The sequence below is a fragment of the Anolis sagrei genome, chromosome 3 (genome assembly GCF_037176765.1).
Source record: "Anolis sagrei isolate rAnoSag1 chromosome 3, rAnoSag1.mat, whole genome shotgun sequence".
In the NCBI taxonomy this organism is placed as follows: Eukaryota; Metazoa; Chordata; class Lepidosauria; order Squamata; family Dactyloidae; genus Anolis; species Anolis sagrei.
This window is the reverse complement of record NC_090023.1, coordinates 226,720,276-226,842,171: the sequence shown is the minus strand read 5'-3', so window position 1 is coordinate 226,842,171 and position 121,896 is coordinate 226,720,276. Positions and strand designations below refer to the sequence as shown.

General features: G+C 39.1%; 2 protein-coding genes across 5 annotated transcripts; one reads left to right on the top strand and one right to left on the bottom strand.

The window, feature by feature from the left end:
* The first annotated feature begins 1,675 nt into the window (after positions 1 to 1,675).
* FARP2 (FERM, ARH/RhoGEF and pleckstrin domain protein 2) lies at positions 1,676 to 86,626 on the top strand. Of its 4 annotated transcripts, none has more exons than XM_060767966.2 (28): positions 1,677 to 1,792; positions 8,446 to 8,677; positions 22,299 to 22,403; positions 25,046 to 25,088; positions 26,194 to 26,272; positions 27,688 to 27,785; positions 30,109 to 30,223; positions 35,332 to 35,479; positions 36,698 to 36,793; positions 39,948 to 40,111; positions 40,308 to 40,376; positions 42,037 to 42,094; positions 44,740 to 44,992; positions 57,868 to 58,031; positions 63,003 to 63,092; positions 65,290 to 65,423; positions 67,779 to 67,860; positions 68,720 to 68,957; positions 72,605 to 72,735; positions 74,466 to 74,534; positions 75,502 to 75,591; positions 75,926 to 75,946; positions 76,180 to 76,262; positions 77,894 to 78,012; positions 79,886 to 80,025; positions 81,768 to 81,875; positions 83,123 to 83,274; positions 84,830 to 86,626. In XM_060767966.2, exons 2-28 carry the CDS (start codon positions 8,474 to 8,476, stop codon positions 84,918 to 84,920), a joined length of 3,144 nt encoding a protein of 1,047 aa, XP_060623949.1. In that variant the 5' UTR covers positions 1,677 to 1,792; positions 8,446 to 8,473; the 3' UTR covers positions 84,921 to 86,626. The 4 variants fall into 4 exon arrangements, with proteins under 4 accessions (XP_060623950.1, XP_060623949.1, XP_060623947.1 ...); XM_060767964.2 differs by lacking the exon at positions 79,886 to 80,025 and adding an exon at positions 78,918 to 79,081; XM_060767967.2 differs by lacking the exons at positions 83,123 to 83,274; positions 84,830 to 86,626 and adding an exon at positions 78,918 to 79,081 and having other exon boundaries at positions 1,676 to 1,792; positions 81,768 to 81,855.
* A 1,389-nt stretch (positions 86,627 to 88,015) lies between these two features.
* Positions 88,016 to 117,855, bottom strand: STK25 (serine/threonine kinase 25). Its single transcript, XM_060767001.2, has 12 exons — positions 117,718 to 117,855; positions 114,868 to 114,978; positions 104,210 to 104,440; positions 102,604 to 102,660; positions 99,767 to 99,875; positions 96,949 to 97,106; positions 95,197 to 95,382; positions 94,806 to 94,951; positions 93,744 to 93,858; positions 93,033 to 93,104; positions 90,306 to 90,442; positions 88,016 to 89,631 (listed from the first exon to the last, which is right to left on the bottom strand). Exons 2-12 carry the CDS (start codon positions 114,895 to 114,897, stop codon positions 89,592 to 89,594), a joined length of 1,281 nt encoding a protein of 426 aa, XP_060622984.2. The 5' UTR covers positions 114,898 to 114,978; positions 117,718 to 117,855; the 3' UTR covers positions 88,016 to 89,591.
* Between the last annotated feature and the right edge of the window lie 4,041 nt (positions 117,856 to 121,896).

Here is a 121,896-nt window from a genome sequence, read left to right as displayed (position 1 = left end):
TACAAGCATAAAGACATTACATATATTAGAAACCAACACTTTCTCATTACTTTATTTTCCAGACCACCAGACTGGGCCACAGCAACGTGTGGCAGGGGACCGCTAGTATGTATATATGTGTTTTGTGTGTGTATATATTTGTGTATCTGTATATCTATGTGTGTGCTTGCATATATGTGTATGTGTGTGGTTTTGCACATATGTTGTAATGTAATTTTTGTTTTTAAGTCTCTTCTGGTGTATTGTCGAAGACTTTCATGGTTGGAATCACTAGGTTCTTGTGGGGTTTTTTTCGGGCTATAGGGCCATGTTCTAGAGGCATTTCTCCTGACGTTTCGCCTGCATCTATGGCAAGCATCCTCAGAGGTAGTGAGGTCTGTTGGAATTAGGACAATGGGTTTATATATCTGTGGATTGGCTGGGGTGGGGCAAAGAGCTCTCTGTTGAAGCTAGGTGTGAATGTTTCAGCTGACCACCTTCATTAGCATTTGAAGGCCTGGCTGAGCCTGGGAAAATCTTTTGTTGAGAGGTGTTAAGATGTGCCTGGTTGTTTCCTCTCTGCTGTTTTGTTGTTGTAATTTTAGATTTTTTTAAATATTGGTAGCCAGATTTTGTTCATTTTCATGGTCTCTTCCTTTCTGTTGAAAGGAAGAGACCATGAAAATGAACAAAACCACCATGTCAGACTACACAGAGAAGGCATTGAAATCCACAAGCATGTGGACAATTTCAACAGAAAGGAAGAGACCATGAAAATGAACAAAATCTGGCTACCAGTATTAAAAAAAAATCTAAAATTACAACAGCAAAACAGCAGAGAGGAAACAACCAGGTACATCTTAACACCTCTCAACAGGGGATTTTCCCAGGCTCAGCCAGGCCTTCAAATACTAATGAAGGTGGTCAATTGAAACATTCACACCTAGCCCTAGCAGAGAAGAGCTCTTTGACCCACCCCAGCCATTCCACAGATATATAAACCCATTGTCCTATTTCCAACAGACCTTGCTACCTCTGAGGATGCTTGCCATGGATGCAGGCGAAACGTCAGGAGAAATGCCTCTAGAACATGGCCCTATAGCCCGAAAAAATCCACAAGAACCTCTTCTGGTGTGTTTTTCAGTGTTTTTGAGTTGTGGTCACTCCTTGGCCTGAGAGGTGTATTGTGTCCAAATTTGGTGTCAATTTGCTCAGTGGTTTTTGAGTTCTGTGAATCCCACAAACGAACATTACATTTTTATTTATATAGATAATAATTATTATATATATAGTTTACCTGTGAGGAAATTTTGCACAATGATGGTAATATCAGGGCCTTGTTGAGACCTCCCGCCAGATTAGGAGACACTAGCCTGAAAAGTAATCTCGGGGGGAAAAGTTTCAGCCTCTCCCGAATTATTATTTTTCTCCTGGCTACGGGCCTGTCTGTAATAGACCTCAGAAATGTCGCCTCGCCTGGGAAGTGGCTCCTGTTCTCAGTGAGGAGAGTAGACACACCCTTCTCTCTCTCTCTGTCTCTCTCTCTCTGACTGGAACCGCCTCGCTCTCACTGCACCTCCCCCCCTCCCCCCGTGTTAGACTTTGGAGATATGGCCCATCCCTCCAATGAGGAGCTCTGAATTGGATAGAAGCCCCGCCTCGGGGGAGCGCGGGTCAGCCAATGGCAAGGCGCGCTTGGCGGGGACGGTGCTGGCCCTCCTGAGGCGGTGGAGGGGGCGCGCGCCAAAGCGTTGGAGGCGCGAGCGCGGAGTTGGGCGCGAGGCGTCGTCACCGTCGTCGTCGGTTTGAGCAGGTGAGGTAGGGGAAAAAGGAAAGGGGAGGCCGTCAGTCCGTCCCTGTCGCCGTGGGCCCTTCCTCAGAGCCGCGCCGAGGGCCAGCCTGCCTGCCTGCCTGTGAGGAGAGAGGGGGCAGTTCAAAGCAGAGCCTCCTCGGTGCCTGGGGTTCAAACGCGGCCCGCTTCAGGAGAGGCGCTGCGTGGAGTTTGGGCAACTTCGTCTTCTGTGCTTGAGACTTCTTGGCTATGCGATGATCCGTAGGAACGCTTTTAAAAGCGAGATTAATGCCTTCCTCATAACTCTCTGGTCTACACTGCCATATAATGTCGTTGGCGCTGTATTTATCTGTCAACACCAGGCAGGATGCATCTAAGCCAGGCCTGGGCCAACTTGGGCCTTCCAGGCGTTTTGGACTATCGGCTGTTAGGAATTGTGGGAGTTGTAGTCCAAAACGCCTGGAAGGCCCAAGTTGGCCCAGGCCTGGCTTAGATGCATCCTGCCTGGTGTTACAATATAGAATGATTATAATATTATTTTATTATGTCCCTAACAAAAGAACAAGGAAATGCTTCATACAGGTGATTGGGACAAGCTAGAACTACTCACCCAGGGCCGCCTTTGCCTCAGTCTTCCCCCAAAAGGTTAACAGGTGCCTCCGAGTGTGGTGGAAGCTCCTGCCTTGGGAGCTTTTATAACAGTGGTTCTCAACCTGTGGGACCCCAGGTATTTTGGCCTACAACTCCCAGAAATCCTAACCAGTTTACCAGCTCTTAGGATTTCTGGGAGTTGAAGGCCAAAACATGTGGGGACCCCCAGGTTGGGAACCCCTGTTTTAAACCGAGGCTGGATGGCCATCTGTCAAGGGTCCTTTGATTGTGCTTTTCCTGCATGGCAGGGGGTTGGACTAGATGGTCCATGTGGTTTCTTCCAGCTCTATGATTCTGAGGTGCTCCACTTGGGGAAGATGGAGCAAAGGATGCAACAGGGCAGGCATGAACCAACTTGGGCCCTGATAGACCTAGTCTTTTGTACTTCAGCCGCTTCAACATTTATTTAAAGAGACTCCAAAGGATGTTCTCTCAAGATGCATCTACACCAGACATGGGCCCTACAGGTGTTTTGGACTTCAACTCCTACGATTCCTAACAGCCAGTAGAAGTCCAAAACATCTGGAGGGTCCTACATTGGCCCAAGTCTGGTGTAGATGCATCTTGAGAGAACATCCTTTGGAGTCTCTTTCAATAAATGCTTAAGCAGCTGAGGAGGAAAAGGAAAGGGCCTGAGACTGTTGGAAATTGTGGGAGTTGACGTCCAAAACACCTGGAGGGTCCAAGTTGGCCCATGCCTGGTGTAGCTGCATCTTGAGAGAACATCCTTTGGGGTCTCTTTCAATAAATGCTTGTAGTGGCTGAGGGAGAAAAGGAAAGGGCCAGAGACTTACAGGAATTGTGGGAGTTAAAGTCCAAAACACCTGGAAGGCCCACGTTTGCCTATGTGTGGTGTAGATGCATCTTGAGATGCGTTTCTTTCACTAAAAAAACAAACAAACATTAGATGCCTTTGAGACTTTCAGTCTACCCCAGCCTACTCTTTCCGGGTTGCTATTGACAAATCTGGCACGCGTGGCTCTCATTATGGTGGACTTGGTTCCAGCATGTCAGTTTTTCCAAGACGTTTATTTTAAATGAAATGCTTGGATTTCTCTCACAGAGGAATAAGCCAGAAGGTTTGTACACCAATAACACACGATGGTAGATTTAAAGATTGTATTTGGCCACTGGAACAAAACATTTTGTTTTCTGATTTCTACCATTTTGCCATACATTGTTTAATACCATTTAGCTGTATTGAAGATCCCATAGGTGTCTTTTAATACATGGTTGACTAAAATGTAATGGTCACATTGTGGATCAGAGATTTGCCCTTGGAAAATGTTTTGTTGTTTATAAGATATAAGTTGATATTCCTTGTCATGAATTCCTTGTCATTACAGTGAAGCTGTAGGTGGCTTGTGCAATATATGATGAACAGCTTATGTGATGGGCGTGTAGTTTATGGTGATCCTCAATTATGCACTTTTTTATTTAGAAAATCTTCAGTTTGGAGTGATTGCCCAAGCTGCAGCATTTTTCATATGAGACTTCAAAGTATTAAATTGTTAAACCATTACATTCAAGTTGGAGAAAATTTATACAGTAATACAAAATGCCCATGTTATGGGCATCTGAAGAGATTTAAAGTGGAGGAACTGCACGTTGTTATGTGGTTGAAATAAGCATGCATAATGTGCTGCTATAGCATATTTTTCTGATATATATCTGCCTTCTTTAGCATCATGGTCCATAACAATTAAAGGCCTACACTTTATAGTAGAAAATGCTGAAAATTTTCTCTTTGAAATAGAAGGCATTATATTCTAGTTCCACATGGGTTATAATATACTCATAACAAATCATTATTTCATGGGATGAGCATTGAAAAAATGAAGACACAAAATCCTCAAATGAACAACAATAAAGCAGTCTTATGGATATATTGTGTGTGTATGGGCATCATTGACCTTAACATGTTGATAACATCTTTTGACATGAAAGAAAGGTCCCAAGTTCTTGAATATTTTCCTTCATCTTGCATACCTTGATGACTGCTTTGCAGAGAGTAGCAGTTGAGATTGACACTAGATTGGAACTTGAAGTTCTAGTGGATCTTGTTTTACTTCTCACGTTGCTGTCAAGCCCTTTTTAAGTCACTAACTTAAGAAAACCTGTGCATTATTACATGTAATTCTAAACTGCACAAATGTTTACAGCTTGTGTTGGGGAAAAGCTCTAATATTGTCAGAAAACCGTTCTACTACATCTGGGAGATATAGAAACCTTACCTTTAAAATCCAAATCCAATTGCTAGTCCCAACAAGAGTTGATCCGGTGAATGTGTGGTGAATATTAATCCTACACTGGTGTACATTTCAGTTGGCCACTTTAGTTGGAACTGGCAATTGGATTAGACACATAGGCAGATCTGGCCTACTGAGAAATCTGGACAGGTTTTACTCTGTTTTTCAGTGCATAACTTTGGTGTCCTGAAAAGTATTTCCACTAAGGGCTCATATTCTTCCCTCGTTTCCTTCACTCAACATAGTCAACCTTGGGCAGTAATAAAGTAGGTGAGCTTTTGACTCAGTTTACAATTCGTTTCTGAGTATCTGGGCAACAAACAAAAGACTAAAGTATATTTCTAACAGAAAATCATGTAAAGTAGTATATTTAAGAAAATATCCAAAATCTACACAACAAAACAATTCTTACATCAATTTGGGATGGGATAAGTAAAATGTGCCAACTTTTGACATCTATAAATTTCAGACATAGGAGAAAATGCTACAGAAACTACAAGATAATATATCTCTCACAACATTTCACTTGTTTTCCTTTTGAAATGTGAAAGAGGAGGAACTGTAGTTTCTGTTCAAGCTATATGTGTAACAATTACTTGGTGTGCTAATTTGTATCGGATGTCCATTATTTTAGGAGTTAAAGTCTAGTTCTGTATTAGACTTCCCCAAATCTCATATTTATTGATTTGTGAAATGCGTGTGTCAGTCATGCTCCCACCAAAACAAACCAATGAATCCATGAGCATTTGGTATGCAGTAAAATAGCCATAGGTACTCAACTCTGGTTGTCCACCTAATCAGGTCGTATGTGATATGGTGTTACTCTTTTGTTCATCAGCAGATCATGTAGAGAAGTCCAAATTATGCCTCATGCACATTTTTTAGTAATCTATAAAGGAAGAATGGGCACATATCATGCTTGCAATGCACACATCTGAGGCTATTTTGCTCCATACCAAATCTCTGGGATTGATGTGTTGTGAGTGCAGCTGGCATCTGCTCTTTTAAAAAATGAGTGCTTGTCATATCAGGGCCATAGCCAAAGGGGGGAGGGGTTAAGGGTTCTAACCCTCCGAAACCTGGTTTACTCAATAATGTTACCTGGTTAACCAAGTTATGAGCAAACCAGGTTTCTTTTTTTTAACCTGGCACATTTCAGGGTGGGGTTGAACTTTTAACACCCCCCCCCCCTTTTCTGGCTACGGCCCTGATACTCATAATAGACTAACCCTGACATATTTGGTATACAGTAAATAGCTTCAGAAGTGGTGAATCTGTCTGTTGTGAAGCTATCTGGTGTCTGCTTTTCCTATTCAGCAGGCATTTGAGAGAGGATGACATGATGCAGGCTTGTATAAACCCAACACAAGTTTTAACAACATCTCATGAAAACATTTAACTCTCTTGAGTCATTTGTACTGGCCACAGTCTTTATCTGACTGGGCAACATAGAAATTTATCCAATCTTGAGCTAGAAAACTTGACAACCCTAACATGTCTGTGACTCAACTTTCTCTTATCTTTTAACAAATTCTACTGCTGCTACAATCAGTGTTGTGTCTTCCACCCTTCCTTGAAAAACACATGCACCATGAAGTCAAATTACACTAACTAGGCTACATAAATAGATTATGATGAATCCATGTAAATAGTTATTTACACAACACTTGGCCAGAGTAGTGACTTCCCACTTTGCCTCACTTTAAATGTAAGGTGTGAATTGGAATATTATGGTTTATGTAGCTGTCCATATGATAAATAGACAAGACTTGTACAGCATTGTGATTTAGTAGCCTATTTTCTGACACTAACAAATAATTGCAGCAAACTCTATCTCTTGAATTCATTCCACTATGTTGCAACAGACCTAATGCATTTATATTGCAATTTATATTGATACCTTGAATAAAAACTGTAGAAGGTCTTGATAATTTGGGGTTACAAAATGATATCTGAAGTTACAGTAATGTGTCTTCTTGCTTGAGAATAAGCCATATCGAGTCTATTGGGACTTATCTAGCCATAGGCTGAACACATTATTTTCTGCGTATTATTTTTATTTATGTGTTTTCATGGATAAAAATAAAATGAGTATATGCAGTTGTTCATGTTCATATATGTCCTCATGTAGTATGCAAACACATGATGGGATTCCTAATATTGACCTTTTTCACATAGAGTATTTCATATAACATTCTTATATTTGCTTATAGATAGTTGGCTTATAGATAGTTGGCTATTGGGCACACTTGAACTACTGACAGTTCTTAGGAAACAATAGATAAAGATTGTAGGATGATTGTAAGAGACGGTTGCCAGTTGATTTATTTCTAGTTATTAAGATGACCTTTCTAGTTATCAAGATGATTACATCTTGATAACTAGAAAGTGTAAGAAAGTGTAAACTTGAGAAAAACACTACATTAAATGGATTATTACCAGAGTTTTGTTGTGTCTTTGTATAATTATCAAGCTGAGTGATATGAAATATTTAATGTTTCTGTTAAGTACTATATGTTTGTGTATTTTAGTCTGCTTCTTTTGCTATAAAGTGTTGAGTAATTGTAGATTATTACCTGCTTTTAGTATTTGGAACATTTGCTCTTATGGTTTGCTATGCATATTTAGTAAGTTAATATCATCATTTTGTATAAACTTTTATATTGGCTGTGTTTTCTAGATGGTTGTATTAGGCTTATTATATTAGTTAATGCAGTTGAAGTTCATATACATCTTTTGAATAAGTTTAGGTCTTTGTACAACCATTAGTGTGTTTAGCATTTAGATGTATATATTGTATTATTGTTATCCTTTGTTCTTTCTGAAATCATAAAAAGACAAATGTCAGTGTCTGAAGAAAGTTATATTACTTGTTACTTTAGCACTTTACCTATTGCTTACAGTGTGCTATATTTCCTGTTGTCTTAGCTCCCTATAAGGACTATATCCTCTATTTACATTAAATGAAATTGCTCAGTCAGTGTACATTAGTGTTCTTTTTGCTATGAAGTGACAAATTGGCACAGTGGCAAAAGACATACTCCAAAATGCCCAATCTTACATAAAAGATACATAAGCCCTTCTGCAAGTGCCCCTTCAACTGTCAGTGTTATAGAGGGCCTTCTCTGTCTATTCTCCCACATTATGGAAACTGTCCTATAACTTTCATGAAATGAATGCTTACTTATTTTTATCACCTGGAAAAGACTTATTTATTATCCTGTGATTTTAAGTATGCTAGTGTTTTATTGTTTGTAGTATTTCAAGTCAGGTGATAATACTGGAGTATTTCTAAATTGTGGACTATTCATTTTTGGGGTATTGCGTGGTTTCCAGGCTACACTATTAATATTAGTGTTTTCATTTTGTGGTATTAATATTATTGTGTGCACGTCCGTTCAAGTTGCCTGTTGATTTATGGCGACCTCATGAATTCTGTTACCCTGCTGTTCTCATCTTTAGGGGAAATCCTGACTTGTGTTGTATGGGTTCTATAATTTCTCTCCTTCTTTAAAATAGATATGGAGACTGAACAGGTCTTCTGAAGATGTATACTAAGCCCTATTTTGATATCTCAGTAATCAGATCAAACTTGTAACTACTGGCAGCTGTATGTTAACAGGAATTAACATTTTACCACTGAGTGAACAATTTCATTAATTCCAAGAAAAAACATTTCCACAAGCTGTACACCAGCATCACATTTTTTCTGCAAAATGCATGCATTAAAACAAAAACAAAACACTTAAGTTGATGTATATTTTTCCCTGTTAGGTTATTGGATTATTGTTTGAAGGTGAAAATGGGGGAAATAGAAGGCACTTACAGAGTACTGCAGACTCCAGGTTCTCGTTTGGGAGTCCAGAAAAATTCTGGAGTGAGTACTTTGGAACCAGGACAAAACCTCTCCTCTGCCATAGCATCAGCACCAGCTAAAGCACACGAGAGGTCTCTGCAAATCAAAATAAAGCTTTTGGATAATACTGTGGAGGTTCTTGATATTGAGGTAAGTTTGAGATATATTTTTACTTGGTTTTAATTATTGCTTAATATTTGTTCTGAAGTATTTTTCTGTTAACTTAGGTTGGAATATTCAGATGTTTCTGTTTTTGTGAGGATTTTGTATAACTTTAGTAGGTTAAAAAGCACTACTTATAGATATGCTTGTTTTAGATCAATGTTTAGCCATCTGATTTACTTGAAATCTAAACTTTGTATGGTTGGCCATGACTCACCACATTCTGAGACCTGAAAACCAGGAACTGTTTGTGATTTTTAAAAGATTTTCAAATGTAGCTATACAGGAAGTAATCTGGAAGCCTTAACTCTACCCTATTATTTCCTGTGGTTTTACAAAAAGAAAAATCAGCTGCTTACCAGAGGAAAGGTACATATGAACATATGTTAGCAGCAGCAAGCTTTGCTGTATGAAGGACTAATGGGAAGAAAAGAAGATGTAAATCTTGAACCTTTTAGAATCAGTTGTGTTAGAATATTACTATTTGACAATACCTGCCTTCTACATATCATACTTTTTGGACTGGCTATGGCAAATGTCTAGTGTTTCTAATACCTCTAAAAAAGCAATCAAAGGGGTTTTTTTGTAACAAAAACACTCATTTGAAAAAGTTTTGATGCTTTTTTAACCATTCTTTTGCAACACATTGCTCATATTTCAGAATCTGTTTTCTACATTGTGAAAAGTATTAACAGCTTTTAAAATGCAGAATGTGGGAGGATGGGCTCTTTCAAATCCTATTAGATATCCTACTACTGGAACCTAAATGCTGTTGAGCATAGTTAGCCAGTGTCTTGTTGTCTAAGAAAAAATTTCAAAAAAGAATCACTGCCAGATGTTTGTCATGACTCTCTGACTGAATATTCTAAATATGGCCAGTACACTGTCTTAAGCCTATTTTTATCTGCCCTCAGACAAGAGTTAGTAATTCATGGCTGTGGATATTGCAGGTTCTTCTAAAAAGCAATTTAAACTTTCCATTCTCCCTGTTATTTGGTCTACAATATTGTTAAACCTGTTATTTTTCTTAATGGCTTAACATTCCTTTGAAACTGTTTTTAAGGACAAGCATTTTACCGCCCATGAACCACCACAATTAGAATTTGGGCTTCAGATAGTTCTTGCTTTAAGAAATAAATTCTGTTTCTTTGACAAAAAAAATTATCTTGTTCCTGGTAATATAATTGCCTTACAAATCACTTTTTAGTGTAACAATACTAGAATGGCTTCTGAGTAATTCAAACTGTTCTTTGTAACTAAGACTCTTAAAATTACAATCAATGACTAAATTTCCAAGTAGGTTGGCAAAATGATTTTGTGTGGAGAACATAGTTCAATTTTATCTTCCTGCCTATGGTACTTTAAGTGAAAAAGTTGTAGCATCATAACCTTCCCATTAGTTTAATCTCTTTATGCACAGGAAAGTGTTTTCTGTTCAGCGTGCATTACTCTTCAAATGTCTATTGTCCTTCTCCTTGTGCTGTTTTTCACCTTCAGCTTACTTATGTAGAATTTAGAAAGCTATCTTATGCTAAGTCAAACTATTGATCTGCGTAGTTCGATATTATTGGCAGCTTTGCAGGGTGCAGATTAGGAGTATTTCCTTGATTTATGCGGATATTGAACAAAAACATGTATTCCACCATTTACTACAGCCCTTCACTCTGTTTCTGTTACTTCTTACCCTTCCTCTGTTGTGTGTAATCGCTGTCCTGCAATACTAGTCTGTAGAAGTCAGAGCCATTCTATTCTGCTTCATTTTAGTAATGCTTGTGGAAACGCTTTAGAGAAATATCAGGGGGTTTTTTGTATGAAGAGGTCTAGTACTGAAGCTTATAAAATAGATACATGAATTCTTTAGTAACTTTATACTGTTTTATTCAGAACTGTATGTACGCATTTGTAGATTACTAACATAAAGTCACAGGCTGTATTCCAGTCTAATGTTCTGGTAACATTGATAAGTTATAATACACATGTTAAAAGTACTTATGTTACCTTATATTCTTAGCTTTAATTTTGCTACCCTTTCATGTCTTCTTGGACGTAATGGGCATGCCTTCTGTTTATTGGGCTACTATGGTGTGTATGTTGGAGTGCTGCAAATGTAGGGTTGTTTTTTCTTCTCAAAATGCAGTCACCTCCTTCACTTCCTGTCATTGGGAGGCAGAGCATGGGTGGCAGTGACTCCTCCCCCCATCACCTCCTAAGGATGGGACTGCTGCGGTATTCACTGAGTGTTTCTGTCTTCAGGAGCTGGGTCCTACACCGTGAATGTTCCCTCACTCTCTCAGCTCCTGAGGCTGGGGCTGCCACTCACACTTTGGGAGGCAGGCAGGGCAAAGCAAGTTCACAGTTGAAAGTGTGAATGTAAAACCTGCAGACCTGAAAGACCAACTGTACTGTCTACAAGGGTATAAGCTTGAATTGACTGTTTCTCGATGAAAATGGGAAACTAAGGGAGGAGAATGGACTTGCTTACTCCAGCCCTCAAAATGTCGTAGGACTAGGGTCAGGGGAGGGGCATGGATGACTGGAATTCTAACCAGGAACACTCTGGTTCAGTAATGGCTAGGGAATCTCTGGCATTCCAGATGTTTGGGTTTCAACTCCTGCAAGCTCCAGGCAATGTGACCAATGGCAAGGGATTGTGGGAGTTCTTACTGAAAACATCCAGATGGTCATAAGTTTCCAGCCCTGTAGCATTTGGTAGAGATACAGCACAGAATTACTATAGTTCATACACAAGGATACATACATTTATGTGCACAAATCATGTAGACATGTGTATGACAGAGACTGAGTCTTGAAGTTATAGATGCTTTACTAAATATAACATTGTAATCTTATACAAGGCCATGTAATGCATGGTGCCTCAGTTCACTCAGTGGGTTTCCTTGGAGAGGGACAGGGATTCACACTGTGGACTTTCAGAGTCCCAGTCCAACACTAAAACCACTTCACTGTAGATCAGGCATGGCATGGGAAAACTGATGCCCTCCAGGTTTTTTGGACTTCCAACTCCCAGAAATCCCAGCCAGCTTACCGGCTGTTAGGAATTGTTGCAGTTGAAGAAGGTCTGTGGTTTGCTCATGCCTGCCTTGTACCTTGTACCCTTGTACCCTTTCCAAATATAAATTCATTCTAAGAAGTAACTTACCTACATGAAGTTGCATATTTATTTAAATATTTTTATTAGTTACTGGGGTACAAGTTGATCCACATTTTCCCAGAGCTTTGACCTTCTTTCTGTATTTCCATCCTGACTGAGAACACTGGGAATTAAATTGTATTTCCAACTCTGAAACTTTTCAGTACAAATTCCCTTTTCATTTTAAGCTTGAACGTCCTTTTTATAGCAAGCAACGTATGTCTTGATTCCATTTCATAAATCAAATAAATAAATTGCTTATGGAAACATTGATGGTTCCCATTTTTCATGCTTTTGCAATTTTTGAATGACGGTTTGAAAGATGGTTTGAGAACCTATGAAAAGTGAAACATTTTGAGCATCCGTTTGCTTTCAAAGATCCTATAGTTGCTGTGACCCTCGGTGTCATCTTTCTTAGAGATTGGAATATAACGAGCATTTCTAGTTTGAAGCAGTTCTGTTGATACACTTGTGATTTATTTTACCCAAGGGCTGTGAACATGGCTTCCACTTTTCTTTCTATAACTGTGGGATCATTTTCAGCTGTTACAAATTAATACAGTAGGGAAAGGGATGGAAGAATAGCTACACATTTAACTAAAAAGACAAGCAGCTAAATAATGCTGTCAAGATGTTTTAAGTTTGGAGTGAATGAGGCAGTGCATGTTAGTAAGTTGTTCAGTTTGAGTTTTTATTTCTGAACATCAGTCTACATTCCTCCAGTATTAAAGCAATAACAATTTACAGCTGTGGAGATATTTGGGTCACTGATAAAGAATGCAAAGTGTCCTTGGAATGCATGAAGGTGTATTTAGAAAAAAGCTTTCTATATTGATTGAACTAGAAATACTTGAAAGTGTGCTCATGTATTTAGAAAAGCAAAATTGTATATATGTCCTTTTTACCTGTTTGTAACATACCTTAAGATAGCATTTTATGGTTGTACAACTTTATTTTTTAATATCCCACTTTTGTGGGATCCAGTGTTGCTCCCAAGACAAGTTTTTTTAAAAGGATTTTAAAAGCAGTAAATTAAAATAATTAAAACATTTAAAAACATAACAAAGAAAATAGAAAATGTAATCACTTTCCAGTAAAAGTCCCATTTGCATAAATCAACAGCCAAATGCCTGTATAAACAAAATGGGTTTTTTTTGGGGGGGGGGCAGCTGTAGGGGAACAGAGAGGGCCAGTCTGGCCTTCCATGGGAAAAATACCACAATCTGGGAGTAGTCATTGAGAAGGCTGCTCTCCTTTATCTTTACCAGATATACCTGAGGCAGCAATGGTACTGAGGAAGAGCTCTCCTCTGAGTATCTTTAAACTTGAGCAGGGTCATATAGGAAAATATGGTCATTCTGATAGCTTGAATATCTATATATATAAATTTGTTAGGGGCATCCAACGAGGAAACAAAACTCAAAAACCCCCCAACGAAACTTAACCAAAATCCCTGTGCCCATAACACAACCCACAAGGTACAAACATATCTACTCAAAATGAAAAACAACACAACAACACACTCACAAAATGGCAAAACAACAAAACTCAAAAATCCCCCAACGAAACTTAACTAAAATCCCCGTGCCCATAACACAACCCACAAGGTACAAACATATCTACTCAAAATGAAAAACAACACAATAACACACTCACAAAACGGCAAAAGAACAAAACTCAAAAATCCCCCAACGAAACTTAACCAAAATTCCTGTGCCCATAACACAACCCACAAGGTACAAACCTATCTACTCAAAATGAAAAACAACACAACACACTCACAAAACGGCAAAACAACTGAGCATGCGCATTGGCGCCCAGCCGCAAGTTCCATCGCGCGCGCACATGGCCTTCCGGCCAACGTTCCCTCTGCGGAAACCATGCCCACTCCAAGCCCCGCCGCGCCGCTTCCCGCACACACACACCCCCTGCCGCACACACACACGCTACCCCATGCTCCATCACTCCCCCCGCCGCCGCACACACACACGCAACCCCATGCTCCATCACTCCCCCCACCACCGCACACACACGCAACCCCACTCCCCCCGCCGCCGCACGCACACACGCAACCCCAGGCTCCATCACTCCCCCCGCCGCCGCACACACACACGCAACCCCATGCTCCATCACTCCCCCCACCACCGCACACACACGCAACCCCACTCCCCCCGCCGCCGCACACACACACGCAACCCCAGGCTCCATCACTCCCCTGCCCCAATTTTACCTCCTTTTACTTCAGGCCACCTCCAAACCCCACCCCGCCCCTTCCCGCCCTGTCAAAATCTAGGAAAGACAGGAAGGAAGGAAAGAAGGAAGAAAGAGAAAGGGAGGTAAAGAAATAGGGGCAAGGAAGGAAAGTTGGAGGAAGAAGAAAAGGAAAGAAAAGGAAAGATGGAAGGAAAGAAAAGAGAGACAGCAGAAGAGAAAGAAAAAGGGGAAAGGAAGGAAAGAGATAGAGAAAGAAGAGGAGAAGGAAAGATGGGAAGGAAGGAAGGAAGGAAGGAAGGAGGGAGGGAGGGAGGGAAAGAAGGAGAGAAAGAGGGAAGATTGGCCACAGCAACACGTGGCGGGTAAAGGTTGTTATTTCTATTATTATTATTATGATGCTATTGTTCCTCTTGAGAGCCTTTTAGGGGGAATGGGAGAGGTATCAGGTCCAGGAGGCAATGCATTGCATTATTGTTATTGTTATGATGGTGGTGAAATAAAAGGAAATAAAAAGTGAAAGAAGGAAGCAAACAGGGAGGGAAGAAAGGCAAAGGAAGAAAGGGGGAGGGAATGAAGGAAAGAGAGAAGGATGAAACCAAGTAGTGAAAGAAGGAAAGAAAGAAAGAGGGAGAGAAGGAAGAAAGAGAGAAAGGGGGAGGAAAAGGGGGAAGGAAGGAAAATAAAAAAATAAAAAAGGTAGGGACCTCTCTTTCATAATACTCCAGATATCTACCTCAACTTTGATAAGTTTTACTATAGGCCACAGCAACGCGTGGCAGGGCACAGCTAGTAATATATAAATGTAGAAGATGTTATTTGAACCCACTGATTCCTTCCTCTTAGTCTAACAGTTGAACTTCCATTTCCAAAAATAGATATAAACTCTTTTATAGATATTTGTGGAGTATGAGAAGGTAAAAAGGTATTTTGTATAAGATGCCCAGATTAAGGTGGAAATTGTGCTTCAAGGTTAAGAGATTGAGACATGAGTTATTGATAAGTTGAGAATGCAGAGAAAAAGAAAGAAAAAGTATTAAAGGAAGTTTAAGCTGATATGAGTTTTTATGAGATACACAAATAGGAAGAACTCTGTCTTACAACAAAGGAAAAGTGGACTGGTTAGAGCTTTAGAATATATGCATTTGTGGCTCATGAACCCAGGGAGCTAATGTACATTTTAATTTACTAGTCTACTACACTGACTAGTAGTCAGCTATGAAGGACTATAAATTGATTTTTACTGGCTGGAAGATGGAAACTGCTTTTGGGTTTGTCATTAGAGTTTAACCTTAACGATATTAATCACTTTATCTTTTGGTTCATGAGATGAATGCTTTTGTGAATATATTTCAAATCTTGCTTTTTATGAGGATATATTCAAGTCAAAATGAAATATACAAGTAGCTAAAAAGAAAATTTCTTCTAGGAAACCTGCATTCCAGTGATTATCGGCAGCTTGAAATTTGAAAGCATATTTTGGTCATCAGCTTACTCCTTACATTATTAAATTTGGAGTAGAATCTATGGAATGTTAGGGGCAGCACTGTAATACTGCTGTAACTAACTGTACAATGATGGCACAGAAATGAGCCAAAATTGGACATTCTTGTTGAAATGTGACCTTTAAAGAAACTCTGGCCTTTTTACATTTTTATTATGACTATAATAATGTACTAGAATATGACTTCTTGCTTTGTGTAGCTGGTATGCAAATAAATGCAACATTAAACTGAAAATATGAAATTCCTTTTTCTGATTTGTAAAAAGACACTGGACCTTTACATGAGGTTATTATATCTTAGCAAGAGAATTAGAAACTTTAGGAATTGAAGAAACAGCTTAAGCTTAATACAGTTGCTAATGTGAATAATTTTCTTAGTACTCTGGGGAGTGCTAAAATATCTTTTGAGTTTCTATGTGCCTTTAGGTTGCCTGTCAAATTATGGCAACCTCATTAATTTCATAGGGCTTTCTTCAAAGAATACTCAAAGGTGGTTTTGGTAGTTCCTTCCTCTGAAATATAGTCTGAATATCCACAATACTGGTGGATATTCAGTTTCATTCTTCATAAATATATCATTCTTAGGATGAAATTTTATCTTTAAAACTATCCCTGCTACATTGAAAAAATATTAAATTGAATGTGTATATATAGGTTAGTGTTGGCTTATATATCATAGTACATAGTTCCACAAGCATTTCAGTTGTTTCTCATAACTTAGATTTGTGAAATCTATTTTAAAACAGACATTCTATAATTAGAACTGGCTTCTACATGATGTTTCTGACAAGTGCATAGCACTATGAAAAAATACTTTTAGTCATATTTATATTTATATTTCAAGGTAATATTTTTCACTCCATATTTGAAGATAATTTAAATAGTGCACATGTGAAAATCCAGTGTTGACAACTGCCCAAGTGATAGCAACTTATCTTATTTGGAAAGGGGCAAAGTTTTACCTTTTAGTATTGATAAGATATTTCTTGCTGACAATGAAACTACTGATCAGTCTGCAAACATGAGAATTAAGAACTTCAAACTTGTTTGAGATGATGCAACAGTACTCATTTGGGCTGGCTAAATCAGATATTACAGGTTCTACATATATTCTTCTTTCTTTTTTTTCTGGGAATTAAAAATGTGACATCCATGTGAGGTCTATAATTGTAATATGACCTCTGCTTATTTAGCCTTGTCAACATATCACATGTATTCATTTACTTCACTGAATTCATAATTTCAGTGATTGACAAGCGATATGTCAAGTGTCTGTCATAGAAAGACAGAAAGTAACAGAAAGTAACCACATACTCTGAAATAACTAGAAACTGAGATAAGTGTTCATATTTTTTTTAGTTAAGCTCAAAATGTTTCAGAATGTTTAAAACGATTCTCTGCATGTTGTCCTGTTTCTTTTTTTAATTTTTTCTATAGTGGGTAGTTTGATGAGAAAATGGAGCGAGTTCAAAATTAGGCAGTCTCTGCAACACATGAGTATCATAGCATTTTATAATTGACTCTAATATCTCTAAAGCTTTGGGACCAGTGTAAGCCTTGTCAACCAGTAGAGAGAGAGAAATTTCTTTTTAGTACTCAATAATAATAATAATAATAATAATAATAATAATAATAATACATTTTGAAGAGCAAATTAAATGGCTTTGAAGAGCAAATTAAATGGCGGAAAAATGATCAAGGTATCAACACCTGAACCCTCCCCGTCATCACATGCACTGCTGGGATTGTGAACAGGACACAAGCAGAGCTGGATGAGAAAACTGATGACAATCCACTACTCTTTACATCCTCGTAGTGATGTCGACAGACTACCTGCCCAGAAAATCAGGAAACAGAAGGCTTCTGCAAGTGAAACAAATGGTAGAAGAGAAACATGCACTGGCAGATTATGTGAAAGACAGTTGAGAAACAACATTGATGGAAGTCAATAGTAGAAAACTGCTTAAAGTGCAAAAGACAGAGAGTGAATACCCTAAAAATAAAATACAGAGCAGAAGAGAAAACTGGCAAAAGAAGGCTCTCCATGGACAGTTCCTTGAAAAAATTGAGAGCACAATTGACAAAGAAAAAGCATGGATATGGCTCACAAATGGAACTTTGAAAAAGGAGACTGAGGACCTAATTCTTACAGCCCAAAAACAGGCAATTAGAACAAATGCCATCAAAGCCAGAATTGAAAAGTTGGCGATAGATCCCAAGTGTAGACTCTTCAAGGAAGTAGACAAAATGATGGGTTGCATCCTCAGATGCTGAAAGAAGATAGCACAGAGAGACTACAAGCAGAGACATAATACTGTTGCTCAGATGATTCATTGGAACTTGTGCCACAAATACCATCTGTCTGTGACAAAGAACTGGTGGTATCACAAGCCTGAAAATGTTACAGAAAATGAACACATCAAACTGCTCTTAGACTTCCAAATTCAGACTGACAGAGTTTTGGAAAACAATACTCTTGAACTCATGATCGTGTTAAAAAACCAAGTATGGATAATCGATGTTGCAATCCCAGGCAACAGCAGGATTGAAGAGAAACAACCGGAAAAGCTGACATGATATGCGGATTTAAAGATCGAACTGTAAAGACTCTGATACAAGCCAGTAAAAGTGGTCCCAGTGGTGATGGGCTAGGGTAGACCCTCTTTCACTCAGACTCAGCCCCCCCCCCCCCCCGAAATGAAATCCTGGCTACAGGCCTGCCTGCACTTAAACACAGTTGGCGTTGACAAAATTACCATCTGTCAACTTCAAAAGGCCACCCTGCTCGGATCTGCACACATTATTTGCCAATATATCACACAGTCCTAGACACTTGGGAAGTGTCCAACGTGTGATCCAATAAAACAGCCAGCATAGTGATTTTGTTTGCTGTGTACTAATCTTGTTGTGTTTCAAATAATAATAATACATTTTATTTCTTGCTCACCTCTCCTCACTTCTTGAGGTGGTTGCAACATTATAAAACACACATTAAACTAAAAACATTCTTTAAAATAAATATATTAAAACATATTTCCAGAAGATACATATTAAAATACACAAGACAGGGATTAAACATAAGATGCAAGTTTTAACATTGTAATTAAAACAAGCTATAACTTTATGAGAGCCAATGCTGCTTCAGAGTACATGCAACCTTTATCTTTTAGTAAAAAGATAAAGGTTTTCCCCTGGCATGAAGTCCAGTTGTGTCCGACTCTGGGGTGTGGTGCTCATCTCTATTTCTGAGCCGAAGAACTGGCATTGTTCATAGACATCTCCAAGGTCATGTGGCCAGCATGACTGCCGTTACCTTCCCGCTGGAGTAGTACCTATAGTTCTCTCACATTTGCATCTTTTCGTACTGCTAGGTTGGCAGAAGCTGGGGCTGACAGCAGAAGCTCATGCTGCTCCTCGGATTCGAACCTGTGACCTTTTGGTCAACAAGCTCAGCAGCTCAGCCCTTTAACTCACTGTGCCACCAGGGGCTCCTGTTAGTATTGGTCCCAAAATTCGAGTTTCTGCCTTAGAGATATATCAAAGGCTAGTTCCTTCACTTCTGCTATCCTCAAAATTGAGTTCCTTCCTGACCCAGATGCTGGTTGAATCACCCAAGCCAGTTAGTATTTTGGATTCCACTTTCTTGACACCATCTCTGATTAGAAGATTTGATATATGAGAGAATATTTTGCATCCATTGCCTCTTTCATTTTTTCAGCATACTGACATGTTGCTGGCTGACAATTGAGGATACTAGTTCTCTTACAAGACACAAACAATTAGCATGCAAAGCCTTCATTGTATCATCACTATCAAAGAAAAAACGATTAAGTACAACAAGAAGACTGGGTTTCTTCCTAAATATTCTATGCCAAACACTGCTCATAGTGGAAAATGATATAGAATTCCCCCTTTATTAGAGATTATAGCTGATAAAGATTTGAAGTTCCATTATTATTTTTATTACACTTCTAATAACTCAAAACCCAAGTTGCAATATACTCCAGTCTTGCCTTCATAAAATTAATAAACTTGTCCCAGACCTTAATGGAATCATGGAAGAGACAAGTTTTTTTGTTTTCTTGTTATGAAGGCCCCAAGCCAACCTCTACCTGGAGACTTTCTTGTTGGCTTTCCTTTTCTGTTTGTCTCTTCTACTAGCTGTTAAAAGTTCAAGTCCCAGAGAGTGCCCATTAGATTTGTTGCGACATGTAATGTCTTCTTTCAATGGGTTATAGCATCAAATCTTTCTTCTGTAGTTATATATGGTCTATTACCTTATATATTAATATCAGTGTCAGTTGGATTTCTGAGCCCAAGTGTCTTTTTTGAAAGAGCCATGCTTGATTTTCTGGCTTCGTGGCAGCAACCTTTCATCTGATAAGTAAGCTTCCAATTCAGTCAGTGACTTATTGTTTCTAACATGTTGTAGGTTCTGTTACGCCTGTTTTCTACTTTTGTTTCTGTTTTTATAAGTAGAGGGTTATAGTGATTTTAAAATTAGTTGAAAAGTAGGAGCCATGCTCCCTTAGTTGCACATTAGTTGAGGAGCTTAATGTCCCATTAAGCCCTAGTTGTACAACAATAATGGGGAGTCTAGAGCATGTGGACACAATCCAATCCAGGGAAGTTCTCACCCAGACCCTCACTTTTCTTCCAACACTAGGGAAGAGCAGCCTATTGTATCAATTAGACACGTGTGACCCTTGGTTCTAAATGGTTTTAAAGTGGTTTACAAAATTAGGGGGTGCTGGTGCTTTGTTTCTAAAATGTTTCTAAAGTTTTGGTGGTGAAAATTTTAGAACTCTAATAAAACTTTCAAAATTTCACCACTGTTAACTCACCAAATTTAAGAATGTTTGACTTATCCACTGATTTTTGGCGAATTTTCAGTTTTTATAAAACATTTTTTTAATTTTAATAATAAAGAAAATCTGTTCCTGGTTTGAAAGTGTTGTTTCCTGTTTCATTGTGTGGTCTTTAGTACAGAAACTTTATTTCTGAGGCAGAAACTTTGTTAAATTGGTGGAGACTCAAGAAACCAAAATGTGCTATAGGACGATGTCCCTTGCATAAAAAACAAAGTTTTTGCAGTGTAATAAACTTGCCATGTTTTTATGACAGAACCAATTAGGAACTGCCATTTATAATGAAATTTTGAAAGTTTTGTTACAATTCTGAAATTTTCCTCACCAAAACTTTAGAAACACTTTAGAAACAAAGCACCAGCGCCCTCTCGTTTTGTAAGTACTTTAGAACCATGGATTGCACATGCCGAGCAATAGTAGAAAAAGCCCATTTTTATCTTCTTCCACTAATTAGAGATGACTGGGGGTTCCTCTCCTATAATTATAGATAGCCTCCTTCCAGTGCTCAGCAAAGGAAGATTACTTTCTCTAGTGCTGAAGGAGATTGCTACACTATACCTTTCTCAGCATAGCAATAATCCTGTTCTTTTCTTTGCAGACAGAAACGGACAGTCCCATTTTCTTGTATAAACAGATAGGCTTTATCTCCCATTTCATGAAGAAATTATTGTTATTATTATTATTATTATACTCTGCTTTCACTTTTTCTACAAAATAGTCAAAGTTGCTTATAGAAAGAATCTCATTATATGGCAGTGGGAAAAGATATAACTTGGGAAAGGTTTCTACCTCCAGGCACCATCCAGTTCCCTGTATTCACCTAATGGGTTTCTGGATTAAAGCCTCCTTGGTGGCAAATAATAACAAGAATCTCAGGGCACTTCTGCACTGTAGAATTAATGCAGTTTGACATCACTTTAAGTGCCATGGCTCAATGCGATGGGTTCTTGGGATTTGGAGTTTGGTGAGGCAACCACCTTCTTTGGCAGAGAAAGATAAAGATCATCTAAAATGATAACTCCCATGATAGCATTGTGGAAGCATTGAGCCATGGCAATTCAAATGGAGTCAGACTACATTAATTTTACAGGCTTGATCAGTGATTCCCAAACACTAGTCCTCCAGCTGTTTTGAACTTCAAATCCCAGGAGCCTCTGCTGCCTTGACCAATGATCAGGAATCTTGGGATTTGAATCCAAAAGCATTTAGAAGACTGTGTTTCTCACTGTCTTTTAGTTGCTCTGTTCTTCCTCCTTCCTGGATAGCCAATCGCAAAGCAATTGATGGTAGACAACTGGCTTTGGGTATCCTCTATCAGTGTGCTCTGGGCTTGGTAAGCACTGTCTGTCAGCTGCCAAACGACCCCAAGGTGGCGGCAGATTTAACTGCAAAAAAATTGTAACATTTATTCAATCCTTTGTGGATCTCCTGTGATGATATTGCCCCCCCCCCCCCCCCAGGGATTCCTGGACTCCAGATTGAAAATCACTGCATTAGGAGGTTACTATGAACATGGTCAAGATTTGGTCTCGAGTAGTTAGTAATCTATACCATAGAAACTTCCTGAAATAGGCCTTAAACATGTGCACACCAATTTATGTAACTGCACACTTGGTGAAATACAGGTAGAAGAAGCAATTGATCTTTGGAAAGCCAAGGAACACAACAAATCTAAATGATGTAAATGATACATTGTATTGTTAGTTATATTTCACTGACATAGTTTTAACTGGTATGAACTGTTTGGAATTTTTCTATATTTCATGATGAAACTTTAATACTAGCATCAGTCATTGCTTTTCAGGAGTTAATATGTTTTGTTCCAGAGTCCTGACAAACTGTACCCCACATTTTTATTTATTTTCGTTTTCCCAGTCAAAAAGTTATGGCCAAAAACTGCTGACAGAAGTATTTAATCGTTTGAATTTGGTTGAGTCTGACTACTTTGGAATTGAGTTCCAGAATATGCAGTCATATTGGGTATGTAACTTATATTTAACTTACTGTTAAAGTTTTTAAATGCATTTCCTTTCAATTTGTGTTTTAGAAGAACTTTGACTCGTACAACAACTATGATACAAATACTACTTTGATTCAAATACAACAAATATCAGTGCATCTTTTGGGGAAGGGAATTTCTCCTTCTGTTTAAAAGAAGTAGTAGTTAGACCACTGCTGAAAAAGACCTCCCTTGATCCTTGGACCCTCATAACTATAGACCAGTCTTTAACCTTCTTTTTGGGGGCAGGATGGTTGAGAAAGCAATTGCCGTCCAAGTCCAGGTAGTCTTGGATGATACACACTTCCTTGACTCATTTCAAATCTGCTTCAAAGCAGGGTATGGGGTTGAGACTGCTATGGTCCCCTTAGTGAATGAGCTCCATCTTAACACTGACAAGGGATGTGTGTCCCTGTTGGTGCTTCTAGACCTCTCTACAGCTTTCAATACGATCAACCATGGTATCCTTCTGGAACATTGGGGGGGGGGGATCGGAGGCACTCTGATGCAGTGGTTCCAGTCATATCTCAGGCAAGTTTCAGATGCTTGGGGATAGGTGCTCCTCAAAAAAGGAGCTGTTATATGGCATCCCACAAGGGACCATTCTATTTACAATGCTTTTAAACATTTATATGAAACTTCTAGGAGAAATAATCTGGAGTCATGGGGCTGGATGTTATCAGTACATGATGACACCCAAATATATTTCTCCATGTCTTCCACAACAACCTCAGCTAAGGATAGCATGTCCCCTGAATCAATGCTTGAAACATCCCTGAAACAACTCCTAGGGATGGAGTTGTTTCAACAAGTTCTGGTTGAGGTTACACTTTTTCTGAAGGACTATGTTTGCAGCTTCCGAGCTCTTCTGGATCTGTCTTCTGAAATTTCAGTCCAAGTGGATGTAATGGTCAAGAGTGCTTACTACCAGCTTTGGCTGATATGCCAGCTGCACCCCTCCTAGAATTGGAGGACCTAAAAAAGATGTGTGCGTGCTGGTAACCTCAAGGTTGGACTTCTGCAATGCACTTTACATTGGGCTACCTTCGTACCAAGTTCGAAAACTCCCACTAGGTCAAAACTTGGCATCCAGACTAGTTAGAGAATCATCTAAGAGTGAGCTTATTACTTCAGTACTAAAGTCACTCCATTGGCTGCCAGTTTGTTTCCAGGCAAAATACAATGTTTTGGTTTTCACCTTTAAAGCACTACATGGTTTTGGTCCAGGTCACCTAAAGGATCACTCTCCCGTACAATCCTCCCCGGACACTTAGGTTCTCTGGAAAGTAGCTACTCCAACCAGTCAGAACTCAACAGGCAACTGTCACTCAGATATCCTTTTCATCAGCCACCCAAGACTATGGAATGACCTACCAGAAGATGAGCTGTCAGAACCTACCCAGTTAGCTTTAACTATGACTTTTAAATGGCATTCTATGTTTATGGTGTTTTAACTTTAGTCTCATGTATTTTAATACTTGTATGTTTAAAGATATGCTTTTTATGATTGTGATTTATCTACAGTGTGTTTTTAACATGTGATTTTATAGATGTGTTTGACTATGTTGGTCCCTACTTTGAGCTGAAAGAATGAATAAATTATTATTATTAGTCATCTATATATCATTTACTCTGCCAAAAAAACCTTACATTCTGAGCTAAAGAAGTTATACAATGGCAACTTTACTGTAGTTCTGTAATGCATAACCTCTCAAAACTGCTGTGAATGTTTCTTTTTGTTCCTTCTGTTTTTGGTGAAGGAGATTTAAAACCTGTATATTTCTTAATATACAAATCTGTTAGATTTGCTTCCAGTCCAAGATCTTCCAAACCAAAAGTTTAAAGATTGTAGGGTTTTAAGAAATCTTGTAAAGAGATTGTTATATAAATGTGCACGATGTACTTGATTTAATGGCAGAATGTTCACATTTAGGTATAGCTATTTACAATGTACATATGATAGCTTTCAATTCATAGTACTTATTTTTCAAGGTTTATAGCAGAGATTTATATGACTGGTGATACGTCAGTTGGTTTCTCAATGGGTGAAAAAGCCTATGAAGTTATTTGTGATGTGTGTATGTAAATATGCAACTAATATATGCATTGGAAAGGGTCCCAATATTTATTTATTTATTTATTTATTTATTTATGCTATTTGAATTCCCTGTATCCTAACTGTCATGGTAGATTTCATACAGTCTCTTGTTTGACATTCCCAGAGATAGTTCATAGTTTCCTTGCTCCATGGATTCTATGGCACCCAAGTTTATATAGATAGTTTCTTTTCCCAGGGTGCATCTACACTGTAGAATTAATGTGGTTTGAGCCCACTTTAACTGCCTTGGCTCATTGCTATGGAATCGTGGGAGCTGTGGTTCTACAGAGTCTTTAACCTTCCCTTCCAAAGAGACCTAGGGCCTCATAAAATGACAACTCCCAGGATTCCCTAGCAATGAGCCAAGGCAATTCAAATGATATCACATTGCATTAAATGACTTACTGTTTAGCTAAGATACTGGTTAAAACCACTAATTAGAGGAAATACTGCTTTCAAAACAAGTAAAGTCTGATTTTCTTTTGCTGTCAGTTTAACTAATTATTTTTCTTTCCTTTCCTTCAGATTTGGCTTGAGCCCATGAAACCTACCATTAAACAAATACGAAGTAAGTACATATAATATCTTTCTCAAATGAATTTCTTTTAAAAATTAAAGTAAAAATGGACAATACAGCTATTTAGTGCTCTTAATAACGGAGGGTATTTTTTAAAAACTTGAAGGTAGGTGGCTCAATAAGCATGACAGCAGTCTTGTGAGTAGTTTAATCAGTAGCTGAGGGTGTTATTTCCACACCTGGAAAAGCAAAGCAAAGCTTGCAGTTATTTAAGGTAGCTTGCAGATGAAATTTCCACTGGTTAATTCAACATTCATACCCATGTTTGGGGTTAGCGTGTTACATCACAACAAAATTGAAGATAACATTTAAATATAAGCTGTAAAAATAAAATAAATACAGCATCAACATATTTCATAGATCAGCATATCTTTTCAGACTTAAAATGTATCATGAGTTTTATAAAGTCACATTCATGCTCTTAGGTGCCTTCTAAAAATGTTACTTGTTTTTGTTCTTGTCTTCCTTGTGAGTACCTTTTAAAATTTGATGTGCTAAAAACAGTCCCAAGGACCATTCTACAACACTCCCCCGGCTCCTAGCTAAAACATCCTTTAGAGGTTGCAGGGGCAATCTCACCAGGATTTGGGGCTCCAATTCAACCCTTTTAAGCTCAGAAGAAGCATTTTTAAAACAGGAAAACAGCCCAGGAGACATTGAAGGCCATTTAGGTCAAACCTTTAAAATGTAGCGGTGTGTGAAGCAAGCAACAGCTCTCCAAGATCTTCTGGAGGGTCATTGTGGCCTCTTAACTGTTGACAATTGCTCATACTAACAGAAATAAGAACACTTGCTGTGGAGAGATTCTAGAGCCCATTTGCTAAAGCTGATTGATAGCTTTCATCTGTGGTAAACCAGATGCTTCATCAGTTTACCACCTGTAAAGTTTATCCTATAGCAGCAATATGTACAAAGTTTTGGGAAGACTTGAAATTGCAGCCAGTTCCATATCGAAACATTTGCTCAAAAGCAACTTATTGACAACATAAATAGCTAATTCTCGTGACCTCCTTTTTGAATTTTAACAGTAATAATTCAATTTGAGTATTCCAAATGTGAAGGTAAAAGATAATAAAATATACTGACTTTTCCATAGGACCAAAGAATGCAATGCTTCGTCTCGCTGTAAAGTTCTTTCCTCCTGATCCTGGTCAATTGCAAGAGGAATATACCAGGTAAAGAATACTTGTTAATATCTAAATGATTTTCTGTGGAACTGTTGAGTAGGGGGTGTGGGTTTTTGAATTAACACCTGAGAAATTAGGACCTCATGGTGATGTTTGAGTGTAGTTTTGTTTTGGTTTCAGTAACATTGGGTTTTTTTCCTAACCTAATTTGGTAATGGAAAAGATTTTTCATGTGTGTACAAATTGAATTTACATTTCACAAAATTGGTCAAAAGTGTCTATTTCAGAAGGGTGGGTTGATTAGGTAATGTAGCTTCCTTGAGAAGAAAATGCATGTTGTCACTTTCTGTGTTCATGGCTTGGACATGATAATACTTACTTCTAAGTCAGCATACATAAGATTTAGCTGATAATGCCCCCCCCCCTCCCCCAGAAGTAGCACTATGTGATAGAAAAGTACAAGTTTATGTGTTACTCTGTTACGTCAGTTCATGGAATAGTGCCCCACAAGTTCTAGGATGGTTTATCTAAGTTTTGTCCTTCAAACCCAGTCTATCTTGTTAGACCAATGTTTTCCTATGCATGTTATAAGCAGGAAATATTTCTTCAGTGTTCTTCCTGAGATTCACTGAAACATTCTTGAGCAGATCTTTGTACCATCAAACTGCTAGTACTAGATTTTCTGCCAAGCCATGCTTTGTATTTCTAGTATTCTTTGCTTCACTGCACCTGCACATACTATGTTGTTAATTAATTTCAATCCATGTCAATTTTTGTACCCAGCTTTACTTACTGGCTTTCTCTTGTTTTCTAAGGGTTTTTTCTTTGTACTTCTAAATGACTTCTGTGAATGCATTCAAGATCTATGGGAGCTTCTTTTCTTTTTTGGAAGAAAAGAGCCTCTTCCATAGTTTCCGCCAAGGCAAGGAAGATAAAGGAGTGTGTGTGTTCTGTTATGTTTGGTAAAGAATTTGGACTATGTGTTCCATGGCGCGTTCTGTATAGGATGGAGTCTAAACTTGTAAGAATGGGGAACCTTTGGTCCTCTAACTGTTCAATTCTAGCTACTAGCCACTTTTGGTTTAAAGGTCACCATCCCTATACATAACACTGTTGTATGACTTGATGAGGTTGAATTATCTCCAGGAGTGTTACTGTTCCTGCCAGATATGTTGGCCAGCAAAAGCCAGTGGGAGGATGTAATGACAGTAGGTGTGTGTCACTGAACAGCAACTTCTAGGTTGATAATAGTGATATACTTTTTCTCTTGGTTATTAATTGTGAGTCAACCGGAAACAATGCCATCACTGCATAGATACATAGCCATAGTGTATTGCATGAACCACTTCTAATCATGCACTGTTGCTGACCTTGGCTGCAGCTAATGTTTACACTCTTTTTTTTTTTGCTGGAATGGTTTGTTTGCCACACAAGACATTATGCTATTGATTCTTCTTTTTTAGGTATCTATTTGCATTGCAAATCAAGAGGGATCTAGCAGAGGAACACCTTACCTGCAATGATAACACAGCAGCACTTCTCATATCTCACCTTCTGCAATGTTAGTATCAAGCGTGGCCTATGGGAATGTAACATTACTTCTCATTAGTACAGGCAGTCCCTGAGTTACAAACACCTGATTTGCAAACTATTCATAGTTAAGAATGGGGGTGAGACAACAGAAAGTGAGAGAACTCTACCACTTGAAAGGGAAATTTCCTCCTGGAAGAATTATCATGAGGAAAAGGGGTCTCCATTGAAGCTTTATCGCCAATCCTTGTTTCCACAGCAAAATTCAAAATCCTATTATCACTGACTCAGGAAATGAGGTGACATCATCTGAACAGTGGTACAGACAGAAAAACAAACAGAACAGGGATGTTAACCTTTCCTTGTGCTATCCAAATTTTTAAATTATAAATTTTTGGCTGGAATTACACTTTAAAAATGCACTTTCCTTGGTACTACCTCTGAGGACTGTTTGGAAGTTGCATCTGATATGAAATATAGATGTCTAGATGTTAATACTGACAAGGAAATCTGAAAAAGTAACTAATTCTGTGTCAGCTGCACAGTTACCAGTAAGCTTCTGAGCCCAATTCAGAGTATTGGTTTTAACCTTTAAAGCGCTAAGTAGCTCAGGATCATGATGCTATAGGGAACATCTGGAGTTGTGCCTATGCTTGTGTCAGAATTCCTTCATGTTATGAAAATTGAAGACTCTTGCCATCTCTCCAGGCAACTTGCTACATTGCCAAACCATTCTCACTGTCTAGATGTTTGTTTTTTTTCTGATGTTCAATCAAGATCCATCCTCCTGTATTTAAGATCATTAGATCTGGTTCTTTCCTTTGAGACAACAGAGAACAGCCTTGCCCCACATTTCTGTGATGGCGCTTGAAGTATTTAAAGAATACTGTAATTTCACTGTTCACTCCTATGTTTGTTCTCTTTGCCTCTTTATCATCCTTATTGCCATTCAGGATCTTTTGGGCAAATTCATAGAATCTTAAAAGAGTTGAAAAGGACTGTAACAGCAATCTAATCCAACCCCCTGCCTTGCAGGAATACGCAACTAAAGTGTTCTTGAAAAATGCCCATTGAACCCATTTAAAGGCCTCTGAATAACAAGAGCACCCCACTTTCCAATGCCAATCTATTCTGCTGTTAAACAGATCTTGCAGCCAAGAACTTCTTCCTAATGTTTAGGTGGAATATCTTTTTTTAGAAATTGAATCCATTGATTTATATTTCAATTTCTGGAGCAGCAATTTCTACATGACATCCCTCCAAATATTTAAATATAGAATAGAATAATAAAAGTTGAATAAACATGCAGGGAATTCACAAAAGAAGCCTTTGTTTAAAAACCTCCAAAGAGGAAGATTCCACCATACGAAAGCATATTCCACTGTCAGATAGCTCTCAGGCAGTTGTTCCTAATGTTTAAGTGGAATTTCTATAGTTTAAATTCATTGCTCCGTGTTCTAGTCTCTAGAGCAGCATAAGCCAAGTCTTTCCCACCTTCAATATGAGGTGCTTCAGATATTTAAATATAGCTATTATGTCACCTTTTAACATCCTTTTCTTCAGGGTTAACATACCCTGCTCCCTAAGCCAGTTCTCATAGTGCATGATTTCTACCACATTGAATTGACAGCTATGGGTGCATTTCCTGCATGATTAATCAGCATTTTATTATCAGCCAGATTGTGGGCAGCACTAGGAACTCTGTCCCCATTTCTCTTGTTTATTTCATGGCAAACAACCATGTGTTATAAAATTCAATCATAGCTACCCATAAAAATGTGTATGTAGTGAAACTCATAACAGCAACTTACTTTTTAATGAATCAGATAATTGTTGACAGAACACCGACAACATTTTCCCAGTTTTTCAGGAAGGATTCTTTCCTTTTTTCTATTTGAAGAGGCCAGATATTGAAGCTCAGACCTTTGGAATGCAATGCATGTACTCAGCTACTGAGTTGTAGCTCTCCTCTCTTCTTTTAAGAGCACTGTCAGTGAGAGTGATTAGAAAAGTCGGTAGACTAGTGCTTGCATGGAGTTGTGAACAAATAGGAATCACATTGAAATCCAAATTATTTGCATAATATTAAAAACCTTTCTGACATTCGTCTCAAAAGGTTACTGTATGAAGCACAAGGCATCTCATAACATAGGTTTAAACAGAATATACCTAATTGTCTGACAAACATTCAAAATGACTGTAATAGTCATATTTGTTAAGAAAAGCCAAAGAATGAATGTTGGTTGATCTGAGTAACTAATCTCATAAATGAAAGTGCCTTCAAAAATTTGCTGGACCTATGCAATTGCAGTTTTAAGGAACAGTTTCTTTTATATATTTCTCTTCTACCACAGCGGAGATTGGAGACTTTGATGAATCAGGGGACCGAGAACACCTTAAAAATAATCAATATTTCCCAAACCAAGATAGATTGCAAGGAAAAATACTTGAATTTCACAGGAAACACATGTAAGTGAAAAATAATACTCTGTTTCTGTTATTCAGTACATTCTTTTACATTTTGGAAAAATGACACCAATGCTGCAAGGAAGATGTTATCAATACATGTTGAATCCTTGATTTTTAACAGACTGAAGTGAAAGGAAATTTCTGCATCATATATCATTTTAATCTTATAAATGATAAGATAGTCTTTCTGGTTTCTGCGGTTCACACTTATATCTTACTTAGACTCCCCATCCATCAAATGTGTGCAACCCACTTTTGTAACCACAAGTGAATTTGAGGTGGAATAGCTTTTTGACTTTGACTGTGATTCTGGATTGCATGGTTTTAATAATGTGTTTTAATGTTTATATGACTTTTAAATTTATGTTTTAATGTATATGCTTACTTGCATTTGTTTGTTATGGCATTGAATTGTTGCCTTTTGTAAGGCCACTCTGAATCCCCTTTGGGGCGAGAAAGGCCAGATATAAATACAGCAAATAAATAAATATCTGCTTCTATACTAAACAAATGTGGGATAATAAACACAGCAGTTAATGTACCGTGTTTTCCGCCCTATTAGACAACTTTTTAATCCGGAAAAATCCTCTCAGAAGTCAGGGGTTGTCTTATATGTTAGGTGTAAAGGTTGGGATATACTCAGGCTTCTCTTCCTCATTGCCTAGTGGCTCCCAGCCTTGTGTCGCCGCCGCACTGTCAACCGAAACAGGCATGGAATGGAGGAGTCCCTTGGGGAGGCTGAAAGCGGGAGCCTAGGGAGCCGAGGGGCGCAGCAGCTTCATTATATGAGTCTACACTGATCATATAATACGGTTTCTCACTGCATTGCCTGTCAGTATTGATGGCATTAGGGTTTCCTCTCTGAAACTTTCCCAAAGGAAGCGACATCCCCTCTTTGGCAAGCTACTTTTCTAAGTGCCGGTCGCACAAGCCCCGGAAGAATACTCAAACAAAACCACCTCATCTCTTCACCCACAAACAATATTTAAAGGGGCCATGCTTACGCTGCTTTCCGACCAATCATCTCTGCCTTTCCTCGCCCTGCCCCTTTAAGGAAAACTTTGCCAGATTTGGAGGCTGACCGCATGCATCTTGCCAGCCTCATCTTGCCAGCCCCTTGCCAGTCCACCCATCTTTTCCCGCCAGCCTTTGGAAAATGAGATTTTTTGGTGAGACAGGGAGACTGTATGTAGGAGAGGAGCGAAGGCTGTTTCCCCCTGGCTTCCCTTGGCACGTGTGTTGACCAAGGACATGCTGCTGAGATAACTCCGCCTCACTTGTGAATAAAGAAAGGAAAGGGGAACCTGCATCCTCCCTCTCTCACTCTCTCTCTCACTCTCTTTTTTTGGGCCCAGAGCAACAGGCTGTAAGGGGCCTCTTCCACCTGAGAATAACTACAGCTCCCCAGAGGCCTCAGCCAGCAAGACCTCTGGTGGGAAGAGTGGTGCAAAACGCAGAGAAGGAAAATTCTGTAGAATTCATGCCGTTTGACACCACTTTCTATGCTGTGGTTCAGTGCTATCCAGTCTTGGGAGATGTAAATATAAAGAAAGTACAGGGGCTGGCAAGATGAGTAGTCTTATAGGCGGAGTATATCCTAAACGCTATAGTTTAAATTGAAACATTGTGGGTCGTCTTATACGCCCAGTTGTCTTTTACACCGGAAAATATGGTACTTTCTAAATACATTCTGATAAGAAACCAGATATTTCAAGAATTAAAAGCTTCATGCCTTCAGTTATTAAAAGTATGACTCTTCTGATTCGTCCTCACCTTATTTTGAAATTTTTCAGCAGCTGCTCACTTGTTCACAGGTGTACTCATTGCAGGAGTAGATAACCTTTTTCTTTACTGAAGGTTACACTTTCTCAGGAATACTTTGCCAGGGGCTACATGCTGAATGCATACAAATCCAGTATGAAAGTGGATAGGCCGACACCCACCCTGAAATGCTATTCTTTCAGAAGTCTGAACTTAAGACTTATGGAAAGGTTTCAAATTAGTCTAAAACCTGGAGATGATCCACAGTATCTCATGAATAGTATGTGGATTTCATAAAGAATGGTTAGTTGACTATTAGTAGTTGCTTGTCTAAGTACGAATTTTAAGTTCAGTCAATATTCTTCCTGCGTTACTCTATTTTTGAGGGTTTTTTTATTTTTCTCTATTTCTTATAACTTATTTGGACAATAAAAAATATATGACAAAATAGTCTATGTATCAAATGTGTATTACCGTATCATCATCATCATCATCTTTCTTGCCCACCTTTCCCCATGGATCAAGGTGAGGAACAGCATCATTTAAAATACAAAACAAACTATTAGTTAAAAACACATAACACATAAACTAGTTAAATCATCATTTTAAACAACATATAAGAGCAATACATTTAAAACTATTAGTACACAGTTTAACATTTATAATTTAAACATCATCTGATTTATCTGACATAGACATTCAATTGAGTACTATTGTTAACATTTTCAACATGCTTCTTTTTTTAACAGTGATATTCGACAGACTTTGGGATTTTGTCAAATTTTCCATTGTGTACAAATCTTTTTTAAAAATATCTAAACATGATATGCAGGTCATAATGGCATAATATATTTAAGAGACTCGGACAAGATAAAGAAGATGCTTTTCACACCATATTGGTTGGGTTTAACAGTTAGTATTTAATATCAGTGCACTTTGCTGCCATTCTGAGCCTTGGGAAAAAGAAATACATACAAATATAATGTTAAGTGATGTAGTAAAAAAGACCCTAACCCTAACTTGTTTGTTAAATTGGAAATAAATCATATGCAAAACAATAATAAATAAATAAATAAATAAAATTATTTATACCCCACCCCATCTCCCAAAAATGGACTTGGAGCAGCTTACAGTCAATATCAGTGATGTTGAGAATGTTGTGTATTCTTTGGACATAATAAAAACCTCTTTCGAAAAAGAAGCTTTTCTCAACAAGGGAAAAACAAACCTGGGAGAGGGCATTAAAAATAAAAAGCTCACCAGCAATTAAACTACTCACCCATTTTCTCTAATGGTACATCATTCATGGCCCTGCTGACTTCATTATTACCAAACATGGAAGTTGCATTGTTATTCTGTAGTAGTATACATGAACCTCTAGGAATGCCTATGGAGAAATTCTGTTCTGCTCACTTGTGTGTTTTACAATGTGTTTTTCTACTTTTTCAAATTACGAATAGGAAAATGACTGCAGTAGTTGACTCTTCTGTTCTCAAGATATCTGCCACCTGTTTGATAGATTATTGCAGTAATGTTCAAATATTTTTTTCTACAAGAACAAAATTATTTTTAAAAACACGTTTTTGATCTGTTGAAATCTTTTGCTGAAATATATTTCTTCTCATGAAAATTCTCTAAATGTCAATGGACTGGAAGTAGGATGGCTAAGCAGATTTATCTACTTAACGGATAACGAAATTAGACCAGATTGTTTTCAGGCCAGTCTGTGAGGATTAGGCAACTGAAAACATCTGAAGATAATTACTCCGAAACTGCTTTATGCTTGTAAACATTTGTTTGCATAGTGTGAATCTACTGGAATAATTCCTGCTTTGCTCCCCACTTCAAAAAGACTGTATCTTTTGAAGATTCAAGGCAATTTAATTAAAACCACATAGTTGTTTGGCAGGCATTGTGTACTGAATTCTTTTTGTCACAAAAATAGGTTGGAAATGTCAATAAATAATAATGCAGCATAGGAAAATATATTTATGGCTACATATTTTGGCAGCTCATATGTGGTTAGCCATTTATATCCAGTTTGTTCCCCTCTTCCATTTTGCAAGCCAGAGAGAAGAAATTGAATATTTTTGTTTTCACTTTTAAAATAACTGGTGAATATGATAGAAGATGAAATCAAATTCTTCATCCCATTTCAAATTAGTAAACAATCTGTAAAAGTATTTACAATGGGTTCCAAGGCAGGCAGAAAACTGTCAGAGAGACTGCATGCAACGGATCTTTTGAAAACTGCATTACTGAGCTGTTACTGAATGTTACCTAACATATTACAGGGCAACCTAATGCATACAAACCACAAAGTTGGGTTGCAGTTTTTGTCATCCAGACAGAGGTCAGTTTACCTCCCAGACCTCACAATCACCACCACAGCTGTAACTGCTCAGCGTGCCAAGGAAACCTCTTGTTTCTCTTCATGAACAGAACCTTTCCTGCCTCTGTAATAAATGAATCTCTCTGGAGCTACCAACAACAATTTTATCTATATATGTGAATGTAATCATTTTTTTGCTACTGCGTTCTATTTGTTTTTAAGTAGTCAATAAGACCTTTTTGGGTCTTCCCTCATCTTACACTTTAGCCTCATTTTTTTCAGAGAATAGCTGCTAATGTAACAACTTTTACAGAATTGTAGAGTATAGTATTTGTTTTTAAAATTGTAAAAGGAAATGTAAAATGTTTCCAGACCAGATTGAGCAAATTAAGAATGCATCACTTGTAAATAGCAATTACTACTGGATTTGAATCTCATTATGACTTCACTATAAATTATTCTTGAGAGTGGATTGAGGGCTTCTTTCAAGAACCAGGAGACCCAAGTATCATGGGACCTTTAACTTCCTTCATTGTGACCATAGTGATGGCCAACCTGGCTCTATCAATGAACAGAAGTAGAAGCTGGTTCAGCAACTTTTGTCCCCTCTCTGCCTTTCAAAATGAGCATTTGATCACAACTCCAGTTGTGGTATGACTGGAGAATCCAAAGAAAGCACACTTTCACAATTTATCAACCATGAGTTTCTGAATTGTGTGGGTGAATGTCTGAGTTTGAGGTTTGTTATAATTGCTATTTCTTGCTTGAAACCCATTTTGAGCGAAGGGTGGAGTATCAGTAAATGAATAGATAGCCTTGTGCTTTACCATTTGCACATATTTATTTATAATATTGTGAAGGCTTTCTCCTTTTCTCTGATGCAGTGTTTAATTTGCTGTGCTATTCAGTGGTGGCTTATTGAATCATTATGTCAGAAATTTCCTTAAATTTCCTATTTTGCAAAAATATCACTAATTAACTAATAATTCCTTTGTTTTTATTTTGATTACTATAGTGGCCAAACTCCTGCTGAATCAGATTTCCAAGTACTTGAAATAGCTCGGAAGTTAGAGATGTATGGCATTAGGTTTCACCTGGCATCTGACCGTGAGGGGACAAAGATTAATTTGGCTGTTTCACACACGGGTGTCCTGGTATTCCAGGTAAGAAATAATTCTTTAACATGATAAACTTTTGGTAGTTATGGCAACAGGACTTTATATTTATCTCAGAAGTCTGAGTAACCATATAACTGATCTAGGTCTAATATCTGTATGAATGGTTTGAACTCTCAGTGCTGCAGCAATCTCTATAACTTGTGGAGTGGCATCAGTCATAGATGGAAGTCTTAATGGCTCTGGGGTGCCATTTCAAATGTGGATCCTTTAATATTCTCTCCCCACTTCCTGATAAGGCCAAAAAGCAATGTTAGAGTATCTGGTATGGTGGGGAAATATAGTGGTAATAAAAATTTGATAGACGTCGAGTTCATTACTCTGCAGAATAAAGACCAGGAAAGAGTCAGTCACTCATAACATTGGTAGTGTTCCTTCATTTGCTGTCATTTTGTAGTCATCACTACATAATTGTTATACTCCAGAAACTTCATTTTTGTGGCTGCCACAAACTGTGTTGAATTGGTTGAGACTATATGAAATATTCATTGAAAAACTAGCAAAATGTGCTGCAGGCTGTCCCGCAAAAACAAAGTTTTTGCAGTTTAATAAACTTTTCCCACGTTTTTATGATGGAACCAATTAGGAAATGACATTTAGAACACAGGAACAAAAATCATGTTACATAGTGATATTGGCTGAACATCTAAGTGTGCTCTATCATGAAATTAAATCTGCAGCAGAGTAGTGGATTGTTAGCTACCAGCACATACTACATGTAGAAGTAGAGTTTGGATGAGAGATCTAAGCCTGTAAGTGAGATAGTACAGGTTGTTCTAAATCACCTTGTATGGCTTTTCCACAGAATAATTGCTGAACTACAGAAATTATCTTCTGTTCAGAACTCTTATCATCATGATTTCTTGGCATTTGAGAAGCTGACTTTACCTCTGTTTGTGTTGTCTGCCCTTGTTAACTGTATAATCAGTATTGAATATTTGCCGTATGTCTGTTTGTAAGCTGCTCTGAGTCCCCTTCGGGGTGATAAGGGTGGGGTATAAATACGGCAAATAAATAAAATAAATAAATGTAAAACCAGAAACTTCTAGGCATTTTTGATAATTCAGCTTTTAACTTATCTATTTTGTTAATCCTTTTGAATACATCATAAGGGTGTTGAACATCAGTTATCAATACTTTTATTCTGTTTACATATGCACATTAGTACATTCCTTCTTCAGTTGTTTCATATTGCCTTTAATATAGGGTAATACAAAAATCAATACTTTTAACTGGTCCAAAATAAGAAAGATAAGCTTCAAGAGAAAACGATTCCTCATCAAGCTTCACCCAGAAGTTCATGTAAGTAAAATATCATTACATCTCTTCCACAGTTTTTAACTATTAGCAGAAACACATCTAGCTTTGTTTGCATAACCTAGGTATTCACAGGTCTTGTAGTTTTTAATATTAATAAAGGATGCATACTTAATGTTATAATTTAACCACTTTACAAATATAGTGCTGTACTATACATTCTGTACAGCAAGAAGATTATTGTAGATACAGTCAATATTTGAATGGAATATCTAGAATGAAAAATAAACAAATGCAGAAATCAAATCATCACAAAAACTAGATCAATTAAAAAAGAAAGGACATTAGCATTTTAGAAACCATATATTTTTGTAGGTCTTGATAGAGGGGTTGCTCTCTATGTCTTGCTGCGTGCACTTTTTAAAAATTAAATACAATGGATGTATTGTTTGAATTTTTTTGATAAACCAGGTAGTTTTCTGTGTTCCCTATGATAATGTAGTATACTTTGCTTTACAATGCAAAATCATGGTAGTTCTCTACAGATGAATGTTGCATCTTGGTGGAAAAATTATCAATTTCATCCATGGACTAGAGACTAGTAATCCTCAATTTAACCAATTTACCCCCTATCTTAACGGATGGAAGAATTTAGCAAGACTTCTTTATATCCTTGCTTCTTGTAGATTTCCTTGAAATTGTCATTTTTAGTTTATATGACAGTAGACATTATTTAGGGTAGCTATTGTATACATGCAAGTCATTAGTTAGAACAAACTTGATTGAAATTGTGTATGGTGTCCACTTGCCTTTCTCCAGTGGCTCTTGTATGTCTTCAAATAACTTGTGGCTTATGGGGACCATAAGGTGAATTTCTTGTGGGGTTTTTCGGTCAAGATTTGTTGGGGGAGGGGTCTTTGTCATCCTCTCAGGGTGAAAAAATGGGATTTGTTCAAAGTCACCCAGTGGGTTTCTATAGCTAAGTAGGATTCAGACCCTGGCCTCCCAGAATCCTAATCTAACACTGAAACCACTACACCATTCTGGTTCTCAGAAGCTAGTACTTTTAACTTAAACCTCTTCATCTCAGGACTTGCAATTGACTTCATGCTCACCACTTTGAGCAGACACAAATGCCTACATTCTTTTTTCTGTTTGGTTCATACCTTATCTTTACACAAATCTAATTAGCAATATTACTAGTGCTCAAGGTCTATTGTAGTTCTTTTTACTGTTGAGCTTTACTTGTGTATCTCCTGTAGTAGTGACCATACTGTAGATGTGATGTTTCACAAGTAACTAAGTTTATATTATTCTGCCTCCAGAGGTTACATACTTAAGACATGATTACTCATTATCACCCAGCACAAAAATATTTGATTGGCCAGTTATATTTTAAGTAAACAACTACATATGTATATATGTATATATTCAGCAAAACAAACACAAGGATGTTAACCCTTCCCTATGCTACCCAAAGTTTTTGCATGCGCGCGCGCGTGTTTAGCTGGAGTTACACTTAAAAATTGGTCTGTTCCAGCTTACATACAAATTCAACTTAAGAACAAACCTATAGAACCTATCTTGTTTGTAACTTAGGAACTGCCTGTAATCAGTATTAATCGTATCACTTTTTATAGAATTGTTGTCCACAGATTTTGTTTTTCTAACTGTCCTTTCCAATCCTCGGTCCCTATCTGCCTCTGTCATCCTCACTCATGCCATTCCAAACTGTGCTTGCCCCCTTCATATGTGAATTTACACTATGTCAAACATTTCATGCTTTTCATTCATTCAACAAACTTATTCCTGAAATGATTGAACAAATATTGTACTAAGAGACCAACCCATATAACAGTTTTCTTAAATTACCAAGACTATCTGGTGTAAGAATTTTTTTACTGAGGTTTGTAAAACAATGCATTTCAAAGTGGTTTAGTGCAAATTAAGCATAAAAACACAAGTGCAATCAGACTAAGTTGAAAGTCTTATCTAGTGCAACTTTCTGTTCACACGGTGGCCAATCAGTTGGTTACACACCACCACTGGAAGAGAAGGAGTGCAACTTCACCCCCTGCCACATTTCCCAACAGTGAGGTATACTGCCATTGATGCAGGAAGTGATATGTAGCTGTATTGATTAGAAGCCATTGATAGCCCTTCCTCCATTGACTTAACTAATCCCCTTCAAACTTCTCCAAACTGGAACACATCACTATCTCTTGGACAATGAATTCTTCAATTTAATTGTGTTATATATGAAGAAGTGCTTACTTTTAGCACTCTTCAGACACCCATCATTTATCTTTGCACATGATACTGGGTTTTAGTACTCTCAGAGAAGAAAGAATCTTATCAGCTTTAACTACAGCATGCATAATTCTACACAGCTTTGTTGTATCTTTCCTTGCTTGGCTTTTTTTTTTTTTAGATAAATAGAACCAATCATTGTACATTGTTCATCATAGTGGAGTAACTCTAGTTGCTCAATCATTTTTCCCACTTTTTCTGTACTTTGTTTTATCCAAACATTTGGTCAGAATGATCTCAAACCAACAAAATAGGTTCTTAACAGCACTTTTGCTGCTGTTAAGCTTACATGCTGGTCAATAATTTTGTCCTTTTTAATTATGGGTTAATTTTTTTCAGTAACACTTTGTATATGGTATTCCAGACTACCTACAAGTTGAGCATCACTTTTCCAAATGCTTGGGACCAGAAGTGTTTTTGGATTTTGCAATATCTGTATATGCATATGCGTACATAATGAGAAGTCTTGGAGATGAACCCAAGTCTTAAACATGAAATTCATTTATGTTCCATATATACTTTATACACATTGACTGAAGGTAATTTTATTTGCAAAATTTGAAATAATGTTTGCACGAGCCAAAGTTTGTACCATCTTACAGCAAAGGTGTCACTAAGTCAGCCACCCATGTCAGCAACCCATGTGAGTGTTTTTGGATTTTTGAGTGTTTTGGATTTTGGAATTCTGGATAAGGAATGTTCAACCTGTATGCCAATCTTTCTAACTTGTAATAAAAAGAAATGAGAGGAAGAATTGCTCAAGTATTTCTGAAATACTGTATTTTTTGGTTGTGATCTATGGGGTGTTTTAGAGGACATTTTCATGAAGTGTGTTGTTTTTACATGAGTGGCTGTAGCATATTTGAGCTTCATTGTATTTCAATTCTAGGGTCCATATCAGGACACTTTGGAATTTCTTTTAGGGAGTAGAGATGAGTGCAAGAACTTCTGGAAAATATGTGTTGAGTATCACACTTTCTTCAGACTATTTGATCAGCCAAAACCAAAGTCAAAAGCAGTCTTCTTCAGCAGAGGGTCATCTTTCAGATACAGGTATGGAATAACAATGTTCATATTACTGCAGGAAAATTGAATAAAAAACCTTCTCAGTAATTCCTTTTAAATTAAAGATCCGGGATCTTATTCCTTGAAAGCAACATATCTTTGTTAAGAGCCCAGAATTGTATTTCTCATTAAGATAACTTTGGTAACAGTTCCACTTTTTCTGTTTCTTCTCTTGGCTTTTCAGTGGGCGTACACAGAAACAATTGGTGGATTATGTTAAAGAGAGTGGGTTGAAAAAAATTCCATATGAAAGGTAACAAGCTATTTTATGAATGAAGAACTTTTATTGTTCCTTTATAGGTCATCCTGTGCTTTTAAATCTATTCCTAAGCTTAAACTGTTAAATTGTTTCTGGTTTATTTGAACTTCAAATTGATTATTAATGCTGGAAATTGTATTGGATTGGACTGGAAGGAGCTATAATTTGCTGCCAAACGATTTTGTGCATCTTAAAGCCCCAAGTTATTTAGATCAACAGAAAAAATAAAAAAGGGGTTGTTTTGAACACCACTTTTATTGCAATGAATGTCAGTTGAAAGCATCTAATACTGGTCTTCTTCTGTATTTCCTCTTCACAAAGGGAGAGTAATGAATAGCCATGGAATCATCTCATAAGTTTGAGGCTACAGTACTGGAAAGAATATCCCTGCTGAATAACCTACCCACAGGGGATAATTTTAGAGCAGGGCTAGGTAATTGTGGTGGCTCCGGGGTCAAATTTTCTGCTCCTTGGATCTTTCAGTGGTCACATGGATTCCTAAAACTAGCCCCAGAATGGAAGTGGTTTTGAAAATGGACATTATCTTTTATTTAAACAGTCCAGAGAGCGCCTGCAACCCATTTGAAGGGTGAATTATGTCTTCACGAAAGAAAATCCATCCCATTTAGATTCAGAAAAACACAGTTCTAGGAGCTGGAAGGCTCAAGGACTGCAAAACCTCCTTCAGGGGCTATTTCCGGTTCTATGACCACACTTTGCCTGCATATACTTAAGGTAAAAAGTAGTAGGAAATAGAGGACAATCACATTATAGGTGGATAGACTCAATCAAAGAAGCATGGCCTGAATCTACAAGATGATAGGGTGAGTTGTAGGTCTCACGTTTATAGGGTCACCATAAATTGAAGCTGACTTGGTGATAATTAATAGCAATAACCTAAGAGACTATTTTGGGTGGATAGGGACATGGGAGAGACATTTTTGCAGCTATATTCTGTTATGAAACTCCCTAAAGAAGTCAGACTGTCCCCATCTGTGTAGCTTTAGACATGTATATACATTTGTTTAGGCTTTCAAACAGTTGTAACCCACTTTTTGAATGTTTTAGTTGTTGTTTGCTCTGATTTTACTCATTACATATTTCATAGTTTTGGTTTGTTTATTGCCTCTACCTATTGTGGATGGGGGGGGGGGGAGTAACTGACAAATATATTTTATAAGTGTAGCCAGCATGGTATACTGGTTGAGAATTTAACTATTTCTTTGGAGACAGGGTTCAAATCCCTGCTTGGCCATGGAAACCCACTGGGTGACCTTGGGTGAGTCACACTTTCTCATGTGCCATGAAAAACCTCTGAATAAATTTTGTAAAAAAACAAACAAAACCATGATAGGTTTGCATTATGAAAATGACTTAAAAGCACATAACAAGAATAGTGTGCCAGTGTCTGTATGAAAATATATGTTGAGAAACATTACTCTTTTATCTACAATTTAGACATAAAATCAAAAATTGCTTCTAATATGTGACATCATTTTTGATACAGTTCTGAGATACATTTACTATTACCAATTTTATACCACTTATTAATTTGAACTTACAACAGCCTGTGAAAATAGTTGAAGAAAGCTTAGCCCGTTATATATTTAGATTATTTCTCAGTAGTTAGTTACACCATATTCTTTGTTCACAGGAGGCACAGCAAAACCAGAATGTCTGCTCATACCTTGAATCCTGATGCACCCAAACAAGTTAGTCTTGAAATGATGCTGTTTTAAGTATGATGATAAGAAAATGAATGGAAGGTCAACTTATCTGGAGACAGTTTTTGCATTTTTAATAATATATCATTTTTAAATCAGTATTTCCCATTTTGGATAGCAGTATTACTGAACTCACAGTTTTATTCTTTGTGCCCAAAGGTTGCTTTGGGAACATGAGAAATAAAATGTTATATCTCTTTTTCCTACCTTTTCAGTGACAGATGTCTGTGCCATGTGACAAACTGAATATAAAACACTTATATGAAATTAATTGCAATGCTAAGGCTTCCCCCCAAAATAGAACTGTAGAGGAGAGTCTAGTGAACAAGCCAGTACCTGCCACATACTAGTACTGCCATCTGTTGAGGAGTTACAAAGATGGAGGCATTATTTTTCATTCAACCGTTGTTTCAAACAGATCTCACAACCTCTGAGGATGCCTGCCATAGATGCAAGCGAAACATCAGGAGAGAATGCTTCTAGAGCATGGCCATACAGCCCAAAAAACCTACAACAACCCTGTCATTTACCTCTTATCATCTGATAAACATATTTGTTTCCCAATAATATTATTTAATTCTTCATATAGCTCAATCAGAGATATGTCAAAATAAATGATTGTATGAATAAAAATGGATCAGGCATTAAAAGTCCCCTACAGCCAATAACTAAGTTGTCCAAACTGCCTGGGTATCTCCAGTTTAATATTTTGTTGCTTAAATGAGGAATGTAGGTGTGTGACAACAGAATGATTCTCTCTCACTTTGTGTTAGAATTGTTTGTTTTTCTGTTTTAGCAGATACAAGTCACTATGGCATTCAAATTGTGTGGAGGCAACTGTTAGACTGATCATTTATTATCTTTCATCTTAATAGTAATTTATCATTGTATATCATTTGCTGTGCCCAGATTTACCTAGTATAAATCTAAATATTTTCTGCCTCACAAACTTGAAAAGTAAAAGAGTGAAAATACTGTAGTCCAAATTTTCTTGAAATGCTTCACTATTAGCTATGGAAACTATTGGAGAAAGTTAGTTTAGTCCAGGATAGGGAAATAAGATAGTATTTTATAGGCCAGATTACTTTCTGAAACTGCTCCAGATGGCTGGATATCAGGGGTGTTCTATATTCTGGCCCCTTCCTATTTGCATTTTTCCCTGCAGAAAGTAGACACTGTGTCTCTGCCTACATCAGCTAAGTGTCTGGAGGGGCTGTTCCTCCAGGATCTTACTATATTATGCACTGGCTTTTTTCTGCAGTGCATTATTCTGATCTGGATTGTCCTAGTTAGGCTTGGGACTATTCCTCCATGAGCCACTTCCTTGGGTCCTGTCAGAGTCTACAACAACTTCCCTACATCTTCCATTATCAAGAGAGGCAGGAGAGAAGCAAAGCAAAACATCAGGGAGCAGTGCATTGGAAAAGGGATTTTTCCATGGCACCATCCAGCCCTCTTACATTGGTTCCAGAAGCCAACCCAATGCACATTTTTCACTTTAGACAAAGTCTTTTTTGCACTGTAACTCCTGACAGTTAAAACATATGATGATTGGGAATGACAGGTGCTGTAGTCCATTATATTTGGAAGACTCCAATTTAGAGAAGGTTGGTTTTAGAGGAATATCTAAAGTAGGGTGAGAGGTATCTATGTCAACTCTGTAGTCAGGAATCATATAATTAATTCAAACTTGAGACTCTTATCTGTCTTCAGAAATGCAGTACCAAGTACTGCATATACACATGCATAAGTCTAAAAATTGTAGTCAAAATTCTAGGTCAGTTTATCTACTGATCAGTATAAATACTGTACATTAACATTTACCAGAATCATTCCATGCTGCCCCAGAGGAACTAAAAGAAGCACCAACCCCTTCTATTCTCTCTACTGTCGCACCACTTCTTTCTCTTTTAAATGCCTGCATGGGAAAATGGTGGTGGTAGCAAGATGGATGCCCCCCTCAGGCAAGATGGTGCTTTCTTCTCTCTGCAGAATGACCCTTGAATTATCCATAGGCGATAGCAAAATCCATAACTTTGCTTTCAAAAACCTGCCTTGGGTTTTTACAGGCGGTCACCTTATGAACAAGTATATGCAGTAAATGTGTCCATGTGCATGGAAACACAACTTGCTGAATGAAATTTTGTACTTGTTGTAATAATGATTTAGGTGCTGCTTCACCATACATATGTAAGCTACTCATGTAGCCATGGCATTTTGTGTCTTTCACATTGAAACTACTTTATAGTCTTTAAGGTGTTGCCATTTTAAAATATAGATTTTAGAACTGGAATGGGAAAACCAGATCTTACTTTTTTGTAGATAATCCAAGGTAATACGATGTTTGTATTGCACCATCGCCACAAGGGCAGCTGACCAACAGCATTTATAGGTATTTAATTCCTGGAAAAAGGACAAGAATGAATCTTCAGGTTCTCACTTTTGGGTCCCACGAGGCATCTATGTCAAATTTCTGGTTCAGTTATCACCAAGTATGTTTTAAAGACACTGTATTTATAGTTTGTAGACCAATATCCAAACTTACTTGCATAGAACATGCTTACATATCACTTCCTGTTAACACAATTGCTAAAATAGTTATCTAATATAAACCTTTCTTCTTTTCTCCCCAGAGCCTCTCGTTTACAGATGGGTTAAGAACCCCTGGGTCTAACATATGCACATATTCTTCTTTACACTCGGATAATGTATTATCTGCAAACATTGCCAGCTTACCCACTTTCACAGAAAGCAATGCTTACTTTCTGGAGCCCAGAATGTTACATACAAGGAGCTTGCCAGCAGAAGGAAATAGTGGATCATCAGAAGAAACTGGGAAGAAAGTGATACAGGAGCCTGGATCACCAGTACTCCAGTCATTCCAAGGTGTTGGGTTTTGTAATGTTGCAGAAGACCGCAGTCCCTTTTGTGCTGGTATTGAGAGTAGCTGTAGTTTAGATGTAGCTTTAGAAAACTGTGGCAAAGAAAATAAGATTACTTGTAAAAATGGCAATGATGAGGATGATTATACCACAGGTATGACTATTAGTGTCAAACAACATGAGCCTCAAGGAAGGGGTGCCCCACCTTTAAAACTGGTTAATTCCCAGCTTCAGGTTTCTGAAGAGTTCATTGATGATGATCCAACTGAAATTTCCTTTTTTGGTGGAGGAACCGAGGCATTTTCTTATTTGTATAGTGATTTAGATTTTCAGGAGTCAAATTTATCTAAGTGTCTCTCAAACTCAAGTGCTTTAACCAAAGAAATTTTGCAGCAGAATGCTGTGTCGTGCCAGTCAAGTCCTGATAGATATTCCATAGAAGCGGTAGATATGAACATGGATGATGAGTTTGAATTTGAACAAGATAGTGATTTCAATGGAAATGAGCAGCCATCAGATACCTCAGAACTATTTGAAGTTAAAGCTCAGGCCAGCAGAATGCAAAGTCTACTGAGCCCCTCTGAAACTAGTTCACTAATTAACAATCGATCTGAAAGTAGTTCTCTGAACAATTTAACCTTAAATGGTACACAGTTTTTGCATACTTACGGCTCTGCTAATCATTCTGAAGCTAGCTCTATGGTGAATTTTCCAGCATATTCTGTTCGCTCAGAGTCAAGCTCAGCTTTTCAATTCACTGACATTATTGACCAGTTGGAACAACTGAGCTATCCTCCTACCACTACAGAAGACTCTAGTAGCAGTGATGATTCTTGGGATTCTGAAACTGTAGCCCCCTTAGATGTAAACCTCTTTTTTAGTAATCCTTTTGTTCAGGCTACTGGAGAGAATTTCACTCTAGACTTTCAGAACAATCTGAAAAATCTCACCCTAGAAGACAAAACAGAAAATACGCACACCAATCATTAATATATATGCTGATATGGCACACTCATTTATTCCATTTGAAATCGGTTTTTTAAAAAAATAATGTGTATATTTACTGTTTCTGACCTCATTCATTCCTGTGATTGGATTTTAAATTTGCACACCATAGCTGACCTTCTCTTTAGTACCACATTTTCCCCCATTTTTCTTAATTTTTTTTAATGTTAAAGTTAATGGTACATAGAAAATAGCTACTGTAACACTGATAATGTACTACAGTCAGCATTCCACATCTGCTGGGGTTAGAGGCACAGGAACCCCATGAAAGTGAAAAACTGCAAATAAAGAAATTGCTATTTATTTTACTTCTTCCAGTATGGATCTGTGGTCAATGTCTACTAGAGGCTAACCATAGAGTTGTGCTTGAAGACCTAAAAGTTCCTAGAGAGAACATATTAATTAAATCTATAACTAATCAAATCCACAAAAATCAAAACTGCAAATGTGAAAAGCTGACTATATTATTTTCTCAGAAAATAGGCCTTCTGTAGTGATGGAGAATACATCACAGTTGATGTTTACTACAGCTCGCTTTGAACGCAGCCTGTCAGAGCCAGCACTTGTATCTTGTGGGTTGATTTGAACTACTATGAAATATAGATGGTTGTCCTGTAGAGTGGGTGCATCTGAAATTAAGACAGATAGAAATTCAGCAGAAGGGACTCTGAAATATACCAGTGTTGTTCAAGAAAACTCTACAGGCTTCCAGGCATCAGAAGTAGAGATTATGTTTTAGAGAGCTTGTATACAGGTATCCATTGTGTGTAGGACATTATTGTGAGTTCTGAACGTAGAACCATTATTGTATTTCTTCAATAATTGAACAGTCAGTATCTAGAAAAGGCACTTAGTTTATTTTGTAGTTTTTTGTAGCTGTTTTACTATAATACTGTGAAAAGAAGCCAATAACTTTACAGAATTTATACATGGTGGGTCAAAAGTCACAAAGGGTTGCAATATTGATTAACACCTTTATTTTTTGTTTTTAATTTGCAGTTACCATTGTAGGGGTGTGCGAAACCATTCTGTGTTCGTTTTGAATTTCGGGTGCCCCCCTGTTCCGTTTTCAGGAAGATTCCGGGAGATTAGGAGGAGGGCCATTCGGATTTGTAATTTAGAACCCTGAGCTCCATTTCCATTTCAGGAAGAGTCTTCTTGAAAACAGAATGGACTCTGTGACGTTTCGTACACCCCTACACCATTGTGACTTTTGGCTCACCCTGTACAATAGGTTTGTGTGAGTTAGGGGAAATCAATTATGGGAAGAACTGATTACTGTGGCTTTGATTTGAAAAATATGTTTCTTCAAGAAATGAATATTATGACTGCAGGAAGAATTTAAATAAACAAATTGTAGTCTGAAGGAAGCACATAAAATGATTAAGAATAAAATGATACTAGAAGACTGTATGTGATGATAATATAGTCTCCTGATAAATATATGAGAATGGATTCTGTGTTGCAAAGCATGAATTGAAAGTTTTTTATATAGAAAAAAGAAAAATTGAATGATGTTGCAGATAAATCTGAAAGGATTGTGCGTTAATGTTAATTAGGTGTGTTCAACTTTGTGATTTTAATTCTTGTCAATATAAAAGGAAAACGGTACAATATAAGAATTTATCAGATTTCCTTTAAGATAAATAGAATATTGCTTATTTTATATCATATGATAAATGGAATAATCTTCACTCTGGACTTATTACACTTTAAAACCACTACTATAGTCTTCATAACCAATTTTGTTAGATAAATGTTATGTGTGTACTGCTTAGATTAATGGAATGATTATCTCTAGGCTTTTTGTTTCTGAGTTTTCTGAATACAGTGCTTCATTTTTCCCACTAGAATTTAATAGTAGCTGTGTTGAAAGTCTCCTTATTCTTGAAATATTATATCAGCAAGAATTACACTAGTTTGAGGTAGTAGCACCTTAAATAATACGTATCATAGAGTGCAATCTTAGATATTTCTTTAAATATATTTGGCGTTCCAGTAATTTCTCAGAGGGGAATGCCATGGCTCTGTATAACCAGCCTTAGCTATGTTTAGGGGAGCAGGAATGTCCTCTACACATGGCTTCTCATAGACCATACTGAATAAATATTTTAATTCTTGGATTCCTTATTAGTATTAGTAGTACCATAAAATTGCCGTATGTTATAAGAAAAATATTTTAAAGTTGTATTACTAGACTGGATCTAGTCATTTATTCTTATTTATTTTGGCCAATTATTATTTGGAAAGGGCTTGCTTATTGACAGAAATATGTGCAGCTTTGTGGATGCAAACTAGAAATGCTTAAAACGAGGTCTTATAAATAGGCCTGTTAAAGGACAACACAAGGCAGTTGTATTTCTTCTCATCAGCTGGGTGTATAGAAGAATTCACTTCTAAATTCTTGACATGAGAGAACTATTTGCCTGTTACTTTTAAAAGGCTTCCTATCAACGTAATTGATTCTATTGGTAGGATCAAATGAGCTGGCCACCCCCCCTCCCCCCCAGTTTGAAGATTGGTATTTCCTGTATGTGTTGTTCAATACCACTATAAAAACTTCGCAAAAATTAGCACCACTCAAATGCATGTCCTTGGATACGTTTTTCATATTAGCCCAATAATATTGCCCTTTGCAAACTTTTTTTGCAAAGGTTTCTTTATGGCAATTTAAGTTTAAAATGTATTGCTTTTTAATAGAAATAAATTTTCTAGAAGAATTTTAAAGCTGAACCCTTCACAGAGAATCAATTTGTAGGAATTAGGAGGATTCTTAAGAAACATTTTTAAGTGGAGAGAAATAAAAAATGTACTGATCTCAACAGAATAGAAGTAGCAATCAAGTTTGGAACTGCTTCATCCTCCATGGTGACCCGCCCCCCTTTAAAATCAAACTTAAGTTTTTTTCTACTGCAGAATTAGACATGTTCTGGTCCATTTTTATCTTTATTTTGTCAACGCGGTCTGATGCAAAGAGGCTCTAGTGAATCAATTTCCCCAACAATTTTTTGATCCTTTGTTAGGTTGAAAATCCTATCTTCAGAAGGAAGTTCAGTGACCTTCATGATGGTTGAGCAGGGCTTGAAGGGATCCAAAATGAGAGCTAACCCTCTAAGATTGAAACTTTGTCATCTACCTCATCTGGATGGGGGATTTGTGGAATGCGCTCTCAGGACCATTTTAATTGTGTGCCTTTTTATAACAGTGTAAAAGTTTTTACTTTCAACATGTCAGATTATCTGTACTCCTGTCATAATGTAGAAACTAGCTTCTGAGCTCCAGGCTTTATGGAAGTATGATTTTTTTTGGTGTGTGTGTGTAGTACAATAGAGTCTCGCTTATCCAACCTTCGTTCATCCAACATTTGTATTATCCAACGCAGCCTGCCTCCTGACCAGATCCACAGCTGTTTCAATACATTGCGATGTTTTGGTGCTAAATTCGTAAATACAGTAATTACTACATACCATTACTGTTTATTGAACTGCTTTTTCTGTTGATTTGTTGTAAAACATGATGTTTTGGTGCTTAATTTGTAAAATCATAATGTAATTTGACGTATAATAGGCTTTTCCTTAGTCCCTTCTTATTATTCAACGTTTTCGCTTATCCAACATTCTGCTGGCCTATTTATGTTGGATAAGCGAGACTCTACTGTACTTTGTAAAATATTTTTAAAACCTATTTTCACAAGATGTTACCAAGCTTCTGCCTGACCTCAAAAGCAATGGAACTATGTTAGCAAGATCATTTTGGTCCAAACAGAGATTGAAATGCAGAACTTAAAAGCAACATGTTAGATCAACTTGTTTGTTTCCATTTGTTAATGTTTATTTTAAAGAATAAAGAATGTAAGTAGGGTGATGGTGGAAAAAAACCAGAGATTCAATATCTTTCTCAGGCAGATCTCATGAATGCCTTCAATGTGCACAGTTATATAAAAGGGTGCTGCCTTATTCTATTCCAAATGGATAACTGGGGAAGCTTGCTTCTCAGAGTAATTTCTATGAAATTTATACTCCAGTAGCTGTTTAAGTCTACTGAAGTGAGGTCTGTTCATCCCAATAGCATCTGGTAATATCCTTGTTAATTCTGCTAAGTTTTTTTTTAAATCCTAGAACTTAATTTGCTTATTTTCAATTTTATAAAAATGCAGTCTTGGTTTTTGTAAGAATTTCTGTTTGCCTCAGGGTCAGTAAACAGACAGATGGAAAATTAATAGTGAGTATTCCTCAGACATGAAGAGACATGTGGTAGCCAAGGGAGATAAATAATCTGTATGTTAAATCAAGCTATTTTATAGTTACAGCAATAGGTATAGAAATTTGTTTTTCTCCATTGTACAATGTTAAAGCATTCAACTGCACTTTATGGTACCTAGGAAGGTAATATTAAATACTCCAGAATTTAATCAGATATATTCTGAACAATATTTTATGGCTGTACTCATCTTGTATTTAAACATATTTATTCTGGCCCATTTAAAAGCATGCAAAGAGCTGGTTGGAGAACTTAGGGTGTTCTGGAGTAAACAGTTAAGAATCATCAGAACTGATAACATAGCAATGAACTGTTTGTAGAATTAATTGTTATTGCAATAATCTCAGTATTTGTATTAACCACTAAAATTAATTATTTTGGACAGGGTACTTACTTTGCCATCAAGTTGATTTTTAGACTGTTTTTAGATTTTAAAACAATAATTAGCCTTCCCATCAAGTCCAGTCATCCCTCCTCATTCATTGGGGTTAGGGGCAAAAAACATTTGTGAAAATGAAAAACCATGAATAAAGCAATTGCTGACTTTTTTACCTGTGATAATTCCTCTTTAGGAATGTCTAGAGCAGTGGTTCCAAGCCTTTGATCCTCCAGGTGTTTTGGACTCCAACTTCCACAATTCCTAATAGATGGTAAGGTGGCTGGGATTTCTAGGAGTTGAAGCCCAAAACACTTGGAGGACCACAGGTTCCAGCATGATTCCATGGTCAACTTCCATTGGAAAATAACCACAGAATCTCAGTGTGGACCTAAAGATTACTAGAGAAGTGCTCTCATTAGAATTGTCTAACTCAGGCCTGCACAATCTGTTGCTCTCCAGGCGTTTGGGACACAAACTCCCAGAAGCCCAAGCCAGCTTGTCCAATGGTCAGGACTTCTGGGAGCTGAAATCCAAAAACACCTGAAGGGCGTTTGCATGGGTTACATGGGTTGGATCTAGGCCTTTCAGCATAACTGAGAGACATTGACCATTGAGTTACACTGGAAACACCAGAGATTCCTAGGTAGATTATAATCAAATCTGTGAACAATCCGATCCAATCCACAAAAAAGTCAAAACCACAAATGTGGAGTGATGACTGTTTAAGAGAGATGGTACATATGTTTACCATATGGCTTTACTTTCTAGGAGGACATTAACTAAAACCTGTTGGTAATTCATTCCCATTGTCATTTTGCAAAAATTCTTAATAGTGATTCCCAGTTTGGTTATTTGTTTTTTTAATACTAAATCTCTTTCCCAGTAAATTTAGGATATAGAATTTTGGTGTACAAATTCATATTGTGATCTTTTTTAGAGTTCTTCATGTTTTTGGTTTTTATTTTATTTTTTTTTGAAAAATGTTGAAGAGCTCATCTGTTTTATCACAAAGTCAATCTTAGGTGTCAGATCTACAATAATCCATCAATTATTAAAATGAATATGGATAAAGTAAACACAACTTCCAAAAGTGCCATATTCAGAGTTAGGTCATATGTTCTGACTGTGCAGCACATAGGAAAATTAAAATTGTTTTTATTGGTAGTAAATTGTGAAGGATTACCTTCAGAACATATTACACATTTATATTAAAATTTTATGTGCCAATATTTTGTGCGTTGATATTATCAGCTACTTAATTAGTAATTTAGTGCATATGTATTCATGTGAGAAGTACATTTCTTGGACTGGATTTACTAAATACACCATTCTATCATTTTCATGCTTCATCTGTTCATTTTTATACCCTTTCTGTTCAAATTACCTTAATGATATATCTGTGAATTTGTACTAATAATTTTGAAATTGTTTATACAATAAAATGAGGAAGTATTCATTATGAATAACTATATGCTTTTAGCTTTTTTCTTGTTTGCAATTCTGTTTTTTTTTAAGGTGGCCCTTTTCCAGTTTGGGGGTGATGTTTAGAAAAATAGAAGCAATTTCAATCAGCCTGCCATTGAATATGATGCAGATTTTTTTTTCTTAAGCCATTTTATTTTGTGATAATGTGTGCATGTATACTTACAGAAATATGGTTGCCTTGACTGGCATTTCGTTAATCAGTCTTGTGATGCCTTAGGTGAGACCTAGGACATCATATCTGTTTCATATCTCATTTGTGTTTCTGACAATCCTGCCACAACTGCAAATGGCCTTCAAACCCACCTTAAAAGTGGTTCAGCTTCTGAAGCAATGGAGAACTGAATGGGGCACTTAAGGATGACATGGGGCCCTTCTAGACAGGCTCTGTATCCCAGGATCTGATCCCAGGTTTTCTGTTCATCCCAGATTATCTGGCAATGCGGACTCATATAATCCAGTTTAAAACACAAAACCTGGGAGCAGATCCTGGGATATAGGGCCTGTCTGTAAGGGCCCATACTCTACCTTCTTCCACTAGTCAGCACAACGTTGCAACAGGTATCTCCACAGGGTTCTCTGCTGGTGTTCCTCCCAGCATTGCTCACTGATGGATGGGGCTGGTAAAATCATCCTGAAGTACCCCACTCAGCAGCAAAACAGATCTCCATCACTCAGGATGGCTGACTGGTTTTATGATGGGTTTGAAGGGTTGGGTGAGGAGTTTAAAGCTGTCTCTACAGTGTGATAGCTACATGTTTGATGCATGATGTCAGTCCGTCATTAGTGCAGATAGATCTCTGAAAGTAATCAGTATTTCATTTAGCTGGTAGATTCCCGCAATTCTAAATAGCCTACCCAGATTGCACCAGTAAAGGTTTCTGAAGATCCAGTCTTATTTATGAAGGAAAACATCTTCATAAATAAGATTCATAATTTTTGTGATTTCTCTTATTTAAAGTTGCTTGTTTTGTCTTTCATACTTTTAAAATGCTGATTCAATTTGCATAGCAAACTATATGCTTGGCACCCACTTTCTTAGTGGTAAACTTCTGAGATCAAAGCAGGGCTCATACAGTACCAAGCCTCTTGGTTTGCTTTTGCATCTGAGGCAGATCTCTAAGGGGATCTCTCCATGGGAACAAAAAGGCAAATAAACTAATTCTATTTATTTAATTCAGTTCCTTAGCCTAAATTAGCTTTATTTCACTGGCATCATCACCTAACCAAATCTGGCTACTGTTTTGTGATTCAAAAGTATAATTACCCTACTTATATAATACTATATTCTTAAAATGTCTTCTGTCTAATAAAGAACATATTGACACCACGGTACAAGCTCTTTGCTATAAATAGCACTTAATAGTACTGTCTGAAGGTGTGATACTCCAGGCGTTGAATTCTTTAAGGAGAAACAGAAGTCGCTGTAGCACAGCTGATTTCACGTTCAGTCATATTATCAAGAACTTTTCAAATTTCTAGGCAACTTTATTTATAACCTCACAAACTGAAATAAGAAGTCTTGGTCTGGGAAATGAAATGAAATATCATAGGTTCTCTTTCTAACACTAAGTTCCATGTTAAAAATGGCATTTCACCTAAACACAATCTTAAGCCTGTTCTTTGAGAGCTGTTGTGCAAGCTTTTATTACCAAGATGCGGAATGATACTGCATGGCTGTGTTCTGTGAATGTTTGTTGCACAGAACCAGTTCTTAAGAAACGACTATTTCAGGTAAGTAAAGTATTTCCCATAGCATTTTTGCATACATCATATGTTTTCCTTAAGTTTTTTACTATGATATGAACATATATCACACAGATGCAAATGAAATATGAGAAAAGGGCTTTCCTAGCAAAAGGTTTTGTGGACTTAACTTCATCAGATGCATTTAGTTGAGAAAACCAAACAATTGTGGTTATAATTCCACATTTTTTGTAAGAGTAGTAAGATATTTAAAACTAAAATTAGTTCTGAATTAGTTCTTTATTGTAAAGAACTGAATAGAACTTACAACTATTACTTGTACAGCCAGAGAATGAGGCCTTCGATTATTTTTCAGGAAGCTAAAATTTCCACATCTACTCTTCCATTATACAGAGTTTTAAGCAGCAGTGTTCTCATATTCCTGTGCTTTGAAATTTCACTTTGTTTGAAAGTCAATGTGACGTTAAAGCTTTGGCTGAAATGTAAAATGTACAAAATACTTCAGTAATACTGGCGTGCGTCAATTAACGAAGTCTCTGACAAAGAAGCTCCATTTTACAAAGTCTTTTTACAGTAGCCCACTAACTAACTGGAAGAATTTTTTTAGCAGCATCAATATTGGATGATGGTGAAGGAGGGCTGGAGACTTTCAGTGCCACTTAGCAGTGCAGTATGTCTGCAGTAAACAGTGCAATAAAGCTTCAGCTAGGAAATAATGAGATTCTGCTCTTGCCGAAGCTTACTACGGCTGTGTGCGCCTGTCAGCAAAGGCCAAGGTAAGCAGCAGCTGCTGCTTCCAGAATCCCTTACCAAACATGCATGAACAGCAAAGCAGAGAAATGGGAAAAGCAGATAAGTGCTCCTCAACAGCTACCACCAGCATTAGAAGGAATGGTAGAACTATATATTTGGCTACCAACATGAAAACAAAGAGCAATGAAAGAAAAAATGACTCCTGGATTCATTTTGGAAAATTATTTGAAGTAGTCTCAGAAGATTTTGATTTTTTTTTTGTTTTCTTGTGCAAGGTTTATCTGATCCAGTAGTTTCATTTTGTCTGTGTGTTCTGTCATTTTTGAATAAAAGTTGGTTGAAACACATTGAACTTCTCTTTTGTAGTGTGTGAACCTATCCCTATACTTTCCATGTTTTCCTGCTTCTAGTACCAAATTTTCTGTTAACAAAGTAACATCCACAGACACTTTTAATCGAGGTATTTCCCTACTACCTAAATGTTAATTCTGTAAAATTAAAATTGTATATCTAAAAATGTTACTAACAGTGTTGACTACAAGCTATTTCAATCCTGTTTTTAAGCATATTAACATAACAATATAATAGTTAATATTGAAAGTTTTTTTACCCGTGTGGTCTCAAAGATGTTGACATTTTCCTTTGTCATCCTTCAAAATATACAGTAAGTAGACTTAGTATTATCCCTAATTTACAGTTACAGGCTATGAGAAAGTGAGTTTCATAAAGAAATGTAGTCAAGTTAATGATTGAGCTAGGTTTCATGGAGAGGCTTAGAGATTTCTAGCTAATACATCACATTATCTATTCTGGGGAAAATTTTGAAGCCATGCATGGTTGTATCCAGAAATGCACAATCCGTGAATACAGAAGAATAACTTAATTCTGCTTTCGTCAGAATAGGCTGCAAAATACTTCAATCAGCTTGCACCCTTGAACAGAAGATATTTGACAACACTTGATTAGTTCTGAGAATGTACACCAATGCCTTCAAACTTTTAATATTTATTTACATCAAGTTTCAAAACCCCTTTGTTACAAACTGCAGTGCAGCTAGCATGGAATGTGTGCTACAGCTTTTAGTGGCAGAATTAGTGCACTTTCTGGATGGAGAGAGTTTACCATTGCGAACCTCCCACTAATGGAGCAACAATATACAACATGATGTATTTATTGTGGGTCACATCTTCATATATACTCATTGTGACCAGCTTTGAGAGTTTAGATACCACTTGAGAAAATACAAATTACTGACATAGTGTGACACTATTGGCCACTCATTTATTTGCTCCTTTTCTTTATATTTAAATTGTATGTTAAAACTGATTTAACACTTTTCCCTGCAAGGGACAAATGCCAGCAAATTCTTGTCCGGTGGATCATGCAGTCCAAGGCGGGGCAGGGGCCGCATTAACTGATACGGGATCCAGTTGCTTGGCCTGTTAATAGTTAACTTCGTCCCTAGTAGTTCGAATCTCTTCCAGGTGACTAAGCGTAACAATGTTTAGCTTCCTGAGTAAGTCACTCTGCACTAAAACTCCCTTTTCATACTACCTCCCCCTTCCTTTACTGCAATTGTGACTTTCACAAAGGCATTGCTCCCTGAGTTAAAAGACCAACACTGAATGCCTGTCAATAGTGCAGCAGAAAACTTGCAGTTGGCTCTCTTCCAGCTTTGTAATCTCTTCTTGTAAAATAAGCATAAAATATTCAATGTCTGTTGATTACCGTGTCTATACTGTTACTTTGGGTGGACATTTCTGGATTGTTCAGTGTAAACTTAAAAAATAATAAATTGTAGAATGAAGATTAAATGTTTGAAAGACCACAAAGGTTTCTGTTTTTTCTCAAGACTGCAGAGAATGGAATTTGGAGTGGGAGTGGCAATGTAGCTTTAGGAGTGTTTGCTTGTGTCGGCGTAGGAGCCATCTGTGGTACAATCCTTTGCAAAACAGCTTCATAAATAAGATTCAAAATTCATCTGTGATGGAGCTGTTTTGTTTCGAGAGTGAATAACAATGAAAGGAAGAGCCTAAGACAGAAGTTTGTACTCCAATATGCAAAATAGAATTTTTAGAGAATCAAATATTTCAAAACTTTTGTTCTATGTCACGGGTTTGCTGTTTTGTAGAAACCATTTCTAACACCAGTATGTCAAACTGCACATTATATTTGCGTGCAAAAAGAAAGCATTACAAGTTAGTGCTCCAAACATTAACTCTGAGATCATCTGCATAAAGAAAAACACTTTGTGTTCCGCTCAACAGATCTTTTGTTCCAGAGGAAAGCTACAAAAGAAGTCTTGACACTTTAGCTTAGAAACATTAATTGAGTTAAAATACTGTCTTGACAATCTCCTTGGCTCTCCTCCTGTGATCCTTGCTAATGACAATTACCTTGTTGCCATGACTGTCTAAACAGATTCGCAAAAGCTTCTTGACAAACGGAAAACGTTTCTCCACCCAAATGAATAATGCAGTGTTGTTTTCAGCCAGTAGAGAAAACTGGGTGTATCAGGGATAATTTAACTCGTACATAGCTAGGGGAACTCTTGGCTTCTGCACAGTGACAGACAGGAAATTTAGCCTGTAGTCTGCATTTCTGGAGAGATGTTTCCTGTCCACATATACATGGCTTTTGAAATCAGCTGTACCCTGAAAACATGACTTCTTTGTGACTCAGATACATATGTTTTGTGAATGCACATGGGCATTAGCAGCATCATGAGGAAATTAAGAGATTTCTTATATATTTGTTTAGTTATTTTTAATATCAAATACTCTAAAACCTTTTCCTCCTACTTTGAGATGATAAAGAGAACTATACTTATTCAGTGAGATCGTATTAAAACAATGTATGGCTCTCTTAATAGATTTAAACAGAAAATTGGTTTATGGCTATTATTTGTAGTGCATTTTGTTCAAAAATCAGAATTCTTAGTAAATACAATGCTTGCCCACAATGCCCCCTGCCTCATGCACAGAGGAAGAATTTTTTAAAGTCACAGACCATACAGTTGCTGTTCCCTTTTTTGGGTCAAAAATTATCTAGCTGCTTGTGCTCCCTCTATTTTATCAGTTTTATACTTATTTATGCAATGCTGTGGACATGAAACAAATAAATAAACCAGGTTGAACTTCAGGAAATACTGGTTGTCTTTAAAAACTGGTTAACTTTCTTGAAGCGAATGTGATTTAGAGAAACTGCTTAAAACTTCAAGTAATATGTGTCAAATATTCTGCCGAATACAAAACTAATTTTTAATCTCATTTTGTTTCATATGTGATACTTAGGTTCTCAGGTGGCTTCCTTTAAAATGAAGACTCCAGTGACCTTGAACCCCCCATTTCAAGTGAATATGAATTCATCTGGACAAGGGTCATCTCCTCTTTTGAGTCCTGTCTTGAGTGATGTTGGCGGTGCAAGAATAGAAGAAGAGGATGAAACAAGGCGGAAGGTAAAGCAGGGGTAAAATGAGTCTAATTTTTAAAAGGATGCAAATTATATTTCTGTTCATTGCATGATTCTCAGCTTCTGCCATTTTCTACATTTCTATTAGCACAATATTAGCATGTTTAGACCATATTCTAGTCCGCCCATTTTCCCCCTCCCCCAAAAGTCACTAGCCCACTTAATGCATAATCCTTTCCGTGCATAGGCTTCTAACCAATTCATTTTTTCTGTCATAAAATAATTACATTTCATTGGGGTGTATTCTTAGCTGTTTAACTGCTAAGAAACTACTCTCCTCTTGTATCCACGTCATGGCTAAATGAAAGCTAAATGTTATTCCAGAAAAATAAACCACAACTTAGTAGCTTGAGGTGGCATGGAATAATAATGTAAAGGCTAGACACAGTTTAGCAAAATGGATTAAATTCGGCTGTTTTAGTCATCTTTGATATACCATGCTAGAGTCCAGTATTTGACCATTCCTTCTGAGAAACATGTCATTTTTTAAGCACGTGTTTCTAAAGGTTGAAGTGATAAAGACAAACCAGAGTTTGTTTTTTAATTGTCCTTGGTTAACAATGCTAATATTTGTTAAGGGCAGTATTGATTATTGCTAGAGATTAAATCATGGGAATATCAAACTGCCCAAAACAAAAAGCAAAATCCTGAGATCATTTATGTGAGAAAAACCATCCCTCCCCCCACTATAAACACTAGAATTCCAGGGAGTTTTATTTTAACATAATATAAAGAAGGTTTTCAGGTTGACTTCCACAAGAATGAGCTGACCATTTAAAATAATTTTGACTTCTGTACTAAGGTCTTTTCTATTAAAAATCAGTTATTACATATCAAGACTGTTGATCTGTTATCTTATTGAACTATAGATATATATTGAAAATCACACTTTTTGATTTCCAGTGTTTAGATTATTCTTGTTTCTGGATGTTCTCTTGTTGAAGAAACAGAAGCCGTTGTAAGCAATATGACTTTGCACAGATGTTTACTGAGATGAGCAGCACTGTCTGGAGATCTCAGGCAGTACCTTCTCCCACTTTACGCCAGCTGTTTTTATTGTCCTCAGCCTCATAAATTGGCTCTCTTAGAAATTTCCGGGAGTGGAGATGTACTTTTAAAATAGATCGAAAGACCCTACTGCATTGTTTAACATATAAAAAGAGTCATGTTGCAACATTTGAAAGGCAACATCTGATCACCTCTACTTTTCTTTCTTTTTCCAGCCCTTTGGGCAATGTTTGCAGCCCCTGGATGGGATGCAGGATATAAACATTGGTCTCTGGACCAGCTGCAGCTGCCCACACAGATCTGCAAACTTGTTAGAATCAATTCTCCCACAGTGCTGCTGCCATCCACATTCATATACAAAAGGAGTGATAAATCTGTGGCCCTCCAAATGTTTCGCTTTCAATTCCCATCAGTCCTAGCCAATCTGGTCAAGTGTGGTGAGAACTGTAATTCCAGCACCTATTAAAGGCTATAGGTCTTCCCAAGTCTGGCCTATACTTATGGCCTATAGACTTACTGCGCCTTCCTACCTCCGCAGGGGTGGTGGACCCATTAAAATGGTCCACCCCAGGAGACTTATGGATCCAAATGGTTTCCTGATGGCTCTTGGGGATTTTCCCGCCTCCTCAGTAAGTGACCCTGTCGTGGCCCTGGTCTCTCTCTGGGATAGGGAGATGACCAGGGCTATAGACAGGATCGCTCCAGAACACCCCCTCTCGAGTAACCAAGCTAAACCAGCTACTTGTTTCACTGAGGAGCTGGCAGCAATGAAGCGAAAGAAGAGGTGGCTAGAGTGCATGTGGCGACGGAAGCGTAGCGGGTCTGTCCAAGCACATCTAGTTTCCTTTTTAAGGATCTATGATGCGACAATAAAGGCTGCAAAAAAAAAAACAACAAAAAACAAGACATCTCTTGCGGCCAATATTGCGCCCACCAAGAACCGTCCAGCTGAGCTGTTCTGAGTTGTCAGAGGACTGTTAAATCTTCCTCAGAGCGAGATTCTTGACAGCTCGGCAGATCGCTGTGAAGCATTTACTCGGTTCTTTGCGGGAAAAGTTGCACTGATCCGTTCCGACTTCGACGTCACGTTAACAGCAGTCTCTGAAGATGTAACACGAACATCTGCTTGTCCTGTTTTAATGGATTCATTTCAATTGGTTCAGCTCGAGGATGTGGACAAGATCCTTGGAGAGGCAAGGCCTACCACATGTATCCTAGACCCCTGCCCAACCTGGCTGATAAAAGAAGCCAGAGGGGGTTTGGCAGAGTGGATTAAGGTGGTGGTTAATGCCTCCTTACAGGAGGGCAAGATTCCAGTCAGCCTAAAACAGGCTGTTGAAAAAACCATCACTGGACCCCACTCAATTAGTCAATTTTTGGCCAGTTTCCAATCTTCCCTACTTGGGCAAAGTCATGGAACATGTGGTGGCCTCGCAACTCCAGGAGTTCTTGGTAGACACTGATTATCTAGATCTGGCACAGTCTGGCCTTATGCCGAGACATGGCATTGAAAGAGCTTTGGTCGCTTTAGTAGATAATCTACGCCGGGAGCTAGACAGGGGGAGTGTGTCCCTGTTGGTTCTGCTGGACCTCTCAGCGGCCTTCGATACTGTTGACCATGGTATCCTTCTGGGACGCCTCACAGAAATGGAACTTGGAGAAACTGCTCTGCAGTGGCTCCAGTCCTTCCTGGAGGGTCGGTCTCAGAAGGTGTTACTGGGTGACATCTGTTCGACTCCACAACCATTGTCTTGTGGAGTCCCTCAGGGTTCAGTACTGTCCCCAATGTTATTTAATATCTACATGAAGCCGCTGGGGGAGATCATCCGGAGTTTTGGAGTAAGGTGTTACCTTATGCAGATGATGTCCAAAATCTGTCACTCCATCCCACCTGTTACTAAGGAAGCTGTTCAAACCTTGAACCTGTGTCAGACTGGATGAGGGCTAACAAATTGAAATTGAATCCAGACAAGACAGAGGTCCTCCTGGTCAGTCGAAAGGCTGAACAGGGCATAGAGTTACAGCCTGTATTGGATGGGGTTACACGCTCCCTGAAGACGCAGGTTCGCAGCATGGGAGTGATCCAGGTTTCGGCGGTGGCTAGGGTAGCTTTCGCACAGTTAAAACTCGTGCACCAGCTGCGCCCGTACCTTGGGAAGTCTGATCTGGCCATGGTGGTCCATGCTCTGGTTACATCCCGAATAGATTACTGCAATGCGCTCTACGTGGGGCTGCCTTTGAAGATGGTTTTCAAACTTCAGCTAGTCCAACAGGCGGCAGCCAGATTACTAACAGGGGCGACATACAGGAAGCATACCACCCCCCTGCTATGCCAGCTCCATCTCCAAGCCCAATTCAAAGTGCTGGTTTTGACCTATAAAGCTCTATACAGTCTGGCCCAGCTTATTTGTCTGAACGCATCAACCCCTACGTCCCAGCTCGTAATCTAAGATCATCTGGAGAGGCTCTGCTCTCGCTCCCGTCAGCAGCACAAATGTGTCTGGCTGGGACGAGAGACAGGGCCTTCTCGGCTGTGGAACACACTCCCAAATAAGGTAAGATCCGCTCCCTCCCTCCTGGCTTTTAGAAAAAAAATAGAATCATGGTTCTGGGACCAGGCCTTCGGACAGTAGATGTATGTAGCATTTTAGAGGTACATTGACTGAAATGGCCATTTGACTGACGAGACTGTTTTAATGCTTGTTGTGTATTGTTTTAATTATGATTTATGTTTGATTGTGGTTTTACTATTGTAATTGTTTGTATTGACATCATATCAGTGCCCAATATAAGGCATTGAATTTTGCCATGATTTATGTGTAAACCGCTTTGAGTCCCCCCAGGGGTGAGAAAGGCAGTATATAAATACTGTAAATAAGTAAAAGAAATATACAAATAACATTACTCCTCAAATTACTCCCTCTTCTCTTGCCCATGAATCAGGGATCAGAGGGAAGAGGAAAGGTTCTACTTTCCTGGGCCACTTAACCAAGAATCATATAGATCAGTGGTTCTCAACCTGTGGGTCCCCAGATGTTTTGGCTTTCAACTCCTAGAAATCCTAACAACTGGTAAACTGGCTGGGGTTTCTGGGAGTTGTATTATTTTTATTATTATTAAACTTTATTTGTACCCCGCTAGCATGTCCCGAAGGATTCGATGCGGCTTACACAGGCCGAGGCCTCAACACACAACATAGCAATACAAACTAGGCAAATCAAACAATTAAAAACAGAATAAAGCAAATAAACAACAGGCAAAAGCAATACACTAAAACACAATAGGAACTGGGCCAGGCCAGAGTAATGGGTACAAGAATTAAAAGTGCTGATGTGACAGGAGGTGTATATGAGGCTTCAAGGGCAAGTGCAATGTGCAGCAGTCATTGGTTTTGATAAGGTGCTTATGGAACTTGGTAGTGGAGATTTCCTCATCTGTAGGCCAAAACACCTGGGGACCCACAGGTTTAGAACTACTGATATGGGTGGAGCTTTGATCCACATTCAGATGCAACCAGCCTGGTTTGATTCCCATCCATATGGTCAGTTTGAAAATTCCTATTCAGGTCAGTGTCAGAAATATGCTCTTCCATTTTATTTCACTTATGAATGAATTATGTCCCATCATGGGCTGCTGTTATGCTACTGATTACTTGGTCACAGGAAACAGTTAATTATAAATAACTGGATCTCACCCTAAGTGTGATTTAGTAACTCCTGTACACACCTCTGATTCAGATTTCATTTTGGAACATGGCTGCTTCAAAATTTTGTTTTATTAAAACAAAATACAATTTAAAACTATTCACAGCAGGAGGTCATGATTTCAGCTGTCTGCAATATTGCTACATCTGGACATTTCAAGCAGTCTTATTATAGCTTAGCCAAATTCATTGTTAATAGGAAACATTTTCTGTTTCATTTATTTGGGATTTACTTGTGTCTTGTAGAGATATCCAGCAGACAAAGCGTATTTCATTGCAAAAGAAATTCTTGCTACTGAACGGACTTATTTGAAGGACCTAGAAGTACTAACTGTAGTAAGTAATTTAAAGCTACTGCGGCCCATTTTTCTCCCCAAACAGTTGTCTTAATCATTTCACAAGTCTTTGTCTTAATGTTTTCATATAACCTACTCTGTTTCACTAGCTAGAAAGAGATCCAAATTCCTTGCATCTTCTTCTTGAGTTTCTCACATCACCTTCCCAGCAGCTTTTGTTTTGTTTTGGTGGTTATCTTTTGGTGAACACTTTCACTCAAAAACTCACAGTATTTGCTACAGCAGATATGGCTATTGCATCACCTCATATCAAAGTTATTTTCTGACTAATTGTAATTTGGCACCTGCAGTTTAATTTGAGAGAAAAACCTATGAATATTGCATACCTACCAAATATATCAATAATATGAGGCTCTCTCAAGATCACCTTGCAGAAACGCTGCATGAGCCATCTTCTTAATCCTAAACTGTTCCTTTTCTAAGTAAACATGTCTTTTGGAACTCAGCTTTGTCAATAATCCAAACATTAGCTGTTTTAGATGTGGATGTTTTTACATTAGGAGTCTCATATCAGGAACATTGTATGTCTTAGAGTGGAATGACCTACACTTCTGTGTGTTTGCCTCTAATGAAGGATTTTAACTGGGAAAACAATGTTCATGGAGCTGAATGAATTCTTTATCTTTCTAGCACCACAGTCCTATTCCAAATTATAGTCCCTAGTTCTTGCTTTAAAAATTGTAGCATACTCTTGAAACCCTGTAGAGTTGTGTGCAGAATTTATTTCTACTGTTTCTTTCATTTCTTCAGGAGAATGAAACAGGAAGCCCCCTCCCCACACAAAAATCAGCTCAACACGAAAGCAAGCTGGAGCCAATCCTGGCTCCAAGACTGCTTTTGTCCGCAGCTGAGCTGCTTCCAGAACTTGCCTCCTGGCCTTGGAAAGAGTGTGTGTGTGTGGCATGCAGGCCCAGAAAGCATGCGCGCTTGCCAGTACCTGCAGCTGAGTGCGTCTTACTCTAGAGTAAGAGGTGCTCAGCTGCAAGTACTGGCAGGCATGCGTGTTTTCTGTGCCTGCATTTCATACCACACACTCTCTCTTTCCAAGGAGAGTTTGTGTGTGGCATGGCATGCAGGCCCAGAAAGCACGCACACCTGCAGTTGAGCACCTCTTACTGTAGAGTAAGAGGCTCCCGACTGCAGGCACTGGCAGGCGCATGCCTTTTCTGGGCCTGCATGCCACGTCACACATGTACTCTCTTTCCAAGGAGAGTGCATGTGTGGCATGGCATGCAGGCAGGCCCAGAAAGTGTGCATGCCTGACAGTGCCTGCAGCTGAGCACCTCCTCTAGAGCAGAAACAACAGGTAAGAAGCCTCCTTAGAGCACATGGCAGGAAAGAAAACAGATCTTTTGGGGGCCCAAACCAAAAACAGATATTTGCCATCCCAATTTTAGAAGGCACCCAATAAACAACAAAAGACAGGACACGAAACGGGTAAAGGTTTACCCTGAATGCACAACCCTAAAACCCTGTACCTAGATCTCTTATATAGCATCAAGGCTGGATGGACAGGACAACTTATTTCTTAGTTAGATCCTCATGATCTTGATTTAATAAGACAAGATAGGCACATGTTTCACCAACCAAATGCAGCAGCGTCACTCCTCCATTTATTCAAAGAAGCCAGGATTTACAGCAAAACATAGCTCCCTTACAATGCCAAACAAAAACCATAATTAATGGTTTCCAAACAAGCTAATGTTCCGAAACCAGTTTGAACAGTGACTTCATCAGGTTTGTCAGCCATTGACCAGAATTTTCAAGTGTTTAAGAATTTGCATGAAGAACAAATTGACTGAGTGTATTATTTCAGTATTCATAGTGATAGAACTTGGTTGAATGTCTCGCTCTTTTTCCTGTCTGTAACTTGGAAATAGTAATCATTTTCTCATAGAAACATTTTAAGGGTCAGAGATGCATGTTATTGCATTTTCTTAGCCTTTGGGAAAATATTATTATAAATGGAAATTTTCAAGTTGGCATAATTGTGAACAATCTTTTATGCATTTTGTCTAGTGAATGCATCTGGTGACAAAGGATTTGCTTGCATTTTCAGTTTTTCCAAAATTGACTTCTATGACTTTTCTGTGTTTTTTGATCATTTTAATGTTGCTTGTTGCAGAAAAACAAAGCCTTCTTTCTCATTTATATTATTACTTGTTTTTCATCTGCAGTGGTTCCGCAGTGCAGTTGTTAAGGAGAAAGCCATGCCAGATGGGCTTATGTCCTTGTTCTTCTCTAATATAGACCCTATCTATGAGTTTCACAGCGGTTTTCTGAAAGAACTTGAGCAGCGTCTAGTACTTTGGTGAGCTTTAACAGCATCAAGAAAATTTGATTGATGGAATTCTATTGACATCTGATGAAACTTCTTATCTTTTAAACAGCGTAATTTAAATTTGCATTTTATTTGCTAAATACTTGGACAGAAAACTTGTCTGTCAAAAGAAAGCAAGGAATGTGCTAGTCTTAATTTATCTGGGAAGAGAGCTTCAGAGTCTGGGGACACCTGAGAAGGCCCTTTCCCGTGTTGCCACCAGATGTTCCTGTAAGAGAGGTGGGACAGATTAAAGGGCCTCCCCTGCAGATCTCGAAGAATGGGCTGCCTCATAAGAGAAAATATGGTCCTCCAAATGCCTTGTACCTGAGCCATATTGGGTTTTGTAGGTCAAAAACAGCTCTTTGAATTGTGCCTCAAAATGGGCCACCCACTACAGCGGTTGCAACTAGGGAATTGTGTGTTTCCTGTAGCCAGTCTCAGCTAGTGATCTGGATGAAACTCTTTGGACCAGTTAGAGTTTTTGAACACTGTTACAGCCTTTCATTATAATAATCCAACTGGGATATTACAAAGGCATGTGTCTCTGTGGCCAGGTCTGATATCTGAAGAAATGGGCACAGCTGGAGCACAAAGTTTAACTGTTCAAAGGCACTCCCAGATGATGCTGAAACTTGAGTCTACAGGTTCTGAACTAATTCTAGGAGTACAACCAAAGCCCTTCTACACTGACGTATAAATCCAGATTATCTGCTTTGAACTGGATTATATGGCAGTGTATACTCGTATAATCCAGTTCAAAGCAGGTAGTGTGGATTATCTGCTTTGATAATCTGGATTATATGGCAGTGTAAAGGGGGCCCAAGATGCAAACCTGAATTTTCAGGATTATTATTATTAATTATTATTATTATTATTATTATTATTATTATTATTATTATTATTAAACTTTATTTGTACCCCGCTAGCATTTCCCGAAGGACTTGATGTGGCTTACAAAGGCCAAGGCCTCAATACACAACATAACAATACACCTAAAGCAAATTAAAAACAATTAAAGCAATATTAAAACAACAAAACAACAAGCAATAAACAATAATCAAAAACACAATAAAACTGGGCCGGGCCAGAGTAAAGGGTACAGGATTAAAAGTGCTGATGTGACAGGTGATATGTAAGGATTATAGGGTAAGTGCAGTGTGCAGTGTACGGCAATCTTAATTCTAATAAAGTGCTTATGGGACTTGGTATTGGAGATTTCCTATTCGGGGAAGGCACATTGGAACAGCCAGGTCTTCAAGTTCTTTCTGAAGACTGCCAATATAGGGGCCTGTCTAAGATCTTTGGGGAGGATGTTCCAGAGTCGGGGGGCCACCACGGAAAAGGCCCTGTCTCGTGTCCCCACCAAACACGCTTGCGACGCAGGCGGGATCACGAGCAGGGCCTCTCCAGATGAACAAAGTGAACGCGTGGGTTCGTAGACGGAGATGCGGTCACGCAGGTAGGCTGGTCCCAAACCGTTTAGGGCTTTGTAGATAAGCACCTGCACCTTAAATTGGGCTCGGTAGATAAACAGCAGCCAGTGGAGCTCTTTGAACAGGAGGGTTGACCTCTCTCTGTAAGGAGTGCCAGTTAACATCCTGGCCACTGCTCGTTGGACCAGTTGGAATTTCTGAGCCATTTTCAAGGGCAGCCCCACGTAGAACGCATTACAGTAATCCAACCTAGAGGTGACCAAGGCATGGACCACCCCGGCCAGATCAGCCTTCGCGAGGTACGGTCGCAGTTGGCGCATGAGTCTTAATTGTGCGAAAGCCCTCCCAGACACCACCGACACCTGAGCCTCAAGTGTGAGCGATGAGTCCAGGAGGACTCCCAAACTGCGGACCTGTGGTTTTAGGGGGAGTGTAACCCCGTCCAACACAGGTTGCCATCCTATACCTCGGTCAGGTTTACGATCGACCAGGAGGACCTCTGTCTTGTCGGGATTGATCTTCAGCTTGTTCCTCCTCATCCAGATAGACACAGTGGCCAGGCACTCGTCCAGCACCTGAGAGGCCTCCTTGGAATTGGGTGGAAATGAGTAGTAGAGTTGGGGGGGGGGGGATAACCTCATCTATCACGAAGTGAATCCCTACTTCCTGCCATTTGATTGAAAAGACTAAATCCCTATTTTGTGATCTGTTTTTCTAGACACATGCATTAATATGCTTGATTATAGTAAGATAAGATTTTACTTTTTAAAATTACAGTTCTGATTTATGTTTAGGTAACCTTTGCTTCCTAAAAAAAAAACCACCAGATTTTGGAGGAGGACTATTGCTGCAGAATAATTTTAGGAGCCAGTTTACTGTAGAGCGTAATTTCTCAGTCTCTCAATTTTAGGGAGGGACGTTCCAGTGCTTCCACAAAAGGAGATTATCAAAGGATTGGTGATGTCATGCTGAAAAACATGCATACACTAAAGGTATGGAAATATAAAACTCTCATGTTCTGGTCTATATTTCTCTTTAGGAATGATACCAGATGACAAAATTGTCAAAAGACTGTTCCATCTTCTAGTGTGTCCAGAGCAATATCATTAATCTTCACAATCTAATTTAGGTGCCAGTCAATATTCATCAATGTATCTCTTGAATTCTCAAGCTAAAAAAATCTGCGATCTTTGCCATACACGAGTAATACATATCTGCATAGCTACAGGTTCACTTTAAAAAATAAAAAAAGCAAAGAAGAACTAGAATCGTAGAGTTGGAAGAGACCTCATGGGCCATCCTGTCCAACCCCCTGCCAAGAAGCAGGAAAATCGCATTCAAAACACCCCCAACAGATGGCCATCCACCTTCTGTTTAAAAGCCTCCAAAGAAGAAACCTCCACCACACTCCGGGGCAGAGAGTTCCACTGCTGAACAGCTCTCACAGTCAGGAAGTTCTTCCTCATGTTCAGATGGAATCTCCTTTCTTGTAGTTTGAAGCCACCGAGAGGTGTTCAGTGCAGCAGAAAACAAACTTCCCCTCACATATTTATACATGGCTATCATGTCTCCTTTCGGCCTTCTCTTCTTCGGGCTAAACATACCTATCTCTTTAAACTGCTCCTCATAGGGCATGTTCTCATTTTAGTCACCCTCCTCTGGACACATTCCAGCTTGTCAGCATCTCCCTTCAATTGTGGTGCCCAGAATTAGACACAGTGTTCCAGATGTGGTCTGACCAAGGGAGAATAGGACATTATAATATCTAATTGGAGAATTGTCTATAAAAATATTCAACAATGTGTGTAAACATTTTTATATCTCCACTTATGAATTTATCTTATCCCATAGGAGCTTACCAGCTACCTGCAGAAGCATGATGAAGTCTTGACAGAATTAGAGAAAGCAACTAAGCGTATTAAGAAACTGGAAATGGTTTATAAAGAGTTCGAACTCCAGAAAGTTTGTTATTTGCCACTCAACACTTTCCTTCTCAAACCTATCCAGAGGTTAATGCACTATAAACTAATCCTGGGGAGACTTTGCAAACACTACACGCCAGATCACCGGGACTATGCAGACTGCCGGAGTAAGTGGTGAAAAAAGTAATTAGTCGCAAAACTTTTAGCTGATTTTTAAAAATCTTTTATCTTCTGTTGCTAGTTTGACAACACATGAGCTGTCTTGGTGGGAATTATATTCTTTATTAAACTAATTTATAAGGTTTCGTTTTCTTTGACCTCTGAGTTTTCAGAAGAAACCAAAACAAATGAAAAGTTTCGTTTTACGAAGTTGTCAGGGTTTGTCTCATGATTTCAGAATTAAGTCTTTATATCTACATTTTCAGCTTTAAAACTGCTTTTGCTAACATCCTTTTATTTGGTGTTTGCATAGTGGGACATTTTATTTCATGGCTGATTCACACATTCATGAACTTCTCTCAACAGGTCAATACTTTAAATGAGCAGCTTCTTTGGAAAGTATTGACTTTGGAATTTTATCTTTGATGGCAGTTGTCATGATTAAGTTAGGAACAAATGTGAATTAGTCTTGTGTGTCTTTTTATCATATACTGTATATGCATTTAACAGACAAACCAACAAGAGTGATATTAATACTAAATAATAATAATAATAATAATAATAATAATAATAATAATAAATCTTTATTTATACCCCACCACCTTCACCCCATAGGGACTCAGGGCAGCTCATAGAAGTACTCCAGATGCTGAATAAGCAGCAATACATAAGTATATACACAGTGACATAAATAGAAAAATGACAGCACACATAAAATCTCAACTGATAAGATTGTAAGAATTGTAAAAATTATTATAAAATTCCCTGAAATGCAGTAGAACCTGCAAATAATGCTGGCTATCTGCAGTAACAAATCAAAAGTGCAGAGTTACACAATCATCGAGCTGACCAAAGAATACACAGAGTCAAAGGCTTGTCTGAAAAGACATGTTGTCTGAAGAGTGGGAGTTAATCTAATATCTTTAGGGAGGGTATTCCAGAACCGGTGCGCCACTACTGAGAAGCCCCTCTCTCTCTTGTTCCCACCAACTGTACCTGAGACAGTGGTGTGACCAAGAGAAGGGCCTCCCCAGCAGATATCAATGCCCACATCGGTTCACAGAAGATGCAGTCTCGAAGATAGGTTGGACGTGAAGCATATAGGGCTTTATATTGCCGTTTAGTTGTAGTCAATGTATGGAGTTCACAGGCAGTTGCAAACATTGAAAAAATTTAAATACTTTATTCCTATGTGGTTAGAGTGTTGTAACGCATCGTAGCAATAGAGATCTGGGATCATGCTTATATTGTGCTTTTATTACATTTGTGTGTATATTTTGCAAATGTAATAAAAAAATCAAAACAGAATGCCAGAGCTACAAATGTTGCATTTCTTCCTCCTGCATTCAGCATACACTCCTGTTTACAGGAAAGCATATCTTATCTCTGTCTCTCCCTTTTCGTACCTGCAAAATAGACATGGAATCGTCTACCTTCTAGGATTGTTTTGTGAACACAATAAGTTTATGGAAACAAGTATGGCAATTAAAAATAACAGGATTGCCAGTAATCCCAGTTATAATTTTTAAGGGTTTTTCTAGCTCTGGAAGTTACAATTTATGCTGGTACTAAAACAATAAACACAAAAGAGTAGGAGGGGTAAAGGTAGGAAATCAATGCAGAACATAAGCTTTTCTATGTGGAAAAAATGGCCAGCCTCAGGATCTCTATAACAGCTGTTCTGTTCTGCAGTTACCTTCCATCATCCTCTAAAAATGCAGCACAACAATGCTTTAAACACAAGGTGCAAAAATGTTAATGCAAACGTGATTTTTCAGAATTCATTTGTGCATTGCTGTGGCACAAAATAGAAACAACTCATGAGGGTATGGACAAGTTTGTTACATTAGACCAGGCATGGGCAAACCTCAGCCCTCCAGGTGTTTTGGACTTCAACTCCCACAATTCCTAACAGCTTACCAGATGTTAGGAATTGTGGGAGTTGAAGTCCAAAACAGCTGGAGGGCTGGCATTTGCCCATGTCTGTGTTAGACTAAAGGAAATGATATATTTGTTCAGCCAGGCCAGACATCAACACAATTAGCATTCACATTTCCCTTTATAGGAAAAAAAATTGATGCATTGCTTTATGTTAGAGAGCAAGCCAAATAAGGCTACCGAATATTGTGCTCACTGAAATTTACTATAAAGTGTTTGCTGAATGCAGAAGTGTGCATTTTCATTCAATTTGGTTCTTAAGTGAGAATTAGTGAAATACGACCCATCCAGTAATTGCTGTCTGCATGTGATGTGAATTAACAGCAGTAGGTCTTAAAAAATATTCCACCATAAATATCCCACTAAGAGCTTGTGAGCACAAATGAATTGGAGATTGAAACATTCAGCCCAGTATACCTAGAGTTGTTTCAGGTGTTCCTTAGAGCTTAATAACCCCTTGGGATTTTTTTTTCATTTTCAAAATAAAATCCCCCCTGAAATGTGTTGCCGTTCCAAAACTGGATCATTTTGGGATTGGGAATTGTTATATGAGAAGTAAAAGCCAAAGTGCACTAAACTAGTTGTGTGTAGTTTGTTTGTTTTGGCTCTACAGTTCCTGCTACATTTTTTGTCTTTTGTTAGTTCTTATTTTCTTCAAGTGCCTCTTTCTTTTCTCTCATAGTTTCATCAATAATAATACGCCTCTCATTCAGAGAAATGTGTAGCGACAACCTTTTCAGTGCTTCTCTTGTTGCAAATCCATGGAAACTGCATATGCAGTTTTTTATTCTCTAATCTAGTTCTATAGGTGTTTTTAAAGCCAACAGGGATAGTATGCTATGCTCAGAGGTTTCATGATCATGCCTTGTTTGACAGAGGAGAGTGGCATAGAAGCCACACTATCACAGCCTCCGACGTCTTTATGACAAATGTGAAGACTATTGTCAGTAACCATCCAACTGCTAAATTGAAAAGTCTGACTTACTTTTACTGACATTTGTTTATATCACCTGAGCACAATTCCATATAATATATTATATTTAAACAAGGCTTATGTGGGTGTAAAGTAATCTATCCTCAAATGCACATTTTAAGTGAAATGTTAGTTAACCTAGAAATACATTTTGGATATGCAAGTGATAACTACTGAGTAAATATATCATGTCATGTATAAGTCTAAAAGTTTTCTTCAAAAAAATGCCTCAAAACCTGTGTCACCTTATTGCAGAGATCACTGTAAATACCGTAGTTTAACTTTCATTTTAAAAAGGGAAGAATTCCTTTCTCTGAGCATAATAGGAAAAGGTAAGAACTTCATTTCTACTGAGAGAACTCAAAAGAAACACCATCACCCCTCTATTTTCTCCACAGTAGTTCCCTCTTCTGGACTTTTTGAATGCCATAATAGCAGGAAAATAGCAGTGGGGGCCTTAAGCATCTAACCCCCTGAGAGAATGCTATCCCTTTCCATGGGTCCCATTAAAATCCATAATTTGGCCCCAAAACCTACCCTTGACTAATACATGAGGTCAACTTATACACAAGTGTATATGATAATTTTCTCAGCGAATATTTCATATCTTTAATAAGTAGATGTGACCTTAATTCAGGATAATATCTTACTTCTTTTTACATTTGTACAATATTTTAGGTTCGGTCAGTGCTGCTGTGATCTGTTGAGTTTGTGTGTTTTATGTTTTATCATCCTCTTCTGCAGGTGCGCTGAAGGAAATCACAGAAATAACATCACGGCTTCAAAACAGCCTGATCCGCTTAGAAAATTTCCAGAAGCTGACAGAGTTACAGCATGACCTCCTTGGCATTGACAATCTTGTAGCAGCTGGCAGAGTAAGAAGTTCTTTTTCAGTTTAGCTTTAAGCTTTGAACAAAGTTACTGGACTTTACTATTATTATTGATAGCTTTAGGAATTTCGTTGCTGTACTTCAGAGCTAACAAAAAACTACCCAGTGCTCTTGCCAAACATGCATTTCATCATTGAAACATGTGTATCATGTTTTGCCAGCATGGATCTAGAAACCTACCATGAAATCTGGTTGTCTGAAGTTCCATTATTTTATTGTTTTACTGTTTCAATCATGCCAGTCCACACAGGTGACAAGAATCAGCACTCTGTGGTCTTTCTGCATAGATGGAATCGTAGTAACTGTTCCAGTACAAGACTGTAAATAAATGTGACCTACACCTGTGTCACATCAATAAAGAAAATATTAGTTACATAATCTATAATGAGTTTAATTCTTGGTTGATGAAGTCCTGCAATATTAAATAGTCATACTCAGTTGGCATACGGCCTTTTCTAACTTATCATGACGGAACTGTTTCAGGCCAGGATCTTTTTTGTTATTTGCAATGGTATAAGTGTTGTAGAAGAAGACATCCTGTATATCTTTGTGCAGTCAGCTTGGATATGCAGTGGCAACCAGACACAGCTGGGCACATTGTCCTCAGCCACTCATTGACTGCATAAATGCATCATCCAGGTACTGTTTTACCCCAAGGGGGAAGGAGTACCCTGGAGGGCTACAGTAGTGCTTCCTTCCACATATGCACAACAATGTTTGGATGGTCTCAGGCCTGTGACAACAGCCAGCTAGTGGTTGGGGAAGAACTGTCCCCTGGATCTGTCTAAATCAGTGGTTCTTAACCTGTGGTCTGTGGACCACCAGTGGTCCCCAAGAACGAAAATATGGTCCGCGGCCTCACCATTACTACACAGCTGCCTCGAAATCATGCAGCAATGAGAGTGACTGGTCTCACAAAACCCTCTTATAGTGCCAAGGCAACGTGGATATCAGGAGGGGAGAGGCTGACTACCCACAAAAGCTTACTACTACCACATCAGCTCTAGATTATTGAATATGGTTTTCTGTGGATGAGCAGAGGGTGACTACTGGATGGCATATGTTCTGTATCAGAAAGTAGAGCTGATGTGGTCTATCCAAAGTAATTTTCTGAATCAGCACCCCAAATAACTAAATCAAATCTAAAGTTTATCAAAAACAGATTTGTAGCCCTTTCGGTACTAAAGCTGGAGAGTGGTCCCTTTATTTGTACATTGCTTTTCTTTCCCTGCATCAAAATCCATGGTCAAAGTGGTCCCTGGTCAAGTGGTTCCTTGCCAAAAAAAAAGGGGGGGGGGTTGGGAACCACTGGTCTAAATAGTGGCCTTCACTTGAGGAAATAGGTGCTGCTGTTACCCTCCAGACCAGGTCTGCACAATCAGTGACCCTCCAGGTGTTTGGCTTCCAACTCCCAAAAGTCCTAGTCAGCTTGTCCAGCGGTCAGGAATTCTTGGAACTGAAGCTCAAAACATCTAAAGGTTGTACAGGCCTGCTCCAGACTAATGGTGAAGGCAATGTGGCTGAAATTTGTCAAATAGTATCTTAGCCACAATACTAAGACTTGGAGATGGAAACAGCAGGAAACTGCTCTTGTTTCTTGGAGACTGAAGAACCATTAAATCTGACTTTCCTTGAAAGCTACCTTGAAAAAAGCATGATAGAAACAAACAAGGAAACACTGAGAAAATAAAATACTTTTTATCATTTTTGCACAGGAATTTATCCGGGAAGGCTGCTTATACAAGTTAACAAAAAAGGGTTTACAGCAAAGGATGTTCTTTCTGGTGAGTTTACTCTTTCCTCAAGATTGTTATTCATTATGTTGCTACCTTCTTGCAAGTATTTTTGAAAATCAGATTCCTGTACATTCTCTCTTACACTGTGTTTATGAGGACGGGGTTGTTTATGTGAACTTCCTGTTGGTTTATAGCAGAGATATCCTTTTTACTAGACTGTGACCTGTTTTCTGATGTGGACAATTAAATGAATGGGTGTCCAAGCCAAGACTGAATATGCTCTAAGGGGGTTGGGAGAGGCAGAATGCCACTTCCTCATTGTAATGTGTGTGTAAGAACTTTGTGCATTAGTTTTTCATCAATTTTCGGTGTCACTTTGTTGAAGGACTTCTGGGAAAACCATATTTGAGGCCTTGATAAAGGGATTATTGCTAGTTATTTTAGTCGCTGTTATGAACCATTAAGTGCAAGTCTTTTTTCTTCTTGTACAGAAAGGCTTTTAATGACTGTATATGAATTAAATATTAGATTAAAACCATGTTTTTAATCTAGTAAAATCATCATAATGGTTTGCAAAATCCTGGATTTTCTTTGAAAAGTGAGGTTGATTTTTAAAAGTTGTATTAATGCTGAGCTACAGTAAAGAAATAATATAGATAGCTTATGGGCAACTAAGCAAATTTTATTTTATGGTGGTGGTACAGATTCATTTTGCCACTGAATGTTATAGAAAATTGATGTAAGCATGGGTTTTGAAGTAAGCAGGGAAAGAAAAGCAATGTAAAAATAAAGTGATAATGATGGGAAAGGTTTGTGCAGATATCTAGAGCTGTAGTTCCCAAACTTTAGGTTTCCAAATGTTTTAAGCTCCAGCTCCCAGAATTCCTGACTGTTGGCTGTGTCAGCTAGTGCTTCTGGAAGCTTAAATCAGAAATGCTTGTAGGACCAGAATTTGGGAATCACTGATGTAAAGGGTGTTGTTAACCTAAATTTTAACAGTATTTCTGTCCCTCAGTTTTCAGATATGTTGTTATACACAAGCAAAGGGGTCACAGGAACCAATCAGTTCAAAATTCATGGCCATCTTCCTCTTCATGGGATGCTGGTAAGTGGTTTTCTGTAAGTAACCAGGTGTTAACATAATAAACTACACATCATCTTGATATGAACTTTTATTTCCATTGAACTGTAAAGTGACTGTTGCTGGTGGCTTTGAAGTTTTTCTTTGGGTGCTTATATGCATAACTACATGTGTTAAAGATAGCTGGAAAAGCAAGCACTCTTGGTTTTCTGGCCTTCAAGTGTTTGACAACAAGACTGAACATGTTGTTTCACTTATCCAAGGTCAGCTGGATGTGATAATGATGTTGCTTCCACCCAAAACACTGCATGTTCTCTCACTCTTTAATGAAATTTTTGTGTATGTTTTTAATTTTCAGCTGATAGTGCTGGATCCTCCGGTGAGTAATAAGCCCAGTGAGCATATTGGTTAGCCTATTTACCACCTTTTGAAGTGGCAACGTAATTGTAGCTGATAGTTTTTCCCACTAGAGGCTAATTAGATGTGTCTATGCTTTCAAAAGTAGCTGATGTGCAGATTTGTCACTGTTGTCAGGCTGTTACTTTCCACTCGCAATTATAGATGTATGTACTATTGTGCTCTGCATGTTGAGACAAGTTTCTTCTGTTCTAGGTGGAAGAGAGCGAAAATGAATGGTCCGTTCCTCATTGCTTCACAATCTATTCTGCTCAAAAGACTATAGTGGTAGCAGCAAGGTAAACTTTTTCTCAACCCTTAATGATGAAAAAGTGTGGGTGAAGAAGCCTTGTCACACAAGCCTCAACCCATTTCTGCTCCAGGTTAAGTAGAAGAAGAGATGGAGATGATGTACCTCTAAGTCTGTACCCATTTGCTTTCTGTTTCCTTCTTTGCTTTCACATTTTTATCTATTGTGTGGCTTCCAACCAGGATAAAAGAAAGATAGTAGCAGCTTGCAATCTCATTGTTAAGATACACCAGTGTGTACTGGCATATTGTGTCTTTCATCCTTTGGAAGCTTCAGGTTTCAAAAATAATACAGTAGAGTCTTGTTTATCTAACATAAATGGGCCAGCAGAACATTGGATAAGCGAAAATGTTGGATAATAAGGAGCGATTAAGGAAAAGCCTAAGGTAAAGGTAAATGTTTCCCCTGACACTAAGTCCAGTCGTGTCCAACTCTGGGGGTTGGTGCTCATCTCCATTTCTAAACCAAAGATCCGGCATTGTCCGTAGACGCCTCCAAGGTTACATGGCTGGCATGACTGCTTGGAGCGCTGTTACCTTCCTGCCGGAGCAGTATCTATTAATCTACTCACATTTGCATGTTTTCGAACTGCTAGGTTGGCAGAAGCTGGAGCTGATAGCGGAAGCTAACGCCGCTCCCCAGAATAGAATCTGCGACCTTTCGGTCAACAAGCTCAGCAGCACAGTGCTTTAACCCACTGCGCCACCGGGGGCTCCAAGGAAAAGCCTAGTAAACGTCAAATAACGTTATGATTTTACAAATTAAGCTCTAAAACATCATGTTTTACAACAAATGAACAGAAAAAGCAGTTCAGTACATGGTATCATTATGTAGTAATTACTGTATTTACGAATTTAGCATCAAAACATTGCAATGTATTGAAACAGCTGTGGGTCCAAGCAGGAGGCAGACTGCATTGGATAATACAAATATTGGATGAGCAAAGGTTGGATAAGCAAGACTCTACTGTACAGGTTTCTGCACTGTTCTGTAGATTTTAAAAATATATTTATATGGAATATAAAATTATTGAGAAAAGCTTTTGTGCTTGCCAGACTGTTGAATTTCCAGACTTTAGGATCTCTGGATATTAATGTGTTAGTTCTCCTTGGAAATAACTTCTCAAAGTACCATGATTTAATCCTTTTCTCAGGGTACCTTGGGAATAATAGTGGAGTGTGATTTTTTTTTACGGGACTCTAGATATATAAAATAGATATAAAACCAAACATTTACTGATAATAAATCAGCATTTGCAATGCTTACTAAATAGGCTGGTTTTTCTTTTTGTGGAGTACAGCTGAAGCATTTTCCGTAGAGTCCACTGTAAACACTGAATGTTGTTGTTAACAGATATACTGTTGTCAAATTTTCATGATTGCAACATTGAGCTAAGGGGATCTACAGTTGAAGATCTCCCCAGCCAAGATAATTAAAGACCTCACTTAATTATAAATCCATGGATTCATTAAGGTGAAGCCACCACACTAATATAGGGGAATTACAGAAATGCTGGAATTGGTCTGAATGTTGGTCAAGCAGTCTTCCTTTGCTCCATAAATCGCACATAGCTCAGGAAGCATCATGCTTACCCATCAATCCAATCTAATTTTTTTTCAGCACTCGCCTGGAAATGGGGAAGTGGATGGAAGATCTCAACATGGCCATTGAAATGGCAAAGAAAACCACTGACAAATCAGACATGGTTCTGGAAAATTCCCTCTGCAGTCGTTCTAACAGTAAGTGGCACCTGTGAATTGTGACTCTTGGTTAATGTATGCACTCTGCATGTTTCATTCAGAAGGGAAAAAGTATAGATCATATAACCTATCAGTGTTCTGGCTTCATAAACTTCCATATCTGCTCTGATGCTCCAGATATTTAAGGCTTGGCAAATAAAAAACCTCAGCTGTTAGAAATAATTTTTTTCAATACGTTATTTTCCTGTTCCACTCTCTGCACTTGAAAAAGAGCCATCCATGTAAACCACTGTTAACAGTCAAATCTATGAAAGTCATTCAGGTTATGTGTTCTCCTGACTGGCTTCTGGTATACAATACAGGCAGTCTCCGGGTTATGGACAAGATAGATTCTGTAGGCTTGTTCTTAAGATGAATTTGTATGCAAGTCGGTACATTTTATAAGTATTACTCCAGCTAATTTTTTAAATTATTTTGGATAGCATAGGGAAATGTTAAGGTTTGTTTTTCTGTGTGTACTCCCATTCAGAAGATTTCACTTTAGTTTTTGTTCCTGTGACAATTGGACTTTGAAAATTTTGGGCCATCGTGGAAACAGGGATTGGTGATAAAGCTTCTTTGGAGATACCTTTTTCCTATGGTAATTCTTGCAGAAGTGAATTTCCCTTCCAGGGGATAGATTTCCTCTCACTTCCTATTGTATCACCCTTGTTCTTAACTATGAATTGTATCTGCATGGATATCCATAACCCATGGACTGCCTGTAGTCGTGTGGTGGTTGTGAAACCTTGTATCCATCGATGTTCCACATTGGGTGGGCAATGGATGCCAGGACCAGAGTAATATATGCATGTTGTTTCCTCTTTGGAGAGGAAGGATCCATGCCACTGGCTCTGCCCATGTACCACAATCTGTTAAATGTCTGCTCCCTTCTCCTCCCTCAGGATCCTCAGATGAGGTTTCTCTAGAACAGGAGTCCGAAGAGGACATTCATTCTTCTCGTAGCTCCCTGGACAGGCAGAGCCACCACCGAGCCAACACTACCATGCATGTCTGCTGGTATCGCAACACCAGCGTCTCCATGACTGATCACAGTGTGGCCGTCGAGGTACCCAGCAGCAGCAGAGCCCATGCCCCTTCCACACGCCACTCTGTTGTCTGTCTTGGTTGCTGGTTTCTCTGCACTGCACACACTTGTGTGGTTTTCACCCCCATCTCCATCACTGCCTTCACTGATTTCACTGGCTGTATGTGTATGTGAGAGAGAGAGCAAATGAATGAGCGACAAGCTGTGTGAATGTATCATTTGTGTCTTATCTGCATGTTTCCATCATTTTCTCAACTAGAGGGTGCTTTGAGGAAATTGCATTGAGAAAGAAAAATTCCCAAGATCTCTAAAAGAAATTGCTCAACAAAACACTAGCTGCAGAAGCCTTTTTTTCAGATTCATGTCTATACAGTTGGATAGTCCCACTTGCCTGAAGTTTGCCTATAAAAGGCTTTGGGTAATCTTTTCACATAACAAAAACTCAGAAAAACAATAGATGAGTAGCAGTTAAAGCAATATGACACTCATGGCTGCTGTTTTAACATCAGAAAGCTAATGGAGGGAACTAACATTGGACTATGAAGCCAAACATGTATGTTCTTGTCTGTGACTAATTCCTGTGTAATGACCCCTGCTTCATTAAAATGTTTCATCTTCTCACTTTTCCCCCAAAGCGCTGTGATTCCTTGCACTGCTGATCTTACAACTTAACAAACCATGGACTGTGTGGCATCTACATTTCTTTTTGTCGCTGCTGCTGTTTCTTTTTTCATACCATTTCTTTTAACAAGCCTTTCCAAGTACTTGCCTTTCTTACTCTAATTTCTCTTTTCTTTCTCTTTCTGCACTCTCTTTTCTGCTCAGTCTTCTACTCCCTTGCTGTTTCTCCAGAGCTTCCTCCTCGCTATTTGCTGGGCCAGACTCAACGGCCCAACACAATCACCCACGTTTGCTGGTACCGGAATCAGAGCCTATCCTTGTCTGATTATCTGTGCATGATTCAGGTAAAGCTGCCTCTTCTACTTTCAATATTGATTGGAGGATCTGTGAAAACCAGGGTGAGGAAAACATAGTTGTGGAGATGCTCCTGGACTGTAATCACACCAGACCAGCCACAGGATATGATACCTGGGGGGCTGCACTTCGCCTGCCCTGGGCCACTTACTATTTGAGTCACCTCCATCGCAGTGCTCACTTAAACGTGGATCTAGCCTGCAGAAACAAGGATCCGATATAACAAAATCTATTATAAGAACAACCCTTTCCCTTAATACATAGTACCATTTTTATCATTTAAATTGGAGATGGGAATTGGGTGTCCATCAGTATGTTGTTGGATGGCAACTCTCAACTGTCTTAATACCGCTTTATATATAGTTAGCCCATTTTTATACCTAGTTTAATGCATTGCATTTATCGCATAGATTTGATCATAGCAGATGATGATCATCCCCCTCCCACCCAATGCTCAGGTTTCAGTGTATCAGGCATTCAATATGACATTCTTGTTAAATGGCCTTCAGAGCCTTGCACTCAATTACTTCTTTGACCTGCATTTGTCTTTTGTGCCTTGTTTGTATTTCTTCCGTCTTGTCTCATTAACCAAATTCAGGCTTTCTGTATTGCTTAATAATTCTTACCATGTTGTGGGAATCAGGGGACACACTGAAATCAAAATGAGGGGGAAGGGTTAACTAGGATGTATATTAAAGCCTGATGTTACCAGAGAAGCAATCTGTTAGCTAATAACTACATCCATAATTGCTCTGCCTTATATTCAGGGAAAAGATGTCAAATGCATGTTGTTACAGAGAAATTGAGCACTCTGCAAAAAAGGAGAGGAAACAGCATATGGCATTGCATTAGAACTCTTCAGAGTCTCTCTATGATCAGATAAAATATAATTCATACTACATTTTATCCTTTGTGTAATACTTCCACAAGTCCAGATATGAAATAGTAATATTCTGTTTCAGCTACACAGATTGGGAAAGGGGGTAACTTGCTTGGATTGGAGGCAAGTTGTCTTAGTTCTTTCTTTTTAAATGGATGTTAATTTTGCATCCAAAGAAAACTGAGCAGATTGAAATGGACATGGTAGCTTTACTGCCTTTTAAAAATATGTTGAAAGATAGCTCCATTGTGAAATCTTCATAGCAGAGAACAGAAAGCTAAAAAAAGTTAAGAGATTACATTGTTCAAAATGATGCCATTATTTGTAAGGGGAGAGAGCTGGATTATTTTGCTATATCACTAATTCTGTAAGAGGAGTTTATTTGTTATACATCCATGTTCTATATGGTATATAGCAGTGGTTCTCAACCTGTGGGTCCCCAGATGTTTTATCCTTCAACTCCCAGAAATCCTAACAGCTGGTAAACTGGCTGGGATTTCTTGGAGCTATAGGCAAAAACACCTGGGGACCCACAGGTTGAGAACCACGGATATATAGGGATTCGTGGGAGAAAAAGGGGGTATTCATAAAGTATAAAATATTTTACTTAGATGACCTGGTAAATATCACCGCCACCAGAGTTGCAGTTTGTCCATTTATTACACAAACAATCAAATCGTTCAAAATTATTTGAAACAGCACATGTCATGAACTATTTCTCAACTAATTGAGAGTCACACCTTAGAAAGAGCAATCCGTTTTTCAATATGCAGTTCCAATACATCTTGGTTGAGCTGTTAAGGGGGAAATTATTTCAGCTTCTCACACCATATTTCTCCCTATTCTGTGTAGAACCAGCTGTCAGGATATCTACTGAGGAAATTCAAAAACAGTAACGGATGGCAGAAATTATGGGTGGTTTTCACAAACTTCTGCCTATTCTTCTACAAAACACACCAGGTAAAAACTTTTGAACTGTGGTTAGGCTCACATTAGGATTTACCCTCATCCTGGAAATACATTCTGTCTCTTACTTTAAGTTATACGTGTCTCTTTATACCACCTTTGCAAATGTAATTTTCATTTGGAGTGGGAGTTCTTTCCAGCACCAGATCAACAAAGAACAAATATTGGTCATAGTATGTGCAGTATGCTATCTTTAACAGAGGAGTTAAAACTAATAGTTCAAAGACACTTAATTTGACAAAATTCCCTGGGATACATTGTAGTCATCCATAGAAGGACTAGGACAGTGGTTCTCAACCTTCCTAATGCCACGACACCTTAATACAGTTCCTCATGTTGTGGTGACCCCCAACCACAAAATTATTTTCATTGCTACTTCATAACTGTACTTTTGCTACTCTTATGAATTGTAATGTGAATGTCTGATGTACAGGGTGTATTTTCATTCACTGGACCAAATTTTGCACAAATGCCCAATACACCCAAATTTGAATAATGGTGCGGTTTGGGGGGGGGGTTGATTTTGTCAATTGGGAGTTGTAGTTGCTGGGATTTATAATTAAGCTACAATCAAAGAGCATTCTGAACACCAATGATGGAATTGAACCAAACTTGGCACACAGAACTCCCAAGACCAACAGAAAATACTGGAAGGGTTTGGTGAGCATTGATCTTGAGTTTTGGAGTTGTAATTCACTTACATCTAGAGAGCATTGCGGACACAAAAATTATGAATCTGGACCAAACTTGGCACGAATCCTCAATATGCCCAAATGTGAACACTGGTGGAATTTGGGGAAAATAGGCCTTGACATTTGGGAGTTGTGGTTGCTCTGATTTATGGTTCAAAAGAGCATTCTGAACCCCACCAACAATAGAATTGGGCCAAACCTCCCACACAAAACCCCCATGACCAGCAGAAAATACTGTTTTCTGATGGTCTTTGGCGACCCCTCTGATACCCCCTTGCGACCCCCACAGGGGTCCCGACTCCCAGGTTGAGAAATGCTGGACCAGGACTTACTCTTTTGTGGGATATCCAATTAAGTATGAATAGTTGGTTGGTTCTTTATGATAGACAGGTGTGTGCTGGTTGAGAATAGATGGCATTTGGTACATTAAAGCAATGTGATGATGTTATATAGTTGTTTTAAATTGATGTACTGATTATTTGTAATTTAGAAACAGTTGTTAAATAGTGATCTAGTCACCGACTAAATGAGGAAATTTGCTGTTCCCAGGATGATTATCCCCTGGCGAGTTTGCCACTCCTTGGCTATGCAGTCAGCATCCCAGTGGAGGCAGATGGCATCCAGAAGGATTATGTCTTCAAGCTGCAGTTTAAGTCTCATGTATATTTCTTCAGGGCTGAAAGCAAGTACACCTTTGAAAGGTAAAGTGTTCCATGGACCTGGTTTGTGAGGGTCATTTTGTTCACTGCAGGACAATCTATTTTTAAAACTCTATAGAATATGAATGAAGTTCTGTTTTTTTCTTGCCACTAGTACATTAATTCATGAGCATAGTGGTTGGTGAACTCAAATGATGTCTCAAGCATGCATGAACTTTATGCAAAAATAGATCATACAGAGATTTTCCATGTTCACAATTTCCAGTGTACAACCAGGTGGATCAGGGATGATTTTGAAGCAGGCATATGGAAAGATGGTGTAGAAACACTTCTCCTCCCCCCCCCCCCCAAGATCTTTACTCATTTTTTTAAAAAGTAGGGAGTACTTTGGGGAGTCATGGAAGGACTGTACTATTTTACCCATTCTTTCTAACTAATTTACCCAATCTAACAAACCTCCTTTATGCTGGGTCTTGTTGAGGATAGAGTCAACTGACATGGCATGCCTTATATCTGAGAAGGATGTGAACTAAGGATCTTCACATGATGGTCTGTCATGCAATAAAGATTCTTGGGAAGAATTTGATTGCCCTGCCAGACTTGAAGCGTGTTCATAAATACGCTACTGTGCGAGTTCAATAATAAGCAGCTTGTTTGCCTACTTGTTCCTTCTGGGCTGGGTGAAACAGCAAAACTGCATGATGCCTGCAGAAAACCAGGGAGATTTTAAAATGGGTCCGTGATGGATCAGCTTCATTTATTCTATGACATCTTTCTTGGGGTTATCTGGTTTATACTTTACACCTTTGGTCCTCCAGATGTTTTGGACTGGCTGGGATTTCTGGGAGTTGAAGTCCAAAACATTCAGAGGACTAAAGGTTGGGAACTGTTTTACACTAAGCAGTAGAAGTGAAGGAATATTGCAGTATTCCTAGCTTATTGGATTAGCCCCCACTCTCCAAGGCAGTGCTTCTCAACCTGGGGCCCCAGATGTTTTTGGCCTTCAATTCCTAGAAATCCTAACAGCTGGTAAACTGGCTGGGATTTCTAGGAGTTGTAGGCCAAAAACATCTGGGGACCCAAGTTGAGAAGCACTGCTCCAAGGTTTTCAAACAAATCTGAAAACATGGCTCTTCAAACAGGCTTTGACTTGTTTAGGAATCTTTAATGATTATTCCCGAGGACTTAGTGATTGTTTCACCGTAGCACTTTATGGGACATATATTAATTATTTATTTTATACCTGCAACATTTTATTGATTTTTTTTAACTAGTAGGGTTTTATAATGTTATTTGTTAATGCTATTGTGCTATTTGTTTATGAGCTTGTATTTTGTATGTTTGCACTATTCAGTGCTTTGTGAGCCACCCCGAGTCCCTTTGGGGAGATGGTGGCAGGGTATAAATAAAGTTTTATTTTTATTGCTATTGATAAGAATTGTTCCCATTTTAATCTTCCACTTCCATCATATTAAAAAAAGAATGCTTATTGTATCAAAAAGCTTTAAGTTGAAAGGTTTAATATTTTCACCTAGCTTACACAAATAATAATTGACATGCAGCTCAACCCCTGAGTGTTGTTGTTTTTTCTCATCAGGTGGATGGAAGTGATAAAGAGAGCCACAAGTTCTCCTGGAAGATCTAGTCTCCACATCCCAAAGGATGAAAAAGAAAAGACCACAAACTGAAAGCAGAGCTGGGCCTCTGTTAATTGTTCATTTTCTGTAGCATGGCAGAATTGGGGGCAGGAGCCTGAGCCGGAGAGCAATATCAAGAGAAACCTCCTGTTACTATTGTGGCCAAGTTAGTTGCCTCATGGAAATTGATCTTTTTTGCAGTTACCCAAAGAGAATCTCAAAAACTCAGTTCATGGAAGAGTTATGGTTGATGAATTTTTATATGATGTAGAACTTTAAAACAAATAGCATTTGGCAATATTGTCTGGATGATTGTAAAGTCTGATGGCTTTCAAGTGGCTTTCAAGTGGCTTGCTCAACTCTGGCTAAACAATCTTTGTGCAATGTGTTGTCGAAGGCTTTCATGGCCAGAATCTCTGGGTTGCTGTGAGTTTTCCGGGCTGTATGGCCATGTTCCAGAAGCATTCTCTCCTGACATTTTGCATGCATCTTATGGCAGGCATCCTCGGAGGTTGTGAGGTCTGTTGGAAATTAGGCAAGGGAGGTTTATTTATCTGTGGAATGTCCAGGGTGGGAGAAAAAACACTTGTCTGTTGGAGGCAAGTGTGAATGTTGCAATCAAGGTGAATATTGCTAATCAATGTGATTAATTACAACATTCACATTTGCCTGCAACAGGCAAGAGTTCTTTCTTCCACCTTGGACCTTCCACAGATATATACACCTACCTCCCTTGCCTAGTTTCCAATATACGATACCTCTTAACCTCTGAGGATTCCTGCCGTAGATGTGGGTGAAACATCAGGAGAGAATGTTGTTGGAACATGGCCATACAGCCTGGAAAACTCACAGCAGCCCAATCCTTGTGCAACTTGTTCTGTCAGCCTACCAAGCCAGTCATGCCTTGCATGGTGCCATCAGCATTTGCATTAATATAAAAAGTTACATTTCCTACTTATTGTAGAATAAAGTCTCCTGAAAGCAGTTACGTAGCAACTTTTGCCCTTCTTATTTTCCCAAAGCAGACAAACACACTGTTCTGCAATTAATATGTCTTGTCTAAACCGGTTTTACACCTCTGCAAGGCACAGATAAATGAAATTTCAAGCCATATCAATCTCTCCTGTGACTTAGGGCAGTGGCACCATGCGTGTTGGCAAACTCTATACTGAGTTTTGCTTAGTAAAGATGTAAAACCTTCCATGGTATGGATCAACTGACAATAAAAAAGAGCTGCATGAGTCCATAAAAAAGAAATCCGGGCTCTACATTAGGACAATAATTTTATTAGAATGATGTTGCCCTTGGATAGTACCGGAAAGTAGTTTGCTGGTCTGTTGATGGATGGTGAGAAATCAAAGTTTATTTTACATGTTATGTTATAACAACAGCATGGTGATGGGTAGTGTATTTTAAAGGAAACAGGCTGGGGTGAAAAAGTATTTATATATTTAACATTGCTTTTTGTCATACGGGAAACTAAGGGAGAAATGGGAAACGTTCGTACCTAGTCCCTTCATTATTCTTAAAATTGATTTAAAACATTGTGTGAGGCTGAATGAGTCTTCTAGGTAAAACGTTAAGGGTTGTTACCCACACCGACCCTAAAGGGAAGACAGTGTTTTCTGTTCAATATCTTCATTGGTAAGCTGCAAAGTGCTAAAGACTTCTATTATAATGGCCATTCAGTGTAAGTTAAATGTATTTTTTTATTTATTAGTGTCTGTTTTTTGAAATAAAACTATTGTAGAACTTTATGAACGGCTGTCTTGCGATTGTAATAACCTACTGAGACTATTTAATTTCAAAAAAGTGCTCCATTCTCTCAGAAATATCTGCTCACATTCATTTTATTCTGCCTTATTCCTAAGGTAACTCTTCTCTAGCGCACAGTCCTAACAGTTCGTGGCAAATTCTCTTTAGAGCTTAAAGTGTGCCATGAGTGATCTGCAGTTGGATCCAGGTTCATATCCTGAGCAAAATGTCACCATTGGGAAAGGTGTATGTTTATATGAGCCCTGTAGCAGACACCATTGGCCTTTAATCAACGGAACTGAAATCTTGCAATGTATTAGGTCAAACCAAACATTCTGTTCCTGTTCCTTAGAGTAGTGTTTCTTAACCTTCCTATTGCTGTGATCTCTTAATACAGTTCCTCATGTTGTAGTGACCTCCAACCATAACATTATTTTTGTTGCTACTTCATAACTGTAATTTTGCTCATGTTATGAATTGTAATGCAAATATCTGATATGCATGATGTATTTTTATTTACTGGGCCAAATTTGGCACAAACACCCAATACGCCAAATTTGAATACTGGTGGGATTGGGGGGGTTGATTTTGTCATTTGGGAGTTGTGGTTGCTGGGATTTATAGTTCACCTATAATCAAAGAGCATTCTAAACTCCAACAATGAGGGAATTAAACCAAACTTGGCACACATAATTCCCATGACCAACAGACAATACTGGAAGGTTGGTTGGCACTGATATGGAGTTTTGGAGTTGGAATTCACCTACATCCAGAGAGCACTGTGGACTCAAACAAGGATAGATCTGGACCACACTTGGCATGAATATTCAATATGCCCAGATGTGAATACTGGTGGAGTTTGGGTAAAATAGACTTTGACATTTGGGAGTTTTAGTTGCTGGGATTTATAGTTCACCTACAATCAAAGAGCATTCTGAACTCCAACAACAATAGAATTGGGCTTCCCACACTGAACCCCTATGCCTTGAAGGTGCAAGCCTCCCTCCAACTTCGCACGCTCTCCCTCACTCACACATGCGCATCACGCTGCCATGCGCTGAGCACACCTGCTCTCCCCTCCCCGCCTGGAGTCTCAGAAACGGCCCTCTCCTTGGCTGAGAGGCTAGCCAATCACAGTGGAGGCGGGCTTTTGGTGGGAGGACTTCCAAAAAGGAAGATGACAGGCAGAGAGATCTTCAGCTTTCTCTGTCCAAGGGGTTCCTAAGACCATGAGAAATATGTTTTCTGATGGTCTTTGGCAAACCCTCTGACACCTCCCTCGCAACCCCCCCTGAGGTCCCGATCCCCAGGTTGAGAAATGCTGCCTTAGAGGAATCTTTTCTTTCTTTGGTGTTTCTAGTATTCATGCATAAATAAGCACAGTGTCATACTTTTACTTAACAAGTTAATTTTATTGGAAGTGGCAGATCCCTTTCAATTGCTCATTTTGAAATTAAGCCTTTGTTGCTCCATTTGTTGGAGATCCTTTTGAGAAAGTTCTGGTGATACTGTATAATGTCAGGTACCTTTTATGAATTGCACAAGGCAGCAACTTCTTGCTTTCCTTTTTTTTTTTTTTTTACCAAATCTCCATCTATTCCTGGAGATAAAGGTAAAGGAAAATGAGTCTTCACCTTCTGTTTGTGTTGCTCTCTCCAGTTATCCATTAGCTAGACTGGGAAGAAACAGCTAAAATTCTTAAAGTTACTATTCCAGCATACTATATAAATACCACAAATACAATCTTTGCCATTAATGTCCCCTTACTATAAATGGAAGATATGCCCAAACGTCTTCCTTTCACCCATAATTAAATAGCCATATGTTTTTCTCAGAGCCAATTCTCAAAACGGTTGTTAGTCATTACATGACTACACTTTTAGGAACTGACACTTCAAAATGGCCACCTTCTATATGTGTGACTGCTCTGGTTCTACTATATTACTGCTGGAGAGGAAAAACTAGTTGGACCCTGATATCCTCACAATACCAATTCTGAGCCAGAACCATAGATAAGAACTGTTAGGAACTTCACTAATAGTACGAAAAGTTGGGGGCGGGGGAGACCCCCGGAATATATTTGGGGAATGTCAGCCAGGTTTTTTCCCAGCTGTTGGCACCACACATTTTTCAATTAACTGAAAATTTCAAACCAGATTTAATACAATCACAAACCTCTGCAAAACGAAGACTTTGTGTAAACCCTTGCTCCTTCACTAAACAGGAGGAGCAGTTACGCATTCAGTTGTCCTCTGTTTTTGAAAAGTACATAATGCTCTGCCAAAAATGCTTGAACTAAGTGATAAGATATAAAGTAGCAGCAAAAGGCCTTGGTAGGATAGGAGAACACCTACTCCAAGCTGTTGTCAGTGAAACATCGGCCAGTGCAGAGTACAGCAGCGATCAAACCTACTGTACAAAAGGAACACGTAGACGGACAGAAGGAGGCAAACTGCTAGCCCAATCTTCTCTTAGCTAAGGAGGAACGCATTCCAAAGTTCTCTTGATTAGCACCAGCAAGCCTGGCCATTCCACTGCATGGGACAGTCCTTCCTTGCTTACCAATCTACTCGTGTATACGTTACCTCTGGCAAGAGCAAGGGAAACATTGCCACGGTCCTACTTCCCTTTTGGAATGTGTTTGCTTATGAATTTCCATTTTCCAGCAGTCAGGATTTTGCTATTGAAACAAGTTCTGACCTGAGAAAAATTGGACACAATTGAAAACCTCCATGAAATACACCGTAGAACAGTCTGTAAAGTAGTCCACGATCATTTGTGTGGCAAATCCCATCTTGGGTGGTCATGAAAACACACACATACAAAGGCTCTGAAATGTCTGGGAATCCATAGCACAATGTTAACATCCAACAGCAGAGATGGTGATGGATTCAAGACACAGTTCGTATGGAGCTGGGGCGGGGGGGATGCCACCCTTCCTCCTACAAGTGACAAAGAGCGGACTCTTCAGCGCGCCGAAGTCAAGTGGTTCCTGCTGTGTGAGAACCTGAGGGAGAGAGCAAGAAGATTTTGCTGGCTTCATAATGAACACAGAGCTAGGCATGTAGCCAGGGGGCGGGGCTTGGGGGGCTTCAGCCCCCCCCCCCCCAAATTCTGATGGTGGTCCGCGAGAAGGCTTTACTGGTACATTATTTAAACTGTTATGTTTATTCATATCATGATCTGATCACCATGCTCGATATATATGCATGAGGGTATCGGGGTAACGATACAAAAGGTTTGCTAAGGTAGACCCTCTCACTCAGACTCACCCCCCCCCCCGAACCAAACTCAGCGCCCCCCCCCCCCCCCAAAAAAAACAAAATCCTGGCTACGGGCCTGCACAGAGCTATTATTTTTTTCAGATACAACTATAAAAACATCAAACAACATGTTTAACTAAAATTACATTGCCCAGATCAACAGCTACTCCTTGGTTCTGCCTTGAGTCTCCAGTATAGATTTCTCTATTTCATCCATCCACTAATTAAAGGATTAAAATTACTACCATATGACTTGAAGAGAGAGCCTGAGGTTCAAAATACACAGCTATACATTGGCTCCAAGCAAACAGCAGCATTACAAGAACACACACTAGGAAAGATGTAGAACTAGTTTCGTTACAGCCGCGCCCTACTCCAAAAGTAAATCTCGTCAATTAGCAGACATAAACCCTTTTACCTTTGCACTCGCTCCACCATATGTGCAATTAATTTGTCAGAGATTCCTGGACAAGATTCTTCCGCTAAGCCAAAGGCGTTCTCCAGTTCCTCCATGGCTCCGACATTCCCTCCAGTCTGCTTATGCTTGTCTTTGAGCTGCCAAGAAGTTAATTAGCAAATTGTTTGGAACATCAGGAAAAAAGTAGGACTAACACAGAATTACTGTTTTTACTTGAGGTGAACAGCATTAACTGGCACTGTGATAAAGCAGTACAATAACACAAAAACAGAGACAAGTCTAATAAAGTCTAAGAATGCAGGGCTAAGCACAATTTATCTGACATTATTGAGACTTATTTCTAGAGACAAGCACTTAAGAAGAGGCTGTAAACTCTCATTTCTCTTAGCCTTGTGGCTCCTGGAAAACCTTTCCAGATTAAGCATTTGGATTGTTCTCTAACATACCCAGTTGTTGCTCCATGAGTTGATACAACAGCTATTACTCCCTTTTTCCCCGTGTCAAGAGTGACTTGAGAAACTGCAAGTTGCTTCAGGTGTGAGAGAATTGGCCATCTGCAAGGACATTGTCCAGGGGATGCTAGAATGTTTGATGCTTTACCATCCTTGTGTGAGGCTTCTCTCATGTCCCCTCATGGGAACTGGAGCTGACAGAGGGAGCTCAACACACTCTCCCCGGATTCAAATCGTTGACCTGTCAGTCAGCAAGTCCTGCCGGCACAAGGGTTTAACCCATTGTGCCACCTGCGGCTCCAATTGCAACCCATGAGAAGCAGCATAGTGCTTTACAAAAACACCAAAGTGATCTGTGCACACTGCTTAGTAAAATTCAAAGTAATTGCTGGAGAAGCTATTGATTAGACACATATGGGGATTTTTGTCATATTTGTAATTTTAACACTTATTTACACATTGCTTCACCCTTATTCAGCATCCATTATCTACTTTATAGGCTAAAACCATGGTCAAACATTTTGAAACCAAGTTTAACATCACTATTCTTACGCAAAAGATAGAATGCAATATTTGGAAGCTTTGGGCCATACATTTCGAGCAACCTGTGTACACAGAAGTGCAAACACGGCACACACATTAGGGAATGCAAAGCTGATCAACCTTGCTCCACTGAAAAATGACTCCATCCGCTGTGCAAACTAAGTCACTTTGACCTGTCCTCACAGAGCCCGGATTGTAATCCAAGGATCAGCCAAATTGCCCTTTGCTGAGCTCAGGCTACCTCCCACGTTGTCAGGATGTAGAACAGGACAAGTCTTAATAATAATAATACTCTGAGGAAACATGATCTATTCTAGGCCCCCTGGCGGAAGAAACTGAGTTCTGCTCAATTACAGAGAACTCTTGTCTCGTCTAGGCTGTAGCCAAACAAATCCTCCGGGCTTAAATCCATTACATGAATCGTTTCATACCGGCTGCTTAATTTAGTTTTTACTTGTCTCATTGGGAAAGAGTTACAGCATGACTCCCATATCCATCAGGATACACACAAAGACACACACCTATAGACCTCATGGCTACCCCCAAACTACAGATAATAACTAACTATATATTGGTTCTACTTGGGTTGGAAAGATCCCATAGAACTGCACTGGAGGGGTCCACACACACTTTCAGTAAAGAATTTTTTTGGAGTGTGAATAAGTGAAATGATCGATATTGAGCCTATGGATAAGGGGGTTGTACTGTACTTCATATTACATTTGATACATCACATTCTAGAAGAATAGTGAAGGAACAAGCAAAGCCCACTGAACAATACAGAATTCCACTTTACATTACAGATAAGGAAACATAAAGTGGGAAATTATGGAAACTTGCTGGGAAGCATTCATTGACATTCATACACATCCAACATAATACTCTATATTTTTTTACATCCTTAGCTCCAAATGTTGGACACTCAAGAAGAGCCAAAGTAGGCCTAATGAAGTGTGTGTGTGTGTGTGTGTGTGTGTGTGTGTGTGTGTGTGTGTATATATATATATATATATATATATATATATATATATTCAAGTATGTTCCTATGCAGAGAATTATTATGGCAAGAGAATTTCTTGTTTAAACACAAAGACATGCCTTCTCCCCACATTTCACATGTGAATGGAGCACACATAGAGGGGGTTTTTTGTGTGTGTCAGGAGCTACTTGAGAATCTGCAAGTTGCTTCTGGTGTGAGAGAATTAGCCGTCTGCAAGGAAGTTGCCCAAGGGACACCCAGATGTTTTACCATCCTGTGGGAGATTTCTCTCATGTCACCACACGAGAAGCTGGAGCTGGCAAAAGGGAGCTCACTCTGCTCCCTGGATTCTAACCGCTGACCTTTCGGTCAGCAGTCCTGCCAGAACAAGGGTTTAATCCATTGTGCTACTAGGGGCTCCTATGGAGGGGTGATTGTCCATGGATGCTCCATGACATGAAGCTTGGCTTCTATTTGGTTGGTGGTATGAGCCACAGCTGCTTGTTAGTCATATGTATCCATATGGAGGCACCACAGAAGAAGAGGAAGCTGTAGTATCACCATCTATGTCCAAAAGTGATAAGGCACCGGAAACAATGAGCAAGCACATCACTATGGAATCACACACATACACACACATCACCTATTAAACTTCTGATCACATTCCTTCTGAACACAATGCCTTAAACCTCTCAACAAATCCCTTCAGATGTTAGAGGGGGGGGGGGGAGTCCAACCCTGCCACTGCCTCACCTCTCCAAAGACAGGGCGAACCAGAGTAGAGAGAGACTGAGACCGTGGCTGCCGTTTGATGGGTTCAGCAGGCTAGAAAAGGAAAACAAGAAGGTTGCCAGTCAATGTTTGCCTGTGCAGCCCTGTCAATCTGCTGTTTTCTCTTTAACCACAAAAATGCTTTGTACTGGCAAGTAACATGAAACTGCTTGCCATAGCAGAAAGAGGAGAAAAAAGAATAAATGGGGAAAACATCCATTTAAACCTCCTTTTGCTTCAGATTCTCAGCGGCACTCATCCTCTTCAAGAGGAGCTTAAGGGGAAAGTATAGCACTGGCAGGAACAGTGACATTTATGCCAGGGGTTCAGTCTTTGTATAAAGTTTATTGGAAGCCACATTGCCACACTTTGGGGAAAAAAATCCTATATTCCTGCTCTATTGATAAGTCAAGAGTGGGGCACTTACAGTTCTTAAGATCTTGGTGGTTAAACCTTTCATTAGCCACATCAAGGATGACAAGAGTCATAGTTTGTCACCTTTAGGGCAGTAGTCTGTCTTGGCCTGCTCAGTGCAAAGAACAAATTGAAAACAAAAACCACCCCAAAACCAAAACAAAGCAAACACACATTCCAAAACAAGCTACACTCAACTGCTATAATATCAGGGCCATCAAATAAATGCTGTTGTGGTTTGGAGAACTGTTCCTCAATAGCTCTGAACATCAAACTTACCTTTTGGGACCCATGATGAGACAGTCCTTTGTGCAACTTGTTCAGTGAATTGGGGCGAATGGTTGGTGGGAAAGTCCACATGGGCCCTTGGTCCCGTTCATCTGCATCTCCATCACTAGAAACAGAGTTACGAAGGCGGCTCATATCCAAAGACAATCCAAATAGAGGAAACCATGCACAGATCAAGATTTGGGGAAAAGATTCCTAGATTGCTACTGTGGCCTAGCTTTGTCCTTCTTTCTTACCATTAGTTCAGTGTCTGCCATTTCCTTTCGGAATAGAGTTCCCAAACCACTTTCTATCCATGTTACAAAACACAGAATGCCAATTTTCCCTAATAGATGCCCAACTCACTCCATGGAACTTCCTCAAATTTCTATGTTTCTTCCCTCTCTTCTTCTGATGGAAACAAACTGTAAAATTATTATTAAGATGCTGTGAGCTTTCTGGGCTGTATGGCCATGTTCCAGAAGCATTCTCTCCTGAAGTTTTGCCCACATCTATGGGAGGCATTCCCAAAGGTGGTGAAGTCTGTTAGAAACTAGGCAAGTGAGATTTATATATCTGTCCAGAGTGGGAAAAGAACTCTTGTCTGCCTGAAGCAAGTGTTAATGTTGCAATTGACCACCTTGATTAGCACTGAAAGGCCTTTCAGCTTCAACGCCTGGCTGCTTCCTGCCTGGGGGAATCCTTTGTTGAGAGGTATTAACTGTCCCTGTGGGCAAAACATCAGAAGAGAATACTTCTGGAATATGGCCATACAGACCAGAAAAGTCACAGCAACCCAGTGATTCTGGCCATGAAAACCTTCAACAACACATTATTATCATTACTTTATTTGCCTGATGTTTTTTCTCTTAAGAGACACTCCAAGTGGCAAACATTGCTAAAAATAATGCAATAAATCATATATTTTCCAACTTTGCCCCTCTACAACAAACCACACAAAATGATTATTAGAATAAGCAGATATTCCTCAACAGCAACCCAAATAAGAGTTGTTATAGGGGGGGGGGGGGGGTGATGGTTAGAGAAGAAAATACAAATGAGGGAAATACATACATGTCGGAGTCATCGGAGCTGGAATCCTCACCGTGCCCCTCTGACTTCCAGCGCTTGTACCGATCAATGAGCTCCATGAGAAATGATGTTTTTTTGGTGTAACGCGTAATAAATTTGTGCTTTAGCAGTTCCTTTGCAGTGGGCCTCTGTGAAGCAGAGGAGACAAGACATGGTTTGCTTGTGGACTCCCCAAAGCCTCTCTTATGGGGAGACTTCTCATGTTGGAAACGAAACCGGCCTGCTTTGGCCGCTCCTTGGTTCAACTCCACTAAGACAAAACATTAAGGCTTCTTAACCTGGCAGTTGCTAAATAATGTAACCTTCAGGAGGTCTCTTTGAGCCAACACTCAGGGCTCCCATATTTATAAGGAGAAACAAGAACGCCACTTACAAATCGGGGGTCCTTGTTAAGGCAGGCCTCCACAAATTCCTTAAAGGGCTTACTGTGGTGTCCCTCTAAAGTTGGAGGGTTGTTTTTGGGAATCAGGAAGAGAACTCTCATAGGATGCAGGTCGGAATTCGGAGGCTCTCCTTTTGCCAGTTCAATAGCGGTAATGCCAAGGGACCAAATATCTGCCTGGAAACAGAAGGAAAAAGAATACACTCAGAACGCATTGTCTTGATCCTACACAGGGCCACTAACTTCAGTTTTCATCTCAGTTCATAATGAGAGAAAAAAAGATAAATCACTCAGTCAGCCTGCTTCCTAATTTGTCCAACTTCTATGAGCAAGTGAATGACAAACATGCGATCACCAATATTGCCACCTCTCTGATCTTTGTCTAAATGAAAATTACTTAGAATGAGAAATAATTTATGATGGACACATTCACAAGATCACAAAGATGTGTGGTTTGGCACAAAGCATCTTTGCTGAGCCAAAATTTACTTTTAAAAATGGCAACTTTGAATTGTTGGATCATAAAATGAGAAAATTACAAGAAGGAATGGAGAGTAATTCCACACATTCAAACTCTTTTAAGCAGGCCTTGCTGGCTCTTAGGCTGGATCTACACTGCCACATAATCCAGATTATCAAAGATGGATCTACACAGTATTTCCTGCCCAGTTTACTGTATTGTTGCACTTTCCTGCTCTCCTGTAAAGATGTATTGCACTCATTGAATTTATACCTCAGCTATGTTTCTTTCAGCCGTATTATTTTATATAGCTTTCAATTGTGCTGTTATTTGTTTTTATCTGATGTTTTAATTGGTTAAGTGTTTTACATGTGTGTTTTAATTGTAATTTTGAGCGTGTCCCTTGTAAACTGCCCCGAGTCCCCTAGGGGAGATGGTTGGCAGGGTATAAAAATAAAGTTATTATTATATTATTATTATTATTATTATTATTGTCTACACTGCCATATAAGGCTGGATGTACACTACCATATAATCCATATTATCAAAGCAGGCAATCCACATTATCTGCTTTGAACTAGATTATATGAGTATGCACTGCCATATAATCCAGTTCAAAGCAAATAATCTCAATTTTTCATGGCAATGCAGATGCAGCGTTAGACTGAAATCTTGCAGCCTACAGAAAAAGTTTTGTGTTCTCCATCTTCCAACAGTGATATTCTGTCAACATATCAATAAGATATTAAAGAAAAGTGTATGTCTGTAAGTCAGAAGTGGAAGATCTTAACTATCCTGTTCCTGGCAGTTTCTTGCATGAAGTCTCATAAAAATCAATGACTAGATCTGTAGTTGACCAAATTAATGTGGCAAAAAACATTCAGACTAGTTTTTTTTTACAAAACTAAATTAACAAGAAGGTGCCCTTCTTCTGTAGTGAGTGTAGGTAAAATTTTGATCCACAAATTGTGAATAATCTCAGCAAGGTGGGAAGAGGAGTGTTTTTCATCCTGAGGTGCCCATTCTCTCCTGGGTATCATTGGAAGGGGGCTAGTTGCAGAAAGGATTAAAGGGATACATTCAGTTCATTCTCTCTCTCTTTTAATCATGAACTCATTATACACACATTCCCAGCAAAGCAATTATGTGCGGATGCCTGCCCACTATGCTATCTACCTGCTCCTTTGCTTGTTTGTAAAAGTGCAATCACAGCTTGGAAAACATGCCTTGCATTCTAAGCCATGAACTGACGGTTGTTACGCTTTGGCCTCCTCTTAGCTCACCTTGAAGTCATAGGCTGATTGCTTGATGACTTCGGGCGCCATCCAAAAAGGGGTCCCAACAAAAGTGTTTCTCTTGATCTGAGTGTCTGTCAGTTGGCCAGCCACACCAAAATCAGCTAGCTTCACGTCTCCTTGTTCTGAAAGTAGTACGTTGGCTGCTGTTTATAGAAGGAAAAGCATAAGATACCGTTGAATCAATTAGGCACACAAGACGACAAAAAAGTGACCTTTACTCTTGACAAGTGACATTTTAGCTCTAAAGCAAAGAGCCCACACCCAATGTATCTCGTTTGCAATCATTCATGGAAAAGAGACTCCATCTAACATAAGGAAGAACTTCCTGACAGTAAGAGCTGTTTGACAGTGGAACACTCAGCTTTGGAAGGTGATGGAGTCTCCTTCCTTGGAGGCTTTTACAGAGAAGCTGGATGGCCATCTGTCAGGGGTGCTTTGATTGTGTTTCTGTATGGCAAAATAGGGTTGTAGTCTCTTCCAACTGTACGATTCTGTGATTCTTTCAGTAGCAAGGAACCCTCAAACAGAACACAAGATGGAAGATGACCTGGCCACACATGACTCCTGGACCACTTGTTGCTCACTTCTGCCTTTTAACTTCAGAAATAGAACAATAGCATTACACTGCTTTCTTGCCTGAGGCACTGCATCTTATTTAGCCCCCCTCCTCTGCCATTTTCAGTTTCCTCTCCTGCTTTACTTGGCTCGTTTTCTATATCATCTTGGAAATGGCACTGCAAGCATTGGGAGATAGTGACTGTGAATCTTATTTTACTTCAGGACCTAAAAAAGTCACATATCTTAGGATATATGTTGTCAAAGGCATTCACTGGATTGCTGCGAGTTTTCCAGGCTATATGGGTCTGTTTGTAGGTTGTATTTCTTCATCAGCTTCCCTATGCGGTCAGTGGTGCCCTTGATGTATTAAAAACACTTTTCCTCTGGGTGGAGCTTCGTCTTTCCTCTCGTGGCGTGTTCTTTGTCTTGATCACCATGGAAAAAGAAAATGAAGGAAAACTGCAATTTCTAGATGTCCTAGTCATCCGCAAACCCAATCAACAATTGGGCCACATGGTTTACAGAAAACCTACTCACAAAGATAGATACCTACATTAATACTCCAATCATCCTTCAAGTAAAAAGAAAAGAAGCCAAATTAAAGCCCTGGCAAACTGTGCAAAAAGAATCTGTGAACTCCACCTCCTCCAAGGTGAACTGAACCACCTAAAATGGGCTTTACAGGCAAATGGATACTCCACCACAGACATCGGAAGAGCTGCAAGGCCAAGAACAAGCCACGTGAGGAAAGACAAAGATCCACCCAAAGGAAAAGTGTTCTTGCCATACATAAAGGGAACCACTGACTACACAGTGAAGCTGATGAGGAAACACAACATACAAACTATCCACAGACCCACTAAGAAAATCCAACGAATACTACATTCAGCAAAGGACAAGAGGGATCCTCTCACCTCTGCAGGAGTCTACCATATACCATGCAGCTGTGGACAAGTCTACATAGAGCTGACCAAATACAGTATTGCCCAAATATATATCAAGGAACATGGAAGGCACTGCAGATTAATTCAACCAGAGAAGTCAGCCATAGCAGAGCACCTGATGAACCAACCTGGACACAGCATATTATTTATGAACACAGAAATGCTGGACCACTCTCACAACCACCATGTCAGACTACACAGAGAAGCCATTGAAATCCACAAGCAAGTGGACAATTTCAACAGAAAGAAAGAAACCATGAAAATGAACTAAATCTGGCTACCAGTATTTAAAAAGCTCTAAAACAGTAAATAAAGAGCAACACTCAGAAAACACGGGAATTCCAGACTAGAAACAATCAGGGACAGGTAACACCTCCCAACAAAAGATCCCCAGGCAGCAATCAGCCAGGCTTTGAAGCTGCAAGGCATCAAATGCTAATCAAGGTGGCCAATTGCAACATTCACATTTGCCTCCAACAGACAAGAGTTCTTTCTCCCACCCTGGACATTCCACAGATATATAAACTCCAATTGCCTAGTTTCCAACACACCTCACAACCTCTGAGGATGCCTGCCACAGATGTGGGTGAAATGCCAGGAGAGAATGCTTCTGGAACATAGCCATACAGCCTAGAAAACTCACAGAAACCCTATCATAGGACCTATCAGAAGCATGCTTACATATTGATGAAATACAGGTCCAAGCATATTTTAAAATGATTACTTGAAGTTTGCTCATTGAAGCACCTCCTTCTATGAAGCTAAACATAAATCCCTATTTTAGAAGAAATGCAGGATATAAATTGAATAAACAAGAAATGGCATGCAGTTAACAGATTTGCAAGTGTAACCACAATTGCAATCATGCTTATTTCAAGTAACATACATACATTATTCCACTACTGGCTCAAGCACCCCTACAGATTTCACAATTTGAGCAAATATTCATCCCAGGCAAGCAGGCCTGGGATTTCTTCAGGATTATGACATCTCATTCTCTTATCTGGCAACTGGAAGCCAGATTTCCTCTTGTCCCCATCTCTGTTGCAGACACCAGTTTTCCTCCTTTCATAATCATGAAACTTGTCTTGTTAAAAAAAAAGCCCTAAGTATTTTTCTGACTGTTAGGTGAAGAAATTTGCACCAAAAAGCAGACTTCAAACTCGCACAAATGCAGATGTCTCCACTAGATTTGTTTTTCCTGAGAATATTGCTGCAAAGCAAACAGCAATCATGCTCTCACGGGTCTGATGGGAGATCTGCCAGGAAAGGAAGAGAGGGGTGTGTTTTGTGAGCCTGACCTTTGATGTCTCGGTGGATTTTCCTCTCACAATGAAGGTAGTCCAAACCCTTGAGAATTTCTCGCAGGATGGTGGCAATGTAGGTCTCTTCTAAGGGACCAGGCTTGAGCTGCAAGAAAAGGTAGAACGAAAGATGGCTTAAGGATGGCTGAGCGGACACTGGAAATGAAAACTATTCTCAAAACACAGTATAATCTCTTTCTCCTGCTTAATAACGCTTTCATCTGGATGTGTAAAATAATCATTAATTGGTGGGGCGGAAGAAAAAGAGAAGAGAAAGAAGAATGCAATAGCAGTCAATACCACATGTATGAACTTCCAACTGGGCTTGATTTGCTAAACAACACTAAAATGTTTCTTTATAACCAAATTAGAAAAAGCTGTATTTTGATTAACGGTATGAAGTATCTGTCTGAGATGGAAGTTCCATACTAGGACTTAATATTATGCTTTATAGATCCAAGACTGCCTTCACTTCAATTCTATGTTATAAGCTGAAAGTCACTGGAACACCCCAGCAAGTGAGTCCAAAAGTGGCAGGCTCAAACCCAGAACCTCAATCAATGGCTGATACCAAATGAGAGACTCCCCCCTGGGCACACAGAAAACTGGGCGACTTGGAAGGCGATGAACAGACTGTGTTCTGGCACCACGAGATGCAGAGCTAATCTTAAGAAATGGAGCTACAAAGTGGAATCCACAACATGCGAGTGTGGAGAAGAGCAAACCACTGACCACCTGCTGCAATGCAACCTGAGCCCTGCTACATGCACAATGGAGGACCTTCTTGCAGCAACACCAGAGGCACTCCAAGTGGCCAGATACTGGTCAAAGGACATTTAATCAACTACCAAGCTTGAAAACATTGTGTTTTGTCTGTTTGTTTGTTTTGTTAAAAATGCAATACAAATGTCTGGTTGCTCCTGACACGATAAATAAAAATAAATAAGGTGAAAGTCAACACAGTACAGGCAATCCACAGGTTACAAACAACATAGGTTCTGTAGGTTTGTTCTTAAGTTGAATTTGTATGTAAATCAGAACAGGTAGATTTTTTAAGTGTAACTCCAGCCACACACACACACACATACATGTATATGTATATAAATATAAGAGCTTTGGATAACATAGGGAAGGGTTAATACTCCTGTGGTGTCTGTTTTGCTTTCTGTGCCCCTGTTCAGAAGATTTTACCTCATTTTCTGTCCCTGTGACTATTGGATTTTGGAAATTTTGTGCTGTTATTGAAACAAGGATTGGTGGTAAAGCTTCAGTGGAGACACTTTTTCCTCGTGATAACTTACAAAAGTGAATGTTGCTTCCTAGGGGTAGATTTCCTTTCACTTCGTGTTGTCTCACCCTGTTTGTAACTAGGAATCATATTTAAGTCAGATGTTTGTAACTTGAGGACTGCGTGTATCAGAAAGGAAAAGAGCTACAGTCAGCTCTCCACATTTATGGGGGTTAGGGGTACAGGACGTCCCGGAAAGTGGAAACGCCATGAATAACTTTAGAGCAGGTACAGACAAACTTTATCCCTCCAGGTATTTTGGACCAACTCCCAGAATTCCTAACACCCTATCTAGAGGGACAGAGTTTGCCTGTCCCTGCTCTAGATACCTCTCCCCTCCGCAACCATATTTCACACATACAAAAAGTACCCATGCTTGTAGGGTAGATGGGCCTGGTTGCATGTGTGTTACATTGCTCGCCTACTTATTCAGGAACAAGAAGATGGAACAAGGGGGTGGAAGAATAGAGTGTGAGACCCAATGCATGCACCCTCCCTCTTCCTAACCCATCCCTCCACATCTCCTGCCTGTCCAAGTGAGAAAATAGTCATGCACTCCCCCCTCCTGTCCCATCTCCTTCTTTTCTTCCATCCATGCAAGTGAGAAAACACACATGCACCCTCCTCCCATTCTATCCCCTTTACATTTATTTATTTATTTATTTATTTATTTATTATTTACAGTTCTTATATTCCGCCCTTCTCACCCCGCAGGGGACTCAGGGCGGATTACAGTAAACACATATATGGCAAACATTCAATGCCAGTTTGACAAATAACATTTAACAGACAAATACACTGAGGCTATTTAACTTTTTTTCTGGCCGCCAGGGGAGCTGCTGCTTTTCATCATCCATCAACGACACCGATGAAGTTCTTCCGCATTCCACATTCCCCGGAGTCTTTTTTCTTTATGGCCTCATAAATTAGTTAAATTTAACCTCCCACACAAGGTGGTACCTTATTTTCCTACTTGACAGATGCAACTGTCTTTCGGGTTGCAAAGGTCGACAATGGGCTACACAATGGCTGGACACCCACTCCAGCCCGGGCTGGCTTCGAACTCATGACCTTTTGGTCAGAGTGATCTTAATGCAGCTGACACTCAGCCAGCTGCGCCACAATCCCAGTGCACATTTCTCCCTTGCACACGAGAGTGAGCCAATGCACAATTTCTCCCTCTGTCCCAATTCCTCTACTTCTCGCCTCTACGAGTGAGCAAACATGCCTGTATTTCCTCCTCATCCAACTCCCTTCCCACTTTCTACCTGTGCAAGACAATGAGTGCGTGTGTCCTCCTCCCCTCCCATCTCCTTCCCCCATGTGAGTGAATGCACACTTATGCACTGCCCCATCCCTTTCTCCCTTCCATCCACATGAGGAAGTGTCCCCATGGACAGACCCAGTCACCCTGTGAACTCGACATTGAGATCTCTGTTAAATATGGTGTAAGACAGCAATGTGGACAACAGCAAATACAGCAATCCGCAAATAATAAAATCTGAAAATGCGTAACCCACAAATATGAAGGGCCGACAGTACGTACTAGATCCAGTGCTGAGCCTCCTCCCAAGTACTCCATGATTATCCAGAGTTTGGTGCCCTGTAAGTTGGACAAAGAGATATGACATTAGTTGTTTTAATGAAAATCTTTACTGAAATATAACCAACAAAGAATGCATCCCAGATCCAGCACATTGAGGAATACTGAACTGCTATTTCCAGACTATTCAAATAAGAAATGGACAACTCATAGGACAACAATAATAATATATCTTTCCAAAAATCAACATGTAAGGGGGAGCAAGAAGGTTGAACCTTTTCTTTATATAATTGATAAATTGGAACTGAATCTCTTAGAATGTATTATTAAAAGGTCTGATTATCTTTAATAACTTACTTTTTTCAGTACATTTTTTCATCAACATGACATTTCAGACTCTACCTAATGACTGCAAAAATGACAAAGCAAAAAGGCCTTTCCAATTATATGCAATATCTCAATGTCCTGCCAAAACATATAATAAATTCTTTATGAAACAGAAACTCATTTGTATGATAGAAAGGAAATAGAGATTCTAACACTGGTGATAAAGAAATGGTTTGTGATGTAATTTTACTGATTGTAGTGCGAGTACCAAATTCCAGAAATGAACTACTTATGGGTGTCACATACTGTGGGTGGTAAGACCACATTGACGCCAACTGTTCCCATCTAAGCCTTTAGAAAATATTTTCAGTTTTATGAGGGTAAAATACCACAGATTTATTAATTCTATTGTTTATTCGTTCAATCGCTTCTGACTCTTTGTGACCTCATGGACCAGCCCACGCCAGAGCTCCCTGTCGGCTGTGGCCACCCCCAGCTCCTTCAAAGTCAAGCCAGTCACTTAAAGGATACCATCCATCCATCTTGCCCTTGGTCGGCCTCTCTTCCTTTTTCCTTCCATTTTCCTCAGCATTGTTGTCTTCTCCAAGCTTTCCTGCCTCCTCATTATGTGGCCAAAGTACTTCATCTTTACCTCTAATATCCTTCCCTCCAGTGAGCAGACGGGCTTTATTGCTCTTTCATATTTGAAAACAGGCCTTTCATTGGTCTTTTTATTTTTTTTATTTATTTCAAGCATTTATACCACATCCTTCTCACCCCCGAGGGAGGACTCACCCCCGAGGGAGTGGCTTACAGAAGGCAACCATTAGATGCCGAACATAGTACTAACAATTAACTGACAATTTAACAATTAAAACAATTATAAATACACCAAAAATTAGAAAAACATTAGAATTGCCAGTTTAAAATCATGATCCAGGATCAGTTCATTGCTGGTTGCTGGGCCCTTGCCATTACAGCCATCCAATCAAGCCGAACAAATCTGATTGGCCAAACTGAACCAACCACTCCGAATCCACAATATGCATGAGAAGAAGTCGATAAAATTCCTGATGAGGAGTGTAGGAAGGTCCTCAAAGTGAACAAAAACCATAAATTTGCTTCTTTTCCACTTTCATCCCTAAACATGCTTTCCATGAAAAACTCACATGCTAAACTAAAACAAGAAAGCAATCATGTGGCAAATTCCACATTTTTCCATTTTGGTACATCAATTGCAACCTGAGCATGCCATCCAGGCTTCCTTTGGAGCTTTCCTTACCTTCAAGTAGGAACCATAGTAGCGTGTGATATAGGGGCTGTCGCACTGGCTAAGCACCGTTATCTCTTGCTGGATGTCCTCAATCTCATCTTCAGCCTCCTCAAGGTCTATGATCTTGATCGCTACCACCTCCTTGGTGCGGTTATCAATTCCTTTGTACACCTCTCCAAAAGACCCTTTACCGATCCTTTCCAACTTGGTGAAGAGTTCCTCTGGATCAACCCGAGAGTGCTGGATCAGCAGGAAAATGTACATTGGGAACAAAGGTGGAAAGGAAAATTTCATTTAAATTTCATTTAATCCTCAATGCTTTCCATAGCAATACAAGTGTTTCAATGACTTACAGAATGCAAAAGCTACCTTATTATTTAATAATCCCCAAAAGCACACAACTGTTGAAGTAAACTCAGCACAAAGGAGGGGTAGAGTCTTTGCCTTTCCAGATGTTTAAAACCGTAACTCCAAATTGACCAGGCTTATGGGAGTTGTAGGCCAAAATTTTGGTGGGTGGAATGGTCCTACACAGAGTAAGTGCACAAAAGAGACTTGGCAAAGTGTGTCTTCCAATAAAGTATGGATGGATGTATGCAATTTGCTTGAGATGATGACAGTCCTTCATCAAGCCAGATTAGACAGGAGTTTTGGAACATTGCACTATGTAATAAATTTTTAAAAATCTATTCATGGTTTGAAAATGTTACTTCCTGTTTAATTGTTCTGTTCTTACTTTTAAAGTAGTTGTTATACTCCACAAACTTCGTTTTTGTTGAACTGGTTGAGATTCTATGAGATATTAATTGAAAAACTATAGCAAAATGTGCTGCAGGATGTCCCGCAAAAACATGTTTTTGCAGTTTAATAAACTTTTTCCATGTTTTATAATAGAACCAATTAGACAATGACATTTATAACCCAGAAACAAAAATCGTGTTACAATCAGTTATTAGTCGTGAGTAACTCACCATGTTCAGAGGTAAGACACTTTGAATACCAGTTGTGTTATGTTAGTGTGGAAATTCACAATCTCAGAAGCGGCCTGCTGAATCAGATGATCGGCCCATTCCTCTGATTCAGTTTAGGGTTGATCTACAGAATTAGAGCTGTAGGACGAGCATGGTTAGTAGTACTTCTGTAGGTCGACCCTAAGCTGATTCTCATACAAACATGACACCAGTTTTAACGATGTCTCTTAACTATGGAAATATTCAAACGGCTTGCCATTTTATTCAATGTTTGTGCAACAGGGAAGATTTGGGTTAATTTCTGGGGGAAATTACAATTCAGTTGCAAACTCACAGATCCACTTCCATGAGAATCACACACTTAAGACCTCCTTGAAATGTGGTCTCTCTTCCAATGTAGTAACACAGGTTCAAGGATAGAGTAGGCTCCACCACACAAGACACAAAGTCTTCTTTTGAGAACGTGACACACTTTCTTTCTTGCATTTTTATATATACTTTCCGCTTAAACTTGAAGCCCATTCTATAAACTAAGAAGATGCAATTTCCAAAAATACAATTTCCATCCTGGAACTACCAAACATTTACATTTACCGCAACTTTACTTTTACAACAAGATCGAATTTACCTGTCATTCCACCATTATATTTATTTGAAGGAATGATCAGTTGTTGTGACAATTTGGCTTGACTAGCACTTTTGAACAGAGTTTACCAGAGCAAAGGTTTCCAGGAAATCACCAGTGTTTAACACTGAACCAATTACAATTGGTCACTGAAGGGAAGGAGAGAAAGAAACATGTATGGCTATTTGCACATCCTATAACAAAAAGCTCTGAACTTCAGCAAAACCCATTATGTTTTGGAACATCAGCTTTCAGATGCTAAAAGGGAGATTTCTCATTTTTAGAACTCAGACATGCAGGTTGATTACATTCATACAGTACATCTACATCAGGCATGGACAAACTTCGGCCCTCCAGGTGTTTTGGGCCTCAACTCCCACAATTCCTAACAGCCTTTTGGAGGGCCAAAGTTTGCCCATGCCTGATCTACACTGAAGAATTAACGATGTTTGATACCTATCCACTTTAACTGCATGGGCTTGATGCTATGGGTACATGAGAGTTCTAGTTTTGCAAGGTCCCTATAATCTAAGCCTAAGAAAGCTGGTATCTCACCAAACTACAACTCCCAGGATTCCAGAGCATTGAATCAATTTGGCCTCAAGGTGAATTAATTCTACAGTGCAGAGGAACCCTTGGCTGCTCAGTCATTGACAGAAGAGGCAGGTGCTCCAGCCTGCCTAACTATGAGAATTGGAAAAGCATTATCCTTTAGTGCAGTGGTTCCCAACTTTTTTTTTTTTACTAGGGACCACTTGACCAGGGACCACTCTCCAACATTAGTACCAAAAGGGTTATGAATCAGTTTTTGGTCAACTTTACATTTGGTTTGGTTATTTAGGGTGTTGATTCAGAAAATTGCATTGGATAGACCACATCAGCTCTAGTTTCTGATACAGAACATATGCCATCCAGTAGTTGCCATCTGCTCGCTCACAGAAAACCAGATTTAATACGCCTCGGCACTATAAGAGGGTTTTGCAAGACCAGTTGCTCTTGTTGCAACGGTGTAGTAACGGTGAGGCTGCAAACCATATTTTAGTTCTTGGGGACCACTGGTGGTACACGGACCACAGGCTGGGAACCATTGCTTTACTGATACTAATATTTCTTCAACTGTAAGACGCACCCTATTTTCAGTCCCACCACCAATAACAAAAAGCACATGAGATACACCTGCAATTCTAATACCTACCTCATTTTTAGATATGCTTATATAAGAAAAAAATGTGTCTTAAAATTGAAGAAATATAGTAGCTTTTGAGTTGCATCGCCTAGATTTGCCAAAGGGCCCAGGAGAACAGCAGTAGGAGTGAGAACATTGCAGCGGCAAGGAGAGGCTTTCACATCCACCCAACATTTCTCTTCACTGTCTTACCACCAAGATAATCTGCTGCGAATCACACCCATGAGCTCATTTGATCAAAAAGAACACAATTTAGAGCAGAATGACACCAAAGTATGCAAATTAGCTTTCTCAATAATTTATACTCTTGTTGCAACAGTACTTTTGGAGAGAGAGGGAAGAGCACAGATTATTATACACACACCCCTGTATATATAAATTTCCCGCACCTGGCATGTGCACGACTGTGAAAAGCTACGGTATAAACTCAACCGTAAAAGCATCAATCATAGCCGCACCTATTTTGGTTCCTGATCTACGTGAGATTTGAATCCCGGGCAAAGAAAAAGTCTCTTGTTGTGAATAATTAAACTGATAAGTTACCATTAAGAAACATTTGGACATGGTACACTAGATAAACAGCCTCTCCTACAATGACGTAAGGACTATTTGTGCCTACTGATACACTGTGGGTGCTGCTATATTGTAAAATTAATGCAGTTTGACACCACTTTAACTGTCATAGCTCAATAATATTGAATCATGGGGGTTGTGGTTTTGCAATGTCTTTAGCCTTCTCTGCCAAAGAGTGCCAGAGCCTCACCAAACTACAAATCCGACACTTCCGTAGCATTGAGCCATGGCAGTTACAGTAGCCTCAAACTGCATTAATGCTACAGAGTAGATGTGCCCTTCGATACAGTTCTCTCTTTCTCTAAAAAAAGAAGAGGGCAAATAAAAATGTCCCCACATCTCTACAGAAGCACCCAGACAACCAAAGACCCATCAACAAATCCATGCCAGAGCGAGAGTGGCGAAAGAACAAGGGTGAAGAAACAAAAACACAAAATTAGGGGAGGAAAAAGAGCCAACTTCCTTACATTATTGAGAAAACAGCAGAATCCAAGGATATTATGAAAGAAAAGTTGACAGAAAAAAAGGAGGGTATTGTGAGTGTTAGCCACCTTGAGTCCCCTCAAGGAGAAATAATAATAATAATAATAATCATCATCATCATCATCATCATCATCATCATCCAATACAACAACCAGCATAATGATCTTGTTTGCTGGGTACTAATCTTGTTGTGTTTGAAATAATAATAATAATATAGACAAAGGGCTAGAACTTGATACCAATTTATAACCATAGAATCTTAAGAGTTTGAAGAGATCCATCCAGTCCAACTCCATTCTGCCATAGAGGAAAGCACAATCTAAGCCCTCCAGACAGATGGCCATCCAGCCTCTATGTCAGCGATTCTCAACCTGTGGGTTCCCAGATGTTTTGGCCTTCAACTCCCAGAAATCCCAACAGCTGGTAAACTGGCTGGGATTTCTGGGAGTTGTAGGCTCCCAGTGGTTCTCAACCTGGGGACCCACAGGTTGAGAACCACTGTTTTACCTAATAATAATAATAATAATAATGATAATAATGCTTTATTTCTAGACCGTCCTCTCTCCCCGTAGGGACTCAGGGCAGTCTACATACATATAAAACAGGCAAATATTCAATGCCATGCTAAAAATCAAACAATAATAAAAAATAAACATAAATGTTAATAAACTTATTATCAGAAAAGAATTCAAGTTGACATAATAAAAAGTACAAATACATAAATAAAACATATTTACACTAAAAAAAAACATAATTGCACAGAAACATGTACCTTAAAACAGTAAACTACTAGAATTTAAGAGGTGTCTAACGTCAATGATAATTAAAGTATAGGCCATAGCAACCGTGCTAACCGTAGCGCCATAAAGTGCTTGCTCCTCTCCATCCTCCTTCTGAGAAGGAGACTCCACCACACTCCAAGGCAACATATTCCACTGTTGAACAGCTCTTACCATCACAAAGTTCTTTCTAATATTCTGGTGGAATCTCTTTTCCTGCTTCATGAGTCCTTTGCTTTGTGCCTTCATCTCTATGGTGGCAGAAAACAAGCTTGCTCCCTCATCATTGCGACATCTTTTCAAATGTTTAAACTTGGCTCTAATGTCCCCTCTCAGATGCCTTTTCTCCAGGCTAAATATACCCAGCTCCCTAAGCCACTCCTCATAAGACGTGGTGTCCAGACCTTTGAACATTTGGGCCGCTTTTCTCTGGATATGTTCCAACTTATCCATATCCTTCCTGAATTGCGGTGCTCAGAACTGGACAAAGTGTTATTCCAGGTGAGGTCAGACCAAAGCAGAATAGAGCAGAACTATGACTTTCCTTGATTTAGACACTATACTCCTATTGACGCAGTCTAGAGTCCTGCAAATTGAGAACATTTCTTGATCTGAGAAGAGCCTTTAAAAAGAATCTGTTCAGCAATGGTTTCAACACTTCTGTCTCAGTTTCTCAACACCTCGTTCCTGAAAAATGATGCTTTTAGGTTCCTTCTAAAATCCGGGTTATTGCTGACCCCTCACCCTTACTACAAACCCTATGGTGGCAAAAAGAAAAACAGAAGGACACATTATGCAGTGGGGTAGTTAAAATTAAAATAATATTTCATGCAAAAATGAAGCTTTCAAATTCTATTATTCACGATTCAATTCTACTCCTGAGAATAAAGAAACATGCAAGGTTCCCAAGATTGACATAGATCAATACTGTTCATCCCAGGAACTGAATCCAAATGGACCCATTCTTTTACTATATGTGAATAACTGTCCGCTTCCTTGCCTTTTATAGGACTGGACAGAAAACCCTTCCACCAAGTTAGCTATGTGAGTCAATTAAAATGGAAAGGCAAGTACACAGCCTGCAAAAATATAATGCTAACCTTTTCTGAGATTCACAACACTCCTTCAAAGCCATGATTCTCCTTCTTCAAGGTGAGTTAAGAATGAAGTATTTTTACCTATTATGATGATGATGATGATTATTACTATTATCATCATAGAATCATAGAGTTGGAAGAGACCTTGTGGGCCATCTAGTCCAACCCCCTGCCAAGAAGCAGGAAAATAGCATTCAAAGCACCCTGACAGATGGCCAACCCTCTGTTTAAAAGCCTTTAAAGAAGAAGCCTCCACCACAGTCCAAGGCAGAGAGTTTCACTGCTGAACAGCTCTAACAGTTAGGAAGTTCTTCCTCATGTTCAGGTGGAATCTCCTTTCCTGTAGTTTGAAGCCATTGTTCCGCATCATAGTCTCCAGGTCAGCAGAAAATAAGCCTGCTCCCTCCTTCCTATGACTTCCCCTCACATATTTATACACGGCCCTCATGTCTTCTCTCAGCCTTCTCTTCTTCAGGCTAAACATGCCCAGCTCTTTAAGCTGCTCCTCATAGGGCTTGTTCTCTAGACCCTTGATCATTTTAGTAACCCTCCTCTGGACACATTGCACCTTGTCAACATCTCCCTTCAACTGCGGTGCCCAGAACTGGACACAGTATTCCAGGAGTGGTCCCACTTTCCTGTCTTAAAATAGACTCAAAGTGGCCAACAATGCTAAAAATAATGTACAATTTAAAATCTACAGCATAATAACACTAAGACTGAGTAAAACAGCGAACTAATAAAAATAGTAAGTATTAAAACAAATAAAGCACTACATAGTAATCCCTGGCTCGTTCTTAACTTCGTAGTTTCCTTTGTTTACTCTTTAAAACTTTATCAGATTTCTAGCTGATTTTAATGAAATAATTCCAATCTCTCACAAACATAAACTTCTAAAAGAGAAACTCTAAAATTATATTCATTAAATTCTCAGTGGGAACACAACTGCAGCACAATTTTTTTTTCTCCTTGAACTGACACATATCTACTAGTTTTTCGCTGGTTAGGATATTGGCTCTCCAAGCATATGTAAATATAAAAGCCATTAGTAAACATCTTTGGAGCTTGTAACCTGAAATTGCCTGCCATGTTCATTTTTGAGACATCCTCAGTTCAGTTCAACCTGAAATTGAGGAATGTTCATCAACTATTGCCTCCCTGGTAAACTGAGTTGCTGAGCTCACTAATGGAAAGATTGGCAGTTCAAATCCGGGATGAGCTCCTGCTGTTAGACCCAGCTCCTGCCAACATAGCAGTTTGAAAATATGCAAATGTGAATAGATCAATAGGTACCACTTCTGTGGGAAAGTAACGGCGCTCCATGTAGTCATGCTGGCCACATGACCTTGGAGACGCCTACAGAACTAGCTGGCTCTTAGAAATGGGAGATGAGCACCACTCCCCAGAGTCGGACTCCACTATACTTAATGTCAGGGGAAGCCTTTACCTTTATAATCTACTATTATGCTAAAAGAAGTCTGATTCTTAACTGATTTAGGTTTCCTGTTCTTCTACAAAGAGGCTATGACTCTGAGAAACTCTTCATTCCGATTTGCTCAAGCATTACAATGAGCCAACCTACAGAACTGACAAAACCAGATCAAAAGAACTGGAATCATCTGGTACAATATTTAATCTTTTAACAAGGGGATGCTTCAAAACTATCCAAATGTTTAAAACACTAAAAATAAATGAAGGTGACTTTCCAACAGATCTCAAAGCCATAATGAACCACACATTTTCAGAAAATGGGAAGGTTGAAGAAACAAAGAGAAGCTGGCAGGGCTATCACAAGGACCATCCTTCTAACAGGAAATATATTGGATTAAGCCAATTTATGAACTACAGGCAGTTCCCAAATTACAAACATCCGACTTGCAAAAAACTCCAAATTAAGAACAGGGCTGAGGCAACAGGAAGTGAGAGAAATGTACCACTAAGAAGGGAAATTCACTCCTGGAAGAGTAATCATGGGGAAGAGGTGTCTCCACTGAAGCTTCATCTCCAATCTTTGTTTCCACAACAAGTCAAATTTTACAAAATCCAATGATCACAGGTACAGAAAGTGAGGTGAAATCTTCTGGACAGGGGCACAGACAGCAAAACAAACACCACAAAGGCGTTAACCTTTTCCTATGCTATCCAAAGTGTGTACTCGCTCTCGCTCTCCCCCCCCCCCCCCCCGGCCTCTCTCTATATGGGTGGAGTTAAAATACAACTTAAAAACCAAATGGATCTAGCTATAAGGTGCTAAAGGAGGCCCAGCACTGACCAATGTCAACTTACTGATTTAATTACGACAGGAAGATCAACTGTTCCCCAGACTTCTTTTGTATCACTGTCCACTGCACTGATTTTTTTTTCAATTTTTCCACAATGACTAATCTTTTCAACATAATTTTTAGGGTGTCAAATATGTGGTTTGAATGTAGGACTAGGACTGGGAGACTAGAGTTTAAATCCCCACTGGATGCAGCTATAATGTGCTAAATAAACCCAGTAATGACCAAAGTCAACTCAGGCCCCACTTACACTGCCATATAATGCAGTTTGGAATGGTCAATGTAGACCAGGGGTCCTCAAGCTAAGGCCCGGGGGCCGGATACGGCCCTCCAAGGTCACTTACCCGGCCCTCGCTCAGGGTCAACCTAAGTCTGAAACGACTTGAAAAGCACACAACAACAACAATTCTATCTCATCAGCCAAAAGCAGGCCCACACTTCCCATTGAAATACTAATAAGTTTATATTTGTTTAAATTGTTCTTCACTTTAATTATTGTATTGTTTTAAAGTGTTTTTTTGCACTACAAATAAGATATGTGCTGTATGCATAGGAATTCATTCATGTTTTTTTCAAATTATAATCTGGCCCTCCAACAGTTTGAGGAACTGTGACCTGGCCCTCTGTTTAAAAAGTTTGAGGACCCCTGATGTAGACTCATACACTGATTCTATAATGCAGAGTGAAACTGCACTATATGGCAGTGTAGATGAGGCCATAGTAGCAGACTATCAAAAGCACACTATAAACGTAATTATGACAGGAAGATCAACTATTCCCTGGACTTCTTCTGTATCATGGTTCGTTGCACTGAAGAAAGGTCAATTTTTTCCACACTTGCTTCTATTTTCTTCATGATTTTTAGGAAGTGGTTTAAGTGTAGGACTAGGACTCTCAGGCTACACCGCCATATAATCCAGTTCAAAGAAGATAATCCAGACTGAGAAACTGGATTATATGGCAATGTAGATGGAACCTCAGAGGCCAGATTGCAAATCTACACTTGGCCATGAAAACTCATTGTGGATGACTTTGGACAAGTCACATTCTCTCAGCTTCAGATGAAGTCAAGGACAAACCTCCTTTGAACATATCCTACCAAGAAAACCCTATGATAGGTTCATCTTAGGCCCTTCCACACAGCTGTGGTAGTAGTAATCTTTTGTGGGTAGTCTGCTTTGAACTGGAATATATGGCAGTGTGGACTCAGATAACCCAGTTCAAAGCAGATATTGTAGGATATTCTGGGTTATATGGCTGTGTGCCCATAGAGCTGCTATAAATCAGAAAGAATATGAAGTCTCACAATAGTAATGTATCCATGTGTGCTTATACATTTTCCTCCACACACTTGTGCTGTGTAAGGTATTTGATAAATATATGTTTATATTACATGTAATATTAGTAGTAATAATATTACAATATAATGGTATAGTACAATATAGTAATATATAACGCTGATATTGTACTATGCTAATAGTATAATGTATTATATGTATGTGTGTATATATATATATATATATATATATATATATATATATCTTGTAAGCCGCTCTGAGTCCCCTTCGGAGTGAGAAGGGCGGCATATAAATGTTGTAAATAAATAAATAAATCTGTGCTATAATCATAAGGAAGGGATACTGCCCTCCTCCAGCTTCTAAGGGCCCTTCCAGACAGGCCCTATATCCTAGGATCTGATCCCAGGTTTCCTGTCTATACCAGTTTATCCGGCAGTGTGAATTCATATCATCTAGTTTAAAGCAGAAAACCTGGAATTAAGGGTGCTTTGAATGCGATTTTCCTGCTTTTTGGCAGAGGGTTGGACTGGATGACCCATGAGGTCTCTTCCAATTCTATGATTCTATGAGTCTATGATACCTGGGATATAGAGCCTGTCTGGAAGGGCCCTGAAAGGCTACCAAAATGAAAGAATGCAAGGAAGTCAAGTCGGAAGCTGCTGTTTTCTGCAAGGTCCTCAAGCACTGTGCGCTTATAAAGTAAACACACTACAGTGATGGCAAGAGGGGGATGACATCTGCACAATTCCAGTTTTAAAAGAGGTAATCCAAAGATGGCATTATCTGGAGAATGTATTAGCTTCAAGTACAATGGCTTAAATGGGAGATGGACACAGTCCGCACACATGTTGGCCAAGCTCTTGTGCATTGAACTCAATTGGGTGCTTCTGTTAACGTGCTTATATCAGTGGTTCCCAACCTCTTTTGACCAGGACCACTTGACTAGGGACCACTTTGACCAGGGACCACTCTCCAACATTAGTACCAAAAGGGTTACAAATTGGTTTTTGGTCAACTTTAGATTCGGTTTGGTTATTTGGCGTGCTGATTCAGAAAACTGCATTGGATAAACCACATTGGCTCAAGTTTCTGATATAAAACACATGCTATCCAGTAGTCGTCCTCTGCTCTCCTGCAGAAAACCATATTTAATAATCTAGAGCTGATGTGGTAGTATAAATCTTTAGTCAGCATCCCCCCTCCCAACATCCCAGTTGCCTCGGCACTATAAAAGGGTTTCACAAGGCCATTCGCTCTTGTTGCCATGTGGTTTCAAGGCAATTATGTAGTAACGGTGAGGTTGCGAACCATATTTTTGTTCTTGTGAACTACTGGTGGCCCACGGACCCCAGGTTTCCGTAATTCTCGCTTACCTGGTTGGCAAATTCCCTCAGGTGAGCCATGGCTGGAGATTGGCACAAGACCCATGCACCAGTCCTCTCAAACAGAAGAGGGTTTTCTGTCTCTTGTTGGGATCACTTACACTATGAACAAAACATAGGGGGGGAAATACAATTGAATCACGCTGAAAGGCTCTTATTTAAATTGCCACCTTAAAAGATAAAAGAGCTGCTTTGAAGAGAGAGAAAACAGGGTAGTAATAATAATAATAATAATAATAATAATAATAGACGACTAGTACTTCCAATGGGCTACTTCCATCTTGGGATTAATACAAACTTCTGCACCAAAAAATGTCTCACACCGAACAATGACAACACTTTAATTGCCACAGCAACATCGTATGGAATAACACAGTTTATTATTGTTGTTGTTGTTGTTGTTATTATTATTATTATTATTAATAATAATAATAATAATAATAACAATTATATCCCACCCTTCTCACCCCGAAGGGGACTTGAGAGCGGCTTACAAGATACCTGTACATACAATATATTACATTACTAGAACATCACAATATTAGTATTATATATTATTATATTTACTATACCACTCTACTGTAATATTATTAGTAATATCACATGTATTATGAAGTATAAAATTATTATATTGTATTACTATTAGTATTATGTTGTATTATATTATAGTATTATCAATATTCTATGTGTATACAATATATTACATTACTAGCACAGCACAATATTAGTATTATATATTACTATATTGTACTATACCACTATACTATAATATTATTAGTAATATTACATGTAATATAAAATATGTAATTATTATATTGTATTATTATTAGTATTATATTGTATTACATTATAATATTATCATTGTTATATGTTTATACAATATATTATAATATTAGCACAGCACAATGTTAGTATTATATATTACTATATTGTACTATACCACTGTACTGTAACATTATTACTAATATTACATGTAATATGAAATATAAAATAATTATATTGTATTAGTATTATATTACATGATAACATTATTATCAATATTATATGTGTACACAATATATTATAATATTAGCACAGCACAATATTAGTATTCTATATTACTATATTGTACTATACCACTATACTGTAATATGATTAGTAATATTACATGTAATATAAAATATATAACTATATAACTATTATATATAACTATATAACTATTACATTGTATTATTATTAGTATTATAGTGTATGATATGATAATATTATTATCAATATTCGATGTGTATACAATCTATATAAATAAAAATCTAATGTTCATTTGTGGGATTAGCATAACTCAAAAACCACTGGACAACACCAAATTTGAACACAAGACACCTATCAGGCCAACGAGTGACCATCACTCATAAAAACACTGAAAAACACAGTGGAAGGGACTCAAAAAGCCAAAAAAATTTACATTACAACGCATGCGCAAAACCACATATATACACATATACACACACACATATAAACGCAAACAAAACATATACAGAGACTGGGCCACAGCAATGTGTGGCAGGGGACGGCTAGTATATTATAATACTAGCCATCTCCTGCCATGCGTTGCTGTGGCCCAGTCTGTGTGTATATGTATTTTGTGTGTGTATATATGGTTATAGCACAAATTTATTTATTTATATACAACATATATATGCCAACCTTCTCACCCCGAAGGGGACTCAGAGCAGCTTACAAGATATAGATATATATACACATATAATACATTATAATATTACCACAGCACAAAATTAGTATTATACTAGCCGTCCCCTGCCACGCGTTGCTGTGGCCCAGTCTGTGTATATGTGTTTTGTGTGTATATATGTATAAATGTGGTTTTGCGCATTCATTGTAATGTATTTTTATTTTTTGGCTTTTTAAGTCTCTTCCGCTGTGTTTTTCAGTGTTGGTCACTCGTTGCCCTGATAGGTATACTGTGTCCAAATTTGGTGTCAATTCGGCCAGTGGTTTTTGAGTTACGTTAATCCCACAAACTGACATTACATTTTTATTTATATAGATATTACTATATTTTTGCTGGAGGGAGGGGCTCTGGAGATAATCTTGAGCTACGAATTCCAGGATGGAACCAATGGCTGCGCCTACACAGTACAATTAATGCAGTTTGGGACCACTTTTAACTGCCATGGCTCAATGCAATAGAATAATGGAAATTGTTGTTTTGGTGGGGCACCAGCACTTTTTGGCAGAGAAAGACCTTTGAGCAACTACAACTCCCACGACTCCATACCACTGAGCCATGGAAATTCAACTGAGTCAAACTGTATACACTGTAGATCAGGCCTGGGCCAACTTGGGCCCTCCAGGTGATTTGGACTACAACTCCCACAATTCCTAACAGCCGCTAGGCTGTTAGGAATTGTGGGAGTTGTAGTCCAAATTACCTGGAGGGCCCAAGTTGGCCAGGCCTGCTGTAGATGCAGCCTGAATTAGTACAAGAGTTTTAGCCTTATAGATACATTGATACAATATATATATATGATTACAGATATAATAATAATACCTTTTAAAATAATAATAATAATAATAATAATAATAATAATAATTTCTGATGAATGGGATAGAATCTATTGGTCGTCCCCCGTCCCTCAATCAGATGGTATAGTCCACAGAGGTTCGAATCCCCCCCCATGGCAGTGACGCAATGGGCCTGCCCCCACCTCAGTGAGAGAGAGAGAGCTCCACCCAGCCCCTTGGAGACACCTTGCCATGGCAACGGGCTGCTGCTGCTGTCCCGCCACCCTCCCTCCGCGCCGAGCCAGCCGCGTTCCATTGCCGTTCTCCTTCTCCTCTCACCTGAGCCCCGCTGTTCCGTCCCGTCCATCCTCCCTCCGCTCTCGACCAGCCCAGGATACTGAGAGAACTCGGGAACAGCAAACGGCAAGGGCGGCAGGCAGGCAAGGAGGGAGGGGGGAAAGGAGCGGGAGCGCAAACAGGCATGCGCAGGAACCTATCCCAGAACGAGGCTTTCTGGGAAAGGTAGTTCTTCTCTTCCGAGCTTCCGTTAGGATATAGTGGAGCAGGGACTGCAATAACCGGCGTGCATTGCGACAATCCGCGGCCAGCCTCTCCAGAGGCGCGGAGGTGTCTGGGAAAGAGAGTTTGTGAGGAGACACAAACAGAGGCACATCCTCTATCTATCCTCTCTCAAAGAATGCCTCCTCCAGGCTAGAATGTATCTACATTAGGCCTGGACCGACTTAGGCCCTCCAGGTGTTTTGGACTTCAGCAAGCTGGAATGTGTCCAGAGGAGGGCGACTAAAATGATCAAGGGTCTGGAGAACAAGCCCTATGAGGAGCGGCTTAAAGAGCCGAAGAAGAGAAGACTGAGAGGAGACATGATGAGGGCCATGTATAAATATGTGAGAGGAAGTCATAGGGAGGAGGGAGCAGTTCAAGGGTCTGGAGAACAAGCCCTATGAGGAGCGGCTTAAAGAGCTGACCATGTTTACCCTGAAGAAGAGAAGGCTGAGAGGAGACATGATAGCCATGTATAAATATGTGAGAGGAAGTCACAGGGAGGAGGGAGCAAGCTTGTTTTCTGCTGCCCTGGAGACTAGGACGCGGAACAATGGCTTCACACTACAATAAAGGAAATAACATCTGAACATCCTGACTGTGAGACCTGTTCAGCAGTGGAACTCTCTGCCCCAGAGTGTGGTGGAGGCTTCTTCTTTGGAAGCTTTTAAACAGAGGCTGGATGTATTGTCGAAGGCTTTTATGGCCGGAATCACTGGGTTGTTGTATGTTTTTTCGGGCTATATGGCCATGGTCTAGAGGCATTTTCTCCTGACGTTTCGCCTGCATCTATGGTAAGCATCCTCAGAGGTTGTGAGGACCTCACTACCTCTGAGGATGCTTCTCATAGATGCAGGCGAAACGTCAGGAGAAAATGCCTCTAGACCATGGCCATATAGCCCGAAAAAACCTACAACAACCCAGAGGCTGGATGTATTGTCAAAGGCTTTCATGGCTGGAATCACTGGGTTGTTGTGGGGTTTTTCGGGCTATATGACAATGTTCTAGAGGCATATTATTTGAGAATACAGCATTTCTGGGGGAATCCTTTGTTGGGATATGTTAGCTGGCCCTGATTGTTTTCTGTCTGGAATTCATCTTTCTCTTTATTTACTGTCCTGATTTTAGAGTTTTTTAAATACTGGTAGCCAGATTTTGTTCATTTTCATGGTTTCCTCCTTTCTCTTGAAATTGTCCACAGGATTGTGGATTTCAATGGCTTCCCTGTGTAGCCTGACATGGTGGTTGTCAGAGTGGTCCAGCATTTCTGTGTTTTCAAATACTATGCTGTGTCCAGGTTGGTTCATCAGGTGCTCTGCTATGGCTGACTTCTCTGGTTGAATTAGTCTGCAGTGCCTTTCATGTTCCTTGATTCGTGTTTGGGACACAGCATATTATTTGAGAACACAAAAATGCTGGACCACTCTCACAACCGCCATGTCAGACTACACAGAGAAGCCACTGAAATCTATAAGCATGTGGACAATTTCAACAGAAAGGGGAAAACCATGAAAATGAACAAAATCTGGCTACCAGTATTTAAAAAAACTCTACAATTACAACAGCAAAACAACAGAGAGAAAACAATCAGGGACAGCTAATCACCTCTCAACAAAAGATTCCCCCAGGCACTAACAAGCTACACCAAACAACAGCCAGGCCATCAAATGCTAATCAAGGTGGTCAGTTGAAACATTCACACCTAGCTCCAGCAGACAAGAGTTCTTTGTCCCATCCTGGTCATTCCAGAGATATATAAACGCAATTTTCCTAGTTCCAACAGACCTCACAACCTCTGAGGATGCTTGCCATAGATGCAGGTGAAACGTCAGGAGAGAATGCCTCTAGAACATGGCCATATAGCCCAAAAAAACCTACAACAACCCAGATGCTGGATGGCCATCTGTCGGGAGTGCTTTGAATGCAGTTTTCCTGCTTCTTGTCAGGGGGTTGGACTGGATGGCCCATGAGGTCTCTTCCAACTCTATGATTCTAGACAAGAGTGCCTGTGTTATTGAACAAACCGTCAGCAAAGGCTTGGCTGCATACATCTGGCTGGATTACCCAACCAGGCAGGCAGGTGCGGTGCCTATCTCCAACCTTTGTTTACGCTTCATTTGGTTTAGATAAAACCCAAAAGAATAGGTAAAGTTGCTTTGGCCAGAATGGCTGGTTCTTAGTTTACAGAAAGGGTGGGGTCCGATTGCTCAAGTGGTTGAAAGGAAATTGTACGAAAATTCCCAAGAATGTCAACACTATGATAGTTCAGTACTAACTGATATAAATGCCTTTATGTTTATTTGACCTTTGGCACACTTCTGTTGAGGAGCCCCCGGTGGCACTGTGGGTTAAAGCGCTGAGCTTGTTGACCGGGGAGCGGCGCGAGCTTCTGCTGTCAGCCACAGCTTCTGCCAACCTAGCAGTTCAAAAACATGCAAATGTGAGTAGATCAATAGGTACCACTCCGGTGGGAAGGTAACAGCGCTCTATGCAGTCATGCCGGCCACATGACCTTGGAGGTGTCTACAGACAATGCCAGATCTTCGGCTTAGAAATGGAGATAAGCACCACACCCCAGAGTTGGACACGACTGGACTTAATGCCGGGGAAAACCTTTACCTACCCTTCTGTTGAGGGCCTTCTCTGTGGTGGCCCCTCAGCTCTGGAACTCACTCCCCAGAGATATTAGGCAAGCCCCCACACTGGCAATCTTCAGGAGGAATTTGAAAACCTGGTTATTCCAATGTGCCTTTCAGTAATTTAATGTAAGATTCTCCCTGACCACATTTTGCGCAAAATGTCCTTAAAAGCACTTTATTTTATGGTTTGTGCAATGAAATCCTTCCTCATTCCCAGAGCCTCCTCCCTATAATTTACAATGTCCTATCTCCCAGTGTTTTAAAATTTTTAAAAAAAATATCCGTGAATCTGGCCCTGCCTATCAGTAGAAAACCTTTAGTTTTACATACCCTTCTGCTAATTGCTATAGCAGCCTACGTTCTGTATTAAAGTTTTGTGTGAGAGTAAGTATTGTGTATGTATGTGTGTGCCTTGGACTGCAAGAAGATCCAACCAGTCTATACTTCAAGAAATAAGGTCCGACTGCTCATTGGAGGGAAGAATATTAGAGGCAAAGGTGAAGTACTCTGGCCACATAATGAGAAGATAGGAAAGCTTAGAGAAGACAATTATGCTGGGGAAAATGGAAGGAAAAAGGAAGAGAGACTGACCAAGAGCAAGATGGATGCATGATATCCTTGAAGTGACTGACTTGACCTTGAAGGAGATGGGGGTGGTGACAGCCGACAGGGAGCTCTGGTGTGGGCTGGTCCATGAGGTCACGAAGAGTCGGAAGCGACTGAATGAATAAACAACAAAAATCATGGTTTTCTATGAGTGAAGAGATAGCAACTGGTATTATTTACAATATTTATACTCCGCCCTTCTCACCCCAAAGAGGACTCAGAGTGGCTTTATAGAACATACATACGGCAAACATTCAATACCGATTATACGATAACAAGAACAGACAACACAACAGAGGTAAAGGCAGTTTTTCCCATCTTATTTCCGGCATCTTTGAGGCTGTGCTTGACCAGCTGTGTGTGTGTGGGGGGGAGGGGGGGTGTACTGTTGCTCCATCTTCCATGCCAAGGATGTCTTTAAGAGCACTTCTCTCCGCTAAAAGCAGTACCTATTTTATCTACTCGCATTTCTGCTTTCAACCTGCTAGGTGGGCTGGGGCTAACCAAAGGTACTTAACCCTGACCTGGGCTCGAACTGTTGACCTTCTGATCGGCAGTATTTTTCTGCAACACAGTGGTTTAGCCTGTTGTGCTAAGCTCTGGTAGATGGCATATGTTCTGTATCTCAAAAATTAGAGCCGGTAGGGGGAAACTGGTGCAATTTTTAGAACCAGCAGGTCAAATATACCCAGAAGCAGGTATAAAATTTCAG

Bases quoted from the DNA above. Each gene is read 5' to 3' on its own strand.
- FARP2 (XM_060767964.2), top strand. From the start codon at position 8,474: ATGGGGGAAATAGAAGGCACTTACAGAGTACTGCAGACTCCAGGTTCT. The intron at 58,032-63,002 runs GTAAAGCAGGGG...TGTGTCTTGTAG, and splicing joins AGGATGAAACAAGGCGGAAG to AGATATCCAGCAGACAAAGC. The intron at 63,093-65,289 runs GTAAGTAATTTA...TTTCATCTGCAG, and splicing joins ACCTAGAAGTACTAACTGTA to TGGTTCCGCAGTGCAGTTGT.
- STK25 (XM_060767001.2), bottom strand. From the start codon at position 114,897: ATGGCTCACCTGAGGGAATTTGCCAACCAG. The intron at 99,876-102,603 runs GTACGTACTGTC...CTTTTCTTGCAG, and splicing joins GAGGCTCAGCACTGGATCTA to CTCAAGCCTGGTCCCTTAGA. The intron at 97,107-99,766 runs GTCAGGCTCACA...TTCTATAAACAG, and splicing joins AATCCACCGAGACATCAAAG to CAGCCAACGTACTACTTTCA.